The sequence below is a fragment of the Lithobates pipiens genome, unplaced genomic scaffold, assembly GCF_037356315.1.
Source record: "Lithobates pipiens isolate NorthernLeopardFrog02 unplaced genomic scaffold, aLitPip1_a1.2 Scaffold_16, whole genome shotgun sequence".
In the NCBI taxonomy this organism is placed as follows: Eukaryota; Metazoa; Chordata; class Amphibia; order Anura; family Ranidae; genus Lithobates; species Lithobates pipiens.
Genome location: NW_027507748.1, coordinates 45249219 through 45384631, shown reverse-complemented (window position 1 = coordinate 45384631; position 135413 = coordinate 45249219). Strand labels below are relative to the sequence as shown.

Sequence of the window (135413 nt, the reverse complement as noted above, 5' to 3'; positions counted from 1 at the left end):
TTCCAAATTCGTTTTTTAACAAATTTCAACAAATTCGGTAATTTGAAAATATCAGAATTAACGAAAACCCACTTAACGAATTTTTCATAAATTCGAAAATTTGTAAATTCCTAAATACGAAAAAATCCGAAAACCCAAAAATTCTAAAATCTGAAATAATAACCAACGACCATATATACTCGAGTACAAGTAGAGTTTTTCAGCCCATTTTTCAGGCTGAAAATGCCCCCCCCCCTCGGCTTATTCTCGAGTGAGCCGTACAGCAGCCGTACCTTTGATTACTAAAACAGCGAGTGTCTCCCTCTGTGTGCAGTCTATTCGGCGGCCGTACATTGTAACAAAGCCCCGCCTCCTCCTCGTCCTTTATAGAAGAACACTGATACAATGCTGGGAAACTGTATCAGTGTTCCCTCTATCACGAACGAGGAGAAGGCAGGGCTTTGTTAAATGGACGGCCGCTGAACAGACTGCATAACACAGCAGGAGAGACCCGCTGTTTTAGTAATCGAAGGTACGGCTGAAGATGGGCACAAGAGGAGGGGGGGAGGTAATGGGGATAGGTCCGGGGGGGTGTAGTATTAGAGAGGCTTAGGGGTCTTCACTCAGGTGTCCCCTAGCCAGGGGTGGACTGACAACTCATGGGGCCCCCGGGCAATAGGAGATTATGGGGCCCCCGGGCAATAGGAGATTATGGGGCCCCCAGGCAATCAGAGATTATGGGGCCACACAGTAGACACAAACACACACACACAGTATACAATCACACAGTATACACAGACATGTTTCTATTGGCTGAGAAGGTACTGGAGAGGTGGGGCAGCTATAATCTCAGGATTTTTAGACCAAAAGGATGTCGGTAAGGGACATTTCAGAGACAGATGTAAAAAAAAAAAAAAACACAAATTTTTACATACTGTCCCTGGTTTTACTGAGGCTGGCAACCTTGATGGGGCCCCCTAGTGGCATGGGGCCCTCGGGCAGTGCCCGAGTGGCCCAATGGTCAGTCCGTCCCTGCCCCTAGCAACATGAGTAAGGGAGGTTAAGGGGACAGCAGTGATTGATCGAAGTCAGAAGGGAGATAGTGATCCACCCATGGTTTCCATAGGCGCTGAGATTTTTTTACTTTGCCTAGGAGAGTAGCTTCCACTTTAGCATGGCTCATGGCCCTGGTGACCCTATTTTTGGTTTCTGTGATGCTAAGGTGTGGAGATTTCTAGGCCTTGGTTTGCCATGGTTTGCTTCTCCGTGGTGGAGGCCTGCAGGAGGAGTTTAAATTGTGGGCGGGTAACTTCCGGAGGCTTTTTATTAACCACTTAAGCCCCGGACCAATTTGCAGCCAAAGGACCAAGCCCCTTTTTGCGATTCAGTACTGCGTCGCTTTAACTGACAATTGCGCGGTCATGCAACGTGGCTCCCAAAAAAAAATTGCCGTCCTTTTTTTCCCACAAATAGAGCTTTCTTTTGGTGGTATTTGATCACCTCTGCGGTTTTTATTTTTTGCGCTATAAACAAAAATAGAGCGAGAATTTTGAAAAAAAATGCAATATTTTTTACTTTTTGCTATAATAAATATGCCCAAAAAATATATAAAAAAAACATTTTTTTCCTCAGTTTAGGCCAATACGTATTCTTCTACATATTTTTGTTAAAAAAAAACGCAATTAGCGATTATTGATTGGTTTGCGCAAAAGTTACAGTGTTTACAAAATAGGGGATAGTTTTATAGCATTTTTATTAATATTTTTTTTTTACTAGTAATGGCGGCGATCAGCAATTTTTATTGTGACTGCGACATTATGGCGGACACATCGGACATTTTTGACACATTATTGGAACCATTGTCATTTATATAGCAATCAGTGCTATTTAAATGCACTGATTCCTGTGTAAATGACACTGGCAGTGAAGGAGTTAACCACTAAGGGGCGAGGAGGGGTTATGTATGACGTTATGTGTGGTTTTTTTTTGTATGTGGGTGTGGCCTGGCATGTGACATCATTGATCACCCTTCCCCATAAAAGGGAACAGACGATCGGTGACAGCCACACAGGGAAGCACGGGGAGAGGTTTGTTTACACAGACCTCTCCTCGTTCTTCAGCTCTGTGACCCGTTTGCAGGACATCAGCGGTGATCGGGTCCGGTGGTCCCGCGGCCATGGTCACGGAGCTCAGAACCGGGTCGGGAATAAGAAATCCCTCTGGTCCTAGCCAGAAGGCCTGGCCTGGAAGCAAGTGCGAAAAAAGCGTGTAAGAATGCAGGGACCATGGCGCCAAAAACCCAAGATCGGCTCCCCACTCAGGGCCGCTGATGGGGGGGACCACTAGTCCTCTTGTAGGGGGCCCGAGCACACAAGGGGGCCAATACAGGGAGGGGGATTAGTGATGCATGACAATTGCAGAACCTTTTCTCTCTGAAAGCTGGTCTCTCCCCGTCTCCCTGCTGCCAGCTTTTATCTGTGAGACACTTGTCCATCACTAATCCCCCTCCCTGTGCCGAGCCCATGTCTCTCAGCACTAGCTCTAAGGTAGAGCTGCACGATTAATCGTTAAAAAAACGCGATCTCGATTCACCCCCTCTGACAATTTAATTTAAATGCCCATCAATGCAGCCTTGTCAGTGTCATTTGCAGCCTTGCATTGCAGCCTTGTCAGTGTCGTTGCAGGCTTGCCGTTTGAAAATGGCGCCGCCGAGATACAGAGTGGATGTCCTGTGTATCTCGGCGGCGCTCGGTAGCTCTCGGCCGTTCTCTGCGGCTTTTGGCCGCACTCAGCCGCTGAGAGCGGTCGAAAAGCTCACAATCGGCGTATAACACGCACCCACGATTTTACCCTGATTTTAAGGGGAAAAAAAATGCGTGTTATACGCTGATAAATACGGTAAATTATACACAACACTTTTTTTGAGTGTTTTTTTTTTAATCCGATTAAAGTGATTGTAAAGGCTTGTTTTTTTGTAAGAAAGATGTTGTACTTACCTGCTCTATGCAGTTGCTTTTGCACAGAGCAGCCCGGATCCTTCTCTTCTTGGGTCCCTCTTTGCTGCTCCTAGCCCCTGCTCCCTCAGCCAGCAGCTTGCTAGAAGAGGCACCCAAGCCGAGTCAGAGCTCTGTGTATCCATTCAGACACGGAGCCCAGACCTGGCTCCGCCCCCCTCTCTGCCCTGATTGGCTGACTGAGTTTGATTAACAGCCGCGGGAGCCAATGGCGCCACTGCTGTGTCTCAGTCAATCAGGAGGAGTGTCCTGGGTGGCTGAGGGAATCGTGAACATCGCTTGAGAGAGAAGGGGCCCACGTAGATAATTAGGGGGGTGTTGCGGGAGGGGGCTGCACAGAACTTTTTTTTAGCTTAGTGCATAGAATGCATTAAGATAAAAAAAAAACTTCTGCCTTTACAACTCATTTAATTGATTCATCAAAACAATAATCGGCCAACTAATTGATTATGAAAATAATCATTCATTGCAGCCCTAGTTTTCACAGAGCTCTGTGAATGAATGGCACGACCGGGTGGGCGGAATTCTGCCTGGCCACATATTTTTAGGATTGTGACAGAGAACAGGGGGAGAAGATCCCCCACCTGACAGGGAATCGGGGGCTGCTGCACCTTGCAATGCTCCTCCTCCATGGATCCTATTGATTGCTGTCATCTTAGGATGGGAAATATACTCCTTGCAGGATCATCAGGTGAAAATAAAGGATAAAAAGGTAGAAGAAAACTAATGCATCCACCTAAGGGCTATTAAACTGGATTATATTACATTTTCTATCACTGGGTTTAGACATGAGGTGAACAGCTGAATCATTCTTTCTATGGCGTTGCTATTTCTGCTCACTCCTACTCACCCCGACAGGACAATATGAAACAATACAATGTGAATTCTTTGTATAAAGCACATCTTTTGTTCGAAGAAAAGTTATAAAAGAAAACAAAAATAGCAGCTTACGCTTGTTTACTATTTTTGAAATGTGACATTTTATTGGTAGAGACTTTATTTTTTCTAATCCTTTTACCAGAAGACAATCCATTTATGGGAACAATGTAAAACCAAAATTTCACAATTTACAGCCAATGCGTTTCATGTCAACATTATCACAACATTATTTTGAGTAAAAAAAAACAAAACACTTATTTCTTGCCTTGAAATAAAAACTGTTATTTATAATCGTAATCGTATGTTATGGCATCACATTTCTTTTCAGTTTGGGAGGGGTAAAAAGCCCTGGCAGGTTTATTTAATTTTTTTACTGTCTGTGTCCCATTGGGTGGATTTACCTTTACTTCCTTTCCCGGAGACACAGCAGGAAGTGATATGAAATGGGGCCTCGGATTGGGACTCTGATGTAAGGAGGCACTCTGATGAGGACCTTGATGTAAGGGGGCACTCTGATAGAGACCCTGATGTAAGGAGATTCTGACAAGGAGCCTGATATGAGGGGGACACTAATGTAAGGGGGCTCTGATTAGAACACTGATGTAAGGGGAACTCTGATGGGGACTCTGATGTAAGGAGGGACTCTGATGAGGATCCTGATTTGAGGGGGGACTATAATGTAAGGAGACTCTGATGGGGAGGCTGATATAAGGGGAAATCTGAGGGGGATCCTAATGTAAATGGACTGTGATGGGGAATCGGATGTAAGGAGGAACTCTGGAGCCCTGATGTAAGGGGAACTCTGATGGGGATCCCGATGTAAGGGGAACTCTGATGGGGACCCCGATGTAAGGGGAACTCTGATGGGGACCCTGATGTAAGGGGAACTCTGATGGGGACCCCGATGTAAGGGGAAGTCTGATGGGGACCCTAATATGAGGGGAACTCTGATGGGGACCCTGATGTAAGGGGAACTCTGATGGGGATCCTGATGTAAGGGGAACTCTGATGGGACCCCCGATGTAAGGGGAACTCTGATGGGGACCCTGAGGTAAGGGGACTCTGATGTAAGGAGGGACTCTGATGGGGACCCGGATGTGAGGAGGGACTATAATGTAAGTGGACTCTGATGGGGACACTGATATAAGGGGAACTCTGATGGGGATCCTAATGTAAATGGACTCTGATGGGGACTCGATATAAGGAGGGATTCTGATGGTGGAAACCCTGATGTAAGGGGAACTCTGATGGGGACCCTGATGTGAGGGGGGACTATAATGTAAGGGGGCTCTGATGGGGACACTTATATAATGGGAATTCTGACGAGGATCCTAATGTAAATGGACTCTGATGGGGACTCGGATGTAAGGAGGAACTCTGATGGTGGGAACCCTGATGTAAGGGAACTCAGTTGGGGACCCTGATGTAAGGGGAACTCTGATGGGGACCCCGATGTAAGGAGAATTCTGATGGGGACCCCGATGTAAGGGGAACTCTGATGGGGACCCCGATGTAAGGGGAACTCTAATGGGGACCCTGATGTAAGGGGAACTCTGATGGGGACCCCGATGTAAGGGGAATTCTGATGGGGACCCCGATGTAAGGGGAACTCTGATGGGGACCCCGATGTAAGGGGAACTCTAATGGGGACCCTGATGTAAAGGGAACTCTGATGGGGACCCTGATGTAAGGGGAACTCTGATGGCGACCCTGATGTAAGGGGAACTCTGATGGGGACCCCGATGTAAGGGGAATTCTGAAGGGGACCCCGATGTAAGGGGAACTCTGATGGGGACCCGATGTAAGGGGAACTCTAATGGGGACCCTGATGTAAGGGGAACTCTGATGGGGACCCTGATGTAAGGGGAACTCTGATGGGGACCCTGATGTAAGGGGAACTCTGATGGGGACCCTGATGTAAGGGGAACTCAGATGGGGACCCCGATGTAAGGGGAAGTCTGATGGGGACCGTGATATGAGGGGAACTCTGATGGGGACCCTGATGTAAGGGGAACTCTGATGGGGATCCTGATGTAAGGGGAACTCTGATGGGGACCCTGATGTAAGGGGAACTCTAATGGGGCCCCCGATATAAGGGGAAGTCTGATGGGGACCCTGAGGTAAGGGGACTCTGATGTAAGGAGGGACTCTGATGGGGACCCGGATGTGAGGAGGGACTATAATGTAAATGGACTCTGATGGGGACACTGATGTAAGGGGAACTCTGATGGGGATCCTAATGTAAATGGACTCTGATGGGGACTCGATATAAGGAGGGATTCTGATGGTGGAAACCCTGATGTAAGGGGAACTCTGATGGGGACCCTGATGTGAGGGGGGACTATAATGTAAGGGGGCTCTGATGGGGACACTTATATAATGGGAATTCTGACGAGGATCCTAATGTAAATGGACTCTGATGGGGACTCGGGTGTAAGGAGGAACTCTGATGGTGGGAACCCTGATGTAAGGGAACTCAGTTGGGGACCCCGATGTAAGGGGAACTCTGATGGGGACCCGGATGTAAGGGGAACTCTGATGGGGACCCCGATGTAAGGGGAACTCTGATGGTGACCCCGATGTAAGGGGAACTCTGATGGCGACCCCGATGTAAGGGGAACTCTGATGGCGACCCCGATGTAAGAGGAACTCTGATGGGGACCCCGATGTAAGGGGAATTCTGATGGGGACCCCGATGTAAGGGGAACTCTGATGGGGACCCCGATGTAAGGGAAACTCTGATGGGGACCCTGAGGTAAGGGGACTCTGATGTAAGGAGGGACTCTGATGGGATCCCGGATGTGAGGAGGGACTATAATGTAAGTGGACTCTGATGGGAATGCTGATATAAGGAAAACTCTGATGGGGATCCTAATTTAAATGGACTCTGATGGGGACTCAGATATAAGGAGGGATTCTGATGGTGGGAACCCTGATGTAAGGGGAACTCTGATGAGGATCCTGAGGTAAGGGGACTCTGATGAGGACCCTGATGTGAGCGGGGACTATAATGTAAGGGAGCTCTGATGAGGACACTTATATAATGGGAACTCTGGTGGGGATCCTAATGTAAATGGACTCTGATGGGGACTCGTATGTAAGGAGGGACTCTGATGGTGGGAATCCTGATGTAATGGGAACTCGAATGGGGACCCTGATGTAAGGGGAATTCTGATTGGGTTCCTGATGTAAGGGGACTCTAATGTAAAGAAGGACTCTGATGGGGACCATGATGTGGGCGGGGTGATTCTGATATATGAGGGGCTCTGATAGGGACACTGATGTGAGGAGGGACTCTGATGGGCTCACACAAACTTTTCATTTTTTCTTTTCTTTTTTTTAGTGACATTATTTTTCGGTCCCTTTGAATCAGTTGTCTCCAAACTATTGCCTTTATCTGGCCATTGAGGCATTATTCCTGCCGCTGACACAAACAATGGGGCATAATTCCTTTTTACTGACAACAAAAATGGGGCACTAGTCCTCCCACTGACACCAACTATGTCTCCCCCTAATAACAGAGATTGAGTACTGTTTACTAGTGATGGACGAACGTTTCGCCCGGCGGTCGTTTCGCGGCGAATTTCCGACTTTCGCCGTCCGCGGGTTCGAACGCCTTTTTCCGTCGTTCGCCCCGGCGGACTTACGTGTTTAATGTATACAAGAACTTTAACCTTTCGTGACACGTTTATCATGTGTTACAGGACAACCAATTGAGACATGACAGCTCATGGACACTTGGACATTCCCCCTAACCTATAAATACACCCGATCCGGTGGCCATTTTACATTCTTTCTTCTGTCACTGTAGGGAAAGGATCCTGTGTGGAGTAGGGACAGAGAAAACGCTAGCTATTTGGTACACAAAAGTTCTTTTCAGGACTGGTATAGGTGTTAGGTCAGCAGCCTGAGTTTCTTTTGTCAGTTTAGATAAAGGGACAGAGCGCTGTATGCTGCTATTTTAGGGACAGCTCAGCCAGATTAGTCTTTCTTCATCATCATCATCATCATCATCATTAGCTGTTACTATCAGGTCCACAAAAGAGCTGTTCCAGCTAATCGTTCCAGCCTACTCTTTTTTGCCAATTTGTATAGGGACAGGCAGGAAGCAGTGTGTCAGGCAGTGAGGATAATTTTAAAGACTTGCTGTTACTATTAGTTCCACAAAGGTTCTTTTCAGGACTGGTATCAGTGGTACGGTAATAGGCTTGTACACGTATAATATTCTTTCTTCCAAATATAGAAAGAATATTATACTTGACTGCTGCCCTTCTGCTGCAGTCTGCTAATCATTCACAACTCACTTGTTCCACAAAGCTCTTTATCAGGACTGGTAACTTGGTCTGTCTAGGGTGCTACGGTACATAGGCTTGGGTGCGGTACAGTCTGCTGTTCTGTAAGGACCGCTATCGGTCCACAATACATAGGGTTGCCGTGCACTACTGCTGACCGCTGCCCTATACTGCAGCAGTCCTTCAGCGGTATAGGGACTGACGCACAGTCTGCTAAACACTAATACACAACCTGCTTGGTCCACAAAAGTTCTTATAAGGACTGGTAACTTGGTATAGGGTGCTACGGTACATAGGCCTGAGTGCGTTACAGTCTGCTGTTCTGTAAGGACCGCTATCGGTCCACAATACATAGGGTTGACGTGCACTACTGCTGACCGCTGCCCTATACTGCAGCAGTCCTTCAGCGGTATAGGGACTGACGCACAGTCTGCTAAACACTAACACACAACCTGCTTGGTCCACAAAAGTTCTTATAAGGACTGGTAACTTGGTATAGGGTGCTACGGTACATAGGCCTGAGTGCAGTACAGTCTGCTGTTCTGTAAGGACTGCTATCGGTCCACAATACATAGGGTTGCCGTGCACTACTGCTGACCGCTGCCCTATACTGCAGCAGTCCTTCAGCGGTATAGGGACTGACGCACAGTCTGCTAAACACTAATACACAACCTGCTTGGTCCACAAAAGTTCTTATAAGGACTGGTAACTTGGTATAGGGTGCTACGGTACATAGGCCTGAGTGCAGTACAGTCTGCTGTTCTGTAAGGACCGCTATCGGTCCACAATACATAGGGTTGCCGTGCACTACTGCTGACCGCTGCCCTATACTGCAGCAGTCCTTCATTGGTATAGGGACTGACGTACAGTCTGCTAATCACTAACACACAACCTGCTTGGTCCACAAAAGTTCTTATAAGGACTGGTAACTTGGTATAGGGTGCTACGGTACATAGGCCTGAGTGCAGTACAGTCTGCTGTTCTGTAAGGACCGCTATCGGTCCACAATACATAGGGTTGCCGTGCACTACTGCTGACCGCTGCCCTATACTGCAGCAGTCCTTCATTGGTATAGGGACTGACGTACAGTCTGCTAATCACTAACACACAACCTGCTTGGTCCACAAAAGTTCTTATAAGGACTGGTAACTTGGTATAGGGTGCTACGGTACATAGGCCTGAGTGCGTTACAGTCTGCTGTTCTGTAAGGACCGCTATCGGTCCACAATACATAGGGTTGCCGTGCACTACTGCTGACCGCTGCCCTATACTGCAGCAGTCCTTCAGCGGTATAGGGACTGACGCACAGTCTGCTAAACACTAACACACAACCTGCTTGGTCCACAAAAGTTTTTATAAGGACTGGTAACTTGGTATAGGGTGCTACGGTACATAGGCCTGAGTGCAGTACAGTCTGCTGTTCTGTAAGGACCGCTATCGGTCCACAATACATAGGGTTGCCGTGCACTACTGCTGACCGCTGCCCTATACTGCAGCAGTCCTTCATTGGTATAGGGACTGACGTACAGTCTGCTAATCACTAACACACAACCTGCTTGGTCCACAAAAGTTCTTATAAGGACTGGTAACTTGGTATAGGGTGCTACGGTACATAGGCCTGAGTGCGTTACAGTCTGCTGTTCTGTAAGGACCGCTATCGGTCCACAATACATAGGGTTGCCGTGCACTACTGCTGACCGCTGCCCTATACTGCAGCAGTCCTTCATTGGTATAGGGACTGACGTACAGTCTGCTAATCACTAACACACAACCTGCTTGGTCCACAAAAGTTCTTATAAGGACTGGTAACTTGGTATAGGGTGCTACGGTACATAGGCCTGAGTGCGTTACAGTCTGCTGTTCTGTAAGGACCGCTATCGGTCCACAATACATAGGGTTGCCGTGCACTACTGCTGACCGCTGCCCTATACTGCAGCAGTCCTTCATTGGTATAGGGACTGACGTACAGTCTGCTAATCACTAACACACAACCTGCTTGGTCCACAAAAGTTCTTATAAGGACTGGTAACTTGGTATAGGGTGCTACGGTACATAGGCCTGAGTGCGTTACAGTCTGCTGTTCTGTAAGGACCGCTATCGGTCCACAATACATAGGGTTGCCGTGCACTACTGCTGACCGCTGCCCTATACTGCAGCAGTCCTTCAGCGGTATAGGGACTGACGCACAGTCTGCTAATCACTAACACACAACCTGCTTGGTCCACAAAAGTTCTTATAAGGACTGGTAACTTGGTATAGGGTGCTACGGTACATAGGCCTGAGTGCGTTACAGTCTGCTGTTCTGTAAGGACCGCTATCGGTCCACAATACATAGGGTTGCCGTGCACTACTGCTGACCGCTGCCCTATACTGCAGCAGTCCTTCATTGGTATAGGGACTGACGTACAGTCTGCTAATCACTAACACACAACCTGCTTGGTCCACAAAAGTTCTTATAAGGACTGGTAACTTGGTATAGGGTGCTACGGTACATAGGCCTGAGTGCGTTACAGTCTGCTGTTCTGTAAGGACCGCTATCGGTCCACAATACATAGGGTTGCCGTGCACTACTGCTGACCGCTGCCCTATACTGCAGCAGTCCTTCATTGGTATAGGGACTGACGTACAGTCTGCTAATCACTAACACACAACCTGCTTGGTCCACAAAAGTTCTTATAAGGACTGGTAACTTGGTATAGGGTGCTACGGTACATAGGCCTGAGTGCAGTACAGTCTGCTGTTCTGTAAGGACCGCTATCGGTCCACAATACATAGGGTTGCCGTGCACTACTGCTGACCGCTGCCCTATACTGCAGCAGTCCTTCATTGGTATAGGGACTGACGTACAGTCTGCTAATCACTAACACACAACCTGCTTGGTCCACAAAAGTTCTTATAAGGACTGGTAACTTGGTATAGGGTGCTACGGTACATAGGCCTGAGTGCGTTACAGTCTGCTGTTCTGTAAGGACCGCTATCGGTCCACAATACATAGGGTTGCCGTGCACTACTGCTGACCGCTGCCCTATACTGCAGCAGTCCTTCAGCGGTATAGGGACTGACGCACAGTCTGCTAATCACTAACACACAACCTGCTTGGTCCACAAAAGTTCTTATAAGGACTGGTAACTTGGTATAGGGTGCTACGGTACATAGGCCTGAGTGCGTTACAGTCTGCTGTTCTGTAAGGACCGCTATCGGTCCACAATACATAGGGTTGCCGTGCACTACTGCTGACCGCTGCCCTATACTGCAGCAGTCCTTCATTGGTATAGGGACTGACGTACAGTCTGCTAATCACTAACACACAACCTGCTTGGTCCACAAAAGTTCTTATAAGGACTGGTAACTTGGTATAGGGTGCTACGGTACATAGGCCTGAGTGCGTTACAGTCTGCTGTTCTGTAAGGACCGCTATCGGTCCACAATACATAGGGTTGCCGTGCACTACTGCTGACCGCTGCCCTATACTGCAGCAGTCCTTCATTGGTATAGGGACTGACGTACAGTCTGCTAATCACTAACACACAACCTGCTTGGTCCACAAAAGTTCTTATAAGGACTGGTAACTTGGTATAGGGTGCTACGGTACATAGGCCTGAGTGCAGTACAGTCTGCTGTTCTGTAAGGACCGCTATCGGTCCACAATACATAGGGTTGCCGTGCACTACTGCTGACCGCTGCCCTATACTGCAGCAGTCCTTCATTGGTATAGGGACTGACGTACAGTCTGCTAATCACTAACACACAACCTGCTTGGTCCACAAAAGTTCTTATAAGGACTGGTAACTTGGTATAGGGTGCTACGGTACATAGGCCTGAGTGCGTTACAGTCTGCTGTTCTGTAAGGACCGCTATCGGTCCACAATACATAGGGTTGCCGTGCACTACTGCTGACCGCTGCCCTATACTGCAGCAGTCCTTCAGCGGTATAGGGACTGACGCACAGTCTGCTAAACACTAACACACAACCTGCTTGGTCCACAAAAGTTTTTATAAGGACTGGTAACTTGGTATAGGGTGCTACGGTACATAGGCCTGAGTGCAGTACAGTCTGCTGTTCTGTAAGGACCGCTATCGGTCCACAATACATAGGGTTGCCGTGCACTACTGCTGACCGCTGCCCTATACTGCAGCAGTCCTTCATTGGTATAGGGACTGACGTACAGTCTGCTAATCACTAACACACAACCTGCTTGGTCCACAAAAGTTCTTATAAGGACTGGTAACTTGGTATAGGGTGCTACGGTACATAGGCCTGAGTGCAGTACAGTCTGCTGTTCTGTAAGGACCGCTATCGGTCCACAATACATAGGGTTGCCGTGCACTACTGCTGACCGCTGCCCTATACTGCAGCAGTCCTTCATTGGTATAGGGACTGACGTACAGTCTGCTAATCACTAACACACAACCTGCTTGGTCCACAAAAGTTCTTATAAGGACTGGTAACTTGGTATAGGGTGCTACGGTACATAGGCCTGAGTGCGTTACAGTCTGCTGTTCTGTAAGGACCGCTATCGGTCCACAATACATAGGGTTGCCGTGCACTACTGCTGACCGCTGCCCTATACTGCAGCAGTCCTTCAGCGGTATAGGGACTGACGCACAGTCTGCTAAACACTAACACACAACCTGCTTGGTCCACAAAAGTTTTTATAAGGACTGGTAACTTGGTATAGGGTGCTACGGTACATAGGCCTGAGTGCAGTACAGTCTGCTGTTCTGTAAGGACCGCTATCGGTCCACAATACATAGGGTTGCCGTGCACTACTGCTGACCGCTGCCCTATACTGCAGCAGTCCTTCATTGGTATAGGGACTGACGTACAGTCTGCTAATCACTAACACACAACCTGCTTGGTCCACAAAAGTTCTTATAAGGACTGGTAACTTGGTATAGGGTGCTACGGTACATAGGCCTGAGTGCGTTACAGTCTGCTGTTCTGTAAGGACCGCTATCGGTCCACAATACATAGGGTTGCCGTGCACTACTGCTGACCGCTGCCCTATACTGCAGCAGTCCTTCATTGGTATAGGGACTGACGTACAGTCTGCTAATCACTAACACACAACCTGCTTGGTCCACAAAAGTTCTTATAAGGACTGGTAACTTGGTATAGGGTGCTACGGTACATAGGCCTGAGTGCGTTACAGTCTGCTGTTCTGTAAGGACCGCTATCGGTCCACAATACATAGGGTTGCCGTGCACTACTGCTGACCGCTGCCCTATACTGCAGCAGTCCTTCAGCGGTATAGGGACTGACGCACAGTCTGCTAATCACTAACACACAACCTGCTTGGTCCACAAAAGTTCTTATAAGGACTGGTAACTTGGTATAGGGTGCTACGGTACATAGGCCTGAGTGCGTTACAGTCTGCTGTTCTGTAAGGACCGCTATCGGTCCACAATACATAGGGTTGCCGTGCACTACTGCTGACCGCTGCCCTATACTGCAGCAGTCCTTCATTGGTATAGGGACTGACGTACAGTCTGCTAATCACTAACACACAACCTGCTTGGTCCACAAAAGTTCTTATAAGGACTGGTAACTTGGTATAGGGTGCTACGGTACATAGGCCTGAGTGCGTTACAGTCTGCTGTTCTGTAAGGACCGCTATCGGTCCACAATACATAGGGTTGCCGTGCACTACTGCTGACCGCTGCCCTATACTGCAGCAGTCCTTCATTGGTATAGGGACTGACGTACAGTCTGCTAATCACTAACACACAACCTGCTTGGTCCACAAAAGTTCTTATAAGGACTGGTAACTTGGTATAGGGTGCTACGGTACATAGGCCTGAGTGCAGTACAGTCTGCTGTTCTGTAAGGACCGCTATCGGTCCACAATACATAGGGTTGCCGTGCACTACTGCTGACCGCTGCCCTATACTGCAGCAGTCCTTCATTGGTATAGGGACTGACGTACAGTCTGCTAATCACTAACACACAACCTGCTTGGTCCACAAAAGTTCTTATAAGGACTGGTAACTTGGTATAGGGTGCTACGGTACATAGGCCTGAGTGCGTTACAGTCTGCTGTTCTGTAAGGACCGCTATCGGTCCACAATACATAGGGTTGCCGTGCACTACTGCTGACCGCTGCCCTATACTGCAGCAGTCCTTCAGCGGTATAGGGACTGACGCACAGTCTGCTAAACACTAACACACAACCTGCTTGGTCCACAAAAGTTTTTATAAGGACTGGTAACTTGGTATAGGGTGCTACGGTACATAGGCCTGAGTGCAGTACAGTCTGCTGTTCTGTAAGGACCGCTATCGGTCCACAATACATAGGGTTGCCGTGCACTACTGCTGACCGCTGCCCTATACTGCAGCAGTCCTTCATTGGTATAGGGACTGACGTACAGTCTGCTAATCACTAACACACAACCTGCTTGGTCCACAAAAGTTCTTATAAGGACTGGTAACTTGGTATAGGGTGCTACGGTACATAGGCTTGAGTGCGGTACAGTCTGCTGTTCTGTAAGGACCGCTATCGGTCCACAATAGATAGGGTTGACGTGCACCACTGCTGACCGCTGCCCTATACTGCAGCAGTCCTTCAGCGGTATAGGGACTGACGTACAGTCTGCTAAACACTAATACACAACCTGCTTGGTCCACAAAAGTTCTTATAAGGACTGGTAACTTGGTATAGGGTGCTACGGTACATAGGCTTGAGTGCGGTACAGTCTGCTGTTCTGTAAGGACCGCTATAGGTCCACAATAGATAGGGTTGACGTGCACCACTGCTGACCGCTCACCTATACTGCAGCAGTCCTTCAGCGGTATAGGGACTAAGAGTTTTGTCACAGGGTCATTTAAAAAATGACATGCAGAGGAAGAGGCAGGCCCTTCCGCAGGGGTGGTAGGGGTAGGGCAGGAGCAACAGGCTTGAGCCAAAGTGGGAAGTTGCAGAAGGTGCGTTCAATTACTTTAAAGGATGCACCAGACTTGGTTGAGTGGCTCGCTCAGCCTTACTCTTCTGCACCCTCCTCATCCTCTCGATCTGCACCCTCTTCTTCACTCTCTGCTATGTGCACCCCCAAAGACACTACCACCAACAACACGACCACCACCACCACCACCACATACCTTCCGCTTGAGTCACTGGAATTATTTTCCGATCCATATCAAGAGGACATTTCTGATGCGCAGCCACTCTTGGTATTGGATCAGGAAGAGGAGGTAGCAACAAGCGCTACTCAGCAGTCTGACGCCAGTACCCAGATCAGCCCAAGGAGGAGGTTGGTCCCCGGTGTTGCTGCCTACTCTACTTATAGCGGTGGGGAAGGTGACGTTGATGATGACGTGTCTAGTGATGTCACGTGGGTGCCCACAAGAGAGGAAGAGGAGGGGAGTTCAGAGGGAGATATGGACCAGCAGATAGGGAGGAGAAGCAGCAATGACTTACATTGCACAGCAGGGACAAAGCAGACTGCAAATGTATCAGGAGCGAGTCATCGACCATGTACGGTCACATCTGGCGCTCCCAGGACACCGGCACATGGCTCCGCAGTGTGGGCTTTTTTTAACGTGTCCGCTGCTGACAATAGCGTTGCCATCTGCAATCTTTGCAGTCAACGCGTTAGTCGCGGTAAGCCCAATACTCACCTAGGGACGACCGCCTTAAGAAGGCACATGAGCAGCCATCACCGAGCCCAGTGGGAGCAACGGAACACACAAAGCCACACTGCAGGCTCTCACCGTCCAGCCTCGTCTTCTACTTCTCCTTCTCCTCTCTCCTCACAATTGTCCTCCACTCCACCTTCCATCACGCCAAGCTCACATTTTTCTGCAAAAAGGCAGGCTTCCGTGGGCCTAATGTTTGAGCGTAAAAAAATGATGACGCCGGATAACCCTCTTGCCCAACGGTTGGCGGCTGGCTTGTCAGAACTCATAGCCCGCCAACTACTGCCATATAAACTGGTGGACTCGGAGGCCTTTCGCAAATTTGTGGCCATTGGAACACCACAATGGAAGGTCCCAGGAAGGAAGTATTTCTCAGAGAAGGGCATCCCAGAGCTATATGGCCATGTTCAGCGGCAAGTGAATGTATCTCTGGCACACAGTGTCGGTGCCAAGATACATCTGACCACAGACACGTGGTCTAGCAAACACGGGCAGGGAAGGTATATCAGTTTTACTGCCCACTGGGTGAACCTTCTGACGGCCGTCAAGCATGTAACCCGTGGCACCCGTGTAGATTTGGTTTTACCGCCACGGATTGCATGCAGGCCTGACTCTTCTTCTCCTCCTCCTACTCCATCCTCCTCCCTCTCCTCCTCAGCTGCCTCCTCCTTTTCCGCTGCTAGCGTCTCTTCCACTGCACCGCCCAAGCTCCCCAGAACCTATTCCACATGCCAGGTGAGACGTTGCCATGCCGTGCTGCGTCTGTTGTGCCTGGAAGCAAAGAGCCACACTGGCCCGGCACTCCTTTCAGCTTTGCGTTCACAGGCAGATGAGTGGCTAACACCGCTCAATTTGACAGTTGGTAAAGTGGTGTGTGACAACGGTGCCAATCTGCTTAGCGCATTGAAACAGGGCAAAATCACGCACGTGCCGTGCATGGCACACGTCTTAAACTTGGTCGTGCAGCGATTCCTTGTCAAATACCCTGGGGTCCAGGACATCTTGCGGCAGGCAAGGAAAATCTCGGCCCATTTCAGAAGATCTTACACGGCCATGGCTCGCCTTGCTGACATTCAGCGGCGACACCATCTGCCGGTCAGACGTCTTATTTGCGATTGCCCGACGCGATGGAACTCAACCTTCTATATGCTTGATAGGCTGCTCCAGCAGAAACGTGCAGTTAACGTCTACCTGTATGAACTCTGCGAAAGAAACGGTTCTGGGGAGCTGGGTTTTTTTTCACCGCGCCAGTGGCTGCTCATGCGCGACACATGCAGACTTCTGCGGCCATTTGAGGAGATCACCAAACTGGTCAGTCGCAGCCATGGCGCCATCAGTGACATGGTACCTTATGCCTTCTTTCTGGAGCGTGCATTGCGTCGTGTCATTGATCAGGCTGTGGAGGAGCAGGAGCGGGAAGATGAGGAAGTCGCAATGCTGGATGAATTCCCAGGGGGGGCTACTCTATCTGAGACAAGTCAACAACAGGAGTCTGATGAGGAGTCAGAGGAGGATGGTGCCGGGGCGGATGAGCAGGAGCAAGAAGAGCATGCTTTAAACCTTTCTGGGATCCCTGTTGTGCGAGGATGGGGAGAGGAGAATGAAGAGGACGACATTATCCTGGATGATGAGCAGGAGCCAGGCCACCACACCGCTTCCACTTTAGTGCAAATGGGGGCCTTCATGCTCCAGTGTTTTAATAGGGACCCCCGTATAAAAAGCATGAGGGTCAAGGACCAGTACTGGGTGGCAACGTACTTAGACCCCCGGTACAAACACAAAATGGCGGAAATGTTACCGCCGTCGCAGAGGGCTGTCAGAATGCAGCACTTCCAGGCCTTGCTTCGAGAAATGCTGCATTCTGCTTTTGCGTGCGCTGGCAGAGGAGCAATTCCCACTCCCAGAGAAGGATTTGCGGGTACCAATCCAACAGCGCCTGCAAGAAGAGGCCGGTTTGAAGATGTGTTGGTGACTTCGGATATGAGGTCATTCTTTCAGCCGACCCATCGACAGGTGTCATCCGGATCCAGCATCAGGGAACGCCTAGACCGTCAGGTGTCCGACTACATTGGGTTAACGGCCGATGTGGACGCTCTGAGGAGTGATGAACCCCTAGACTACTGGGTGGGCAGGCTTGACCTCTGGCCAGAGCTTGCCCAATTTGCAATCGAACTGTTGGCTTGCCCCTCATCCAGTGTCCTGTCCGAAAGGACGTTCAGCGCAGCAGGGGGGATTGTGACCGATAAGCGTACTCGCCTAGCTCACCACAGTGTTAACTACCTCACATTTCTAAAAATGAATGAGGCATGGATCTCGGAGGAATTCAACACATGTGATCAGTAGACCATGTATATGTCTATAAACAATTTTTGGAATCAAGCACACAGACCTTCTTAATTCATTTGGCTCACTTCCCTGACCCAAAAAAGCACACCGTACTATATGCCCCTACCCTCCTCTTTGAAGAGGTTGAGCGGTGTCATATTTCTACTGGGGCTGCTTATTATGAGGGGTTCCCACCATCCCTGTGCTGTGCTGACTTCCTCCTGGGTGTTCTTATTATGAGGGGCTCCCACCATCCCTGTGCTGTGCTGACTTCCTCCTGGGGGTTCTTATTATGAGGGGATCACACCATCCCTGTGCTGTGCTGACTTCCTCCTGGGGCTGCTTACGGTGCTGCTGTCAGCGCTGTATGTCACGGAGCTGCTGTCAGCGCTGTATGTCACGGAGCTGCTGTCAGCGCTGTATGTCACGGAGCTGCTGTCAGCGCTGTATGTCACGGAGCTGCTGTCAGCGCTGTATGTCACGGAGCTGCTGTCAGCGCTGTATGTCACGGAGCTGCTGTCAGCGCTGTATGTCACGGAGCTGCTGTCAGCGCTGTATGTCACGGAGCTGCTGTCAGCGCTGTATGTCACGGAGCTGCTGTCAGCGCTGTATGTCACGGAGCTGCTGTCAGCGCTGTATGTCACGGAGCTGCTGTCAGCGCTGTATGTCACGGAGCTGCTGTCAGCGCTGTATGTCACGGTGCTGCTGTCAGCGCTGTATGTCACGGAGCTGCTGTCAGCGCTGTATGTCACGGAGCTGCTGTCAGCGCTGTATGTCACGGAGCTGCTGTCAGCGCTGTATGTCACGGAGCTGCTGTCAGCGCTGTATGTCACGGAGCTGCTGTCAGCGCTGTATGTCACGGTGCTGCTGTCAGCGCTGTATGTCACGGAGCTGCTGTCAGCGCTGTATGTCACGGAGCTGCTGTCAGCGCTGTATGTCACGGAGCTGCTGTCAGCGCTGTATGTCACGGAGCTGCTGTCAGCGCTGTATGTCACGGAGCTGCTGTCAGCGCTGTATGTCACGGTGCTGATGTCAGTGCTCTGTATTACGGTGCTGCTGTCAGTGCTCTGTATCTCCTGCACCCTCTTGTTTGCCTACCCTGGTCCCTGACCTTCCCTCTCCTCCATTGCCTTCATTAGCTCCATAGTCCTGAATTGTCAGAACAATTTCCCAAATAAAAAAAAAATGCTTGTAGTTATCGATCCCAAATTCACCTCATACATGTATTATGCTATTGTCCAGGTGGTGGGACTACGTGCTACCCCCTAATAATTACCCCGTGGCCGCAAATTCGACCTAAAGGTTTGCGAAATTCGCCTCCCATTGAAGTCAATGGAGCCCGCGGCGAACGGTCGTTTTCGCGAACGTTTGTGTCCGTTCGCGTTTCGCGTTCGCGAAACGTCCCGTCGGAAGTTCGTCCATCACTACTGTTTACACCCCCCGGGCACAGTCCGGCCCCCCTAAAGTCTGAAGGACAGGAAACTGACCCTTTCTTTAGAAGGTTTGGAGACCCCTGGTCTAAATCAATCATGCTCTTATAAAAAACAAAAAAAAAACCTTCAAGTAAAACATTGATCAAACTAGATGTGATTTTTTTCATGAACTACTTGGCACTGTGAATTATACCCTCTCACAGAAGTGGGTCTTCTTCAGTGTATTATCTTTGTGGTGGGGGGCGTGCGTTGCACAATGGTCGTGCTCTCACCGAAAGTCTCATTGGGAAGCCGGTTCCCGATCACCTGATCACTGTCATAGCCTCTGATTGGCAGTCAACTCATGTGCTTTTCTTCTCCTTTCGAATGGAGCGTAAGATAGAGGAGACAAATGTAAACAAAACAAATGTGTGTAAAAAAAAAAAATAATAATAATAATAAAAAAAGATAGATAAGGGTTAGATCAAGGTCAGGGTTAGGGACAAGGTCAGGGTCAAAGGCCAAGGCCAGGGTCAAAAGGTCAGGGTCAACGTATTTTAGGTAAGATGAAAAAATTTGATTTTTTTTAAAGCTAGTGTTTGCCCTGGTTCACACCAGTGTGGCTTTGAAATCCATGGTGGAGAAGAATCTGGGGGTTTTGTTAGATCATAAGCTCAATCGTTTCCAAAGTGAGGAAAGTCCTTTTTTGTATTAAGAGAGGTATGGGCTCCAGAGAGAGAGATATCATTTTGCCCCCCCCCCCCCCCCTGTACAAATCATTAGTAAGACCTCATCTGGAATATGCAGTTCAGTTTTGGGCACCAGTTCTCAAAAAGGATATCGGGGAACTGGAGAAAGTGCAGAGAAGGGCAACCAAACTGATAAGAGGCATGGAGGAGCTCAGCTATGAGGAAATGTTAGAAGAACTGAATTTATTCACTCTTGATGAGGAGATTAAGGGGGGGGGATATGATCACCATGTATAAATATATAAGGGGTCCATATAGTGAACTTGGTGTTGAGTGATTCACTTTATGGTCATCACAGAGGACAAGGGGGCACTCTTTATGTCTAGAGGAAAAAAGATTTAATCTCCCAAATACGGAAAGATTTTGAGCTGTGGAAATGTGGAATAGACTCCTGCAGAGGTGGTTCTGGCCCTGTCAGTAGATTGCTTTAAGAAAGACCTGGATTATTTCCTAAAGCCGCGTACACACGGGCGGACTGTCTGGCCAACTTAGTCCGACGAAACACATTTCAGCGGACAATCCGCTCGTGTGTGGGCTTCAGCGGACTTTTTCAGTGTGCAGTCTGGCGGACTAAGTATTTCGGAATTTCCGTAATACTGTCCGTCGGACTCACATTTGTATGCCAGTCCGCCGTACATTTAAAATGAGCAGACTTTTCCCGCCCGGAGAAAAGTCCGCTCATTTCGAGCGGGTATCCAGGTAGGCGGGGCCCGCGAAGGAGACGTCGCTGGCCCCGCCGCCTGGTATGGACTTAAAGGGGAACCCCAACGCCAAAAAAAATCGTCGTGGGGGTCCCCCCCAAGTCCACAACAGACCCTTGTCCGAGCACGCTACCCGGCCGGCCAGGAAAGGGGGGCGAGCGAGCGCCCCCCCTCCTAAACTGTACCAGGCCGCGTGCCCTCAACATGGGGGATGCCTTGGGGAAGGGGGGCCGCGCGGCCCCCCCACCCCAAAGCACCTTGTCCCCATGTTGATGAGGACAAGGGCCTCTTCCCGACAACCCTGGCCGTTGGTTGTCGGGGTCTGCGGGCGGGGGGCTTATCGGAATCCGGGAGCCCCCTTTAATAAGGGGGCCCCCGGATACCGGCCCCCCACCCTATGTGAATGAGTATGGGGTACAATGTACCCCTACCCATTCACCTGTAAAATAAAAGTACAAAAAAAAACACAACACACGAGATAAAATACTTTATTGCACGGCTCCGGGGGTCTTCCGTCTTCGGGGGTCTTCTCGCCGGACTCCTCCACTATCTTCTTGTAGCTCTTTTGCTAGCGGAGGAGTCCGGCTTTCTTCCTTCGCCGTCGGCCTCTTCTCCCGACTTCGGGGGTCTTGTCCCCCTCTTCGGTTCTTCTGCCGGGCCACCGCGCCTTCTTATAGCTCTTTTACAGGCGGTGGCCCGGTCTTCTGTCGCGGCCGCCGCCGCCTCCCGTTCTTCTTCTTCTTCTTCTACAAGAGCTACAAGAAGATAGCGGAGGAGTCCGGCGAGAAGACCCCCGAAGACGGAAGACCCCCAGAGCTGTGCAATAAAGTATTTTATCTCGTGTGTTGTGTTTTTTTTTGTACTTTTATTTTACAGGTGAATGGGTAGGGGTACATTGTACCCCATACTCATTCACATAGGGTGGGGGGCCGGTATCCGGGGGCCCCCTTATTAAAGGGGGCTCCCGGATTCCGATAAGCCCCCCGCCCGCAGACCCCGACAACCAACGGCCAGGGTTGTCGGGAAGAGGCCCTTGTCCTCATCAACATGGGGACAAGGTGCTTTGGGGTGGGGGGGCGCCCCCCATGTTGAGGGCACGCGGCCTGGTACGGTTTAGGAGGGGGGGCGCTCGCTCGCCCCCCTTTCCTGGCTGGCCGGGTAGCGTGCTCGGACAAGGGTCTGTTGTGGACTTGGGGGGACCCCCACGCCGATTTTTTTTCGGCGTTGGGGTTCCCCTTTAAGTCCATACCAGGCGGCGGGGTCAGCGACGTCTCCTTCGCGGGCCCCGCCTACCTGGAGACGCACTCGAAATGAGCAGACTTTCCTCCGCGTGTGTGGGCGAGTCCGTTCATTTCAAAAGTAGGGCGGATAGTATGGCGGACTTAGTACGCCGTATTAGTCCGCTCAAAAAGTGGTGTGTGTGGTCAAGTCCGTTCATTCGAAAGTATGACGGACTGTCCGTCGGATTGTCTGACGGACTAAGTTGGCCAGACAGTCCGCCCGTGTGTACGCGGCTTAAATGTACATAATATATATGCGTACTGACATTTATAGGTAACGTTGATTCAGGGAAAATCCGATTGCCTCTTGGGGGAATCAGGAAGGAATGGTTTCCCCTGCTGTAGCAAATTGGAGAATGTTTTGCTGGGATTGTTCTCCTTCCTCTGGATCAACAGTGGTTATAGAATTGTGTATATAGGAGTGTAAAACATTTTTTTGTTTTGTTTTACCCTTTTTATTGGTTGAACTGGATGGACTTTGTGTCTTTTTTTCAAGCAGACTAACTATGCAGCTATGAAATTGTGCTACTTCAGCGCAATTCCAAATCTATCAATTGTGCAATTGTGTACCTCTAAGGCCGCGTACACACGGGCGGATTGTCTGCCCAACAGAGGCGGCTCTAGGCTTTGTGAGGCCTTAGGCAAAATTTAGACACGAGGCCCCACTCACGCCCATAATGGATAAAAAAAAATTCAAGCAAGTAAAAATGGCTGCAGAAAGATGCGTGGATCTAGCCCACAGGCGATCAGCACCACCTCCAGAGCACCCTCCTCAGATATATGCAGCCAATACAACATCTGGGACAGGTGACAAGCCCTCTAGGATTTCCCCCTTTGCCTTGGGAGAATGGGAAGAGGTGTCATTGAATCATTCCACATCCACAGAGGAAGGAGAGTGGGGGGATCCCAGCGCAGTGAGGGAGGGTGACAGGGAGGGAAAGAGAGTGAGGGAGCGGGGGAGAGAGAGAGGGGGGAGGGGAAGAGAGGGAGTGAGAGAGGGAGAGGGAGGAAGAGAGAGGGAGAGGGGAGGGGGAGAGAGTGGGGAGAGAGAGGGGGGAGAGAGGAAGGAAGAGAGAGAGGGGGAGGGGAAGAGAGAAAGGGAGAGGGAGGGAGGGGGAGGAAGAGAGGGGGAGGAAGAGGGAGGGAGGGGGAGGGAGAGGAAAGGGGGAGGGAGGGAGGAAGAGAGAGAGAGGGGGAGAGAGGGAGGAAGAGAGAGAGAGGGGGAGGGGAAGAGAGAGAGAGGGGGAGGGGAAGAGAGAGAGAGGGGGAGGGGAAGAGAGAGAGAGGAGGAGGGGAAGAGAGAGAGAGGGGGAGGGGAAGAGAGGGAGGAGAGAGAGAAGGGGGAAGGGTGAGAGGGGGGGAAGGGAGAGAGAGGGGGGAAGGGCGAGAGAGAGAGAGAAGGGGGAAGGGAGAGAGAGAGAGGGGGGAAGGGAGAGAGAGAGAGAGGGGGGAAGGGAGAGAGAGAGAGGAGGGGGGAAGGCGGGAGAGAGGGGGGAGGAAGAGAGAGAGAGGGGGAGCGAGAGGGGGAGCGGGGGAGAGAGAGGGGAAGAGAGGGGAGGGGGAGGGGAATAGAGGGGAGGGGAAGAGAGGGGAGGGGAAGAGAGGGGAGGGGGAGAGGGAGGAAGGTGGAGAGAGAGATCTCTAGCCCCGTTCCTGTCTGTAGCCCCTCCTGTGTACCATGTCCCAGTCTGCAGTGCCTGTCTATGGGAAGCTGTGTGTGATGCTCGGTACGTTACCTTCCATGCCAGCAGGGTGTTCATGACGGCCAGCAGCAGGCAGGGTCCATTCTCAGTCTGGGTGGGGACAGTGTCCTGCTCCTTCCAGAGGATCTGGTACCTTCCATCTGTCCTCGTTTTCCGGCCCCAGTCAGCCTGTACTCCAGTCCTGGGAAGTCTTTAGAGCTTGTCTCCAGGACTATCGATCCTTGCAAGTCTCGCTGCTCAACTTGCCCACCAGGCCCGGACTGGGACAAAAAATAGACTGAGCAGCCCATAATAGCGGTCTCTTCCACACTCCCCAGCCTGAGAGACCCCTGCAGCAGCCTAAGTGAAAAGAGGGGAAACCTAGCAGAGCTGCCCGGGGGTGAACCCAGAAAGAGAACCAGAAAGAGAACAGGGGTGGCGGAGAGCATTGGAGTGAGGCTGAGAGCAGCAGGGGGGGCAAGAGTGTGGGGGGCATGAGCACTAGGGGGAAGAGAGCACTGGGGGGGTGCACTGGCGGGAGTGGGGAGCCTGGCAGGGGCAGAGAGCATGGGGGGTGATGGAGAGCATAGGGGCCAGAGAGACCTGGGGAAGGGGCAGAAGAGCATAGGGAGGGTGGGGGGTGGAGAGCACCGGGGGAGCTGGATAGCACAGTGTGGTAGAGAGCATGGGGGAAGCCAGGGAGCACGGGGGAGGTGGGGGGAGTTGGAAAGTACTGGGGGGAGCTGGATAGCATAGTGGAGTGGAGAGCATGGGGGGAGCCAGGGAGAATAGTGGGGGCTGGAAAGCACAAAGGGGAGCTGGAGAGCACTGTGGGGGGAGCTGGAGAGCACAGGGGTAAGTTGAAAGCACAGCGGGAGCATGGGGGGCAGAGAGCACTGGGGGGGGGACTGGACAGCACAGGGGGCAGAGAGCACTGGGGGTGCAGTTAGAACTGGGAGAGGTTAGGGAGCACGGGGAGCAGAGAGCTCTGGGGAGCTGGAGAGCACTATTGGGGGGAGCCAGGGAGCACGGGTTGGTCGGAGAGCACTGGGGGGAGTGTATGGGGGAGACAGGGAGGACCAGAGAGCACTGGGGGGGGGGGGAATCAGTGGGGGGGGGAGCCAGGGAGCACAGAGCACTGGGGGAGAGGTGGAGAGAAGTGGGGGGGGCGACTGAACATGACAGTGGGGGGAGAGCACTGTGGGGGAGCACTGTGAGGGAGCACAGGAATGGGGGACTGGACAGCACAGTGGGGGGAGAGCATGGGGGGAGAAGTGGGGGGGGCTGGACAGCACAGTGGGAGAGCACGGAGGACCAGAGAGCACTGGGGGGAGCCAGGAAGCAGAGAGGGTATGCAGGGAGAACTGTGAGGAACCAGGAAGCATCGGGGCAGTAAAAGAGTTAGATAGGAGGAGCTCCAGTGATCCCATCCCAGCGCTTGCTGCAGCCTGGCCGACCCCCGCCAGAGATCGTGAGTGAGTGCCCGGCCGTGCCGCCCTCCTGTGTGCCTGGATAGGAGGAGCGGCGGGGACAGCTGCATATGGAGGAATTGAGCTTTCCATATTCTTTCTGCAGCCGGCGAATGCCCGCAGAAGAAGCGGTCATTCAGCGGCTGCAGGAGGAATATGGAAAGCTCAATTCCTCCATATGCAGCTGTCCCCGCCGCTCCTCCTATCCAGGCACACAGGAGGGCGGCACGGCCGGGCACTCACGATCTCTGGGGGTAGTCGGCCAGAATGCAGCAGGCGCTGGGATGGGATCACCGGAGCTCCTCCTTCCCCTTCACAGTCATAGGGCAGGGATATTTTCCGCAGCCTGGCCGGACTCCTGACCCCAATAGGCAGCCGGCCAGACGCGGAGAGGCCAGGTGGGTGAGCGGCGTGGGCTGCAGGAGCAGCTCAGTTGCTTTAGGGCCCCACATGGACTTGCGGCCCGCCCGGTGTGCCCTATGGCTGCCCGCACGGCTTTTACAGATGGCACCTGGAGCCTGTTGTTCAGTCCAGTGATCGAGCAGATGTAAATTAGGCGGCCACGAGGCCCCTGTGAGGGCGAGGCCTTAGGCGTCCGCCTAATTTGCCTAATTAGAGAGCCGCCTCTGCTGCCCAACTAAGTTCGTCAGACAATCCGACAGACAGTCCGTCCAAATTTTGAATGAACGGACTTGACCACACACGATGAACAGACAGTCCGCTGAAAGCTTGCGCGATGACGTGTACAGCACGTACGACGGGACTAGAAAAACGACGTCCAATACACTGCAATGCAACCTTCGGCCGTGTAAATCCTTTCTGAGCATGCGCCATACTTAGTCCGTCCAACTTGCCTACACACGAGCGGACTGTCCGCTGAAACCAAGTTTGGACGGACAAAACCAAGTTTCAGCGGACAAAATTACGGAAATTCCGAAAGACAAAGTCCGTCAGACTGTCCGCTGAAAAAGTCCGCTGAAGCCCACACACGAGCGGATTGTCCGCTGAAACACGGTTCAGCGGACTAAGTTGGGCAGACAATCCGCCCGTGTGTACGCGGCCTAATAATTTCCACTCAAAGTGATACTAAAGGATCGTTTTTTTTTTTTAAATAACAAACATATCATACTTACCTCCACTGTGCAGCTCGTTTTGCACAGAGTGGCCCCGAACATCCATTTCTGGGGTCCCTCAGCGGCTCTTGCGGCTCCTCCCCACATTAGATAACCCCCTGGGAGAAGCGCTCTCCCGAGGGGGTTACCTTGCGGGCGCGCTCCCGAGTCCATCATTCAGCGTCCAAATGCAGGACTCGACCTTGCCCCTGGGGCCCGCATCATTGGCTTTGATTGACAGCAGCGTGAGCCAATGGCTGCACTGCTATCAATCTATCCAATCAAGAGCCGGGAACTGGGAAGAGAGGGATGGCGGGGACGTGCTGACGGAAATTGAGGGTTCAAGTAAGTAAAACGGGGGGCTAGGGGGCCGGTGACTGCCAGGTGTTTTTTCACCTTAATGCATAGGATGCATTAAGGTGAAAAACCACAAACCTTTACAACCCCTTTTAGGCCGCGTACACACGGGCGGACTGTTCGCCCAACTTAGTCCGCTGAACAGTGTTTCAGCGGACAGTCCGCTCGTGTGTGGGCTTCAGCGGACTGTTTCAGCGGACAGTCTGACGAACAAAGTCTTACGGAATTTCCGTAAGACAGTCCGTTCAAACTTGGTTTTGTCCGTCCAAACTTGGTTTCAGCGGACAGTCCGCTCGTGTGTAGGCAAGTTGGACGGACTAAGTATCGCGCATGCTCAGAAAGGGTTTACACGGCCGAAGGTTGCATTGCAGTGTATAGGACGTCGTTTTTCTAGTCCCGTCGTACGTGCTGTAGACGTCATCGCGCACGCTTTCAGCGGACTGTTCGTTCATCGTGTGTGGTCAAGTCCGTCCATGCAAATTTTGAGCGGACTGTTTGTCGGATTGTTTGACGAACTTAATTGGGCGAACAGTCCGCCCGTGTGTACGCGGCCTAAGTCTTAGTCCGTAGGGTTCAATATTGAGTTGGCCCACCCTTTGCAGCTATAACAGCTTCATCTCTTATGGGAAGGCTGTCCACAAGGATTAGGAGTGTGTCTGATGGAGGGGGAGTGGTTTGCCCTGAGAGGGGAGTCTGTATTGATGGAGGGGGTTGGTTTGTCCTGAGAGGGGGAGTGTACTGATGGAGGGGGGTTTATCTTGAGGGGGTCTGTACTGATGGAGGGGGGGGTCTATACTTAGTGGAGGGGTTGGTTTGTCTTGAGAGGGGGTCTGTACTGATAGAGGGGGGGGTTATCTTGAGGGGGTCTGTACTGATGGAGGGGAGTCTATACTTAGTGGAGGGGGTCTGTACTAAGGTGCGACTATAGTTGGTGGAGGGGGGTGGTTTCTCCTGAGAGGGAGAGTGTACTGATGGAGGGGAGGTGACACCATGTTTTCCCAAACAGGATGACACCAACCCTAGTGACACCACTGGTCAAACGTTCCCATAGACACACTCCTAAACCTTGTGGAGATCCTTCCTAGAAGAGTTGAAGCTGTTATAGCTACAAAGGGTGAACCAACTCAATATTGACCCTACAGACTAAGACCGGGATGCCATTAAATGCCATTCCTGTGCGTGTAAAGGCAGGCGTCACATTAAGTTTAACAATATAGTATATCTTTTCCAGAAAAATGTGCACTTTTACTGCTGTAATTGTAATACACTGTGTGCATTGAACAAGCCCAAATCATGTGGGGTGTCACCCAACGCTTGCTTGCTTTCTGTTTGTTCTATAGTGTTTTATAGTATTTTTTTTGCAATAGTGGTTCTTCAAGTGTGTCTACCTGTTATAACAATATGTAAGTTTGCACACTGTTTATTCATTTACTTACTGTAAAGAATTTATTTGCAATTGGCTTATGTTGTGTTTATTAGAAGGAGCCGCCAATCTAAAAGAGTCTACAGGGCTGTTTGTCCTGGAGTTCCCCAAGCATTCCTTTCTTGTGCCCCCTTTAAACTGAATCACCTTCAGAGACTGCGGGCAATAGTGATGTTACTCTGTTGCTTCCAGATCAACTCCATTAGAGGACCTTGATTGCAAGTGAACCTGAACTCCAGATTTGCCATGTCATAAGGAACATCTAGAAATGTTACTTTATCCTGAGGTTACTTTCGCCTAAACAGTTCCCTGAAAATCCACCTTTAGTTTTGAATTTTTTCATGAAAAATATCAGGGTACTTCCTGTGCCTAGGCACGCCTGTGCTTTGAACCTTATAGCTATATATCTGCAGTGTGAGATCCTCTAAGGCAGGGTTGTCAACCAGTGGTAGCTGGTGATTTTTTATTTGGGAGGGGCAGCAAACAACCACCCCCCCCCCCTCGTTGTCTGATGGCACTTACCCCATCAGCGGAGGGGATCGACAGGGCATACCGGAGATCAGCAGGCACACAGTGGCAGGGATGGGGGGGGGGGGTGGGCAGATCGGCCACGGGATCAGGCTGTGGCGGCCATCTGGCAGCGTCTCCTGTGTCCTCTTCTCTTCTGTGATCGTGACGGCTTCCTCCGTGCGTCTCCTCCCCTCTTCCTAGGCATCCGATATGAGCGCTTGTCTTTTCAGCCAATCGGGAAATGGGTATCAGACCCCCACTTCCTGATTGGCGGAGAGGCGATTCTGGGTGGACCTGGGTGGGCTCCAAGCACAATGCTCTGTGCTCCGAGTCCTCCCTATTTTGAAGCCTATTAGAGCCTATGGCATGAATCTATCCATTAACCATATAGGGGGTGGTGTGAATACAGAGGGTGGTGCCCGTGCACCCTTAACGGACAGGCCGCCCCTGGTCTCAATCTCAATTTCATTGCGGACTGTGACGAACGCGGGTGTCAGATCCCTGCCCTCCTCGCTAACTTACAACGAAGGACCGGCCAACCTACACGCTGTCACTTGTGTAACAATGCCACACTCAGCTGCACCCAGCACAAAGATTTTCCAGCTTGCGGGACCACAATCTAGGTGCGGGCAGCCTGAGAGCGATTGTCACTGGGCTAATTACACAATTAACCCTTTAACTGACACCACCCCTGTTTAAAAGACAGAGCCGGGGGGACTCGTAATTTTAGCAATACCAATTATAATTTTAGAAAAAGCGCCTGCAACTCACACTGCCACCACAGACAGGTCTGCCCAGGGCCTTACTCTACCACAGTAGCGCCCTTTTAAGAGACAGGTTCGTTTATAGTTTGCATCAAGAGCTTTAACCACTTGCTTACTGGGCACTTAAACCCCCCTCAGTCCCAGACCAATTTTCAGCTTTCAGCGCTGATGCACTTTGAATGACAATTGCGCGGGCATACAACACTGTACCCAAATGAAATTTTTATCATTTTTTTCCCACAAATAGAGCTTTCTTTTGGTGGTATTTAGTTACAGCTCGGAGTTTTATTTTTTGCTAAACAAACAAAAAAAGATGCAAAAAAAAAAAAAAAAAAAATCATGTTTTAATAGTTTGTTATAAAATTTTGCAAACGGGTCATTTTTCTCCTTCATTGAAGTGCGCTGATAAGGCGGCACTGATAGGCTGCATTGGTGGGCACTGATGGGCTGCATTGGTGGGCACTGATAGGCTGCATTGGTGGGCACTGATAGGCTGCACTGGTGGGCACTGATAGGCATAGTTAAGGCGGCACTAATAGGCACAGATAAGGCGGCACCGATGGGCACAGATAAGGCGGCACTGATGGGCAAAGATGGGCACAGATAAGATGGCACGGATGGGTGGCACGGATAAGTGGCACGGATGGGTGGCACGGATGGGCACTGATAGGTACCACAGATAGATGGGACTGATGGGCACTGATAGGTGGCACTGATAGGTGGCTCTGATAGGTGGCACTGCTGGGCACTGATGGGCGGCACTGCTGGGCACTGATGGGCGGCACTGCTGGGCACTGATGGGCGGCACTGGGGTGCAGCACCTTTGAGGCAGATTGGGTGGCACTGTGGGTGGCACTGTGGGTGGCACTGTGGGTGGCACTGTGGGGTGGCACTGTGGGTGGCACTGTGGGTGGCACTGTGGGCACTATGGGCACAGACGGGGGGCACTTACTTTTACTTTAGTTATACTTCAGGATGGCACTGCGGGAGGCAGGTGGGCACTGGCAGGTGGCATGTGGTGCCTTGCATTGCTGGCCGTGATCGGGACTGATGTCCCGATCACGGCCGCCGGTGATCGGCTTTTTTTTTTTCTCCTCGCGCTGTCAGCGCGAGGAGGAATAATAGCCGATTACCGGCTCCGTTCTATCACATGATCAGCTGTCATTGGCTGACAGCTGATCACGTGATAAGGGGTCGGGATCGACCCCTTACACGGATCGGTGATCAGGCGAGTCTCACGGACTCGCCGATCACAGAGCGCGCCGCGCGCGCCCCTCAGGGGGCGCGCAGGCCGCTCGTAACCGGGACGACGTCAATAGACGTAGTCCCGGAAATCTAGGTCCGCGCTAATGCCGTCATTCGGCAATAGCGCGGTACCCAAGTGGTTAAAGACAAGGTTAACACTTTTCAACATAAGGGTTTATTATGAAAAGGTCAAGGTTGGTGCGAATAAAACATTTACAGAAAAAGGATGTTTCAAAAAATAAAGACAATATACAGCCACAAAGAAATAAGGTAGAATTGGGAAGGAAGAATACTTGCAATTAAAGTCCGAGGGTTGATCAGAGTTCGATCGATGAGCAAAGGTAATCAGTTCTCAAACTTGGCAGATGTTCCTGCTTGGATGGTAAAAGGAGAACTGACCATTGCCTTGGTCTCTCCTCTTTTCTGTCAAATCAAAGGGGGTGTTGACAGTGACCAGTGACCAATCGCCTGGTCATCTTGTTTAGGGGTTGGTTGCTGGGAGGTGTCTACACTCATGACCCTGTCCCAGGTACACTTTGTGATACATATTCATATCTCTGCCTCTCTACTGTTTATAGACTGCAGATATCCATTTTAGTGATCAGCATGATATTTGCTTCAAAACAAGTACACATATGACAGGTTTCCCATTTCAGGGTTGCCTAGGAGGAGTAAGGGGTCCCAGTGGCTTCCCATATGACCTGACATAGGGATGTCTGGACTTGAAACGTTAGAAATTATCTGAGGAAACTAAATATGTCCATTTTATGGCTGTGCTATGATTACTTTGGAAGTTATAAAAAATGTTGAAGTTTCAAAACGATACTAATCTGTCTGCACTCTATGTGGTTTGAGGTATTTACGACGGGTACCTGTTGGTTCTCTGAATGGAGAGGGTGACAGTTTTACCACAGGCCTGAATATCTGGCCAGGCAACATGAGCCTTGTTTATTGACCTAGCCTGGTTCTGCTTCCTCTGCTAAGATAACCTTTCTTTCCTTTTTAAAATTTTAAAAGCTTTGGATTCCTAAGACAAGGGAGGGGGAAGTTAAGATTGTTCTGTAATGTTGGCTGCGTTCCACACAACATCGCAACTAGTTACAACATCTCCTGTCCCGGACGTGATATCGTTACACGGACTGTATCAGTATTATGGTCACCCTCAGTTGTATCTGTAAGACTAGATATCCAGAGCACAACCACCCCCCCTATCAGATATATATCAGATCAGATCAGATATAAGAGCCTCCCTCCCTCCCTTACACAGTGAATCCACCTTAGCATGTGCTGCTGCTGGGAAGTAGCTGGAGGAAGGGATGGGAAGCAGAAAGTGCAGGTTCTGGACCTGAGGAGGACTGGAGTCAGCTGCTGGAGTTTGCTGAATGCTGAGAGCAGGGGTGGCAAAGATGAGGGGGTTCTGCGGCTGTACAGAGAGGCGCAGGATCGGTAGGATGAGTTCTGTCCTCCACTCTGCTGCCTACTGCTGAGACGGGGGTAGTGGCAGAAATAAGCCTCTCCATGGTTGCACAGAGAAGCAAAGGATCTGGCAGAGGAGTTCTGTCCTCCTCTCTGATACTGGCTGCTGAGAGAAGTTGGGGGCAGATCAGCGGAATGCAGAAGAGGGGTGAGGGCCACATGAAATGGCCTCGCAGGCTGGATTTGGCCCGAGTGCCTTGTGTTTGATACATGTGCTCTAAGGCAATGGTAGTCAACTTTATTAATATGGTGGGGGACTCAAGTGTGACCCTCAACTGCACCAAAGGGCTGCACACATATTTCAGTGAATACTCGGTGTCAGAGACAGCAAGCACACAACTGGATATGGTCAAAGTCTATGGGCATGATACAAGAAATGGTCAAAGATCATAGATATAATGACGAAGATGGTCAGAGACTGCAGACATGATACAAGAGATGGCCAGAGATTGTGGTTATAAAACAGGAGATGGTCAGAGACTGAGGACATGATACAAGAGATGGTAAGAGAACGCAGACATGGCGCAAGAGATGGTCAGAAACTGCAGACATGATACAAGAGATGGTCAGAGACTACAGACATGATACAAGAAATGGTCAGAGAATACAGACATGATACAAGAGATGGTCAGAGAATGCAGACATGATACAAGAGATAGTCAGAGAATGCAGACATAATACAAGAGATGGTCAGAGACTGCAGACACAATATAAGAGATGGTTAGAGACTGCAGACATGATACAAGAGATGGTCCGAGACTGCAGACAGGATACAAGAGATGGTCAGGGAATGCAGACATGATACAAGAAATGGTCAGAGACTGCAGACACAATATAAGAGATGGTTAGAGACTGCAGACAGGATACAAGAGATGGTCAAAGACTGTAGACAGGATAAAAGAGATGGCCTGCGGGCTGGTATGGGTATTTTTGCATAGTTACAGCTTAGACCAATGTAACTATGCATATACCATACCAGGTCGATATCTGTGAAAGCTGCAAATCACTGTAGAGCACTGCTACTCTTGTGACCTCCACTAGCTTCCAGGTCCCATGCTGAATGGCTGCCCTGCTGCATTGTAAACACAGGAGACTTGTTCTGGATGTGCATCCCATGCATACGCCAAGAAGGCACACAACATGCACAGTCGTGACAATAAGTGCAGGGCCTTGTGCACATGCATGTGCTTATACTGGCCGTTATAACATGGTCTTGATATTCATAACACTTAACCCTCAAAACATGCTAATTTATTTATCCGTTAATATCTGAACCAAATATTTTCTCCATTGCTTTTTACAATGGTTTTCCTAATACGACTGATTTAGGTATCGTCTTTAATTTCCATAGCCTGTTTTTGCATGGTGCTGCAGATACCTACCGTCTAATGCCCTGTACACACGGTCGGACTTTCCAACAGAAAATGTGCGATCGGACTGTTTTGTCGGAAATTCCGGTCGTGTGTGGGCTCCATCTGACTTTTTCCGTCTGAATTTCCGACACACAAAGTTTGAGATCTGTATCTAAAATTTTCCGACAACAAAATCCGATCGTTTAAATTCTGATTGTGTGTAGGCAATTCCGACGCACAAAGTGTCACGCATGCTCAGAATAAATTACGAGACAAAAGCTATTGGCTACTGGCCTCTGTATAGTCCCGTCGTACGTGGTTTACGTCACCTTGTTCTGCACGATCAGATTTTCCGTCAACTTTGTGCGACCGTGTGTATGCAAGACAAGTTTGGGCCACAATCCGTCGGAAAAAAATCAGACGGATTTTGCCGTTGGAATGTCCGACCGTGTGGAATAATAATACCACGAGCATGGTATGTTGAGATTGTCATAGTGCTGCCAAGAACAGCTTTGTACCCATGATGAGCTACATGTCTTAATAGAGGGTGGGGGAATGATGAGAGAAAGGGTCTTTGTCTTAGGCCATATTTTACAATTGTACCATTCTGGCCTTTATTGTCTTAAGAAAACAAGCTGTGTATAGCTCCGAGCTTCCTTCTATAGCTCTGATTGCATAGCTCTGCGTGTGTCATAGCACATACAGAACAGAACACCTTGCAGCGGACGAGGACGGGGGTGCGTCTTTCCATAAGACAAAGACTCAGGTCACAGCATTGTGTCCTGAAATACCATTGTCATCTCTCCGATTGCCAGAATATTCAAATGCTTTTCTACAGTGCAATCCATTATCTGTGTTTACGTCAAGTCCTGTCCTTTAGACCGTTGTTTTTATTTGTATGACATTTCTTTTAAAGGGATGCTATAATGGTTTTGTTTCATTTTTTATATATATATATATATATTTTTTTTAAAATTTTAATTTTAATACATATGTAGCACTGACCCCCGAAGGAGCTGCTGGTTTCTGATTGGGCTTACCGTTCCTTCACTGTTTCACCATATCTGTGATCGGGGTCCCATTAAAGACTTCGTTCCACAGATTTTAGCTCCGGCACATAGGGGCTGATTTACAAAAGGTTTGCGCCATGAGTTGCGGCGCACGCCGATGCGCAACGGCCGTTTTCGTATTCATAAAGCATGTGCGCCTGTAACACAGCGCAATTCCCCATTTCCCAATAACATGCCGGCGCAACGGGAGGCGGCGATTGGTGCGCCGCTATAGACCTGGCGCACACATTATTCAACTCAGAATTAAAAGAAGCTGGAAGTGCCAATATTATAGGGGTGATGTGGGTGATGTGAGGAAGTATAGTTATAACTGTCCAAGTCACAAATATGCCCAAAATAGAACGGAAAAGTAACTTTCTCTGAGCAAGCCTGCTGCGCCTGCAAATACACTTGGAGCTGCGCGAGGTCAATTTATGCATTGCGCATGCGCAAGCGGCATTTGCGCATGTTCAAGTGCTCTGGTTCATTGCGCCGGCAAAATCATAGTAAATGTCAAGCCACGTAGATGCATTTGCATAAGTTGAACAGGCGCACCTCTCAACTTGACTTTTACGGGGTTTTTTTAAAGGCTATATGCACACAGGTCATGTTAGCATTAAGAAAAAATAAATTAAGAAAAAAAAATGTGTGGGGTCCCCCGGAATTCCATACCAGGCCCTTCAGGTCTGGTATGGATATTAAGGGGAACCCCACGCCCCAAAAAAAATGGCGTGGGGTCCCCCTCAAAATCCATACCAGACCTTTATCCGAGCACGCAACCTGGCAGGACGCAGGAAAAGAGGGGGTGAGAGCACACCTCCCCCTCCTGAACTGTACCAGGCCACATGCTCTCAACATTGGGAGGGTGCTTTGGGGTCCCCCCCAAAGCACTTTGTCCCCATGTTGGTAAGGACAAGGACCTCATCCCCAAAACCCTGGCCGGAATACATGGTCCCATCCACTGGCCCCACTGGCCCCTCAATGCGGCCAAGTCAGTCAGGGAAACAGCCCCAAAGAATAATGCTTCCACCTCCATGCTTGACTGTAGTGATGGTGTTCTTTGGGTCATGGTCAGCATTTTTCCTCCTCCAAACTTGGCGAGTCCCCGTCCTCAAGAAGGCACATGTACAGTCATGCCAATCAACATCTAAATGTTTCAGAGAAGGATTGTGCTGTGGTCAGATAAGACCAAAATTTAGCTCTTTGACATTAACTCATCTTGCCATGTTTGGAGGAAGAAAAATGCTGACTATGACCCAAAGAACACCATCCCTACAGTCAAGCATGGGGGTGGAAACATGATGCTTTGGGGCTGTTTCTCTATTAAAGGTACAATCAGACTCTGCCGCATTGAGGAGTCAATGGACAGGGCCATGTTTTGTAAAATCTTGGATGAGAACCTTTTTCCCTTTTCAGCCAGAACACTGAAGATGGGTAGAGATGAGCTCAGTGTTCGACTCGAACATCGGCCATTCGTCTGTTCGGCGAATTCAGAACTTTGTGGACCGTTCGCACCAAATTCGTGTGGCACGAATGGCCCACAATGCACTACGCCATCGCAGTGCATTGCTGGCTCATGATTGGCCAAGCATGCACTGTGACCCCGCATGCTTGGCCAATCACAGCGCCGGGAGCGAGGAGAGACATAATTGGCCACAGGCAGGATGCTTGTGGCCAATTATAGCTCAGGGGGTTTAGTACATGCCCCACACTATATAAGGCCTCCAGCGCAGCGGCCTTGTGTAGTGTGATCCGGCGTGCAGGGAAAGAGCAAGATAGGCAGGGACAGTGTGATCTTTTCTCCGGCATCTGCAGGAGTTAAAGTGGGTGTTGTGTGCCTCCAGCACAGTATACACCTGTAGCTACCCTTTTTTGCTGGTGTTCTCTAATACAGGCATCTGCAGGAGTTAGTGGGTGTTGTGTGCCTCCAGCACAGCACAGTATACACCTGTATCTACCCTTTATTGCTGGCGTTCTCTAATACAGGCATCTGCAGGAGTTAAAGTGGGTGTTGTGTGCCTCTAGCACAGTATACACCTGAAGATACCACTTATTGCTGGTGTTATCTGTTGCATATCTTGCATATTAGCCTTTAAAATTAGCACTTTTGATTTCGAACGTTCGAGTCCCATAGACTTTAATAGGGTTCTAAAGTTTGTATGAATTTTCGGTCCGTTTAAAGGTTCTGGTGCGAACCAAACCGGGGGGTGTTCGGCTCATCCCTAAAGATGGGTTATGGCTGGATCTTCCAGCATGACAATGACCCAAAACATACTGCCAAGGAATGTTGCTTGACACGTACCACCTACCTAAACATTGTTGTTCACCAAGTACACGTGGAAACTGTGGCCTGCCACACTGTAAAAATGGGTCAAGAATGGTTTGAGGAAAACAACAACAAGTGTTGCAGTGTTAACTTGGCCCTCAAGTTCTCCAGAGTTCAATCCAATCAAGCATCTGTGAGATGTGCTGGAAAAACAAGTCCAATCCATGGAGGACCCACCTCGGAACTTAAAGGACTTAAAAGTTCTGCTACCCATGACTTTATGCCAGATTCGACAACATACCTTCTGAAGTCTAGTGAAGTCCATGCCTCAATGGGTCAGGGCTATTTTAGTTCCAAAAGGGGCTGTTTTTCGGCAGCAAAAGGAGGACCTACTCATAATTAGGTGAGTGGTCATAAAATGATGTCTCATCAGTGTATATGATAGTGCAGGCACCAGAGTTAGACCACACTGTCCAGTGTACTCCATTATCCAGCAGACCTGGCTGGACACGCCCCTGCCCCCTCTCTTCTCTGTGTTAGGACAATTGTGATGAGGGGTGTGGCCACTACTCAGCTCTGCCAGCAGAGAGCATTACAGTGTGAGGGCAGGAAGCAGCATTTCCTCTAACATAAAAGTGTTGCTTTAAAGCATTTTTTAACACAAATCAGGTAAAAAGCATATACATAAGTTAATACAGGTTTGTAAAGAGAATAATGATGGGCTTTGGGCCTTTTCATGAGCGAAAAAATATGTAAAGAGTTAAGAGATTCTTCAAGCTGATCTAAGATTAGTCCAAATGTCATTGACCCGCTTTTCTGGTTTTCTTGGTACTTGTCAACATATCGCTTTGTTCTCAGAGAATCGGCATTCGTTTAAATGATGTCAAATGTCTTAAGTTATGTGGCTGGTAAAATACCTATATGGGGACAAATATTCAAAATCAAAGTTAGTCGGGTCTTTAATATGTAATTCTTTGGCCTACACTACACAAATGGTTGACTCTGGTTGCTGCAGGCAACATCTTAGCTGTAAGATGCACATGCAGTGATGTAGTTGCATTAATTGTTGATACATTCAGAGTTAAGTATGCCGCTATTTATTTTTTGCTGATGTGCATAGGAAGTAGCTCAGAAAGATTTGGATTTTTTTTTTGATTAGGGCCTTATGAAGCTGCACTGACTTTATTTTATTGCCACATTGTAAAAGCAGCATGTCCTAATTTTATCTGAATTGCTTCCCCTATGCAAGTCAGCTGGACTGAAGACAGAAGCAAGTCAAAAGTAACTCTAATGCCCCGTACACACGAGAGGGATTAAGTCTGACAGACCTCCAAAGGAGTTCCGCCGGAGTTCCGACGGAGTTCTGGCGGACTTTTCGACCGAACGGACTTGACCACACACCATCACACCAAACTCCGACGGAGTCGAACGTGATGACGTACGACTGGATTCGACGTAGGAAGTTCATAGACAGTAGCCAATAGCTGCCCTAGCGTCGGTTTTAGTCCGTCGGAGTAGCACACACACGAGCGAATTTTTCGAAGGGGACCGGGTCCGGCGGAGTTCCGTCGGGAAAATTTGAAGCATGCTTCATTTCTAAAGTCCGTCAGACTTTAGCGAAGCTAAAGTCCGTTGCAGCCCACACACGATCGGATAGTCTGACGGACTCAGTCCGTCGGAGTTTGGATGTCGAAAAGTCCGCTCGTGTGTACGGGGCATTATGCATCCCAAATACAAGCCATTTTTTCCTGAAGCTTATGTTTGGCTTGCAGCACAGTTGCTCCGTGGTTAGAACTCCTGCCATTCAAACCTAAGATCCTTGGATTGAATCTCAATCAAGAACAGTGGTGTACTATGGGGGGTGCGGATTGTTTGAGGGTCCTGCGGCCACCTGACATTTCTTTTATTATGTTTTGTTGCATACAGTGCTTTGAGAAAGTATTCGTACCCCTTCAAATTTTCCACATTTTGTCATGTTGCAACCAAAAAATGTAAATATATTTTATTGGGATTTATATGATAGACCAACACAAAGTGGCACATAATTGTGAAGTGGAAGGAAAATGATAAATGGTTTTCAAAACCTTTTACAAATAAATATGTGAAAAGTGTGGTGTGCATTTGTATTCGGCCCCTCAATACTTTGTAGAACCTCCTTTCACTGCAATTAGAGCTGTAAGTCTTTTTGGGGATGTTTCTACCAGATTTGCACATCTAGAGAGGGACATTTTTGCAAAATAGCTCAGGCTCTGTCAGATTTGATGGAGAGCGTCTGTAAACAGAAATTTTCAAGTTTTGCCACGGATTCCCTATTCGATTTAGGTCTGGACTTTGACTGGGCCATTCTAACACATGAATATGCTTTGATCTAAACCATTCCATTGTATCTCTGGTTGTATGTTTCGGGTCGTTGTCCTGCTGGAAGGTGAACCTCCACCCCAGTCTCAAGTTTTTTGACTCTAATGCCGCATACACACGATCAGACTTTTTGATGGACTAGGTCCGGCGGACTGGAATCCGTCGGACAATTCTATCGTGTTTGGTCTCTAGCGGATTTTTCTTTCACAAAAGTCAGACGGACCCAGTATTAAAACATATTTGAAATCTTTCGGACGGACTCGAGTCCGGTCGAAAAATCCGGTTATCTGTGTGCTAGTCCGACGGACTAAAACCGATGCTAGGGCAGCTATTGGTTACTGGCTATGGACTTCCTTATTCCATGTCATCACGTTCGAATCCGTCTGACTTTTGGAGTGATCGTGTGTGGCCAAGTCCGTTTGTTTAAAAGTCCGGCAGACCTCAGCTGCAAAGTCCATCGGATTGTCCGCCGGACCAAGTCCGTCGAAGTCCGATCGTGTGTATGCGGCATAACAGGTTTTCTTCTAAGATTGCCCTTTATTTGGCTCCATCCATCTTCCCATCAACTCGGACCAGCTTCCCTGTCCCTTCTGAAGAAAAGCATCCCCCCAACATGATGTGCCACCACCATGTTTCACAGTGGGGATGGTGGGTTTAGGGTGAAGTGTTCATTTTCTGCCACATAGAGCGGTTTGCTTTTAGGCCAAAAAGTTCAATTATGGTGTCATCTGACCAGAGCACCTTCTTCCACATGTTTGCTGTGTCCTCCACATGGCTTCTCACAAACTGCAAACAGGACTTCTTAGGGCTTTCTTTCACCAATGTCTTTCTTCTTGCCGCTCTTCCATAAAGGACAGATTTGTGGAGAGCACGACTAATAGTTGTCCTGTGGACAGATTCTCCCCCCTGAGCTGTGGATCTCTGCAGCTCCTCCAGAGTTACCATGGACCTCTTGGCTGCTTCTCTGATTAATGTTCTCCTTGTCCGGCCTGTCAGTTTAGGTGGACGGCCATGTCTTGGTAGGTTTGCAGTTGTGCCATACTCTCTCCATTTTCAAATTATGGATTGAACAGTGCTCTGTGAGATGATCAAAGCTTGGGATATTTTTTTATAACCTAACCCTGCTTTAAACCTCTCCACAACTTTATCCCTGACCTGTCTAGTGTGTTCCTTGGTCTTCATGATGCTGTTTGTTCACTAAAGTTCTTTAACAAACCTCTGAGGGCTTCCCAGGTGGACTTTATTTACTAATTAGATGACATCTGAAGGCAATTGGTTCCACTAGATTTTAGTTAGGGGTATCAGAGTAAAGGGGGCTAAATACAAATGCACGCCACACTTTTCACATATTTATTTGTAAAAAATGTTGAAAACCATTTATCATTTTCCTTCCACTTCACAAATCTGTGCCACTTTGTGTTAGTCTATCAGATAAAATCTCAATAAAATAAAATAGATGTTTTTGGTTATAGCATGACAAAATGTGGAAAATTTCAAGGGGTATGAATACTTTTTCAAGGCACTGTAGCACTGCGCTGCAGCACCGTGCAACACAAACAAAAAATGTCAAACAGCCACAGAACCACTATATCATCCCCACCCAGTGCTTCAGTGACAGTGGGAGCTCAGAGTGAGATAAAGTCTCCTTCCCTGCTTCGGTCATATGGCTGAGCCGAGAGGAGGAGGACCCACTGTATATGGCCATCTGGTTTGTGAGTTTAGGATGGGGGGAGTTCTGTACTGAGAGTATTGTAGTGTGAGTGTGTTGAGAAGTAGGAGGTTTCCCAAATGAGGGTTCTGTACTTGGAGGGGACAAGGGGGGTGTCTATTGAGGAGTTTGTACTAAGAACTGCGGAGGGGGGTCTGCACTGGGGGAGGCGTATCTCTACTAGGGGGGAAGGGTGTCTGTACTGAGCAGTCTGTACTGAGGGGGTCCGTACTGCTGGTGGGTTGAGAGCCAGGATTTAGCAATGTTAGGGGATCAGTCTAAACTGTGGGTTCATACGGAAAGGGGTCGGTGTTGCTGAGGGGTCTGTTTTCCAGGGGGTTGGTCTATACTGAAGGGTCTGCACCGGGGGGGCGGGGTCTGTAATGAGGGAGTGGGTTGAGAGCGAGGATTCAGGAATGTTAGGGGAGCAGTATAAACTGCAGGTCTCTACTGAAGGTGTGTCAGAATTGCTGAGGGGTTTGTTCTTGGGGGGGTAGGGGGTTGGTCTATACTGAAGGATCTGTACTGGGGGGGGGGGGTTGTACTGAGGGAGTGGGTTGAGACCAGGGATCTAAGAATGTTATGGGATCAGTCTAAACTGCGGGTTCATACGGAAGGGGTCGGAGTTGCTGAGGGGGGTCTGTTCTCGGGGGGGCTTGGTCTATACTGAAGGATCTGTACTTGGGGAGGGGCGAAGTTTGTACTGAGGGTGGGTTGAGAGCGAGGATCTAGGAATGTTAGGGGATCAGTCTAAACTGCAGGTCTGTACTGAAGTGGTCAATAGTTGCTGAGGGGTCTGTTTTCCAGGGCGTTGGTCTATACCAAAGGGTGTGCACTGGAGAGGGGGGGGGGGGGGTCTGTAATGATGGAGTAGGTTGAGAGTGAGGATTCAGAAATGATAGGGGAGCAGTCTAAACTGCAGGTCTGTACTGAAGGTATCAGAATTACTGAGGGGTCTGTTCTTGGCGGGGGGGGGGGGGGGGGGTGGTCTTTACTGAAGGATCTGTACTGGGTGGGAAGTTTGTACTGAGGGAGTACTTTGAGAGAAAGGATCTAGGAATGTTATGGGATCAGTCTAAACTGCAGGTCTGTACTGAAGGTTTCGGAATTGCTGAGGGGTCTGTTCTTGGGGGGGGGGGTCTATACTGAAGGATCTGTAATGGGGGGGGGGGAGTTTGTACTGAGGGAGTGAGTTGAGAGCAAGGATCTAGGAATGTTAGAAGATGAGTCCAAACAGGTCTGTACTGAAGGTTTTGGAATTGCTGAGGTGTCTGTTCTTGGGGGGTTGGTCTAAACTGAGGGATCTATGCTGGGGGGGGGGGGGGTTTGTACTGAGGGAGTGGGTTGAGACCAAGGATCTAAGAATGTTATGGGATCAGTCTAAACTGCGGGTCTGTACTGAAAATGTCAGCGTTGCTGAGGGATCTGTTCTTTAGAGGTTGGTCTACACTGAAGGATCTGTACTGGGGGGGGGGGGGGGGGGTTGTACTGAGGGTGGGTTGAGACAGAGGATCTAGGAATGTTAGGGGATCAGTCTAAACTGTGGGTCTGTACTGAAATGGTCAGTAGTGGCTGAGGGGTCTGTTTTCCAGGGGGTTGGTCTATACTGAAGGGTCTGCACCGGGGGGGTCTGTAATGATGGAGTGGGTTGAGAGTGAAGATTCAGGAATGTTAGGGGAGCAGTCTAAACTGCAGGTCTGTACTGAAGGTGTCGGAATTGCTGGGGGATCTGTTCTTGGGGGGTTGGTCTATACTGAGGGATCTATACTGGGGGGGGGGGGGGGTTGTACTGAGGGAGTGGGTTGAGACCAAGGATCTAAAAATGTTAGGGGATCAGTCTAAACTGTGGGTCTGTACTGAAGAAGGTGTCGGAGTTGCTGAGGGATCTGTTCTTTAGGGGTTGGTCTATACTGAAGGATGTGTACGGGGGGGGGGGGGGGGAGTTTGTACTGAGGGTGGGTTGAGAGCGGGATCTAGGAATGTTATGGGATCAGTCTAAACTGCGGGTCTGTACTGAAGGTGTCGGAGTTGCTGAGGGGTCTGTTCTTGGGGGGGGGGGGGGGGGGTTGGTCTATACTGAAGGATCTGTACTGGGGGGGGGGTTGTACTTTGGGTGGGTTGAGAGCGGGGATCTAGGAACGTTATTGGATCAGTCTAAGCTGCGGGTCTGTACTGAAGGGGTCGGAGTTGCTGAGAGGTCTGTTCTTTGGGGGGGGTTGGTCTATACTGAAGGATCTGTACTGGGGGGGGGGGGGGGGTTGTACTGAGGGTGGGTTGAGAGCGGGGATCTAGGAATGTTATGGGATCAGTCTAAACTGAGGGTCTGTACTGAAGGGGTCGGAGTTGCTGAGGGGTCTGTTCTCGGGGGCTTGGTCTATACTAAAGGGTCTGCACTGGAAGGGGATCTGTACTGAAGGAGCAATATATTAAGTTTTTGTACTTGGGTTTACATTTTTTTTTTTTCAAATCCTATGATCTGGAATCCATTAAAGAGATTTCTGTACTTTTCTTTTAGGTAAATAGCAATGAACTTGTAAATATTTATTACACAGGGTTTTATAGATGTCAATCCCATGATCGGCACACTATGACATTTATTTACACAAGCATAACTTCTGTGAATTCTCTGCCCTACCCAACCCCTGACATCCCACGACAATGCACACTGTAAATATATATATATCGTGTATATAGATTTGGTGGAGATTTACTACAACTGTCAGCCGCACAATGACGAGTTTGTCAAGCTAAACAAGAGAATAAAGAGACAAGAAGGCTTTGTTGGGCTCTGCTTAGGTACTTGTACGCAATCATTTAGTGTGCTTGTCTGACCTACAATAGAAGAAAAATGCAAACCCAAATCAGTAAAATAAACTAAATAATAAACAGTATTGAATCATTCTGGATTCTTTTTTTCCAAGATTACCTATTCAGTGAAGAAATGCTCGAATTACGTGTATTTTTAAACTATGCAATGTGTAATTACACTCAATTCTTCAGTACTTGATATGTGCGTGCTTTTACCTCCTTCCTGCCCAGGCCAGCTCTTAGCTTTCAGCGCTGTCACATATTGAATGACAATTGCGCGGTCATGCAACACTGTACCCATATGACATTTTTATCATTTTCTTCACACAAATAGAGATTTATTTTGGTTGTATGTAATCACCACTGGGTTTTTTTATTTTTTGCTAAACAAACGAAAAAAGACCAACAATTAAAGAAAAAAATGGTTATAAAACTTTGCAAACAGGTCATTTTTCTGCTTCACTGATGTGCGCTGATGAGACTGCACTGATGGGTACTAATAAGCGGAACTAATGGGCACTGATAGGCTGCACTGATGGGCACTAATAGGCAGAACTGATGGGCACTAATAGGCAGAACTGATGGGCACTGATAGGCTGCACTGATGAGGTGGCACTGATGGGCACTGATAGGCTGCAAGATGGACACTGATTAGGTGGCACTGGTGGGCACTGATGAGGAGGCACTACACCGATTAAGCAGCACTGGTGGGCAGTGATGAGGAGGCACTGATGAGGCTGCACTGATAAGTGGCACTGATGGGCACTAATTAGCAGCACTAAAGGGCACTGTTGGGCACTGAAAGATGGCACTGATGGGCACTAATGAGGCGGCACTGATAAGCACTGATAGGCTGCACTGGTGAGCACTGATGAGGCTGCACTGATAAGTGGCACTGATGGGCACTAATTAGCAGCACTAAAGGGCACTGTTGGGCACTGAAAGATGGCACTGATGGGCACTGATAGGTGGCACTTATGGACACTAATAGGCAGCACTAAAGGGCACTGAAGGGCACTGATAGGTGTCAATGATGGGCACTAATAGGCGGCACTGATGAGGAGGCACTGATGGGCACTGATTGGCAGCACTGATAGGCACTGATTGGCGTCACTGATGGGCAACAATTGGTTGTTATAGGCAGCACTGACTGGCATCACTGACGGGCAATGTTTGGTTGTTATAGGCAGCACTGATAGGTACTGTTTGGGCTGCACTGATAATTAGGACCTGCTCTCACCTCTCCTCGTGCTGTGACAGCATGAGGAAAGGAATGTTGCTAACCAGTGTGTTTACATTGTGATCAGCTGTGATTGGACACAGCTGAACACATGGTAAAGAGCCACTGTGATTGGCTCTTTACCCGATCTGGGATCAACTGTATCCAAAGGACACAGTGATCACAGAGCGCTGTGGATGGGTGCAGCAGCGGGTGTGCACAGAGGTGGGGTTGGGGGGCACTACCACAAGAGGACGTCATATGAAGCCCTCCCAGAACTGGCCAACCACGCTGTAGCTGTCCTTTTGCTATAGCGAGGTCGGCAAGCGGTTAAAGGATACCTAAAGCTCAAATAATTATTATTTTTGTTTTGGATAGATTACCAAGTGTTACTTTTTGCTGTCTATTCCCGGTTGGGGACATTTTCCTTTACTTCCTGTTTGGAGACAAGACAGGAAGTGAGAAAAGATCTCACCAAAGGAATTATATTCTTCTCTTAATGAGTTGTCAATGGAACAAGGGCTCCTATTGAAAGATGTCCTTTCTAATTCTTTTCTGGTAATGACTTAAAATTTTAAAATTGTACTTACATTTCGTACCAATTACAATGGTGACCAAGACTAACGGAGAGGATCCAGTGGTTTTCACAAACACAAATATAAACCTGTAGACAAGTAAGGGCAAAGAAATGTCATTCCACTTGTATAAAGTCAATACTAGGAATTTACAATGCATTTCAGGGGTTGCAACAATTTCCCTTCCTCAGGGCCGTGAACATGTATAATGGCAAATACTGTATAATCAAATCAGTATCTGGTCTATGGTAATACATTTTTAAAAGAAAGTTCACTTTATTATGATAAAAAGGTAAAAATGTAAATAGTAAAGAACTAAATCTAAAAATGTAATAATTAGTCAAGAGTTAAGTATATTAATATTAAGCATATTCCCTGCTAAATTATATTTATCTGTACTGTACATTATTAAAAAATCTGAACTATAAATTCATATTTATTCTATTATTTTACATTATAATTTATTTGAAATTAATTCAAATAGATACATTTAAAACTAAAATTTGACTAATACATGAAAAAGAATTAAAATGATAATTAAAATGAAGTATATGTTCTACTAACCAATTAATAGTTGCATAATAATAAAATATTTATACTATAAATACAAATGAATTGGATCTATTTACAATAGATCACATTTTAAATTAATATTAAGTAGATAAGTTAAAAAATAAAGATACATTTAAAACTAAAATGTGACTACTACATGAAAAGTAATTAAGACAAAGTATATTTTCTACTAACAAATAATAACAGTATAATAATAAAATATTTATACAATAAATAAAAATGTATTTGATCTATTTAAAATAAATTTTTTATAAATTTGATATGAAACATGATACAACTGATTTTAAAGTATTTTAGTATAATACAGCTATTTGATTAGTAGAAAATATTAATTTAACTTACTATTGACTCAATACTAATTTTTAGGATTTGATTATTTTACTTTTTCATATTTTACTTTCAGTTTTTCTTTTGCAAATAATTTATTTAAGTTTTCAAGGAATTGTCAGCGCACAGCAAAATGTTACAATAAATGTAAATGTTAAAGAACTAAATCTAAAAATTTAATAATTAGTCAAGAGTTAAGTATATTATTATTAAGCATATTTCCTGCTAAATTATATTTATCTGTACTGTACAATATTAAAAAATCTCAACTATAAATTAATATTTATTCTATTATTTTACATTATAATTTTATTTTAAATTAATTCAAACAGATACATTTAAAACTAAAATTTGACTAATACATGAAAAATAAATAAAATTAAATATATGTTCTACTAACCAATTAATAGTTGCATAATAATAAAATATTTATGCTATAAATACAAATGAATTTGATCTATTTGCAATAGATCACATTTTACATTAATATTAAGTAGATAAGTTAACAATAAAGATACATTTAAAACTACAATTTGACTACTATATGAAAAGTAATTTAAACTAAGTATATTTTCTACTAACAATTAATAACAGTATAATAATAAAATATTTATCCGATAAATAAAAATGTATTTGATCTATTTACAATAATTTTTTTTTTTATAAATTTGATATGAAACAGATACAACTGATTTTAAAGTATTTTAGTATTATACAGCTATTAATTGGTTAGTAGAAAATATTCACTTAAATTACTATTGACTCATTACTCATTTTTAGGATTTGATTCTTTTACTTTTTCATATTTTACTTTCAGTTTTTCTTTTGCAAATAATTTATTTAGGTTTTCAAGGAATTGTCAGCGCACAGCAAAATGTTACAATAAATTTAACGAAAACTAGGATTCTTTTATTTTTTCATAATGATATACTGTAGGTATACTTACCTTTGAACATTTTTTTTTTTATATTGTGGTAGACCAGATACCAGTTTGACTATATTTGATGTTCATAACCCTGAAGAAGAGCGGTGATTGCAAACCCCTAAATGCATTGGCTTCTCCCGGTGATAATAAATATAATATAATATATATAAATAAATAAATATAAATAAAATTCTTGGTCTGGATATTAAAAGTGGATCTACACTTCTCTTATTTACCTAGTGTATTGTATATGTTTCTATAAAGTCCATCTACAAGAGTCCTAGAAAATAAATGAGTGATGAGAAGTCAATGAACTTCTATATAATTAAAAACTATGATTATAACATATTGCTTAAGCTGGTGCTCATTAGACATGTGCATTCGTTATCGTCCGAATTTCTGGGGGTTTTTCGTGTTCGTTTCGTGTTCGTTTTAACAAAATAATAATGAATGCGCAGAATCCGATATCCGAAAGATCCGAAATTAAAAAAATGCTTTATTTTCGTATCCATTATATTTTCGTATAGTTGTGACAGCAGTTCAGTATAGATAAATAGAAGATTTGACATGACTGTGACAATAGCGATCTGTGCCTATCGAACCTGCGGCTGAGTGTGCCTAACCTAACTCTGTTAGTCCAAGATTATTCGACATAGAGAGAAACAAACAAGTATCGTATCATATCATTCGATACGATCAAAAATATGTATAATACCATTATAATTATATACCATTATAATACCATTCAACATGAAGATTCCACCAAGCAGATAAAGACATACGAATCGCTGTGAGCGGACATTTACTGTCAAATACTCCGCCCATAGGCTATAGAAGAATTCTAATGTTGTTTGACTAGTGATAATAAGTAATCATTTTAATTATGACTAGTCAAACAACATTAGAATTCTACTATAGCTTGTGGGTGGAGAATTCAACTCAAAATGTCCGATCGGGACTTCGTACAGTTTAGCTGCTTTGCCAAAACTTCTTAGAACATCTGACAGACACCGTAACCCTTCAAAGGACAGATTCAACCTTAATTCGGATTTTCGTACGAATGCATTTTTAACAAAATAAAATACATAAAAACAAATTTTGGGAGTAACTAAATAAATGTATTTTTCGGACAAAACCAAAATTCCGAAACAAATTTTTTTTTTTTTTTTTTTATAATTCAATCTTTATTAAACATTTTTCACTTATTACAATTAAAATTTACATGGCATATCCACATCAAAAAAGGAAAAAGGAAAGTGACAATTCTCACCTTATAAATATATATCGACCACGGTGATTTGCTCCCCCAACGCCACCTGCCCACACCCACCCCCCTCCCTTTCCCTCTCTCCCCCAAAATGTACCAAAAAAATTCAATTGTGATATGTGTACTGTGCCACTCCCTTAATATTCAAGTGTTTTATGTCTCTTGTGTATTATGCCCCTTGTAAATCTTCAAGTGTTTGTGCCCCCTATGTGTTGTGCCCCCTGTGAAAAAAAAAAAAAGAGATAAATAAAAATTCTTGATTTTGTTTCTACAAGAGTGTTTGTTTACTATTTTTATTGTGCCATATATCAAGATGCCTACCCTTTTGTGTCCTTATGTGAGTGTAAATAAATCTACATGAATTTGAATCTTCAGTTACTTGTGCTCTGTGTCTATTGTTACTTAAAGGGGTTGTAAAGGTAAATGTTTTTTTCACCTTAATGCATTCTATGCATTAAGGTGAAAAAACATTTCACAGTGCCGGCACCCCCAGTACCCCCCGTTTTACTTACCTGACCCCTCGAAAATCCCGCGCTTGCCCCCCACCGTCCTCTTCGCCGCTCAGCCTGGCCGCTGATTGGCTGGAGTGGATGGATTGAAAACAGTGCAGCCATTGGCTCGCGCTGCTGTCAATCACATCCAATGACGCACAACGCCGAGGTGGGGCCATGTGATACAACGAGCGGCTATAGCCACCGGCTGTATCACGGGAGCGCGCCCGCAGGTGCTTCTCACCATTTGAGGGAGCTCACATGAACGTGAGAAGTACCTGCAGGAGGAAGCCGAGACAGCCGCCGAGGGACCCCAGAAGAGAAAGTTCAGGGCCACTCTGTGCAAAACAAGCTGCACAGTGGAGGTAAGTATAACATATTTGTTATTTAAAAAAAATAAAAATTTTTACTTTACAATCCCTTTAATACCTCCCCTCCCCACCCCCTCATCTTTCCCTCCCTCTCCTCTCCCCCCACCCGTCTCCCTTAATAAGATATACAATGTATATTAACCTGGAAAACTAAACAAAAAAAATAACCGGGGGGGGGTGGGGGTTGGAGTAAGCAGATACCACCAGCCCCCTCTGCCATCACCATACACCATATAATCACCTGTTTACATTAATAAACTTTATTTAAAAAACAATAATAAAAAAAAATAGTTATGGATCGTTCCTCATTTTCTTCCCATTGTCAGACTTCCCTTTAGGCCTCTTTCACACCGACGTCCCGTTCAGGCCCGCCTGTCAGTTTTTTAGGCGGACCTGAACGGGTGCTCCATAGAGGTCTATGGAGCGTCGGATGTCAGCGGTGACATGTCCGCTGACATCCGACCCGCTCCGATCCGAAAAAGTGTAACGGAGGAAAAAGCTATTTTTCCATCCGTCTGTGGATCGGATCGGATGACGACGGGCACTGCGGTCCGTCGTCATCTGATCTCCCATAGGGGAGAGCGGCGCTGTGACAGGTCCGTCCCTGCGCAGTGTGCAGAGACGGAGCTGTCATCTCCCTGCTCAGCGGGGATCGGCGGAGTGATCCCCGCTGAGCAAACGGATATCCACGGGGCGGATCAGAACTGATCCGCCCCGTGTGAAAGGACCCTTACGGAGGAAAAAGCTATTTTTCCATCCGTCTGCGGATCGGATCGGATGACGACGGGCACTGCGGTCCGTCGTCATCCGATCTCCCATAGGGGAGAGCGGCGCTGTGACAGGTCCGTCCCTGCGCAGTGTGCAGAGACGGAGCTGTCATCTCCCTGCTCAGCGGGGATCGGCGGAGTGATCCCCGCTGAGCAAACGGACATCCACGGGGCGGATCAGAACTGATCCGCCCCGTGTGAAAGGACCCTTAGAGTCTTTCCCAGTTTTTGGCAATAACTTCAATGTCTATTTCCTGGGCGTGGTTTTCCCATTCTGCCCATATTTATTCAAATTTATCCTGCTTGTTTCTGGTCTTATAAACCCACCTTTCTGCCTCCCTTATTTCTTCCACCTCCCTTTTCCATTCTCCTAATGTAGGGCCTGTGGCCTGTTTCCAGTGTCTGGATACTATCCTCTTTGCCACATTTAATAAGTATGGTATTACAAACAAAATATTTCAGTGTGCACATGTCTAGTGTTCATTATCATCATAATAACCATAAAAATACAAAACTGACAATGGATCTAACCCTTTCACACTCTAAAATTTTTAAATTGGCTTTTAATATACTTTAAAGCTTAAAGGGGCGTTCCGGCCGTTTAAAAAAAAAAAGTCAGCAGCTACAAACACTGTAGCTGCTGACTTTTAATAAGGAAACTTACCTGTCCAGCGAGCATGCGATGTCGGCCACCCCAAGGCCGATCCATCCATCAGATCGGCGGTTGGCGCTGCCATCCTAAGGGAAACAGGCAGTGGAGCCTACTGCACATGAGCGAGCTGCACGGTGCTTTGTGAATGGCCCCGTTGTTTCCTGGGACACACACACATGTCACAGAAGACAACGGGGCCGCTCATCCAGGAGGAAGAATTGACAAAACAGTGCAGTGGAATAGGAAGAGGCAGATTAGGAAGACTGCCTAGCAACAGGGGTTTCTAGTGAGTAACATTTTTTTATTATTATTTATATATTTTTTAAAACATTAATGTATTTTTTTTTTATAGGGTGGCCCTCCACTTTAATGCCACATTTCACAGGTCTTATGTGAAGAAACCTTTCAGTTTTTGGAGATGAAATCTCTTTTCCTCTAGACGTAAAGAGTGCCGCCTTGTCCTCTGTGAGGCCGCGTACCCAACTAAGTTCGGCAGACAATCCGACAGACAGTCCGTTCAAAATTTGCATGAACGGACTTGACCACACACGATGAGCAGACAGTCCGCTGAAAGCGTGCGCGATGACGTGTACAGCACGTACGACGGGACTAGAAAAACGACGTCCTATACACTGCAATGCAACCTTCGGCCGTGTAAACCCTTTCTGAGCATGCGCTATACTTAGTCCGTCCAACTTGCCTACACACGAGCGGACTGTCCGCTGAAACCAAGTTTGGACGGACAAAACCAAGTTTGAACGGACTGTCTTACGGAAATTCCATAAGACTTTGTTCGTCAGACTGTCCGCTGAAAAAGTCCGCTGAAGCCCACACACGAGCGGATTGTCCGCTGAAACACTGTTCAGCGGACTAAGTTGGACAGACAATCCGCCCGTGTGTACGCGGCCTGATGATCTTAAAGTGAATAACTCAACACCAAGTTCACTATATGGACCACCTATGTATTTGTACATGCTGATCTTATCCCCCCTTAATCTCCTCTTCTCAAGAGAGAATAAATTCAGTTCCTCTAATCTTTGCTCATAGCGGAGCTCCTCCATGCTTCTTATCAGTTTGGCTGCTCTTCTATGCACATTCTTTAGTTCTAGTTTGGGCCAACATTGGGTAAAGTTTCCCATTAGTGGCAATTAAAATAGCAGAAGCTCAAATATTTCCCTCTACCAAAAAAAAAAGAAAAGGATAATGCTATAATTGCTTTCCATTTTAGACAGATTACCCTACTGCCTATCTCAGTGACCAAACAGGAAGTGAGGGGAATTCTCTCAAGTGGGGTCAACATTAACAAATCCTAAAATTAATGATAATGGCTTTAACCCCAACATAAAAATACATTTTTTTTTATTGATCAGGGGGCCAAGCTAAACTTTAATGCAAAGTTGCACTAATATACTATTGCACTAATATTCTATAATTTTTTTTCTAAGTCATCACAGCATTCATTGACTTTAAATAACCAAGCTGCTATTTAGTGATGATTCACTTAACGGTATGGCCGTTCCTCCCTGTCTAGGCCGTAGGTGTTTTTTTTAAATCAAGTGACTTAAGCTGCCCCCCATATAATTACTGATACTCGCCAAAAGAATGATTCACTGTTTTCCTATTATAACTATCCTAGTATAACGCAGCATAAAGCTAGCACCAATGACATAGATGCCAAAAAAAATTGTTATTCAGTATTTACACGGTTGGCTAGAAGTGAACTGTTCTCCTACAAAACCACGTTTTGCAAGAGTTAGCTTGTACAAAGATGAGGGCCAAGGCTCTGTACGTCTCAAATGTCCTCTTTCTTGAGATCTATATAAAGTTGTTTTAAGAAGATTCCTGCACCTTGCAAAGACATACAGGTGTCCTCCCAGATTATTCTTGGTCTGTACGCAACAGTAGGAGTGTGTCTACGCATGAAAAGTACAAAGCAATTTAGACTTATTGTCATGACAGATTGTTACAGCCGTCTATCACCATGTAAACCAAGTAGCATCGTCTCAAGTGGTGTCCTAACGCTTCCTGTTCTCTTTCTAAAGATCAAGTTGATAATTTTTTCAACCTAAAACCAGACATCTTTGGTGGCATCTTTGGGTCATTTTTCATCATTTTACCAATCTGGTCAACAACCCTGAAATGTAAAATTATCTTATTACAGTGCCTTGAAAAAGTATTTATACCCCTTGGCATTTTCCACATTTTGTCATGTTACAACCAAACACCTACATGTATTTTATTGAGATTTTATTCGATAGACCAACACAAAGTGGCACATACCGTATTTTCCGCACCATAAGACGCACCTTTTTCCCCCCAGAAATATGGGGAAAAATGTCTCTAAGTCTTATGGAGTGAATGCATGCTAGGCACCCCCCCCCCCTGCCGCCGCCAGCACCGCCCCTGCCACCACGGCAAATTAGGGTGTTAGCTGAATAGGCGAGTGGGTGATGTTCTGGCAGGAACTTCTGTTTGGTCTGAATCGCTCACCCAACATTACATAGAACTGTAAAGCCTTCTTAAAGCAGAAGGCATTCATATGTCTTATTTTATCACATAGCCCACAGATAAAATGATTATTCCTCATTGCAGGACAGTGGGCCTGAGCCATGCACATTATTCCTTTACACATCAAAAACCCTGATGCACACCCGGATCTTCTTATGTACAGTGCAAATATAGACTGATATATAGGGGTATTTATTGCAAAATTGCAGCTTTGTGTGCACCTAAACCACCCCACAATATACCAGTCACATTTACAGCATTCCCATATCATTACAGTAAAAATAAAATTTAGGCATTCATCAGTTAGGCCTATTATTCGTTAAACTGGTCTGCTGCTGGCCAATTCTACACTGCTGCATCCTATATGGTCTCATAATTCTTGCAGTAAAACACCTGCCGGTACTCTATGTGTCTACTACAATTGGGCCAATTCTCCCTCATTAGCCATGTTCTGCTGCTGTCCAATTTGATGCTGCTGTATCATCTGCAGTGTCTTATTTCTAATAAGCGTTTAATTGTTGGCCAGCAGTAGGGCAGTTTTGTATCAACAAGAACAGGGACAGCCTTAGTAAATTATTAGAAACATTTTGAATCCACTGGTCAAAGTGGACCTATTGCTACTTGATGAAAAAGCATGTGTCCCACTCCCAGCTAAAATAACCTGAAAAAGGGGCACATGTCTTTATGGACCTTGCTTTGTACACTGGTGCGCAGTCATGTTGGAACAGGAAAAAGCCATCTCCAAACTGTTCCCACAAAGTTGGGAGCATGAAATTATACAAAATGTCTTAGTAGTGAAGTTCCCTTCACTGGAACTAAGGGGCCAAGCTCAACCACTGAAAAACAACCTCACACCATAATCCCCCCTCCACCAAATGATTGAGACCATTGCACAAAGCAAGGTCCATAAAGACATGGATGAGCGAGTTTGGGGTGGAGGAATGTGACTGGCCTGCACAAAGCCCTGACCTCAACCTGATAGAACACCTTTGGCATGAATTGATCTCATCCAACTTTCAGTGCCTGACCTCACAAATGCGTTTCTGGAAGAATGGTCAAACACTCCCATAGACACACTCCTAGCCCTTGTACACACGGTCGGACATTCCGATGGAAAATGTCCGATCGGACCGTGTTGTTGGATAATCTGACTGTGTGTGGGCTCCATTGGACTGTTTCCGTCAGAATATCCGACGGACAAAGTTTTAGAGCTAGGCTATAAAACTTTCCGACAACATGATCCGATAGGACTTTGTCCGATTGTGTGTAGAGATTTCCAATCGGACAAAGGGCCACGCATGCTCAGATCAAATTCCTAGACCAAAGCTATTGGCTACTAGCCTGAACGTAGTCCCGTCGTAATGAAATAACGTCATCACGTTACGTACAATTCGTTTTTTCCGACAACTTTGTCTGACCATGTGTATGCAACACAAGTTTTGGACAAAATCCGTCGGACAAAATCCGACGGATTTTGTTGTCGGAATGTCCGACCGTGTGTACAAGGGCTTAAACCTTGTGAACAGCCTTCCCAGAAGAGTTGAAGGACAGAGTTGAAGAATAAATTCTGGCTAATAAAATTAGTTAATAACTAAGGACTTGATGTCTGTAAACACTCCTAAACGCCAGTAAAAGCGTCAGACACTTTTACAATAATCAGGCTTTTTTTTCCTGCAAAAACGCTGCTGGTTTCTAGGAGAGTTTATTTTTAAAAAAATGTCCTGTGTGCATGAGGCCTAACTGATATTACCAGCAGAGTGTCCTTGGATCTGCACATCAAAAATCTAGTCCAAATATTTGTACAATGTATTTGATGCTGCCTGCAACTCTATACATGGCAGGAGCAGATATTCTCATTTTACCTCAATCTACATACATTCTCCTTACATGTGCTAGGTGTCTACATATGTTTGTTGTCATTAGGGATGAGGTTCAAATTGGGGGTAATGCAGTGTTCTTGGACATCATGGGACATTTTGTTTTTGGACATTGTGGGACATTATGTTTTGACATCATGGGGTAATATTTATGGACATCATGGGACTTTTTTTTTTTTGACATTGTGCAATCTTATTTTTTAGACATCTTGAGATATTATTCTTCAGATGCTTGAGACATGCAGATTATGGGACTCAGGTAAGTATTGGGGGAGGGGGGGCATGAACTGTGCAGAAGGTTGACTCCATGCATAAAAGGCATGAAGGTAAAAAACCTTGAGCCTTTAGAACCACTTTAATTGCCAATTTTTTTCTTGTAAAAGTCACTTTTGCTTAGCCACTTGATTACTGGGCACTAAGACCCCTTTCTCACCGAGGGCGTTTTGCAGGCGCTATAGTGTTAGAAATAGCGCCTGCAATCCGCCCTCAAACTGCTACTCCTTTGTCTCCAGTGTGAAAGCCCGAGGGCTTTCACGCCGGAGCTGTGCGCTGGCAGGACGTCAGAAAAAGTACTGCCAGCAGCTTCTTTGGAGCGGTGAAGGAGCGGTGTGTTTACTGCTCCTTCATCGCTGCTGCCCATTGAAATCAATGGGGCAGCGCTGTAATGCCGCCGGCAAAACACCGCTATTGCGGCGTATTGCGGGCGGTTTTAACCCTTTGACGGTCGCTAGCGGAGGGTAAGAGTCCCCCGCTAGTGGCCGAAATGTGTTGCAAATCCGACAGTAAAACGCCGCTAAAAATAGCTGCCGACGCTATGGGCACGGCAGTGTGAAAGACCTCCTAAATCCCCCTCCTGCCTTGACCAATGTTCAGCTTTTTAGCGCTCTCACTCTTAGCCCCTGTACACACGGTCGGACATTCTGCCAACCAAATCCGTTGGATTTTGTCTGACGGATTTTGTCCGATGGATTGTTGCATACACACGGTCGGACCAAGTTGTCGGAAAATCTGATCATTCAGAACGTGATGACGTTATTTCGTTACGACGGGACTACGTTCATGCTAGTAGCCAATAGCTTTGGTGTAGGAATTTGATCTGAGCATGCGTGGCACTTTGTCCGATCGAAATTCTCTACACATGATCGGAGTATTTCCGATCAGACCAGTTTGTCGGAAAATATTTCCAACAAGTTGGAAAATTGGGTCCGACGGATATTCCGACGGAATCAGTCCGATGCAGACCACACACAGTCGGATTATCCGACAACACGGTCCAATAAGACACATTCCGACGGATTCTCCGACCGTGTGTACTAGGGCTTTGAATGACAATTGCGCGGTCATGTATCCAAATTAATTAAGAATGAGGCCCAATGACCCCAATAATAGGACACAATTTCTACTAATGCCACCAATAATGAGGACCAATGACACAAATAATGGGACACAATTCCTCCCAATTTAACTAACAATGGGGCCCAATGACACCAATGATGGGATGAAGTTCCCTCTAATGACACCAACAGTGGGGCCCAATAACTCCAATGATGGAGCACATTTTCTCCCAACGACACTAAATATGGGGTCAATGGATTTTGGGGGGACCCTACTACTGTTTCTTTTCACAATTCTGTATTGCCGGCAATCATTTTTTGTTTCATTCAGCTGTCAGCGGGAAAGCCCACTGACAGCTGATGACTCATCTGTTGTTAAGGACTCAGTGGCCAGCTTCTCAGGCCTGCTCCTTAACAACGAGCTGTTCACTGTGCCTTGATTGGGCAATGCCTTGCACCTGACCAACAGTCAGGTGCATTGCCTCAGTCAATCAGGGCAGCGCATAGTGCATTGTGGGGCGCTCGGCAGGCAAACATCCCATTGAGCACCTCACAATTTCGGCAAACACCCGAATGGGTACTGTTCGGGACCAAACTGTTCGCCCATCACAATCCCGCTAAAAGGAGCCATCGGAAGATCGGGACACTGTAGTCATAAAGGGATGGATATGGTCGGCAACAATACTCAGGTAGGCCGTGGCGTTTAAACGATTCTCAATTGGTACTAAGGGGTCCAGAGTGTGCCAAGAAAATACCCCCACACCAATACATCACCACCAGCCTGAATCATTAATACAAGGCAGGATGGATCCATGCTTTCATGTTGTTTATGCCAAATTCGGACCCTAACATTTGAATGCCGCAGCTGAAATCAAGACTCAACAGACCAGGCAACAGTTTTCCAATCTTCTATTTTGGTGATCCTGTGGGAATTGTAGCCTCAGTTTTCATTTCTTATCTGAGAGGAGTGACACCCAGTGTGGTCTTCTGCTGTAGCCCATCTGCTTCGAGGTTCAATGTGTTGTACATTCAGAGATGGTATTCTGCATACCTTGGTTGTAACGATTGTTATTTGAGTTAGTGTTGCCTTTCTATCATCACAAACGAGTCTGCCCATTCTACTCTGACCCCTGACATCAGTAAGGCATTTTTGCCCACACAACTTCCACTCACTGGATATTTTCTCTTTTTCGAACCATTCGCTGTATACCCGAGAGAAGGTTGTGTGTGAAAATCCCAGCAGATCAGCAGTTTTTGAACTACTCAGACCAGCCCGTCTGGCACCGATAACCATGCCACGTTTAAAGTCACTTAAATCCACTATCTTTCCCATTCTGATGCTCGGTTTGAATTTCAGCCGTCTTCACCACGCTTAATAAATGCATTTAAAAAGTTGCTGCCATGTGATTGGCTGAATTTGCTTTACCAAGCAACTGAACAGGTGTACCTAATAAAGTGTCCGGGGAGTGTATATGTTGAAATATGACCAATGTGCATGAGGGCAAATTCTTAAAAATATTGCTGAACATTTTAAATGAGTTCTGTTATTTTTCTCGCATATCACAGCATTTTATGGCTTTTAATAACCAACAACGTGGCTGCTCCTTCCTGTCTAGGCTGTGGGTGTTTGTTGAACTCACAGATTATTATTGCACCCATATACTGTAATTACCGGTGTCATTGTACACATTGCTACTGATACTAAAAGCGGAGTTCCAGGCTTTTTTTTGTTTATTAAAAGTCAGCAGCTACAAAAAGTTCAGCTGCTGACTTTTGATAAACGGACACTTACGGACACTTACGGACATTTACGGACACTTACCTGTTCCACGGTCCAGCAATGCGGCCGTATAGAGCCCCGCTCCTCTCCTCGGCGCCTCCATTGATACTGTGGGCACCCAGCGGTGACAGCTTGCGGCTTCACGGGCAGGCGCGCATGCGCGAGTCGTGCTGCGCTCTCTCAGTGGACAGGCAATCTTCTGGGACCGGTCCCAGAAGATTGCCGAGAGGGGAGAGGAGTCGTCGCCTGCAGGCGGCCCATAGGCGCAAGCAGGAAGTGGGACAGGAAGTCCCACTCAAAACGATGCACCCACTCCCCCCCCAAAACAAATTACACGCCAAATGTGAGGATTGCTTAAAGCAGAAGTTCCACTTTTAGGTGGAGCTCTGCTTTAGCAAAAGAATGTTCTCTTTCTTGAGATCAATATCAAGTTGTTTTAAGAAGATTCCAGCACTTTGCAGGCATACATCTCGCTAAGATTATTCTTGGTCTTTACGCAAGAATGTGTGTATGCGCATGCAAAGTACAAAGCAATTTAGACTTATTGTCATGAGAGATCATTACAGCCGTCTATCACCACATAAGACAAGTGGCATCTCCTCAGGTGGTGCCCCAACCCGTCCTGTTCTCTTTCTCTAGATCAAGTGGAAGATTATCTCAACCTAAAGAGGGAGCCAAGGTGACGTCTTTGGGTCATTTGTCATCTTTTCGCAGACCCGGGGAAGAGAGGAGCGTGGAAGAAAAATCGTGGAAGTCAACAATCCAGAAATGCTAAATAATAATTTAACCGCTTGCTGACCGTATACAGTAAAACCTTGGATTACGAGCATAATTGGTTCCGGAAACATGCTTGTAATCCAAAGCACTTGTATATCAAAGCGAATTTCCCCCATAAGAAATAATGGAAACTCAAATTCGTTCCACAACCATTTATTCAGAAGTCCTTCAGTTTATAGTCCATAGAAAAATATTATAGCAATGTGATAGGTTGTGAATCATAAAATGTCCATCCACAAATGGAAGCCTCCACAAGGGGATTAGTAGCAAAATCCAGCAGGAGCTCCAGAATATAAAAGAGAAGAGAGGCGTCTCTAAGTGTAGCAATATGTTGCTAAATGCTGTACCTTCATTAACCACTTTAGCCCCGGACCATTTGGCTGGCCAAAGACCAGAGCACTTTTTGAGATTCGGCATTGCATCGCTTTAACTGACAATTGCGCGCTCGTGCGACGTGGCTCGCTAACCTTTTTTTCCCCACAAATAGAGATTTCTTTTGGTGGTATTTGATCACCTTTGCGGTTTTTATTTTTTGCGCTATAAACAATAAAAAAGAGTGACAATTTTGAAAAAAAACTCGCAATGGAGGTTATTTATGAAAGGCAAATCCACTTTGCACTGAAAGTGCACTTGGAAGTGCAGTCGCTCTAAATCTAAGGGGTAGATCTGAAATGAGTGGACCTCTGCTGATTTTATCATCCAATCACGTGCAAGCTAAAATGCTGTTTTTTATTTTCCTTGCATGTCCCCCTCAGATCTACAGCGACTTTACTTTCAAGTGCACTTGCAGTGCAAAGTGGATTTTCCTTTAGTAAATAACTCCCAATATTTTTTACTTTTTGCTATAATAAATATACCCAAAAAATATATTAAAAAAAACTTTTTTTTTCCTCAGTATAGGCCGATACGTATTCTTCTACATGTTTTTGATAAAAAAATCACAATAAGCGTTTGATTGGTTTGCCCAAAAGTTATAGCATCTACAAAATAGGGGATAGTTTTATGGCATTTTTATTATTATTTTTTCTTTACTAGTAATGGCAGCGATCAGCAATTTTTATCATAACTGCGACATTATGGCGGACACATTGGACACTTTTGCCGCTATTTTGGGAGCAATCGCATTTATACAGCGATCAGTGCGATTAAAAAGGCATTGATTATTGTGTAAATGTGACTGGTAGTGAAGGGGTTAATCACTGGGGGTGATGCAGGGGTTAAGTGTGCCCTAGGGAGTGATTCTAACTGTGGAGGGGAGGGGCTATGTGTGACACGACACTGATCACCGCTCCCAATTACAGGGATCTATGATCAGTGACAGTGTCACTAGGCAGAACGGGGAAATTCTTGTTTACATTAACATTTCCCCATTCTTCCTCTCTGTGAGACGATCGCAGGTAACCTGCGATCAGCTCCATAGCTCCATAGCTGATCGCTCCCTGCTGCTGCCACGCATGCAACCACATGGCGGTAAATTTAAAGGGATGTCCCTGTTCTCCCATTTGCCCGTCCGTGCCATTCTGCCGACGTAAATGTTTGTGTGGCGGTCGGCAAACGGTTAAATGTAACCATATTTCTACACTTAGAGGCGCCTCTCTTCTCTTTCATACTCTGTTGTGACTACTTGTATAACAAGATATCGCTTGTATATCAAGTCAAAATGTATTTAAAAATTTTGCTTGTCTTGCAAGACGCTCTCAAACTCTTAAACCAAGATTTTACTGTACTGAGTATATATGCTGGCAAGTTGGCATCTCTGTGTAGAATCATGTACCTGCACTCGATTCTGCACTTGCGGGTCTGGGACTGCCGACGACCCGATCCAATCACAGCGGGAGCCAATCAGCGGGTCCCAATGTAAGCCGCCGATCATTTCAGAGTGAGAGAGAATGCCGCTTTGCCTATGTAAACAAGGCAGATTGCCGTTCTGTGAGAAGGGAAGGTAGTGATCCAGTATTTCTGCTAAGCAGGAAGACAGATCTCTGCCTTCCCACATTAAAAGCACCCCCCCCCCCCCCCCAGAGTTAGTAAGCACTCCCTAGGAACACATTTGACCCTTTGATAACCCCTGATGTTAGCCCCCTTCCCTGCCAGTGTCATTAGTACAGTGACAGTGCATTTTTTTAGCACCGATCACTGTATTGGTGTCACCGGTCCCCAAAAAAGTGTCACTTAGTGTCCAATTTGTCCACCACAAGGTCGCAGTCCCGCTATAAGTCACTGATCATTACTAGTAAACTAGTAAACAAAAAAATAATAAATTCCGTAACTATCCCATAGTTTGTAGACGATATGGGGTTGATTTACTAAAGGCAAATATACTCTGCAAGTGCAGTTGCTCCAGAGCTTAGTAAATGAGAGCTCTGCTGGCTTCCCTCATCCAATCATGTGCAAGCAAAAATGCAGTTTTTTTTTTCCTTGCTTGTGATTAGTTGTTTGCAAAGTGAAGCTTTACCTCCTTTACTAAGCTCTGGAGCAACTGCATTGCAGAGAGCAAGTGCACAGTATATTTGCCTTTAGTAAATCAACCCCTTTAAAGTGGTTGTAAACCCTATACAACCACTTTAACCTACATGTAAGTCTAGATTAAGGCTTACCTGTAGGTGCTTGAAATATCTCCCAGACCTGCACGGTTTAGGACAGGGATATACAATTAGCGGACCTCCAGCTGTTGCAGAACTACAAGCCCCATGAGGCATAGCAGGACTCTGACAGCCACAACCATGACACCCAGAGGCAGAGGCATGATGGGACTTGTAGTTTTGCAACAGCTGGAGGTCCACTAATTGCATATCCCTGCTCTAGGAGATATTTGCAAATCGCTGTACGGCAATTTCTCCTGTGCATGTACTGGAGTTAGAAAGGGCCGTTTCTAGCTTGGGTCATGCCGTCAAAGGCGGCTCCTGCGTGCGTGCGCGGGAGTGACGTCACGCGACTCCGGCCAGTCACAGAGCCAGAGTTCTTGGACCCAGAAGGATAGGGGTGAAGAATGGACACTCGCTACTAGCGAGGAAGATGGGGACATCACGGGCTTCTCCTGCAGCTAAGTGTCACATAATTGGCTACTATGCGATGCATAGTAGACCATTATGCTTTACCTTTGCAGGGAAACAAAGAGGAAGTAACACCCATCAGGGTTTGCGTCCTTTTTTAACTTTTGCGCAATACAATGAATATACGCTTATTGGGATTTTTTTTACCTGAAATATGTAGCAGAACACATATTGGCCTAAATTGATGAATACATTTGTTTTGTTTTTTCCATTTTTTTTATTCGATAAATTTTATAGAAGAAAGTAGGACATTTTTTTTTTTCAAAATTGTCAGTCTTTTTTCGGTTATAGCGCAAAAAAAAAACACGCAGAGGTCATCAAATAACACCAAAAGAAAGCTCTACTTGTGGGAAAAAAAGGACATACATTTCAATTGTGTACAGCGTCGCACAACCATGCAACTGTCAGTTAAAGTAACTCAATGGCCTGGTCAGGAAGGGGGGTAAATCTTCCAAAGTGCTAGTGGTTAAAATGCATACCAAGCCAAACCCTCGTTAGAATTGCTGTTCTCTGCTGTCCCTTTGGGGAGGTTTCCTCTCAGTTCCTATGTCTGTGACTATTGAGGTTTTGGTTAGATATGTGCAGTTCGTTATGTTTATAATTGAAATTCAGTCGATTTTTTGCTTTTGGAAATTTGGATGTATCTGAATTACAATAGTAACGAATTTAAAACGAATCTAAAATAACTAAACTAAAATTTCAGATAAAATTCAAATTCAAATCCAAATAGTTTCCCCATCAAATTCGAATTTCAGAAGAGAATAAAATAGAATAAAAAATAAAGGAATAGAAAAGAATAGAATATAAAATAAAAAGAATATAATATAATAGTGTGAAACAGAACAGAATAGAAAATAAAAACAAAAACAATTTTAATAGAAAATAAAGGGATAGAATAGAAAAAAATATTAGAATAAAATAAAATAGAATAAAAATGCATAGAATAGAAAAAAACGAATAGAATAGAATAAAATAGAAAGAACATAACCATCTTCTGAAATTCTAATTTTAATTGGAATACATGTGAATTCAAATAGAATAGAAAAAAAAGAAAATAATTTAATGGATAAAAAACAATGGAATAGAATAGAATAAAATAGAAAGAATATAACCTTCTTCCGAAATCTGAGTTTCGAATAAATTTGAATAGAATAAAAAAGAATAGATTAGAATAGAAAATAAAATCATAGAATAGAATAGAAAAAAACAATAGAATAGAACAAAATAAAATAGAAAGATTATAACCATCTTCCAGAATTAGAATTTTGAATAGAATAAATTTGAATAGACTACAAAAGCATTGAACAGAATAGAAAATAATAGAATAGAAAATGAACAGAAAAGAATATTAAAATAATAAAAAAAAACAATAGATTTGAATAGAAAGAATATAACAATACAACCATCTTCTGAAAATCGAATTTTGAATAAAATAAATTTGAAAAAAATAGAAAAGAATAGACTATAATAGGAAATAAAACACTACATTTTTCAGGATAGTTGAAGGGACCTTCTCTAATCCTCAGAAGACCTAAAGGTTATCACACCCATAAAAAAATATAATAAAACACCTTAATATCACCTTTTGCCATTTACTTGACAACTCTAAAGGGTTGATTTACTAAAAACAAATAGACCGTGCACTCAGCTACTGTGCAAGCAGGTGTTAAATGTCACAGCAAACATATGCAAACATTCATCTAGAATTTATTTATGGAGAACAAAGACAAAAATAAAATAAAAAAAAGATTAGTAAATGAAGGGGAATTCTGCTGACTTCCATTAACCAATCATGTGCAAGAAAAAAACAGTTTGTCCCCCTTTGCATGTGACTGGGGAGAGCACTAAATCTGGGGCAGCTCTGCATAGAAACCAATCAGCTTCCAGGTTTTTTGTTAAAACTTTAATTGAACACGCTGAAGATAGAAGCTGATTGGCTACCATGTACAGCTGGACCAGATGTTGCTCTCTCTAGTTTTAGTAAATCAACCCCCATTGGGTGTTCTTTGTAAAGAGAAGTTGTACCTCATTTACTAAGCTCTGGAGCAGCTGCACTTGAAGATTAGTAAATCAACCCCTTAATGTTACTGTACATAAAATTACAAATTGTATTTTAGAATTTGTCACTAAATGTATTTTCTGGTACAAAGCTGGGCAAACCAGTTTATAAATATGGGCTTTTATTTTCTATTTTATGTATTTTTTTGTGAGGCAAAAAAAAAAAAGACCAAAAAAAAAGAAAGAAAATGGTATTTAGTAAATCAACATTCCTATCAACAACAACTTCAGCCCATACTGACTAAAGCAATTTTTACATTTCTGCTATTTGTCTGTTCATTTGACAATAACTTTGTAATTTCTTACCACATCTAAGTAATACCAACTGTATAGTGTTTTGTTTCAGTAAAAACAATTTTTTAATGATATTGTTTTGCAAAAATTATTTTATTTTCTATGGAATCTACAGTCAAAAGAGTAAAGTTTTTTTCCCCCCAGTCTGGGATTGTTTTAAAATAGTTGGGGGTTGATTTACTAAAGGCAAATAGACTGTGCACTATGCAAGAGCAGTTGCTCCAGAGCTTAATACAGGAGGGGAAGCTCTGCTGTCTTCCATCATCCAATCATGTGCAAGCAAAAATGCTGTTTAAAAAAAAAAAAAAAATTCCATGCATGTGATTGGATATTCTTTGCAAAGTGACGCTTTACCTCATTTACTAAGCTCTGGAGCAATAGCACTTGCAGATTAGTAAATCAACCCTTTAATGTTACTGTACATAAAATTACAAATGTTATTTTATAAATTGCCACTAAAATTACTAGCTCGTACAAAGATGGGCAAAGTAATTTATAAATGAAAAGCTTTTTTTTTTTTATGTATTTTTTGTGAGGCTAACCAAAAAAAAAAATATTTATTTATGAACACGAGTGCAGATTATGAAACTTTAAAAAAAAAAAAAAAGTCTTAGCATCCAATACACAAACAGTAACATTGCTACTTTTTGACAACATTATCTGTTTAATCAGTCTTAAAAAAAAAAAAAAAAAAAAAAAAAAAAATATATATATATATATATATATATATATATATATATATATATATATATATGTGTATATATATATATATATATATATATATATATTTATGAACATGAGTGAAGATCATTAAACAAACAAACAAAAAAAAAAGTCTTAGCATCCAATGCACAAACAGTAACATTGCTACTTTTTGTCAACATCATCTGTTTAATCAGTCTTTAGAAAAAAATAAAAAAAATTATTTATATATATATATATATATATATATATATATATATATATATATATATATATATATATATATATATATATATATATATATATAAAGTCTTTTTTCTTTTTTTTTTTGAAAATCATATATAATCTAAAAGCCATTTTTATATATTTTCCCTACAATATTTTTTTTTATATACAGTACTATTCCATTGTCACACAATTCTGAAGACTGCAGCTTTGTTTGTTTTCATGATTGCCAGCTGATGTGATGTTTATAGTTTATGTTCTATGTTTCCATGACTGCTATCCAGTTATATCTCTGTTTTGCGTACTATCTATCCCTTCCTGGAATCAAAATGTCACAACAAACGGATGCTAACATTCACCTAGAGCAGTCTTTTTCAACCTTTTTAACACTGGGGAACCCTTGAAAAGACGTTCCGGGCTCAGGGAACCCCTTCTAAATATGGAATTTATTTACCAAAGGCAAATCCACTTTGCACTACAAGTATACTTGGAAGTAAAGTCACTGTAGATCGGAGGGGGGCATGCAAGGAAAATAAAAAAACAGCATTTTAGCTTGCACATGAATGGATGGCAAAATCAGCAGAGCTTCCCCTCATTTCAGATCTACCCCTTCGATTTACAGCGACTGCACTTCCAAGTGCACTTTCAGTGCAAAGTGGATTTACCTTTCGTAAATAACCCCCTGTGTCTACAATAAATGATACATTAGTGTGATGGTCAGAAAGGAAGAATGTGCCTTACACTTGTGGTCATTGGGAAGAATCTTCTATTACAGATAACTAAAAAGATCAATGGTGTCCATGGGAACATATCTTAAGACTTAGAGGCACATATTGCACATTGCTCAAGGAACCCCTAGCAACCTCTGGAGGAACCCTAGACTTCCATGGAACCCTGGTTGAAAAACCCTGACCTAGAGTTTCTTTTATGGAGAACTAAGACAAAAAAAAAAAAAATACTAAAAAGAAAGTAAATATCCCCCACCACCTGATCTCTCAATGTAAAAAACTCATAGGCACTATTGATAGCTACATTGTAACAAATATTATTGTTCCAATGTATTTAGACTAGATCTTTGATGTGCAGATCAAAGGATTCTCTGCTGAAAATATCTGTGTAATCAAAATTGTGCTCATTTTGCTTCCTATTAACTCTTAGTTAACATTAACAAATTAACAAACCCGTATTTCCTTCCTTCCCCTATTTCCCTTAACCACTCGCCCTCTGGAAGATTTACCCCCTTCCTTACCAGGCCATTTTCTGCGATATGCCACTTAGTTACATAGTAGGCGAGGTTGAAAAAAAAAAAACACAAGTCCATCAAGTCCAGCCTATGTGTGTGATTATATGTCAGTATTACATTGTATATCCCTGTATGTTGTGGTCGTTCAGGTGCTTATCTAATAGTTTCTTGAAACTATTGATGCTCACCGCTGAGACCACCGCCTGTGGAAGAAAATTCCACATCCTTGCAACTCTTACACTAAAGGAGACAACATACAGTTCGGCGCTCCAGGTCTTTGTTACAGATTGCCCTTTCTGTCCTTCTAAGAATTGAGTCCCTTACAACCAGAATCTGTCTTTTCTTTCCCTTTGCTTCCTTCCCACTCTCACTGGAGGAGTTCTTCCCCCGGCAGCTAGGAGAGTCCCTCAGCTCGAGCAATGCTGGTCCCCAGTGCCGGACTGGGAATAAAAACCAGCCCTTGAAAAAATTTCATACCAGCCCCACAGCATTATTATACCAGCCCAACAGCATAACTTCATTATTTTCTTGTTCATGAAAGGGAAAAACATACATTTTAAAGCACATTTGATGAAGAGTGTATTATATATAGAAATCACATAGGAATATATATATATATATATGCAAATTCCAGTTAAAAGTGGTAAGTGGACAATTATCAAGGGGGACCCCAGGAACTCAGAACGTGGGCGGGGGGAACCACCTTCCACAGAAAGAATACACTAAAGTAAGGGGGGCGGGTGCCCACCAAATGCAGCTTTACTCTGCCCGTGAATTCAGTCTCACTGTGCCCACCATTGCGGCATCACTGTGCCCACCATTGTGGCCTCACTGTGCCCATTATTGCAGGCTCACTGTGCCCATCAAATGCAGTCTCACTGTGCCCATGAATGCAGTCTCACTGTGCCCATGAATGCAGCCTCACTGTGCCCATGAATGCAGCCCCTCCTGTGCCCCATGTCCCAGTCTGCAGTCCCTGTCTGTGGGAAGGTGTGTTATTGATGCTTGGTACGGTACCTTGCATGCCAGCAGGATATCCATGACAGGCAGAAGCAGGCAGGGTCGGTTCTCGTTTTGGATGGGGATGGTGCTCCCTCCAGAGGATCTGTTTGCTGTGAGATGAAGTGGTCCCTGGCCACCTGCACCTTCAGCCGTCCCCATTTTCCGGCCCCAGTCAGCCTGTCCTCTGGTCCTTGGGAAGTGGAGAGCACTGGTTGGGAGCTGGAGAGAAGGGGGAGCAGAGAGTACTGGCGGAGTTGGAGAACACATGGGTGGGGGCAAAGAGCAGGGGGTAGAGGAGATCACAGGGGTGGGGAGCAGAGAGCACTGGGGGGGAACTTGAGAGTACCCGGGGGGCCAAAAAGAACAGTGGTGGAGAGCATGGTAGGCTGAGAGCACTGAGGGGGCTAAGAGTGTGGGGTGGCGAAGAGCACTGGGCGGGAGGGGCAGAAAAACAAAGGTGGAGAGCACGGGGTTGGAGAGTACTGGGGGGTACAAAGAGTAGGGGGGAGAGCTTGAGAGCACCACACCAGTGGGGGCCAGAGAGAACACGGGGAAAAGCACGGGGGACTGGAGAGCATTATGGGAGGTGGAGAGCATTGGCAGGGTTGGTGTCATGGCCGTCCCGGTGGTCCAATGGCATATAGGAGACCTGCCCGCAGGATCCCCTTGCTGAGAACTTGTCGGTATCCTTGGGCGTGAACGGACGCACGCAGGTGCGCGTTGGTACGAACGGGCGCACGCGGGTGCGCGATGTTACGAACGGGCACACGCGGGTGTGTGATGGTGCGAACGGACGCACGCGGGTGCGCGGGGTCACGAACGGGCGCACGGTTACCCGCGGGGGCGCGCAGACTCGCCGTGCGACCGTTTTTGGTGCCCAAAGGGCTACTTAAGGAATCTGCCTCTGTGCCTCCTTGCTGTCCAGTCTACAGCGTGTCCGGTTAATCTGCTATTCGCTATCTGTTGCCTTTGATCTCTGTTACCCGGCCCGTTCCTGACTACGTTTGCTTGCTGCCTGCCTCCGACCTCATGTCCTTCTGACTACTCCTCTGCCTCTCCCTGTGTACCGTTGTTGCCCGCCTGTTACCGACCCAGCTTGTACCTGACTCTGCTGTCTGCCACCTGCTGTTCCAGCCTGACCGCCTGTGCCTGCTGCCGTCTGTTGTCTGCCACTTGCTGTTCCAGCCTGACCGCCTGTGCCTGCTGCCGTCTGCTGTCTGCCAACTGCTGTTCCAGCCTGACCGCCTGTGCCTGCTGCCGTCTGCTGTCTGCCACCTGCTGTTCCAGCCTGACTGCCTGTACCAGCCTGCCGGGTGTCTACTATCCAGTGCCTCTGTGGTTCCTTCGCTCCTGTTGGTCCGGATCTGTCCTACACCAGCCTGGCACTTGTGCCCTCTGAACTCTTGAATTCCTGTTCTCACTTCCAGGGGTTCTCGAGCCAGAGGCTTACGAGAGGCCGCTCCCTGCATTCTGGGCTCTCATACCAGGTACGTGACAGTTGGAGAGCACATGGGTGGGGGCAAAATGCAGGGGGGAGTGGAGAGTGCTGGGGGGAGCCAAAAAGAACAGGAGTGGAGAGCACGGCGGGGGGGGGGGGGGTAGAGAGCACGGGAGGCTGGAGAGTGATGGGTGGAGCTTGAGAGCACCGGGGGGCCAGAAAGAACAGGGGTGGGGAGAATGGAGGGCTGGAGAGCACTGGGGTGGGGGCTGGAGAGTGATGGGGAGAGCTGGAGAGCACTGGGGGGGGGGGTGAGAAAGAACGGGGGAGAGCACTGGGGGGAAAAGAACAGGGGGGAGAGCACTGGAGGGAGTGGAGGGCACTGGGGGGAGGTTACGGGGGGAAGGAACAAGGGGGGGAGAACAAGGGTGGAGAGCACTGGGGGGGGGGGAACAGGGGGGGAGAGCACTGGGGGGAGTGAAGAGCACTGGAGGGGGAAAGAACGGGGGGGAGAGCACTGGGGGGAGTGAAGAGCACTGGAGGGGGAAAGAACAGGGGGGGGGGCACTGGGGGGAGTGGAGAGCACTGGGGGGGAGAACAGGGGGGACTTGGAGAGCACTGGGGGAGTAGAACAGGGGGGAGAGCACTGGGGGGGGGAGAACAGGGGGGGGAGAACTGGGGGCGTGGAGAGCACTGGGGGGAAGAACAGGGGGGAGTGGAGAGCACTGGGGGGAAGAACGGGGGAGAGCACTGGGGGGAGTGGAGGGCACTGGGGGGGAGAACGGGGGGAGCACTGGGGGGAGTGGAGCGCACTGGGGGGGAGAACAGGGGGGAGAGCACTGGGGGGAGTGGAGAGCACTGGGGGGGAACAGGGGGGAGAAGAGCACTGGGGAAGGGGGTGAAGAGCACTGGGGGGAGCATGGGGGGGGTGAAAAGCATGGGGGGGAGAGCACGGGGGGGTGAAGAGCACTGAGGGGAGTGGATAGCACTGGGATGGTGGCTAGAGAAGGATGGGGAGAACTGGAGAGCAGGTTGGGGTTGGGGGGCAGAAAGAACAGGGGTGGAGAGAACTGTGGGGGGGCAGGGAGCACAAGGTGAACTGGGGGGGGGGGGCAGTAAAAGAAGTTGTATAGAAGGATCAGCAGGGGGCTGCATATAGAGGAAATAAACTTTCTATATTCCTCCATGCAGCCGCTGATGCTTGATTCTCCTCCTCTCCCTGGAAAGTTAATTTCCTCTATATGCAGCCCCCTTGCTGATCCTCCTATCCAGGCACACAGGGCGGGCTGTATGGGCTGCATGTCATCCTCTTGATCACAGCGCTGGCTGGCTCTGTGTTTGGTGGGCGCTCTGCAACACGGCCCCACCCCCCCAGACTGACTCATGTGATAGGCAGAGCGTTGATTCTCTCTACTATCACACGAGCTGGTCTGGGGGGGCGGGGCCGTGTTACAGAGTGGCCGCCGAACACAGAGCCAGCCAGCGCTGTGATCCATAGGAGAGAGCACAAATGCAGCCGCAACTAAAAGCGGCCCCAGGGCAGGCGGCCTACCGGGAAATCTCTTGGTATCCCGGTAGGCCAGTCCGGCCCTGCTGGTCCCTGACTGGTTTCAACAATGTCACTCAATGGCAGGCCCGGACTGGCCATAGAGCAGACCGGCATTTGCCCGGTGGGCCGGGGCCGCCCGTGGCCTGTTGATGATCAGGCCGCACAGCGGGAGGTAAGCGGCGGCCACGGCCTGATCGTGGGTAACACAGGCCACAGCCGCCGCTCGACTACCGCCATACGGCCGTGCCTGTGTAATGCGGAACTGGTGGCTGCATGGGCTGTGCTGTGTGTCTATCTCACACACAGCTCAGCCTCAGCGCCGCGCTGACAGTTCCGCTCTCCTCCTCCAGCCATGGGCGTCTGCACGGTGGGGAAAGCTTCAGGCTGCTGTCACTATTCCCCCCCTCGCTCCCTCTTCACTTCTCACGTCGGCAGCAGGGGAAAAGAAGGCGTTCCTGTATGGTCGTTTTCCCTCCCCATTGGCCAACACAGAGGGCCAATCAGAAGAAACTAGAGGGGCATCATGGGAAATGTAGTCCCAGAGATACATGGCACCATTGGTCTCAGTAGGGAGCAGACTACAGTCCCCAGCATGCACTCTGCTGGGGTGAAAGAGAAAACCCAGAAACAAGCTGAGGAGTGCTTGTAGCAGCTACTACAGGAGACATGGCAAATAAAACAGACTGTGCTGGGGGAACTAATAGCCCCAGCACAACCAGAGAGAGAGAGCGACACTGCACCGCACCACCAGAGAGAGCGACGCTGCACCGCACCACCAGAGAGAGCGACGCTGCACCGCACCACCAGAGAGAGCGACGCTGCACCGCAACACCAGAGAGAGCAACGCTGCACCGCAGCGCCAGAGGGAGCCACCCTGTACCCGCAGCGCCAGAGGGAGCCACCCTGTACCCGCAGCGCCAGAGGGAGCCACCCTGTACCCGCAGCACCAGAGGGAGCCACCCTGTTCCCGCAGCGCCAGAGAGCAGGTCAGTGTCACTGGGCCATGGACACAATAGGAGACAGACAGTACTGGCATGGCCACAATAGGACTGGCATACTATAATATAAAGGGGACTGCCCCGTAAAAGGGCACTGTAATCATTGCAGTGCCCCTTTTTAGTGCAGTTCCCTCCATTACAGTGTGGAGGACCAACACCAGCCACCCCCGCTAATGTCTACCGAACCCCCCCCCCCCCCCCCAGTCCCTGGAAAGGTTGGCTGCTCAATCTAAAATGCCCGGGCCTATTTTTTGTCCCAGTCCGGGCCTGCTCAATGGAGTGTACTTATTGGGATGCTCCAGCCCTGGATCGGCCTCCCTGGCACTTCCCCCTCTACCCTTCCTGTCACCAATTTCTCATTGCTAGTGCTCACACCTCTTTGTCTCCACCCACATTTGTGCTGGCCCCTTCTGGCACCTGCTGTGTACATTCCCGGCTCTCCTTTTGTATGGAGGGACTGATCAGTGCTGATGGTTGCTTCCCCAGATTCAGAACCTGGGCTTCCAGGGAATCAATGTGCTGACATTTTGCACAGCAGTAGTGATGGACGAACTTCCGACGGGACGTTTCGCGAACGCGAAATGCGAACGGACCCAAACGTTCGCGAAACAGAACGTTCGCCGCGGGCCCCATTGACTTCAATGGGAGGCGAACTTTGCAAACCTTCATGTCGAATTTGCGGCCACGTGGTAATTATTAGGGGGTAAAACGTAGTCCCACCATCTGGACAATGACATAATACATGTATGAGGTGAATTTGGGATCGATAACTACAAGCATTTTTATTTTATTTGGGAAATTGTTCTAACAATTCAGGACTATGGAGCTAATGAAGGCAATGGAGGAGAGGGAAGGTCAGGGACCAGGGTAGGCAAAGAAGAGGGTGCAGGAGATGATCACCAGCAGCGTGACATACCGGAATGACACATGCACCGTGATAGAGGCATCTGACAGCAGCACCGTAATACAGAGCACTGACAGCAGCACCGTGACATACAGCGCTGACAGCAGCACCGTGACATACAGCGCTGACAGCAGCACCGTGACATACAGCGCTGACAGCAGCACCGTGACATACAGCGCTGACAGCAGCACCGTGACATACAGCGCTGACAGCAGCACCGTGACATACAGCGCTGACAGCAGCACCGTGACATACAGCGCTGACAGCAGCACCGTGACATACAGCGCTGACAGCAGCACCGTGACATACAGCGCTGACAGCAGCACCGTGACATACAGCGCTGACAGCAGCACCGTGACATACAGCGCTGACAGCAGCACCGTGACATACAGCACTGACAGCAGCACCGTAAGCAGCCCCAGGAGGAAGTCAGCACAGCACAGGGATGGTGTGATCCCCTCATAATAAGAACCCCCAGGAGGAAGTCAGCACAGCACAGGGATAGTGTGATCCCTTCATAATAAGAACCCCCAGGAGGAAGTCAGCACAGCACAGGGATATCATAAGCAGCCCCAGTAGAAATATGACACCGCTCAACCTCTTCAAAGAGGAGGGTAGGGGCATATAGTACGGTGTGCTTTTTTGGGTCAAGGAAGTGAGCCAAATGAATTAAGAAGGTCTGTGTGCTTGATTAAAAAAATAGTTTATAGACATATACATGGTCTACTGGTCACATGTGTTGAATTCCTCCGAGATCCATGCCTCATTCATTTTTAGAAATGTGAGGTAGTTAACACTGTGGTGAGCTAGGCGAGTACGCTTATCGGTCACAATCCCCCCTGCTGCGCTGAACGTCCTTTCGGACAGGACACTGGATGAGGGGCAAGCCAACAGTTCGATTGCAAATTGGGCAAGCTCTGGCCAGAGGTCAAGCCTGCCCACCCAGTAGTCTAGGGGTTCATCACTCCTCAGAGCGTCCACATCGGCCGTTAACCCAATGTAGTCGGACACCTGACGGTCTAGGCGTTCCCTGATGCTGGATCCGGATGACACCTGTCGATGGGTCGGCTGAAAGAATGACCTCATATCCGAAGTCACCAACACATCTTCAAACCGGCCTCTTCTTGCAGGCGCTGTTGGATTGGTACCCGCAAATCCTTCTCTGGGAGTGGGAATTGCTCCTCTGCCAGCGCACGCAAAAGCAGAATGCAGCATTTCTCGAAGCAAGGCCTGGAAGTGCTGCATTCTGACAGCCCTCTGCGACGGCGGTAACATTTCCGCCATTTTGTGTTTGTACCGGGGGTCTAAGTACGTTGCCACCCAGTACTGGTCCTTGACCCTCATGCTTTTTATACGGGGGTCCCTATTAAAACACTGGAGCATGAAGGCCCCCATTTGCACTAAAGTGGAAGCGGTGTGGTGGCCTGGCTCCTGCTCATCATCCAGGATAATGTCGTCCTCTTCATTCTCCTCTCCCCATCCACGCACAACAGGGATCCCAGAAAGGTTTAAAGCATGCTCTTCTTGCTCCTGCTCATCCGCCCCGGCACCATCCTCCTCTGACTCCTCATCAGACTCCTGTTGTTGACTTGTCTCAGATAGAGTAGCCCCCCCTGGGAATTCATCCAGCATTGCGACTTCCTCATCTTCCCGCTCCTGCTCCTCCACAGCCTGATCAATGACACGACGCAATGCACGCTCCAGAAAGAAGGCATAAGGTACCATGTCACTGATGGCGCCATGGCTGCGACTGACCAGTTTGGTGATCTCCTCAAATGGCCGCAGAAGTCTGCATGTGTCGCGCATGAGCAGCCACTGGCGCGGTGAAAAAAAACCCAGCTCCCCAGAACCGTTTCTTTCGCAGAGTTCATACAGGTAGACGTTAACTGCACGTTTCTGCTGGAGCAGCCTATCAAGCATATAGAAGGTTGAGTTCCATCGCGTCGGGCAATCGCAAATAAGACGTCTGACCGGCAGATGGTGTCGCCGCTGAATGTCAGCAAGGCGAGCCATGGCCGTGTAAGATCTTCTGAAATGGGCCGAGATTTTCCTTGCCTGCCGCAAGATGTCCTGGACCCCAGGGTATTTGACAAGGAATCGCTGCACGACCAAGTTTAAGACGTGTGCCATGCACGGCACGTGCGTGATTTTGCCCTGTTTCAATGCGCTAAGCAGATTGGCACCGTTGTCACACACCACTTTACCAACTGTCAAATTGAGCGGTGTTAGCCACTCATCTGCCTGTGAACGCAAAGCTGAAAGGAGTGCCGGGCCAGTGTGGCTCTTTGCTTCCAGGCACAACAGACGCAGCACGGCATGGCAACGTCTCACCTGGCATGTGGAATAGGTTCTGGGGAGCTTGGGCGGTGCAGTGGAAGAGACGCTAGCAGCGGAAAAGGAGGAGGCAGCTGAGGAGGAGAGGGAGGAGGATGGAGTAGGAGGAGGAGAAGAAGAGTCAGGCCTGCATGCAATCCGTGGCGGTAAAACCAAATCTACACGGGTGCCACGGGTTACATGCTTGACGGCCGTCAGAAGGTTCACCCAGTGGGCAGTAAAACTGATATACCTTCCCTGCCCGTGTTTGCTAGACCACGTGTCTGTGGTCAGATGTATCTTGGCACCGACACTGTGTGCCAGAGATACATTCACTTGCCGCTGAACATGGCCATATAGCTCTGGGATGCCCTTCTCTGAGAAATACTTCCTTCCTGGGACCTTCCATTGTGGTGTTCCAATGGCCACAAATTTGCGAAAGGCCTCCGAGTCCACCAGTTTATATGGCAGTAGTTGGCGGGCTATGAGTTCTGACAAGCCAGCCGCCAACCGTTGGGCAAGAGGGTTATCCGGCATCATCATTTTTTTACGCTCAAACATTAGGCCCACGGAAGCCTGCCTTTTTGCAGAAAAATGTGAGCTTGGCGTGATGGAAGGTGGAGTGGAGGACAATTGTGAGGAGAGAGGAGAAGGAGAAGTAGAAGACGAGGCTGGACGGTGAGAGCCTGCAGTGTGGCTTTGTGTGTTCCGTTGCTCCCACTGGGCTCGGTGATGGCTGCTCATGTGCCTTCTTAAGGCGGTCGTCCCTAGGTGAGTATTGGGCTTACCGCGACTAACGCGTTGACTGCAAAGATTGCAGATGGCAACGCTATTGTCAGCAGCGGACACGTTAAAAAAAGCCCACACTGCGGAGCCATGTGCCGGTGTCCTGGGAGCGCCAGATGTGACCGTACATGGTCGATGACTCGCTCCTGATACATTTGCAGTCTGCTTTGTCCCTGCTGTGCAATGTAAGTCATTGCTGCTTCTCCTCCCTATCTGCTGGTCCATATCTCCCTCTGAACTCCCCTCCTCTTCCTCTCTTGTGGGCACCCACGTGACATCACTAGACACGTCATCATCAATGTCACCTTCCCCACCGCTATAAGTAGAGATCTCGGAGTAGGCAGCAACACCGGGGACCAACCTCCTCCTTGGGCTGATCTGGGTACTGGCGTCAGACTGCTGAGTAGCGCTTGTTGCTACCTCCTCTTCCTGATCCAATACCAAGAGTGGCTGCGCATCAGAAATGTCCTCTTGATATGGATCGGAAAATAATTCCAGTGACTCAAGCGGAAGGTATGTGGTGGTGGTGGTGGTGGTCGTGTTGTTGGTGGTAGTGTCTTTGGGGGTGCACATAGCAGAGAGTGAAGAAGAGGGTGCAGATCGAGAGGATGAGGAGGGTGCAGAAGAGTAAGGCTGAGCGAGCCACTCAACCAAGTCTGGTGCATCCTTTAAAGTAATTGAACGCACCTTCTGCAACTTCCCACTTTGGCTCAAGCCTGTTGCTCCTGCCCTACCCCTACCACCCCTGCGGAAGGGCCTGCCTCTTCCTCTGCATGTCATTTTTTAAATGACCCTGTGACAAAACTCTTAGTCCCTATACCGCTGAAGGACTGCTGCAGTATAGGTGAGCGGTCAGCAGTGGTGCACGTCAACCCTATCTATTGTGGACCTATAGCGGTCCTTACAGAACAGCAGACTGTACCGCACTCAAGCCTATGTACCGTAGCACCCTATACCAAGTTACCAGTCCTTATAAGAACTTTTGTGGACCAAGCAGGTTGTGTATTAGTGTTTAGCAGACTGTACGTCAGTCCCTATACCGCTGAAGGACTGCTGCAGTATAGGGCAGCGGTCAGCAGTGGTGCACGTCAACCCTATCTATTGTGGACCGATAGCGGTCCTTACAGAACAGCAGACTGTACCGCACTCAAGCCTATGTACCGTAGCACCCTATACCAAGTTACCAGTCCTTATAAGAACTTTTGTGGACCAAGCAGGTTGTGTATTAGTGTTTAGCAGACTGTACCTCAGTCCCTATACCGCTGAAGGACTGCTGCAGTATAGGGCAGCGGTCAGCAGTGGTGCACGTCAACCCTATCTATTGTGGACCGATAGCGGTCCTTACAGAACAGCAGACTGTACCGCACTCAAGCCTATGTACCGTAGCACCCTATACCAAGTTACCAGTCCTTATAAGAACTTTTGTGGACCAAGCAGGTTGTGTATTAGTGTTTAGCAGACTGTACCTCAGTCCCTATACCGCTGAAGGACTGCTGCAGTATAGGGCAGCGGTCAGCAGTGGTGCACGTCAACCCTATCTATTGTGGACCGATAGCGGTCCTTACAGAACAGCAGACTGTACCGCACTCAAGCCTATGTACCGTAGCACCCTATACCAAGTTACCAGTCCTTATAAGAACTTTTGTGGACCAAGCAGGTTGTGTATTAGTGTTTAGCAGACTGTACGTCAGTCCCTATACCGCTGAAGGACTGCTGCAGTATAGGGCAGCGGTCAGCAGTGGTGCACGTCAACCCTATCTATTGTGGACCGATAGCGGTCCTTACAGAACAGCAGACTGTACCGCACTCAAGCCTATGTACCGTAGCACCCTATACCAAGTTACCAGTCCTTATAAGAACTTTTGTGGACCAAGCAGGTTGTGTATTAGTGTTTAGCAGACTGTACCTCAGTCCCTATACCGCTGAAGGACTGCTGCAGTATAGGGCAGCGGTCAGCAGTGGTGCACGTCAACCCTATCTATTGTGGACCGATAGCGGTCCTTACAGAACAGCAGACTGTACCGCACTCAAGCCTATGTACCGTAGCACCCTATACCAAGTTACCAGTCCTTATAAGAACTTTTGTGGACCAAGCAGGTTGTGTATTAGTGTTTAGCAGACTGTACGTCAGTCCCTATACCGCTGAAGGACTGCTGCAGTATAGGGCAGCGGTCAGCAGTGGTGCACGTCAACCCTATCTATTGTGGACCGATAGCGGTCCTTACAGAACAGCAGACTGTACCGCACTCAAGCCTATGTACCGTAGCACCCTATACCAAGTTACCAGTCCTTATAAGAACTTTTGTGGACCAAGCAGGTTGTGTATTAGTGTTTAGCAGACTGTACCTCAGTCCCTATACCGCTGAAGGACTGCTGCAGTATAGGGCAGCGGTCAGCAGTGGTGCACGTCAACCCTATCTATTGTGGACCGATAGCGGTCCTTACAGAACAGCAGACTGTACCGCACTCAAGCCTATGTACCGTAGCACCCTATACCAAGTTACCAGTCCTTATAAGAACTTTTGTGGAACAAGCAGGTTGTGTGTTAGTGATTAGCAGACTGTACGTCAGTCCCTATACCGCTGAAGGACTGCTGCAGTATAGGGCAGCGGTCAGCAGTGGTGCACGTCAACCCTATCTATTGTGGACCGATAGCGGTCCTTACAGAACAGCAGACTGTACCGCACTCAAGCCTATGTACCGTAGCACCCTATACCAAGTTACCAGTCCTTATAAGAACTTTTGTGGAACAAGTGAGTTGTGAATGTTTAGCAGACTGCAGCAGAAGGGCAGCAGTCAAGTATAATATCCTTTCTATATTTGGAAGAAAGAATATTATACATGTACAAGCCTATTACTGTACCACTGATACCAGTCCTGAAAAGAACCTTTGTGGAACTAATAATAACAGCAAGTCTTTAAAATTACCCTCACTGCCTGACAACACTGCTTCCTTCCTGTCCCTATACAAATTGGCAAAAAAAGAGAACGATTAGTGGTTACTGGAACAGCTCTTTTGTGGACCTTGATAGTAACAGCTAATGATGATGATGATGATGATGATGATGAAAGACTAATCTGGCTGTCCCTGTAGCATACACCGTCCTTTCCCTTTCTCTAAACTAACAAAAGACACTCAGGCTGCTGCAAGAATCAGCAGCACAGCAAACCTATCAACACCTAACACCTATACCAGTCCTGAAAAGAACTTTTGTGTACCAAATAGCTAGTGGTTTATCTCTCCCTACTCCACACAGGAACCTGTCCCTATCGTAACAGAAGAAAGAATGTAAAATGGCCACCGGATCGGGTGTATTTATAGGTTAGGGGGAATGTACAAGTGTCCATGTGCTGTCATGTCTCAATTGGCTGTCCTGTATCACATGATAAACGTGTCACCAAAGGTTAAAGTTCTTGTATACATTAAACACGTAAGTCCGCCGCGGCGAACGACGGAAAAAGGCGTTCGAACGTGCGGACCGCGAATGTCGGAAATTCGCCGCGAAACGACCGCCGGGCGAACCGTTCGGCCATCACTACACAGCAGTATTCACCCTCCATCAGATGATCAAGGAACGCAAGATGTACACTGAGTCTTATCTCCACACCTACCGGGCATTGTACCTACTCATTTAATGTGGTTTGGGGGCCCTGGGGGCCGCAAAACATATATAATATTCAAATTACCAGGAGGGCCACATTAAACTGAAACGCAGTCGTAATTGGCCTGCAGGCTGGACTTTCGACATGCCTGCCCTAAATAATCACTTTTAGAACCCCCCTCCCTCAAATTTCTCCTCCTAGAAAAAAACTTACCCCCTGCCACTAGGGTGCCCATGTGTCCTGGATTTCCCAGGACATTCCTGCAATTAGCAGGTCTGTCCCACGTCCTGGGCACCTTCATTCCAGGACAATACAGTGTTTTGGAATGAAATTGACAGAGCGAGCAAAACCCCGCTATAGCGCTGGCGCTTGCTCTGCCTCCAGCTCCATCTGCCTCCAGTGGAGGGGAGCTGAGACCGCCCCTCTGCCGAACCACAGCCGAGCCCACCCGAGCCGAGGGGAGCTGAGACCGCCCCCCTGTCTGAGAGTAAGGGGGTCTGTACTGAAGGGGGGGTCTGTACTGAAGAGGGGGTCTGTACTGAGGGAGGGTCTGTACTGAGGGGCGTCTGTACTTAGCAGGAGGTCTGGACTTAGTGGTGGGTCTGTACTGAGGGGGGTCTGTACTTATCGGGGGGGTCTGTACTGAGGGGGTCTATTCTTAGTGGGGGTCTGTATTGGGGGTCTGTACTTAGTGGGGGGGTCTGTACTTAGCGAGGGGGTCTGTACTTAGCGGGGGGTTTGTACTGGGCGGTCTGTACTTAGCAGGGGGTCTGTACTGAGGAGGTTCTGTACTTAGCGGGGAGGTCTGTACTGAGGGGGGTCTATACATAATTTAGGGAGTCTGAACTGAGGGAGTGGGATCTATAGTGAGGGAGGGGGTCTGTACTTAGTGGAGGGGCCTACTTATTGGGGAGGGGGGTCTGTACTGAGGGAGGGGGATCTATACTGAGGGAGGGGGGTCTGTACTGAGGGAGGGGGATCTATACTGACGGATGGGGGTCTGTACTGAGGGAGGGGGTCTGTACCGAGGGAGGGGGGTCTGTACTGAGGGAGGGGGATCTATACTGAGGGAGGGGATCTGTACTGAGGAAGAGAGGTCTGTACGGAGGAAGGGGGATCTATACTGAGGGAGGGGGGTCTGTACTGAGTTAGAGGGATCTATACTGAGGGAGGGGGGTCTATACTGAGGGAGGGGGTCTGTACTGAGGGAGAGGGTCTGTATTGAGGGAGGGGGATCTATACTGAGGGAGGGGGTTTGTACTGAGGGAGGGGGATCTATACTGAGGGAGGGGGTCTACACTGAGGGAGGGGGGTCTGTACTGAGGGGGGACTTTACTTGGTAGGAAGTGACACCATGTTTTACCGGTGGGGTGACACCAACCCTAGCAAAGCCACTGCTACCCACCTCCTCTATCTTCTCTGGGCCCACTCCAGCATGCTCTAAAACAGGTCCCCGGGCCGCACTGCCATGGTGGCAAGTAACAGGCTGCATCTAGTGGCAGGTGACAGTGGCAAGTGACACACTGCATTTGGTAGCAGGTGACGGTGGCATGCTGCATCTGGTGGCAAGTGACAAGCTCAGGGTTTCCACTGATTCTGCATTATGATGAGTTGAACTATTTCATTATATATATAGATATGTATTAATAGAAATAATATGATTTGATCATCCTGACACCATATCAAGCATGGTGTTGGGATGATACAAGTGCTAAAACCAGCCATTCACCTTACAAATCAACCGCCCCTGAAATCACCGTAAACTCAGCGACTACATTCAACAACCCCCCCGGTCCTTGGCAAATTTGTCCCTGAATGGCAGTTTGGAAATGTGGTCACCCTACCTGCCACCCCAAAATTCCCCCTTTCAACACAAACCCCCCCCCCCCCCCCCCCCATCTCCTTGTGGTGCCTCCCCTCCCCCCCACCTCACAGTGCCCAGGGCAGCCAGCCCTCCTGTCCACCCCTTGTCCCAGCCCTGGTTGCAGTTAGAGAAAGAAAGGTAAGACTATGCTGCTGTGATTTATCTTTGGAAAACCTGCTCTGCAAATCTGATTTCATGAGTGCACCAAATTCTTTATTTAAATGATAACAAAAGTCTTAAAATAACTTCAAACTATGTTAGTCTTCTTTTAAATAATTACTTCTAGCAATGCATTTTCTTTTTACTGTTGTAATGTATTGTACATACTTCGGTGCCTCAAGATATTTCTTCATATATTCTTATAATAAACTCCTTAATAATTAAAACTGAGCTGTCCTTTGTTTAGTTTTCTTTGACATTTCTGCTGCACAAAACCTAAGTGCTCTTGAACTTCCCACAGGCTAAATACACGTAGAAGAATATTTTTCTCGGAACTCACATAAGAAACAACAGTTCTAATATATAACCCAAGCATATCTGAAATTCTGTGCATTGTTGAAAACAGAAAATTTGAATACTTACCTTTCCGTAATTTTCCTTTCCTGGTGCCTACCCACAGCAGCATACCAATGGTTAATTGCTCCGCCCGACCAATCCACAGGACCACTTTAACTCTATAAATAAAAGAGTTGTTCCTCCATGCCGGTATTCTTGTAACTAGACCTCAGAACATTAAGGATTATTGAAGGGAGGGTATATGCTGCCATGGGTATATATATACCTGGAAAGGAAAATTACGGAAAGGTAAATATTAAATTTTCAGTTTTCCTGGTGCCTCCATGGCAGCATACCAATGGTAAATAACTCGCTTACAGGGAGGGTACTGCAATAAGAAATTTAAGGAAAACTTCAGCACAGATAACTGCAAGGTTTTCTCCCCAAATTCTTGGGAAGTAAGAACCACTGGGCCTACACTATAGTGCGACGTGAAAGTGTTGAAGGACGACCAACTAGCTGCTTGGCAAATTGTCTCAGGGTAGACCCACGCTAAGGCTGCCCAAGAGGAGGCCATTTCCCATGTTGAATGCGCATTGACCGCATCTGGAACTGGAAGACCTCTAGCCCAATATGCTCCTTGAATTAACCTCACAATCCAGCTTGCCAAGGTCATCTTGGATGCTGCCATTCCCTTTTTGGCGCCTTTTGGGTTGATAAACAGTCTTTGATCCTTACGGAAATGTTGCGTTAAAGTTAAATAGTACCTCAGGGACCTAGCTATATCTAATTTGTGTAGACTTGAGGAGGCTAGGTCCTCCCCGAATGCTGGAAGAACCCATTCCTGGTTGAGATGATAGACTGAAAGCACTTTAGGAACAAATTGATGAATGGGCTACAAAAAGACCCTGGGGAAAAGATGATGTAAGGCTCCTGTGATCCTAGAGCTGGGATTTCGGATACTCTGTGACCCGAGGTGATGGCGATCAGGAATACCGTCTTCAAGGAGATATCATCCAAGGGGCACTCTTCTGTGGGAGCAAAAGGAGGATTTGATAGGACATTAAGCACAATAGTCAAGTCCCATTTGGGGTACAACATTTTCCTGAAAGGTCGCAATCTTAGGACTACCTTCAAAAAGCGTTAGAAAAGAGGGTTTAATGCCCATTGTGTATCCATTAGAGCTGAAAGGGCGGAGACCTGGACCTTAAGTGTGTTTAAGCCCAAACCTAAGTCCAAACCATCCTGTAAGAAGAGAAGTATATTCTGGACTCCAGGTTCCAGGGGATTAAAATGGTTAACTTCTGCCAGCTCTCTGAGTTCTAGTTACAAGAATACCATCAGGGAGGAACTCTTTATATTTATAGAGTTAAAGTGGTCCTGTGGGTTGGTCGGGGGCAGAGCAACCAACCATTGGTATGCTGCCATGGAGGCACCAGATGAGAGGCCAGTGAGACAGATGGGGGAGAGTGTGATAGGTGGGGGCCAGTGTGACAGGTGGGGGGGGGCTGTGTGACAAGTGAAGGGCCAGTTGAAAAGTTGGGGGGCAGTGTGACAGGTGGGCAGTGTTATAGATGGGGAGCAGTGTGGCAGGTGGGAGGCCAGCGTGATCGGTGGGAGGCCAGTGTGATAGGTGGGGGCAGTGTGACAGGTGGGGGCAGTGTGACAGGTGGGGGACCCATGTGATAGGTGGGGGGCAGTGTGACAGGTGGGGAGCCAGTGTGACAGGTGAGAGGCCAGTGTGATAGGTGGGGGGGCAGTGTGATAGGTGGGGGCAGTGTGACAGGTGGGGGGCAGTGTGACAGTTGGGGAGCAGTGTGACAGGTGGGGGGCCAGTGTGACAGGTGGGCGGGCAGTGTGATAGCTGGGGGGCAGTGTGACAGGTGGGGGCAGTGTGACAGGTGGGGGACCCATGTGATAGGTGGGGGGCAGTGTGACAGGTGGGGAGCCAGTGTGACAGGTGAGAGGCCAGTGTGATAGGTGGGGGGGCAGTGTGATAGGTGGGGGCAGTGTGACAGGTGGGGGGGCAGTGTGACAGTTGGGGGGCAGTGTGACAGGTGGGGGGCCAGTGTGACAGGTGGGCGGGCAGTGTGATAGCTGGGGGGCAGTGTGACAGGTGCCAGAACTTCACTCACTGTGTTGGCCATTAGTGCCAGCTTCTCACTGCTGCCCTTAAAAAATAAGAAGCAGAGAGCTGAGGCAGGCGCATTTGCATGGAATCCTATGTCAGCAATAAGCAGGCATAGGATTGTGTGCTTGTTGCCCAGCGGCCAATCGATAGCAGGAGTCGGTGTTCCATGTGGTGATGGACAGGGCCAATAGCTGCCTGTGTGTTGTGATGTCCCAGGGCTCAAATGAGCCCCGAATAGAGGCAGGAGGACGAAGTACGTGTGTATAAGCAATGTGGTCACCTGTCAAGTGTTACCCGCCCCAGGGCAGGATGCCCCCCCGTTATTAGGAAGAGATTCCTACACTTCCCTCGTTCCTCCCTTTCAGTAAACTGTGACAAACGGCCCGGGAGGTGAAAGCACATTGGGGTGGAGCGGAGCGCCCACAAAAACGCTGCTCTATTTGTGTGTGTGAGTGGAGCTGAAGGGGCCAGCAGTGGTAATGTGCTGTCACTGTGTGCGCACTTCGCATTCTGGACTACAGAGAACTAGGCACTGACAAGCGGAGAGTAGGGAAACCAGCGGTCAAGGCTGCGTCCTAGGTGGCAGTGTGCCCTAGTTCATCTAGTGGTAGCATCGGCCCTGGCCACCTAGACTGACTCTTTGCCTGTTTCCTGAACATGTTTCTGCCTGCTGTCTGGACTGAACCTTTGTCTGTGTACTGACCATGTTTCTGTCTGCCACCTGGACCATGAGAAAGGCATCATGGGAGGTGATATCAAGTAGGTAAAAGTGCAATCTAATGGAAACCTGCACACGGCCCATGCAGGAAAATCAGGTTTTAATGCTTCCCCCTGCAGTAACACTCTCACACTACTGGTAAAATGACCAATGGGGCAAGCGTGGCTGAAAATTATCCAGTTGGAAACAGTCATGGAGCAGTACATATGCAGGTGTGTTACAATAGGGTGTATAATCTGCTCCCTTGTAAATGAGGATTTGGGGACAGTCAGCATATATATTCTCATCCAAGATATATTCTTATATCAGAGGGCTGATATAAACACAAACACTGGGGAAATGTTTGTGTGGACCTCAAAGAATATGGCTCACCAATCACTCAGGAGCTGTCTCTGTCCAAATATGCGGCAAGATGGAATCACCAATGAAGCTGTCGATGTGGCAGGTGGCACTATGTGACAAGGCACCAGAATCCGATCTCTTTGTAGACCCGCTTAGTGTTGTGCAGTTGCCCACCTCATTCGTTGAGCTGAGTACACAAGAGTCGCGGTGTGCATGCATGCATCAGCCACGGCTTTCATTCGTTATGATGTCATGCACATAAAGATGTCATGCCGCCGCGTTTTGTCCTCCAATGGCATCGGGCTTCCTCAAACCCTGAGGAAGCCCGATGCCTTTGACCGGCGAAATGTGTTTTCCTGCATAGGACATTAAAACAAGGCTATAAGCACACACAGTTCACACATGCCTAAAACTTTTGCACAGTACTGTGTACCCTCCAAATGTTCTTCAGATGGCTTGCAACTCTTGAAAAATTATGGGAAATTCTCTCCTCAAAATCAGAACGGTATTTCTTCTATCTTTTATTTTTGGTCTTACCTGCCAAAATCATGTAATCATGACCATCAAGTGTTGAGCTTTACACAACTCTGGCACAAAGTACAACCTTCTCTGGCAGGGCAGGACCCCTGATTTTTCTCTATCCCAGCCTGTGATTGGACAGTGAAAGAGAAACAACATCTTTATAAATGATATTGGGTCTGGGATCAAAAGTAACATTTCTGTCTTTGCAGATGACACCAAGATATGCAGTGGAATAACGTCCTTACAGGATGTCTCCAATTTACAAGCCGACCTCAATACACTGTCTAATTGGGCGACTATGTGGCAGATGAGGTTTAATGTTGATAAATGTAAAGTTATGCACTTGGGGGCTAAGAATATGCATGCATCATACATGCTAGGGGGAGTACAACTGGGGGGATCCATAGTGGAGAAGGATCTGGGGGTTTTGGTAGATCATAAGCTCAATAATAGCATGCAATGCCAAGCTTCTGTTTCCAAAGCGAGCAAAGTCCTTTCTTGTATTAAGAGAGGTATGGACTCCAGAGAGAGAGATATAATTTTGCCCCTGTTCAAATCATTAGTAAGACCTCACCTGGAATATGCAGTTCAGTTTTGGGCACCAGTTCTCAAAAAGGATATGGGGGAACTGGAGAAAGTGCAGAGAAGAGCAACCAAACTGATAAGAGGCATGAAGGAACTCAGCTATGAGGAAAGATTAGAGGAACTGAATTTATTCACTCTTGAGAAGAGGAGAATAAGGTATTTTAAATTAATATGAATTTATGGGAACAGCGGGTATACAGACCCGGGAACTCAGCACAAGGATGGTGGGAACCCCTCATAATGGGCACAGCAGGTGTACAGACAGGGGAACTCAGCACAGGCATGGTGGGAACCCCTCATTATGGGTACAGTGAGTCTGCATATGATGTGCACAGTGAGACTACATTTGATGAAATAGACACTTGGATTTGGCAGCCATACCTATCTCTTAATTTACTCTAAACTAACAGTTAAATTTTTCAGTTTGTTTGCGCTGATCTGTAAGGCCGCGTACACACGGGCGGACTGTTCGCCCAACTTTGTCCGCTGAACAGTGTTTGGGCGGACAGTCCGCTCGTGTGTGGGCTTTCAGCGGACAGTTTCAGCGGACAGTTGGACGGACAAGGTTTTTCGGAATTTCCGAAAAACTGTCCGCTGAAACCTTGTTTCAGCGAACAGCCCGCTCGTGTGTAGGCTTGTTCGTCAAACAAAGTTGCGCGCATGCTCAGAAAGGATTTTCACGCCGAAAGCTATAATGCAGTGTATAGGACGTCGTATTTTTCGTCCCGTCGTACGTGCCGTTCACGTCATCGCGCACGGTTTCAGCAAACTGTTCGTCCGTCGTGTGTGGCCATGTCCGTCCATGCTAAGTTTGAGCGGACTGTTTGCCGAAACTGTTGGACGGACAAAGTTGGGCGAACAGTCCGCGCGTGTGTACGCGGCCTAAGTCTGCACTATATACCATGATTTGTGATGCTGGGGCTGTATACTCTGTCCTGTGATGCTGGGGCTGTATACTCTGTGCTGTGATGCTGAGCTGTATTATTATTATTATATACAATTGTATTATATTCAACTTTTGAATTAATATTAATTTAAAATCTTGATATTAATTCAAAAGTTGAATATAATACAATAGTATATAATAATAATAATACACATTTTTTTAAAAAGCTGTCCTTTTCAGTTTCGTCCAAATGCATCCTGAATCTTTTGGTTTTGGTACCAAAAGTTCCATTCGATGCACCTGGAGCAGGAATGGAGGGTAAATCTTCCAATAGATAACCAGGGATTCCTTCACTTTGGAGAGAATTCCTCTCACTTACTGTTGTGGCTATGGGAGAAGAAGTGAAAGGAACCCCCCTCCCCAATGGGATCTACATTGCAAAAATATAACTGACCCTCCCTTACTCTATCCAAAAAAAAGTGTTTCTCATTTTTTATTATAGAATTCTGTGTATACTCTGTTGAACTTGTCATCTATTGCTGAGATCAAATAAACACTACACCTTTCTGGAAAACAGCCAAAGTTGCCTGGAATTTGCTTTGAGAAAATGGTATTCTACATAAGTGCTTCCTGTTTCCGTGATAATTATTAATTATTTTTTATGTACCAGTGCACAAGACAGTAATGCTGCTGATGTAGTGATTACAGGTACACAAGACAGCCATGCATTAGAGGACTTGAAATCACGAATTTTGCATATTACAAAGCAAACTCTATAAAAATGCATGCTTACATACTGTATATTAGTAATACATCTGTCTTTGGGGTGTTGCAAAGCATTTTTACCTAGTAAACTACACAGAGTTCTCCTTTAAGAGATTAAAACAGACAAATGTGTTTTAGCAGCCCCTTCCTATTCTGCCTGCCTGGCTACATGACAGACCTAAGAACTTAATGGCAATGGAAGTAATTATTAAGATTCATGTCACCAATTCCTCTCACTGTCATACACTACATAATTGTTACAGGCATATCTGTTCCGAGTTAAACTAGTTTCCTCTGCACTTTGTGATTTGAGTAAATATCGATATCAAACATAACCATGCCGGCTGTACTAGAGCTGCATTCAGGACTACATTCGTGATCTGTGATATATCATTAGAAGGGAGTTTTCATGTTAGCAGAAAAAGAAGGTCTAGGGTAAATTCCAAATACAGCTGACTATTTCACATGAAAACTGGAATAGTGTGACTGCCACAAGCGTATCAACCAGAAATATAAATCTGCCACATGACACCGCTATAATTCACAGACCTATGGAGCAATGGAAAGGAAAATACCCTATGTACAATGATGGCAGCAACAACATATAAACTTCTGTATTAAAGGTTACGGACTACTGACATTGAGGTGGTATGTAAACCCTACCCCATGTATTTAGCTCTAACTGCTTTGCTTACCCCGTTTCAGGCGGGACATTCGACAGAGCAGCCGAGTGCCGACATCACTTCCTTTGAGTGATGTCAGAACTAGATGAAAGTGCAAGTCTAGTTGAAAGTAAAAGTGCACCTGCCCGGCCAGTCCATTGCACCGGAAGCTGTGGCGCAATCGACTGCGCCACAGAGTGAGCTTTTTTGCAGCAAATGAAGCGCCTCGTCTGCAATCTTGTGATTGCATAGACATGGTGCATCCCATATTCCCGGTGCCCGGCGCCAGGATGCAGTGAACATAAGGACCTTTTTTTTTCATTTATTTTTTTCTTAAAGGGACATGTTTAACCACTTCCCGACCAGCGCACGACGATGTACGTCGACAGAATGGCACGGGCAGGCATATTGGCGTACATGTACGTCCAATATTCGATACCGCCGTGCCATCGGGAGCGCGCCGCCGGCGGCGCGCTCCCGCGCTGGTCGGGACCCCCGTGAGTCCGGTCGCGGGTCCCGCGGACTCGATCGCCGCGGGCATCCCCGCGATCGTCTCACGGAGCGGCCGAATGGAGGAAATGCTGTGCCTAGCAACTAGTGACGCTGATCTCTGCTCCATGTGATTGGAGCAGAGATCAGTGTACACTAAATGAAAGCCCAACCCCCCCACAGTTAGTAACACACCCCTAGGAACACTTAACCCCTACACTGCCACCCACTGGTTAACCCTTTCACTGCCAGTGTCATTTACACAGGAATCACTGCATTTATATAGCAGTGATTACTGTATAAATGACAATGGTCCCAAAAATGTGTCAAAAATGTCCGATGGGTCCCCCACAATGTCGCAGTCACAATAAAAATCGCAGATCGCCGCCATTACTAGTAAAAAAAAAAAGAATAAAAAATTATTAATAAAAATGCTATAAAACTATCCCTATTTTGTAAACGCTATAACTTTTGCGCAAACCAATCAATAATCGCTTATTGCGATTTTTTTTACCAAAAATATGTAAAAGAATACGTATCGGCCTAAACTGAGGGAAAAAAATGTTTTTTATATATTTTTGGGGGATATTTATTATTACAAAAAGTAAAAAATAATGCGTTTTTTTCAAAATTATCGCTCTATTTTTGTTTATAGCGCAAAAAATAAAAACCGCAGGGGTGATCAAATACCACCAAAAGAAAGCTCTATTTGTGGGAAAAAAAGGACGTCAATTTTGTTTGGGAGCCACGTCACACGACCGCGCAATTGTCAGTTAAAGCGACGCAGTGCCGAATCGCAAAAAGTGGTCTGGTCTTTGACCAGCAAATTGGTCCGGTCTGAAAGTGGTTAAAAAGAATTTTTTTTTTTTTTACTTTTTTTTTCTGACTGCCTGGAAGGGTGGGGGGGGGGGGGGAGGGGGCGGCATGGGTCTGTACTCACAAGGCTCCTGAAGCACACACAGCAACCCTCTTCCGTGTTACTAGGCAGGATACACCGACTTCTCTCGGTCAGCCCTCACAAGAACCATGGGTTGAAGCTTCAATGTTTCAGGCCTCAGGTCAACCACCTGAGGCCGCATGGCAGCCTGCGCCGGGGAGGGGCAGTCGCCCCCTCCCCAACTGGACCTTGCTCCAAAGGATCACTGTCCACACCATGTGCTCTCCAGATATAATACAGGTATTCAGGATGCCTTGGGGTGCACCCCATTCTAATTTGCCAGGGCTGTATAGACATGCATGATCTCTCCTAGGGTTGCCACCTCATCCCTTTAAACCCAAACACATATTAATTGCACAGGTAGTTGGCTAACTTTTACATAAGCTATCCCCCTTTCAGTCCATAATGAATGCTACTGCCAGACTCATCCACCTTACCAATTATTGCTATAGTTGAGATGGCAGAACCTGGGCCTGAATCTGTGACATCTGCTGTGTCTGGTGGTGTTTCTTCCTGCTGAGCTACCTGGACAATTCTTTGAATGATCTTGCCCTGAAACTTGTTTCTCTTAAACCGTCGACCCTTTGCTCCTCCTAGACTTCCTAGTTTAGCCATGCCTTTGCAGTCCCTGTTTGCCAGATTATTGTGCTCTCTCCAGCCAATATCTTGCGCTTGTCACTCTTGCTGCCATCCATATCTCTACTACCACTTGTTACCAACCTTTGTTCCTTAACTACGCTTTTGCTTGATCTCAATCTGCACCACTTATTACTGACCTTTGGCTTGTTTACTGACTATGCTCCTGCTTGATCTCGACCTTCTATATCTGCTACTGGAACCTGGCTTGCTCACCTCCTCCTGTGATTAAGCACAATTGTACTGTGTGAAGCGCATCTACAAGACTTGTGTGTTGGTGTCCCCGATGTCATTTTGGTGATTAATAAACCGCATTTTGGATGTCCATTGATGTGCAGCCATTTCTTCTTTTATTCATATACCCACGGAGGCAGGCTGGGGCTAGTACTCGATTGGATATTTCCATCAGGCACAAACTAATCCGCCTGGAGTGGTGAGTTCTTCATTCCTGCTTGCTCACCCCCTGGTGAAGCAATCCTGTGAACTGAGACCTAGTCCTAAAATGCAGCAAAACCCCTATCCACCATTAGGTTCTTTGGTGAACATCAGTTGGTGCAGTGTTGCCAACCGCCCATAGAATAACACAGTTTGTAAAAAATGGCCACCTTTCTCCTGTCTGGAAAAGTCCATGACAGGAGAACACTGCTGAGCGTTTTGATGGCTTGGAACTTGCATGCGCAATTCCAGAGCCATCTGACTCAGACTGAGTGCTAGTACTGCTGCTACTGGTTGGGCAGTGCCTGCATGTGACATAAGGGGCATTATGGGCCTTATGTCATTAAGGCAGCAGGAGTCAGAACTGGATCTGGGAGTCTTGCGTGTGATCGGGATGACTCAGATAGTCAGGCAATCATCTAATTTTTATGTATGCATGGGCTCTGGAATGGAAAGGGGGATAGTCTCTTTGGTCTGTTTGCTGGGCAGGGGGCAGAGCAGTCCTCTCTCGCTGTTGCTGGGCAATGTGAAGCAGTCTCTCTTTGACTTTGAAATGTGGAGAAGTCTCTCTGAGACTGAGCAAAGTGGAGAAGTATTTTTGTGGTTGGGCAATGTGGAGAAGTCTTTTTGTGGTTGGGCAATGTGGATCAGTCTTTCTATGGTTGGGTAGAGTGGAGAAGTCACTCTGTGACTGGGCAAGGTGGAGAAGTCTTTCTGTGGTTGGGAAAATGGAGCAGTCTCTATGTGGCTAGGCAATGTAGAGCAGTCTCTCTCTGTGGCTGGGCATTGTGGAGCTATCTCTCTGTGGCTGGGCATTGTGGAGCAGTCTCTCTCTCTCTGGCTGGGCATTGTGGAGCAGTCTCTCTATGGCTGGGCAATGTCTTTGTTAGAAAAACTGTTTTATTGCTGTCTGTGCCCCATTCAGGGAGATATATCCTCTATTTCTCCTGTTAACTGACACCAAAAGTAAAAGAGAATCCTGAACAGGAACAGAGGTGAACATTTAGAATTGTGGACATAGATTCTGGTGTTACTGTTGGCTACCAGGGATTTCCCCTCACTTTCTGTGGTGGCTATGGAACAGAAGTTAAGGGGAAATGTCTCCACTTGGACATAGGTGAAAAAAAACTGATGAGTTATAATAACCCTTACTATGTTAAAAAAAAAGAGATATGTTTTTTGCCTTCATATATACTTTAGATCATATTCCTAATTGCATATTGTACTTGTTTACAGCCTAAAGTCTAAAATTTGCACTTAAAACTGTAATTTTGTAAGTTTTTGAAATGTCAGTAAAAACTTGGCTAAGCCAGTAAATGTTGTATGTCGTGGCAGGAACTTTTTGAAATGTCAGTAAAAACTTGGCTGTACCAGTAAATGTTTGCGTATCATATCAGTAAATTTCCCTTTGGTAGGTTGGCAACACTGGGTTCGTGTTTTGACTCCGCACCTTGGGTGAGCCCATGTCATCCGCCATGGTGACCTGCTTCTGCACTTATCCAGCTGGTCAGTGGGAGCCTCTCTACTGCTATAGCTCCTGGTCTCTGAGCCTGACCACTGACCATGACACGAGGTGTGAGGTAACAAGGAAGTGAATTAGTAGCTATGCAGTGTTGTCATCCTTTAGGCTTTTGCCCAGCATTGAATTTGTACTAATTAGTGGGAATGCTTCAGCAGTCCCATTATTGTTATTCGTTTTTATTTCCTGTATCTTTCACCTATTCTTCATAGTATGTTACACAACTGCCATTATTGTACCTTACTGTCATCTCAGTGCCTCAAGACATGCACATGTATTTACGGTCACAGTTATTCTGTATAATTCTATTTATAACTAAATAGTACTTCAATGGGAAAGTCAGATTTATTCATTTGAAACATTTCCTTAAAGGTGTAAAAAAACCTGATTGCATTGGACACCTGGCAGCTGTGTACAAAATGAGTGGCTGGGGGGCAAGGTAGAGGACCGTGAAGAACTCAATCTGTCACGTCTGAATGTAAACTTCTCACGAATCTGGACAAACTGAGTACATACGGTAAAAAAAGTATAAGCAAAGGTTACATTCAGTAAAAACAGAAGATGGCCGGTATTGGTACCCATTGATACCCCCCATATTTCTCTCATGATAGATTTTGTTTCAAGTGCACCTAAGCTTTGGCTATGTAGGACAAAGCAACAGGTTCAACCTAATACCAGCCATAGGAAATTCTTATTTGCACCCTTCTCTTTCCCTTGCACCCAGGGGTGTTACTAGGTGGAAAAAAGACCAGGGGCTCCAGCCCAAAGGTAAATTTGATAACCCCTTCCACATTTTAAAGTAAGTCCAACCCATGCCTGGCATGGGGGGGGGGGGGGTGCTTGGCTGGGCTGTGGCCTGTTCCAGTGCTGTCCAGCAGGCCTCAGTGACAGCACACTGAGTCTGGCCTGAGAGCTCATTTGAGCTGGCTCATCAGTGCCCATTAGTGCAGCCTGATCAGTGCCCATCAATAAAGCCTCACAAGTACCCATTAATGCAGCCTGATCAGTGCCCATCAATGCAGCCTCACCAGTGTCCATCAATGCAGCCTTACCTGTGCCCATCAATGTAGCCTAATCAGTGCATATCAATGCAGCCTAATCAGTGGCCATCAGCTCAGCCTCACCAATGCCCATAAATGCAGCCTCACCATTGCCCATCAACGCAGCTTCATCAGTGCCCATTGATGCAGACTAGCCTGATCAGTGGCCATCAATGAAGCCTCACCTGTGCCTAATAATGCAGCCTGATCACTGCCCCTCAGCTCCGCCTCACCAGTGCCCATCAGCGCAGCCTTGCCAGTGCCCATCAGCGCAGCCTTGCCAGTGCCCATCAGCGCAGCCTTGTTAATGCATGGGGAGAGGAGATCCTCTGGTTTACGCAGAGTGAGGATCTCCCGCTTATTGTCACACTAAATCCTACCTCCAGGACAGGCTCCTATGATGGATGTCACACTTCTTGCATTGGACCGTATTGGACACCGCGGCCGTAAGCAGAAAATCACTGCTCTGTGTAATCCGGTGGCACTCGCCCCCCCCTTCCCTTCAGAGGCAGCCTGTGCACCCACCCGGGATCAGCCCTGCAAAGCGGCCCCAGGGCAGGCAGTCTACTAGGAAATCTCAATGACCAATACAAGTTCCGGAGCTTTTCGGGGGCGTACTCTGGGCTATAGTTCGGGTCAGCCCACCTCCCGATGTCACTGCTGGCACCTCTATATTCCATTGTTATATCCGAGAGAAGCAGCCCCTGGTAAGTTCAAACAGAAAGGGAGAAACACAGCATAAGCTCTCCCTAGTGTAGTAAGTGGTAAAAGTATCTGAATTTATTAATTTCTTAAGGACCGCCTCCTGCACATATACGTCGGCAGAATGGCACGGCCGGGCACAAGCACGTACCGGTACGTTGCTCTTTAAGTGCCCAGCTGTGGGTCGGGAGCGCGCCGCTAGCGGCGCACTCCCGACCCGTTCCTGAGCTTCGTGACCATGGCCTGCGATCGGGTCACAGAGCTGAAGAACGAGGAGAGGTCTGTGTAAACAAACCTCTCCCCGTGCTTCCTACTGGGGCTGTCACCAATCGCCTGTTCCCTGTTATAGGTAAAGACGATCAGTGACGTCACATGCCAGGCCACGCCCCCCTACAATTTAAAAAAAAAACACATAACGTCACACATAACCCCTCCTCACCCCCTAGTGGTTAACTCCTTCACTGCCAGTGTCATTTACACAGGAATCAGTGCATTTATACACAGGAATCAGTACTGTATAAATGACAATGGTCCCAAAAATGTGTCAAAAATGTCCATGTGTCCATCATAATGTAGCAGTCACAATAAAAATTGTTGATCAGAGCCATTACTAGTAAAAAAAAAATATTAATAAAAATGCTATAAAACTATCTCCTATTTTGTAAACGCTATAACTTTTGCTCAAACCAATCAATAATCACTAATTGCGATTTTATTTACCAAAAATATGTAGAAGAATGTGTCGGCCTAAACTGAGGAAAAAAATGTTTTTTTATATATTTTTTGGGGATATTTATTATAGCAAAAAGTAAAAAATATTAAAAAAAAATTCTAAATTGTCGCTCTATTTTTGTTTATAGCTCAAAAAATAAAAACCGCAGAGGTGATCAAATACCACCAAAAGAAAGCTCTATTTGTGGGAAAAAAACAACGCCAATTTTGTTTGGGAGCCACGTCGCACGGCCGCGCAATTGTCAGTTAAACGACGCAGTGCCGAATCGCAAAAAGGGGCCTGGTCCTTTGGCTGCAAATTGGTCTGGGGCTTAAGTGGTTAAACTAATAAAATAAAATTGTACTCACAAAGGTGATTGATAACAGGCGGGTAAATGTGGCTGTAATTGTATCAGGGAGATGACAACATCTGATGGTGAACATCCAGCCTTAGCCACAACCATGGAAAGGAAGAGTGGCCGAGCAAGAATTGCTGTTACTGGTAGAGTTTTAGATAAAAAATATCATTGGTTATTGATTAACTCATGTTGCATGATGGAAAGTTCTCATACAAGCTTATGTAAGCATACAGAGACATACATTGAAACAGATGGCATCCTTGAAAAAAACAAAACATATCCACTCCAGGATTTAAAGTATAACTAAAGGAAACAGTTTTTCTTTAGTTTTGGATAGAGTAGAGATGTATTGACTCTGTCCCCAACCCCCAAGCACCTTGTCCCGCTGTTGATGGGGACAAGCAGAGCCGTCTTTAATATTGATTGGGCCCTGGGCAAACGTTTTTTTTGGGACCCCCCAAAATACAATTTTTCTCTCCATCTGCTTTAACACAATAAATAGCAGCTAGACTTAGAAATAGGTTTCCTGTATCAGATCAGGCAGCAGTTGTGATTGGTTGCCAGAAGTTACAGTGTATCATTACCGCTTAGTGACTGGTTCCTAAAGGTTACAGCACACATTACAGCTCACTGATTAGTTGCTAGAGGTTACAGCACAATTTCTGCTTGTTGATTGGTTGCTAGAGGTTACTGTACATATAATACTGCTCACTGATTGGTTGCTAGAGATTATACCAAATCATCTCCTCACTGTAGGGGGCATGATATACATATGAATGCCGCCTTTATTTTCATATCTATGCCGCCTGATGCAGCTATTTACATATGAAAGCCGCTATTTACATATGAATGCTGGTTATTTACATGTAAACACAGGGTCTGCAGGTGAGTCATTTGTACAAAACAATAGGGCAGAGCTGGGCAGCATTAGTAGCAGCACTTCACACTGAGATATCAGTACACAGCACGGGGCTAAAATGTCAAGGGGCAAGTGAATTTAAACTGGGATAGTTGGCAAGTGTGAGGCAGCTGCTTTGGGCCCCACAACAATGACAGGGCCCAGGGCAGCTGCCCCTTTTGCCCTGCCTTAAAAACGGCCCTGGGGACAAGGGCCTCTTCCCCACAACCCTGGCTGTTGGTTGTGGGGGTTTGTGGGCTGGGAGCTTATCAGAATCCAGAAGCCCTCAGCATGCCCCAGTTGATGAAGTCACATGGGGGGTGGTGCCACCAGGTTATGTCATTGGGTGGCACTGCCCCTTAGTTATTTAAGAACTGTCAAACGTCGAAGGGAGATGGCAGGAGCCTTCCGCATGAGCGGAGATTTTTTTGGGGGGTCAGCGGTGCGGCGGGTGTCGTGATTGATGATGGATCTACACTGGGAGACATTGTTTTTTTAATAAAGGAATTGTCAAAAACTGTCTCTGTGTTATTATTTCTGTTTTACACTTTTACATTGGGGGGGGGGGGGGGGGAGCCAGGATCTGGACATGTCATCTGGGCATGTTGTCTGGAATGGTTCAGGAGGGGAGTCGCTCCGTTATTAAGGACACAGCGGTCAGCTTAATGGTCCACTCCTTAACAGCCAGGTAATGTTAAAGACACCGTTGCCCGCAGGCACCAAAAATTTGCATGTGAACCACAATTAAATCGCAGCTAAACAGCTGCTTTGGAAATTTTCTGTGAAAAGTGATGGGAAATTTGCAATGATCATATGAACAGCACATATTGGCGCCCAACAACCGTAGCAACCTCTCCTGCCCATTCAAACTGAATTTATGTGCAGTGCACTCTCTCCGATCTGCACAGGGAAAATCGAGATAGAAGGAAGGACCAGCAGTTTTTGTGGCGTGCCCTCCTCACAGCTGCATATGTGACAAAGGGAGTGGGTAAATTTCAGAAGATATGGAAAAGCATAGGGGGAGTTTTGGAAAATATTGCTGAATGTAAATTTACACTTTAATAATAAAAGTAAAAAGAACAAACGTAGTCAAAACATAGCCAACGTTCAGTAACCAGAATGGATCGTCAGCCAAGCCAGGAGTCAGGGATCAAAGTAGTGGAACAGCAAGCAGGATCTGTAGCCTGAAAGGATGTCAGCAAAGCCAGTCTTTAAACAGGAACACATAAGATAGTTTCTTGTGGAGAATGATAGGAGCTGGCAATTTGCCGACAGCTGAGCGTCCAGCTCAGTGAAGGAAGGGCTGAGCCCAGCCCTGACAAATAGACAAAATAGGTTGCATATAAACTACATCAAACTTTATTGATAAAAAGTAGAGTAAAACACTTAAAAGTAGACAAAATGGTGACTAATGCCGCGTACACACGGTCAGACTATCCGGCGGACTTAGTCTGGCGGACTGTCCGCCGGACTGTCCGAATGAGCGTACCTGCCCACACACGGTACTTTTGTGGCAGACTAGGTCCGCCGGACTATCCGCCGTACTTTTGAAATGAACGGACTTGTCCACACACATGGAGGACAGTCTGTTCATTTTAAACGGGGCTCCAGGTAGCCGGGACTAGCGAAGGAAGCGTTGTTGGCCCCGTCACTTGTTATGGAGTTAAAGGGGAAGCCCTACGCCGAAAAAATGGCGTGGGGGTCCCCCCCTAGGTCCATATCAGACCCTTAGCAGCAGGAAAGGGGGTAGGGACGAGCGAGCGCCCCCCCTCCTGAGCCGTACCAGGCTGCATGCCCTCAACATGGAGGGTGCTTTGGGGAAGGGGGGCGCGCAGCCCCCCCAACCCAAAGCACCTTGTCCCCATGTTGATGAGGACAAAGGCCTCTTCCCGACAACCCTGGCCATTGGTTGTCGGGGTCTGCGGGCGGGGGGCTTATCGGAATCCGGGAGCCCCCTTTAATAAGGGGGCCCCTGGATCCCGCCCCCCACCCTGTGTGAATGAGTATGGGGTACAATGTACCCCTACACATTCACCTGTGAAAAAAATGTAAAAAAAACACAACACAAGTTAAAAATAATTTATTGCACAGTTCCGGGGGTCTTCTTCCATCTTGGGGGGTCTTCTCACCGGAGCCCGGCTTTCTTCTTCGTTGCCACCCGGGGGTCTTCTTCCAACTTCAGGGGTCTTGTCCCCCTCTTCGGAGGTCTTGTCCCCCTCTTCAGTTCTTCTTGCCGGGCCTCCACGGCCCCCCTTTCCCCAAAGCACCTTGTCCCCATGTTGAGGGCACGCGGCCTGGTACGGCTCAGGACGGGGGGGCGTGCTCCGATAAGGGACTGATATGGACCTAGGGGGGGACCCCCACGCCATTTTTTTCGGCGTGGGGCTTCCCTTTTAACTCCATACTAGGTGACGGGGCCAGCGACGCTTCCTTCGCTAGTCCCGGCTACCTGGAGCCGCGCTCAAAATGAACAAATTTTTCTCCGTGCGGGAAAAGTCCATTCATTTCAAAAGTATGGCGGACTAGCACACACACGGCCGTATTGTCCGCCGAACTGCGAGTCCAGCGGACATATTTTGGTGCAAAACTACTTTCTTAGTCCGCCGGACTTTTGGGTAAAAAAAGTCAGCAGGAGCCCACACATGGGGGGATTGTCCGGCAGACTCGAGTCCACCGGACTTTTCCACCGGATTGTTTGATCGGGTGTATGCGGATTATAAGGATTATGTACACATGTAACACAGTTTGCAACATAAATATCCTGTGTATGTATTTCAACCCCAGTATCAACTGGAGGACAGTGGCACCCAATTTGTTTTGTTTTAAATTCTTCATCAGGGGTTTAAATGTACAGGAAATCATACACTATATTTTAAAAAGTATTGGGACGCCTGCCTTTACACGCACATGAACTTTAATGGCATCCCAGTCTTAGGCCGCGTACACACGGGCGGACTGTTCGCCCAACCTTGTCCGCTGAACAGTGTTTGGGCGGACAGTCCGCTCGTATGTGGGCTTTCAGCGGACAGTTTCAGCGGACAGTTTGACGGACAAAGTCTTTCGGAAATTCCGAAAAACTGTCCGCTGAAACTGTGTTTGAGCGAACAGTCCGCCCGTGTGTAGGCTACTTTCGAAATGAGCAAACTGTTCCCGCTCGGAGGAAAGTCTGCTCATTTCGAGCGCGTGTGAAGGTAGGCGGGGCCCGCGACGGAGACGTCGCGGGCTCCGCCGCCTGGAATGGGCTTAAAGGGGAACCCCAACGCCGAAAAAAATCGGCGTGGGGGTTCCCCCAAAGTCCACAACAGACCCTTGTCCGAGCACGCTACCCGGCCGGCCAGGAAAGGGGGGCGAGCGAGCGCGCCCCGCCTCCTGAGCCGTACCAGGCCGCGTGCCCTCAACATGGGGGGGTGCCCCCCCACCCCAAAGCACCTTGTCCCCATGTTGATGAGGACAAGGGCCTCTTCCCGACAACCCTGGCCGTTGGTTGTCGGGGTCTGCGGGCGGGGGGCTTATCGGAATCCGGGAGCCCCCTTTAAGAAGGGGGCCCCCGGATACCGGCCCCCCACCCTATGTGAATGAGTATGGGGTACAATGTACCCCTACCCATTCACCTGTGAAATAAAGTACAAAAAAAAGCACAACACAGAGAAAAAATATTTTATTGCACAGCTCCGGGGGTCTTCCGTCTTCGGGGGTCTTCTCGCCGGACTCCTCCGCTATCTTCGTGTAGCTCTTTTACTAGCGGAGGAGCCCGGCTTTCTTCCTCCCCGCCGCCGGCCTCTTCTCCCGACTTCGGGGGTCTTGTCCCCCTCTTCGGTTCTTCTGCCGGGCCACCGCGCCTTTTGCAGGCGGTGGCCCGGTCTTCTGTCGCCGCTGCTTTCCGTTCTTCTGTCGCCTCCTTCGGTTCTTCTGCCGGGCCACCGCGCCTTCTTGTAGCTCTTTTACAGGCGGTGGCCCGGTCTTCTGTCGCCGCTGTCGCTGTCGCCGTCGCCGCCTTCCGTTCTTCTTCTTCTTCTTGTTCTTCTTCTTCCCCAGGAGATGTTGACACGTCGCTCTCTCCGGCCGGAATGCCAGAGCCGCGCTGTGCGGTCACTTATATAGTGACAATGGGGCGGTGTCACATGGTATATGTCACATGGGTTGGTCACATGGTGACCCCGCCCCCTTACGATGTCATAGTCCCCATGTGACATCAACCCATGTGACCAACCCATGTGACATATACCATGTGACACCGCCCCATTGTCACTATATAAGTGACCGCACAGCGCGGCTCTGGCATTCCGGCCGGTGAGAGCGACGTGTCAACATCTCCTGGGGAAGAAGAAGAAGAACAAGAAGAAGAAGAAGAACGGAAGGCGGCGACGGCGACAGCGACAGCGGCGACAGAAGACCGGGCCACCGCCTGTAAAAGAGCTACAAGAAGGCGCGGTGGCCCGGCAGAAGAACCGAAGGCGGCGACAGAAGAACGGAAGGCAGCGGCGACAGAAGACCGGGCCACCGCCTGCAAAAGGCGCGGTGGCCCGGCAGAAGAACCGAAGAGGGGGACAAGACCCCCGAAGTCGGGAGAAGAGGCCGGCGGCGGGGAGGAAGAAAGCCGGGCTCCTCCGCTAGTAAAAGAGCTACACGAAGATAGCGGAAGAGTCCGGCGAGAAGACCCCCGAAGACGGAAGACCCCCGGAGCTGTGCAATAAAATATTTTTTCTCTGTGTTGTGCTTTTTTTTGTACTTTATTTCACAGGTGAATGGGTAGGGGTACATTGTACCCCATACTCATTCACATAGGGTGGGGGGCCGGTATCCGGGGGCCCCCTTCTTAAAGGGGGCTCCCGGATTCCGATAAGCCCCCCGCCCGCAGACCCCGACAACCAACGGCCAGGGTTGTCGGGAAGAGGCCCTTGTCCTCATCAACATGGGGACAAGGTGCTTTGGGGTGGGGGGGCCGCGTGGCCCCCCCTTCCCCAAGGCACCCCCCCATGTTGAGGGCACGCGGCCTGGTACGGCTCAGGAGGGGGGCGCGCTCGCTCGCCCCCCTTTCCTGGCCGGCCGGGTAGCGTGCTCGGACAAGGGTCTGTTGTGGACTTTGGGGGGACCCCACGTCGATTTTTTTCGGCGTTGGGCTTCCCCTTTAAGTCCATTCCAGGCGGCGGAGCCCGCGACGTCTCCTTCGCGGGCCCCGCCTACCTGTACACGCGCTCGAAATGGGCGGATTTGCCTCCGCCTTACGCGGGCGAGTCCGTTCATTTCAAAAGTTGAGCGAACTGTTTGGCAAACAGTTCGCTGAAACAGTCCGCTCAAAAAGTGCCGTGTGTGGCCATGTCCGTCCATGCTAATTTTGAGCGGACTGTTTGCCGAAACTGTTTGACAAACAAAGTTGGGCGAACAGTCCGCCCGTGTGTACGCGCCCTTAGTCCGTAGGGTTCAATATTGAGTTGCCCCACCCTTTGCAGCTATAACAGCTTCAAATCTTCTGTGAAGGCTGTCCACAAGGTTTAGGAGTGTGTCTATGGGAATTCTTCCAGAAGCACATTTTTGAGGCCAGGCACTAATGTTGGACGAGGAGGCCTGGCTCGCAGTCTCTGCTCTAATTCATCCCAAAGGTGTTCTATTGGGTTGAGGTCAGGACTCTGTGCAAGCCAGTCAAGTTTCTCCACCCCAAACTCACTCATCCATGTCTTTATGGACCTTGTTTGTGCCCGGGCTTAGACCTAGAGGTGGAGGAGCTATAGCAGAGGCTGTTCTTTACCTTCCAATTCCAATAGAGCTGCGTGGTGTTCGGTGTTCATTCATGGTTAGGCAAAAGCTATGACTAAGCTCCTAAAGGAGTAAAAAGCATAAGTAAAGCAGGTGGATTTTCCCTCTATCGAATGATATGAATAAACAGATTCTGGACTTCTGGAAGCTGAGTGGCTCCTTTGTTTTTTATGCTACTATTGTTAAGGGTAAATAGACCACTGGATCCTGCATCCTTCATTTGGTGGAGCAGTGGTGTCAACCTTGTAGCAGACTGCAATCGAATGTCAGACGATAGGATGAGTAAGGTTGAAAGTTTTCTTTCATTAAAAGCAAAAACAAAAAAAATCTGAGAGTTTTTGGTGAAATTTCACCATTCATGTGTAATGTCATGGAGCCAATAGGGGAAGTTGAATTATAGTGCTTTTTTTTTTTTTAGGGTTGAATAAGATTGCATTGGCTCCTGAGGGTTACAGAAACTTCTTTCAACCATTCAGGACCTGTTCTTATGCCAAAATATGGCCTGAAAAAAGTCAAATAAAACTTAAAGTGGATGTAAACCCGATTTTTTTTTTTGATGTCAGAATGTAGAGTATAAGATTTCCTATCATTTGAGCCCAGTCTTGCAATAAAGGGTTAATCCATCTCTGAGCAATCCTCTTTTATTATTCAGTGAGATAAATCTTGACAAACAAAACAAAAACTTTGTCAAATCCTCCCCCTTGTTGTGATTGACAGGTGATTTGTGCACTAGCCTAAGAGACATGCATTATTTTTTAATTCCCTCCCACTCCTTTCTGCTGCTGCTCTGCAAGGATTGGCTGTTCCACACCTCAGCATGATTGGGCATGCTGACCTCATGTGGGGACTTTTCTGAGTTTTGACTGGATGTTAGTGATCATAGCAGACGTTCAGTGTAAGAAATACACAGGAGAAAATGCATGTTAATAAGGGGAGTGTAGAGGTGTGTGGGGAGTCTACTGACATCACGACTCCACCCACTGAACCTTGGAAAACAGACCCACCCACAAAATCTGCAGTTTTTTGGGTCTCATAGCAGACAGAGGGGAGACATTTGACAGATAAGTATACATGCAGGAGGCGTGTATATCCTTCTAGATACCCAATATTGCAGTAGTTTAGAAAGAATGAGAGTGGGTTTACATCCACTTTAACGTGTCAGTAAACAGGAAAATGGAAAAATAGCAAACACAATACCAGATCTGGAATGGTCATTACATTTTCCATTCCATTACATTAGAGCAGCTATTAGAAGAAAGATTACTGTTTCTCAGCTGCTGTAAATTGCATCCTTTAAATACATACCGTTATATTCCTTGTTAAATACTGTATATAGTGCTACACTCACATGAGCCACTTGTTATTTGAGCCTATTTCCAGCATCCCCAGCCAGGCACATGGCATTTACATCATTCTTCCTTTGGCTCAAGAGTGAGTCTAGGGTGGTTTCTCTTTTGGGTTTTATTGGGAACAGGAACTGCAATATGGATAGGAAGCATGAGATACCCCACAAATGTAGAACTTGGGGGCTGCTGGGCTTCTGGCTGCTCTGTACAAAAATACAGACTTTATTGCAACTTCAGGCTGCACTGTATTTTCCTGGTTGTCTTGCACAAATCTTGGCTGAGCAATATGGCATGCTCCCAGCTGTTGTGCGCAGCTCTTGGCTACACTGCACTTGCTTGTGAGAGAAACCATCCCACAGTCACTTCTCCTCTGTATAGCAAGATTAAGTACTCACTCAGTCCCCAAAATGGTTGAACTTCCTATACAAACTCTCCCCTGGCTCTGCTCAGTTTCTAGATTAGTCTCTGTTCAGTAGGCCCCCCAGCTAAGCCTAGCTGGGACCTTGATGTCTTCAAAAATGCTTCTCTGACTTGCTCTCTGTTTGTCTCTCTCTGTCTCAGGGGCAGAGCCTCTGAATAGGGGTCTCCTTCAGAACGCTGGACCCTGGAACACTACACCTTGCTGCCAGGCCTTATGGACTCTCCCTTTACCTACTGGGCACATCTTTCCAGGGATTGGCTGGAGCTCCATAAATATCAAAACTGCCTGTTCTGCTCTTCCAGGGGGAAGTAGCAGAACAGCAGCCTATGAGACACAGAACAACCCAGAGTAAACAACCCCTGATCCACTGTTTACAGAGGAATTAAACGATAAGTATGGATTTGGAGCGCTGGGCTGTGGAGGGGGTAGGAGCAGCCGGCTAAGCCAAGTGCTAGTCCAGGCTCCTGGGTGGATCCCAACCATATGGTTGCAATCTTTCCCCAGCCAGGACCACCCCTGTGATGTCAGCCAACAGCGGGCTTTGGACCACTGTAGGCTGAAAACGGGTCACAGGAGAACAGAATGAACTGCACTCCTGTGATCCACAGGTGGAGTGCAGTCAAACAAACATTGGCTGTACTTCTCCTTTAACTAAATTTGCCTAGCAGCATACTCTAAACTAGGAGGGTCCTGAAGACTTGCCCGGCAATGCTCTCTCCTGCTGTCCTCTATGCTCCTCCTGTGCCTCCTGTCCAGGACACCTTCACAATTTCTTGAAGGGCCCCATCCTCACCCGAGCCCAAGGTCACCCCCCCCAGACTAGGGAGCTCCCTCAAAGGTCCCGACAGCATAGCATTCCATCTCCAAGCTCTGAGTGACTCCAACTCCTCCCCAGCTGGGCTGACCCTAGGTCTTTTTTCATGACTTTCCAAAAAACTCTAGAAAGAAGAGGGTGGTCTTAGTGATGCTGCCTGTGAGTCACCAGCTGCTACCCCGAGCCACTCCCAACCCAGTCCAAATAAAAACAAACAGGTCTGGTTGTCAGCCAGGCCTGTCTAAATTTGAATACCCCAGACAAAAAGCCTACCTCCAGCACCTACCTACCTAGAGGATCCTACATATATATTTGTGTTGCCAGCTAATTTTGTCTTTCGCTAGTCTTTATTCAGCTGTGCATCCACAGTGCACTCTTTTGCAATGATTCAAGTTTGTACCCCTTCCAAATAACCTGTTATCAAAATCTATAAATATCCAAATATTTGGAGAAATACCCTGAATTTTCCCAGTACTTGTCTGGCCAGTTTCAGACCGGCTGGGGGGTAAAAAAACCCTTCATGATTCTTCGTAATAGACTGCAAGAGCCAAATTCCTCCAGTGGACACCTGTCTGACGAGATTGTGTTGTGCTCAATCAGGTTCAGTAATTGGCCTTAATCTATTTTTAGCTCCAATGCAGGAGGCATATTTAGGCAAATAAACAGTTCCACGTACGGTAATTGTTGACTTACTTTGAAGGAACACATTTGATTGATGGTTGGCGGTTACACAAAACTATAACAAATGGTGTACATAGGTGTGTTTGTATTGTATATACTGTATGGTGGGAATGTACACACATAAACTACAATTCACCATAAAAAAAGCATTAAAATTTTTGATGAATTGTAAAAATACTGATAAGGGTTGGGCAATGCTTTGGTGAAGAAGGCATAAATTGGGATAAAATCTTAGGAACAAATACTGCGGAGGAGAGATGTGTTTGCTTTAAGAGCATATTAAATAAGGGCATTAGCCAATGCATTCCATTGGGTAATACATTTAAAAGACCGAACAAAAGTCCTGGGTGGTTTAACTCCCATGTAAAAATGCATATAAAAGCAAAGGAGAAGGCCTTCAAAAAATACAAGGTTGAGGGATCATCATCAGCATTCAGACTTTATAAAGAATGCAACAAGAAATGTTAGGGTGCAATAAGGACGGCTAAGATAGAACATGAAAGACACATAGTGGAGAAGAGCAAAAAAAATACAAAGAAATTCTTTAAGTACAGTATGTAAACAGTAAAAAAGGGAGGACAGACCATATTGGCCCCATAACGAAAGAGGAAGGACACCTGGTTACAAAAAATGGGGAGATGGCGAAGGTATTGAATTTATTCTTCTCCTCACTCTTCCCGAGGGAATGGGGGGCTTCAGTAACCAAAACTGCAGTGTTTATCCTCATGACACATCACAGGAAGCACTTCCATGGTTAACAGAGGACAGAATTAAAATTAGACTTAGGAAACTTAACATTAATAAATCACCGGGACCAGATGGCTTGCACCCGAGGGTACTTAGGGAACTTGGTCAAGTAATTGCCAGACCATTGTTCCTAATTTTTACTGACAGTCTACTGACATAAATGGTACCAGCTGATTGGAGAAAAGCCAATGTAGCACCAATATTTAAAAAGGGCCCAAAATACATCCCTGGGAATTACAGAGCAGTTAGCCTAACATCAATAGTATGTAAACTCTTGGAGGGGATGATAGGGCACTATATACAAGATTTTAGTAATGAGAACGGTATCATTAGCAGTAATCAGCATGGATTCATGAAGAATCTTTCTTGCCAAATCAATCTACTAACCTTCTATGAGGAGGTGAGTTGCCAGCTAGATAAAGGAAGGCCCGTAGATGTGGTGTGTCTGGATTTTGCAAAAGCATTTGACACAGTTCCCCATAAACGTTTACTGTACAAAATAAGATCTATTGGCATGGACCATAGGGTGAGTACATGGATTGAAAACTGGCTACAAGGGCGAGTTCAGAGGGTGGTGATAAATTGGGAGTACTCGGAATGGTCAGGGGTGGGTAGTGGGGTCCCCCAGGGTCCTGTGCTGGGTCCAATCCTATTTAATGTGTTCATAAACGACTTGGAGGATGGGGTAAACAGTTCAATCTCTGTATTTGTGGGTGATACTAAGCTAAGCAGGGCAATAACTTCTCCGCAGGATGTGGAAACCTTGCAAAAAGATCTGAATAAATTAATGGGATGGGCAACTACATGGCAAATGAGGTTCAATGTAGAAAAATGTAAAATAATGCATTTTGGTGACCCCACAATAGCGATAAAACTTTTTTGCAAAAGGGAGTTTACCAAGACTCGTGGCACTTATGGACTGATAGTTTGAATATTGCACAGCACATTGCAGCACTTTTCATTTTTTATATATAGTATATATTTATATATATTTTTTATTAGAACACAAAATAGGATACATATTAACCCCTCCCCTGCCCCCTAGTGTTAACCCCTTCACTGCCAGTGACATTTTTACAATAATCAATGCAATTTTAATCTCACTGATCGCTGTATTAATGCCAATGGTCCCTAAAATGTGTCAAAATTGTCCGACGTGTCCGCCATAATGTCGCATTCATGATAAAAATCACTGAACGCCGCCATTACTAGTAAAAAAAAAAAAATATTAATAAAAATGGAATAAATCTATCCCCTATTTGTAGATGCTATAGCTTTTGAGCAAACCAATCAATAAACGCTTATTACGATTTTATTTACCAAAAATATCTAGAAGAATACGTATCGGCCTAAACTGAGGGAAAAAAAAATGTTTTTTTATATATATTTTTGGGGGATATTTATTATAGCAAAGAGTTAAAAATAATGCATTTTTTTCAAAATTGTCACTCTTTTTTTTGTTTATAGCGCAAAAAATAAAAATCGCAAAGGTGATCAAATACCACCAAAAGAAAGCACTATTTGTGGGAAAAAAAGGACATAAATTTTGTTTGGGAGCCACGTCGCACGCAATTGTCAGTTAAAGCGATGCAGTGCTGAATCGACAAAAGTGGTCTGGTCTTTGACCAGCCAAATGGTCCAGGGCTTAAGTGGTTAAATGAAAAAAAACTGATTTAAAACACAAGTATGGTCTTTTTTTTTTTCAGTATCATACTTACCTAGTGTCACGTACCTTGATGCTGAGAGCAGCTCCCATTGCAGCTGAGCGCACGATACCCTTGGAAGTGGTACATTGGGTATAGGGCACAAAGAGACACGAGTCACCAGCAGGCTTGTAACTGTAGCTCTGTGCGGTGGTTAGGCTTGACACCAGTTTGTGTCAGAAGCCCGGCTGAGGCTCTAACCCAGGAGATCAGGCAAGCGATAGTCATAGAGGAGTTTGTAGAGAGAGCTGAGGTCAAACACAGGCAGGGGCGGACTGACCATTTGGCCACTCGGGCACTGCCCGAGGGCCCCGGGCCACTAGGGGGCCCCATCAGGGTTGCCAGCCTCAGTAAAAACAGGGACAGTATGTAAAAATCTGTGTTTTTTTTTACATCCGTCTCTGAAATGTCCCTTACAGACATCCTTTTGGCCTAAAAATCCTGAGATTATAGCTGCCCCACCTCTCCAGTACCTTCTCAGCCAATAGAAACATGTCTGCGTATACTGTGTGTACATGTATGTGTATACTGCGTGATTGTATACTGTGTGTGTGTATACTGTGTGGCCCCATAATCTCCTATTGCCCGGGGGCCCCATGAGTTATCAGTCCGCCCCTGAACACAGGTAATCAGGTAATAGTAGCAGAGGCAAGTCCAGGGTCATACACTGGTAGTCAGGCAGATGAGACAGCAGGAAGTCCTTATACAAGCCAGGGTCAAACACAGGCAGCAGGCAGGGCAAGCAGAGTCCTTAAAGAGGGATTTCACTGTGAAAAAATATATTAAAAGCCAGCAGCTACAAATACTACAGCTGCTGACATTTAATAAATGGACACTCACCTGTCCCGGGGTCCAGCGATGCCGGCAGCCGAGGCCGATTGATCGCTTGGCTCTCGGCTGCTGCCGCCACCATTCTAGGTGAGGGAATCAGGAAGTGAAGCGCTGTGGCTTCACTTCCCGGTTCCCTACTGCGCATGCGCGAGTCATGCAGCACAATAGGAATTGTCCGCGCTGTCTCTGGGACCCGTGTGTGTCCCAGCAGACAGCGCGCAGGGACAGGAAGAGGCATAGACTCCCGTGGGAGTCTATGCCCGGAAGTCGGTGTAAATACCTGTCTTTGACAGGTATCTGCACCCCCCTCCCCCATGAAAGGTGCCAATTGTGACACCGGAGGGGGTGAGGGTTCCGATGAGCGGAAGTTACACTTTAGGGTGGAACCCCCGCTTTAAAGCAAGCCAGGGTCAAAGTGCTGGAGAGAGATCAGGGCAGGTCAGGGTCAATCCGGGTCACAACAAGTAACAAGGTAACAGGATGCTGAAACAGGAACACAGAAAGCTGAGAGACAATCCAGACAATTTAGCATGGGACTGAGCGGCCTTTTATAGGCCAGCAAGGCATTCACGTTATGTGTGCCTCATCACGCATTCACCCGCGCTGCCCCACAGCGCCATTCTATCGTGCATGTGCGCGGGAAAATGCCAATAAGGGCAATTCAGCCTTCTGGTATTTCTCTGACACCTAGATGGATGGTGCATTGCTCCCCCCGCCGCCTCTAACACTGAGAACAGAGTGAGAAGCTCGTTTGGCTGCACTTCTCATGTGGATCACAGGATCAAGAAGCTCATATGGCGGTACTTCTCCTACTTTTTGCACTCCTGTGACCCGCTGTCGGCTGACGTCATGAAGCTGGTAAAGGCTTGGTCAAGATCAAAACAATGGAGTCGGGATCTGCCTGTGTACCTGGCTGAGCCCTCCACAGCCCAGTGCTCCAGTGAGGCGAGTGTGCATGTGTGTGTGTGTGGGGGGGGAAGCATAGCACAGAGTTGCTGACTGTCACATGGTTTCTGCTGTGAGAACCAAGCGATCGGTAGTGTTTGATCGCTTGATCCTCAGTGTTAGAACCAGCAGGGGACCGCTGTAGTCGATACATCGATGCTGCATCCACCTAGGTACAGTGGTGTGAAAAGGTGTTTGCCCCCTTCCTCATTTCCTGTTCCTTTGCATGTTTGTCACACTTAAGTGTTTCGGAACATCAAACTAATTTAAACAATAGTCAAGGACAACACAAGTAAACACAAAATGCAATTTGTAAATGAAGGTGTTTATTATTAAAGGTGAAAAAAATCCAAACCATCATGGCCCTGTGTGAAAAAGTGATTGCCCCCCCTTGTTAAAACATACTATAACTGTGGTTGTCCACACCTGAGTTCAATTTCTCTAGCCACACCCAGGCCTGATTATTGCCACACCTGTTCACAATCAAGGCATCACTTAAATAGGAGCTGCTTGACACAGTAAGGTCCACCAGAAGATCCTTAAAAGCTACACATCATGCCGAGACCCAAAGAAATTCAGGAACAATTGAGAAAGAAAGTAATTGAGATCTATCAGTCTGGAAAGGGTTATAAAGCCATTTCCAAAGCTTTGGGAATCCAGCGAACCACAGTGAGAGCCATTATCCACAAATGGCGAAGACATGGAACAGTGGTGAACCTTCCCAGGAGTGGCCGGCCGCCCAAAATTACCCTAAGAGCGCAGCGACGACTCATCCAAGAGGTTACAATAGACCCCACAACAACGTCCAAGGAACTGCAGGCCTCACTTGCCTCAGTTAAAGAGGAAGTAAACCCTGATGGGTTTACTTCCTCTTTTTTTCCCTGCAAAGGTAAAGCATAATGGACTACTATGCATCGCATAGTAGCTCATTATGTGTCACTTACCTGACACAGGAGCCAGCGAAGTCGCCGCTGATCCCTGTAGTCCGCCGCGTCCATCTTGCTGGTGGCGTCTCGCAGCTCCGACCAATGACAGCGGCGAAGCCGCGATGACGTCACTCCCGCGCATGCGCACGGGAGTCGCGTCTCGCAGCTCCGACGCTGCTATTCGGCGAAGCCGCGATGACGTCACTCCCGCGCATGCGCACGGGAGTCGACAAATTAGGCAAATCCATTCTTGGACTTGCCGCATTTAGTGCGCCTGCGCGCCGCTGTCTACGGCGCATGCGCCGTAGACAGCGGTGCCCATTTTCGGGCAAATATCTCCTAAACCATATAGGTTTAGGAGATATTGCTTGGACCTACAGGTAAGCCTTAATCTAGGCTTACCTGTAGGTCAAAGTGGTTTGAAGGGGTTTACTTCCTCTTTAAGGTCAGCGTTCATGCCTCCACCATCAGGAAAAGACTGGGCAAAAATGGCCTGCATGGCAGAGTTCCAAGGAGAAAACCACTGCTGAGCAAAAAGAACATCAAAGCTCATCTCAATTTCTCCACAACACATCTTGATGATCCCCAAGACTTTTGGGACAACATTCTGTGGACCGATGAGACAAAAGTGGAACTCTTTGGAAGGTGTGTGTCCAAGTATATCTGGCGTAGAAGGAACACTGCATTTCATAAAAAGAACATTATACCAACAGTAAAACATGGTGGTGGTAGTGTGATGGTCTGGGGCTGTTTTGCTGCTTCAGGACCTGGAAGACTTGCCGTGATAAAAGGAACTATGAATTCTGCTGTCTACCAAGAGATCCTGAAGGAGAATGTCCGACCATCTGTTCGTGTACTCAAGCTGAAACGAACTTGGGTTCTGCAGCAGGACAATGATCCTAAACACAAGTCCACCACCGAATGGCTGAAGAAAAACAAAATGAAGACTTTGGAGTGGCCTAGCCAAAGTCCTGACCTGAATCCTATTGAGATGTTGTGGTATGACCTTAAAAAGGCCGTTCATGCTCGAAAACCCTCTAATGTAACTGAATTAGGACAATTCTGCAAAGATGAGTGGGCCAAAATTCCTCCAGGACGCTGTAAAAGCCTCATTGCACGTTATCGCAAACGCTTGGTTGCAGTTGTTGCTGCTAAGGGTGGCCCAACCAGTTATTAGGTTTAGGGGGCAATCACTTTTTCACACAGGGCCATGATGGTTTGGATTTTTTTTCACCTTTAATAATAAACGCCTTCATTTACAAATTGCATTTTGTGTTTACTTGTGTTGTCCTTGACTATTGTTTAAATTGGTTTGATGTTCCGAAACACTTAAGTGTGACAAACATGCAAAGGAACAGGAAATGAGGAAGGGGGCAAACACTTTTTCACACCACTGTTAGTATGATTCTGGAAAAAATAAAACCCATGCATCTCTTTTAAATCATTTTTTCACCTTTGTCACCTTGGAGAAAAATAAGGGTAAATGATCTATCTTAAATGGATGTTAGCGTTTGAGTGAAAAACCTGACCGTTACACCTTCCTTACACTAACCAGTAACCCCAAAACTAACCCTCCCTCTAACCTTTACAATAACCTTTCCAGTAACCCTAATGATAACCCTCTTTGTAAACCCAAACGTTTAGGCTAGGTTCACACTAGCAGTGGCTCACAGCGGGGAGTCCAGTGCGTCCCTGTACACCTTTTCAGGGGGCAATCAGGTCAAAATTGTTGCCTAAATTTTGCCTGAAATGGAGCCAAAGATGCACAGGACCCTTTTCCAGAGCCGGTCACACTCTCCTGTCCTGAAACCCGGCATCCAATTCGCATAAGTGAACCCAGCCTTAGAGCTAATTCACACAGGCAACTGTGTTACAATGCAGGGGTTGGTGTGTAGTTCGGACCAGTAGGATCACTGCAGTGCAACGCACTGTTCACTTTTTGAAAACAAACTTTATTGAAATGTCACAAAGTGACATTTCATTAAGTACAACTGGCTGCCGCAAGATGTAGGGCAAATGATTGCCTCGCACTGCTCTGCGTTGAATAAAAAAGTTTTTTTTTTCATCGCACACCCCCTGCATATCACCATAATGTGGTTGTGTGAACCAGGCACATATGAGACAAGGCATTATGGTTTGTGTTTTGGTGGGACTGTGCTGGAATAGCCATTCAACGCAGCCCCACCACAACTTGTGTGAATGGACCTCAACCCTTCCTGTAACCCCAACACTAAGCCTCTTGGTAAACTGAACACTAACTTTTCTGTAACCCCAACACTAACCCTCCCTGTAACCCAAACACTATCCCTCCCTGTAACCCCAAAACTAACCCTCCCTGTAACCCAAACTATAACCCTTCTTGTAACCCCAACACTAACCCTCCCTATGTCCCCAAAACTAACCCTCACTGTAACCTAAACACTAACCCACGGAACCCCCAAAACTAACCCTCCCTGTAACCCAAACACTATCCTTCCCTGTAGCCTTAAAATGAACCCTCCCTGTAACCCCAACACTAACCCTCCCTGTAAACCTAACACTAACCCTCCCTGTAACCCAAACACTATCCTTCCTTGTAGCCTTAAAATGAACCCTCCCTGTAAACCTAACACTAACCCTTCCTTTAACCCAAAAACGTACCCTTCTTGTAAGTCCAACACTACCACTTCTTCTAAGCCCAACACTACCCCGCCCTGTAACCCTAAGCCCTAGTACACACGGTCAGACATTCCGATGGACAATGTCCGATAGGACCGTGTTGTCGGATAATCCGACAGTGTGTGGGCTCCTTTGGACTATTTCCGTCTGAGTATCCGACAGACCAAGTTTTTCAGCTGGGCTATAAACTTTTCCGACAACATGATCCGATCGGACTTTGTCCGATCATGTGTAGAGAATTCCGATCAGACAAAGTGCCACGCATGCTCAGATCAAATTCCTAGACCAAAGCTATTGGCTACTAGCCTGAATGTAGTCCCGTCCTAACGAAATAACGTCATCACATTAAGTACGATCGGATTTTCTGACATCTTTGTCTGACTGTGTGTATGCAACAGTTTCGGACAAAATCTGTCAGACAAAATCCGACGGATTTGGTTGTTGTAATGTCCAACCGTGTGTACAAGGGCTAATACTAACCCTCCCAGTAACCCCAATGCTGCATACACACGACCTCACTTTCCGGCAGAAAAGGTCCGATGGAATCATTTCATCGGATATTCCGATCATGTGTGGGCTTCATCTGACTTTTTTCTTTAAAAAAATTCTGACAGACCTTCTGAATCAATCCCTATCGGGAAAATCATTTGCCTGTATGCTAATCCGATAGACCAAATACAACGCAAGGGCAGCTATTGGCTACTGGCTTTTGAACTTAATTTTCTAGTCCTGTCGTGCATCATCACGTTCGAAGTGAACAGACTTTGGTGTGATCGTGTGTAGGCAAGTCTGTTTGGTCGGAACTCCATCGGAAAAAACATCAAAGTTTATTCTGACAGAAAGTCTGGTCATGTGTACACGGCATAATACTAACCCTCCCTGTATCCCTAACACTAACCCTTTCTGTAATCCAACACTATACATAAGAAAAAGTACAACAGCCACAGCAGAGAAATTTGTCCATCCATGCTGTTTAGTCTATGGGTGTAGACCAATCCTAACACTAACTAACACTTCATGTAGCCCCAACACTAACCCTTGAATCAGGGGTGGCCCTGTTGGCACCATTCCACTCAACATCCTTCAACTGAAAAATGAAAGGAGCCAGGTGTAAAATTGTTGGCCGAACAGTGTGCACATCCAACCAGATACAGGTACTGCTTGGGTATTTTGACAGCTGGCGGTGTCGGATGTCAGAATAGAATTCCCACAGCAGGAGATGCCTTCATCCACACTTAACCACTTACAGACCGGACCATTTTGCTGGTCAAAGACCAGACCACTTTTTGCGATTCGGCACTGCGTCGCTTTAACTGACAATTGCGCGGTCGTGCGACGTGGCTCCCAAACAAAATTGACGTCCTTTTTTTCCCACAAATAGAGCTTTCTTTTGGTGGTATTTGATCACCCCTGCGGTTTTAATTTTTTGCGCTATAAACAAAAATAGAGCAACAATTTTGAAAAAAACACATTATTTTTTAATTTTTGTTATAATAAATATCCCCCAAAAATATATAAAAAAACATTTTTTCCCTCAGTTTAGGCCGATACGTATTCTTCTACATATTTTTGGTAAAAAAAATCGCAATAAGTGATTATTGATTGGTTTGCGCAAAAGTTATAGCGTTTACAAAATAGGGATAGTTTTATAGCATTTTTATTAATAATTTTTTATTATTTTTATTTTTTACTAGTAATGGCGGCGATCAGCGATTTTTATTGCGACTGCGACATTGTGGGGGACCCATCGGACATTTTTGGGACCATTGTCATTTATACAGTAATCACTGCTATATAAATGCAGTAAATCCTGTGTAAATGACACTGGCAGTGAAGGGGTTAACCAGTGGGTGGCAGTGTAGGGGTTAAGTGTTCCTAGGGGTGTGTTACTAACTGTGGGGGGGTTGGGCTTTCATTTAGTGAACACTGATCTCTGCTCCAATCACATGGAGCAGAGATCAGCGTCACTAGTTGCTAGGCAGAATGGAGAAATGCTGTTTACACGGCATTTCCTCCATTCAGCCGTCCCGTGAGACTGGACTCACGGGGGTCCCGACCAGCGCGGGAGCGTGCCGCCGGCGGCGCGCTCCCGATGGCAGGGCGGCATTGAAGATTGGATGTACCTGTACGCCAATATGCCTGCCCGTGCCATTCTGTCGATGTACATCGTCGTCCGCTGGTCGGGAACCGCTTAATCTATGGATTACAGCAAGCTTAACACTAACCCTTTCTGTAGTTCTCACACTAACCTTCCCTGTAAGCCTCAGGCAGACCATACATTATACAATTTTATGTACAATTTTCCCCAAGCCACATAATATGAGGTCAAACCTAAACACTTTCAATTCGTATGCAATCAGACAGGCCCTTGCACTACACAGTTGAAGGTAAATCTAAAGGAAATTAAATAAGACACTTTTATAAAGTATGCCCAGCTTAACACTATCCCACCCTTTAACCCTAATACTAACCCTTCCTGTAACCTTGACACTAACCCTCTCTGTAACTCTAATACTAACCCTTCCTGTAAGCTTGACACTAACCCTCTCTGTAACCCAAACACTATCCCTACCTATAACCCTAACACTATCCCTCTCTGTAACCCTAACACCAGCCTGCCCTGTAACCGTAACACTAACCCTCCCTGAAATCCTAACACTATCCCTCTCTGTTACCCTAACACTAACCCTCTCTGTAACCCTAACACTTACCATCTCTGTAGCTCTCACACCAACCAGTGGTGTCGTTAGAGTGGGGCAAGGGGAGCTGTTGCCCCCCTAGCTTATCTCTTTCCCCACCTTTTGCCCTCTGGCCCCTCCTCCCCTTTCCTCCTCTTCCTCCCCTTTCCTCTTCTTCCTCTCTCTCCCCCTTACTCTCCTTCTCTCTCCCTCTTCCTCTACTTCTCTCTCTCTCTCTCTCTCTCTTTTCCTCTCCTCTCTCGTTTCTCTCTTCCTCTCCTTCTCTCTCCCTATTTTTCTCCTTCTCTCTTCCTCTCCTTCCCTCTCTCTTTCCCTCTGTCTCTCTTTTCCTCTCTCTCTTCCTCTCCTTCTCTTTCTCCTCCTCTCTTCCTCTCTCTCGGTCTCTCTCTTCTTGTCCCCCTTCTCTCTCTCTGTTCCTCCCCCTCTCCGCCTTTCTCTCTCTTTTCCTCTCTCGCTCTTTCCCCCTCTCTCTCTTCCTCTTTTCCTCTCCCTCTTCCCTCTATTCCTTTCCTTCCCTCTCTCTCGCTCTCTTCTTCTCCCCCTCTCTCTCTTCCTCTCTCTCTCCTCCTCTCTCTCTTCCTCTCATTCCTTCTCTCTCTCTCTCTCTTCCTCTCTCTCTCCTCCTCTCTCTCTTCCTCTCATTCCTTCTCTCTCGCTCTCTCTTCCTCTTTCCCCTCTCTCACGCTCTCTTTCTCTCTCTTACTCTCTCATCCTCTCTCTCTTCCTCTTTTCGTCTGTCTCTCTCTCTCCTCCTCTCTTCCCCTCCTTCCCTCTCTCTCTTCCTCTTCCTCTCTCTCTCTCTCCCCCTCTCTTCCTCCAACACGCAAACCATAGGGGATAATATCAGCATTACTATATATGACAGTAAGGTACAAATATCCCACTTGGGTATCAAGAATGTGTAGATGTGTTGTTGGCTGACATAGTTGGCTTACACAATAGGATATGTTTGGATGGGGGAACGCATTCAGGTTTTTATAGCGTGAATTTATAAAATATCTTTTGAAGTACTCACTTATACCATTTCCTCTCTTTTGTGTTGAAGCAGTATTGCTGGTTTTGGCGTTGCTGTGAGATCAGTGCTTATTATATATGAATGTTTCTGTCGCTAGTTTTGCATACTAGTTTTATATGGAAGTTTTTTATGTTATGTTGTGTCACAGCCTAGCCATGTGCTGGCTGCATGTCTCCATATGCACAGCCATGTGGTGCACTTTAACTCCTTATTTTAATTGTATATTCATTCAGGGGCAGATCCAGGGGGGCAACGGGGCAATTGTCCCCCTGAGAAATTAGTTGTCGGTGTGTGAGCGGGGGGGGGGGGGCGGGTGAGAAAGCGGGCTGGCCGGGCTGCCAGATGGCTTGGTCTGAATGGGTGGATGGCTCGGCCCTGGCTGAGAGATCGGGCAGTCAGCTGAATGGCTCGATGTGTGAGCGGGCGCCTGGCCAATCAGCGAACCGGAGGGCAGGGGAGCAGAGAGATGGCATCATCTCTCACCGCCCCGCACCCGCCCTGCATCCCTGCAGTAACTTCCGTCCTCACTGTGCAGGCAGCACGGGCAGCAGAGAGATTACATCATCTCTCTGTTGCCTGACTCTGGGTGGGACAAAGCAAGAGACCAGCAAAACACCACCTTAGCAAGCAAGTGACAATTCGCAAGGTATGGCAGGTGACGTGGCAAGTGACAATCCGCAACATGTGGCAGGTGACGTGGCAAGTGGCAATCCACATGTGGCAGGTGACGTGGCAATTGACAATCTGCATCTGGTGGCAGGCAAGTGAAAACCCGCAACATGTGGCAGGTGACATGGCGAGTGACAATCCGCAACTTGTGGCAGGTCACGTGGCAAGTGACAATCCACAACTTGTTGGTGACATTGCAAGTGACAATCTGCATCTGGTGACAGGCAAGTGACAATCCGTAATGTGTGGCAGGTGATGTGGCAAGTCACAGTCTGTACATTTGGCAGGTTACATGGCAAGTGACAGTCCGCAACATGTAGCAGGTGACGTGGTAAGTGACAATCTGCATCTGGTGGCAGGCAAGTGACAATCCGCAATGTATGGCAGGTGACGTGGCAAGTGACTATCCACATCTGGTGCCAGGCAACCGTGGCAAGTGACACACTCAGGGCCAGGTGTGGACTGACCATCGAGACTACTGGGAGTTTTCCGATGGGCCTAATGGCTCAGTGGGCTGGTCAGGTGCAGTCCTGGAGCCGCTCCTCTCTGACAGTAAGTGATCACGATTTCACTCCTGTCAGGAGGAGCTGCTTCCGTCACTTGCTGGAGAGAGCATTAGGCGTTATGCTCCCTCCAGCCTGCAGGGGGAGATAGACAGGGGACCCTGATGTGAAGGGGGCTTCTGATGGGGACTCTGATGTGCAGGGGGCTTCTGATAGGGACTCTGATATGAAGGGGGCTTCTGATGGGGACTCTGATGTGAAGGTGGCTGCTGGTGGGAACTCTGATGTAAGAGGGATGCTGTTGGGGGCACTCAAAATTAAAGCGGTGTGGTCATGATGAAGTCCAGGGCCAATTTTTTGTCCCAGTCCAGCCCTAATGCACGGCATCCAGGAAGGACACTGTGGCTTCAGATGCCCACAATGGAGATGGCTGCACTGTACCGAAACTTCACAAAGTAAGAAAACGATGCTGCACAGATAGAAAATTGGGCATAGATTACAGCATACGTTTGTTACATTGCACGAGGCATGAATATTCTAGGGGTATTTTTATCTTAAAAGTCATATTTCGGCTGGAACTCTGCTTTAAACTTGGATGGGGTTAGATTAGATATGGGATTCCCATGCCCACTTGATTGCAAAAAAAAATGAAATTTAGCACATCACTTAGTTACAGTCCATTGCCTCCAGGACCAGCTAGCACTGTAGTTGAGGCCTGACACTGGCTCAGCCAGGCCCAAGCAAATGCCCTTTGCAGGCAAGGACCATGGGCCCCTCTGGTGTAGCAAAAATGGTGGTAGTCCTAGTGCTAGCTGTCCTACATGGCTACTGATACCAGCACCACATCTTCAGGCCCTGCAAGCCCTCCTGGCTGCAGCTGCCTCTCTCCACTGCCCATGCCACTACAGTCCTCTCCACTGGCTCTGCACCCATCACTGACTGCACTCTCTCAGTCCTCTCAAGTGTGCCTCCTCAGTCCACCTAACTGTGTGCCACTCACCAGCCCACTTGACTGCCTCTCTGGAATCCTGGAGACTTTCAGTGTTCTCCTGCTGCCCTCTCCTTGCTTCTTGTGCCTCCTGGCCAGAACACCTCTGTGTGTTGTAAGAGGGCCCGTCCACACCTGAACCAAGACAGCCTAACACTCCATCTCCATCTTCCACCCGATCACACTCCTCCTTCAGCTGGGCTGACCCTGAGTATTTGGAGAGGCCTGCTCCCTGCCAATCTAAGTTGGGGATTGGTCAGGGCCCTCAGAATACTCCAGGCAGCTCCACCTCACCTCTCTTCCTCTCTATCTAGAATATTCTAGCATGTCTCAGAAACAAGTGAGAGGTCTCAGTGATGCTGCCTGTCACTCACCCAGTTCTCCCTGGCTTTCTGCACACAGAATGTAGTTCTGGGCATAGTAACCAATTACTGTCTAACTTCAGCTTGTACTTTACAAAACTGATTGGTTGCTATGCACAAGTGCACCTGATCCTGTGTGCTTCAGTTATAGTAAATCTCCGCCATTGTCTTCTTACACTTCAGTAGACTTGTATCCTCTGTACTTTCCCTACATGTAGTAAAATTGTGTTGCATCCAACTTCTGTGTCTTATTGAAGAGTTAAGCTGCCTGTGGATGGTGTCGCTGCCTGTGGATGGTGTCATCAAGTTGTCATACATGGTCATTAAGTCACCAAGTGGTCATACATGGTCATCAAGTGGTCATACATGGTCATGTTCCAGGCTGACTGGAGAGCTGTAGCTCTAGGCATGGAGTTTATCAGACAACTACAAAGAGGCCACTACTTCCATGCAGAGAACACCATTCTGGCAGGGGACAGGCTCTTTCTACTCATGTTGTGGCTGCTTTTAAAAAAAAAAAACTGTAAGATTTGACATGCCTTTTGTTCAAAAGTGATCTTTAGAGCACTCGGAAACTCGCTCTTGCACTCTTGAATGCAACAATTTGGATACATTATACAGATTATAGCAACAGACATTTTTTACCCCTTCACATCATCCTACGCAAATATGTGGCCTCACTGGACTGGGCTTTTTTCCCTGGGGCAGCATAGTTGCACATCTCCGTTTGCGCACAAGGCACGCTCCCAGCACCGAGACCAGGGTCTCACCGAGAGCCCAGGGCTCCGTACTAACGATTGGGACCCGGAACTCCCAATTCCAGGTCATCTGATCGCTGTGATAGCCTCTGATTGGTCAATGTTGAAGCCCGTCCCTGTTTCTTTTTCCTCTGTGAATAGAGGAAAGGCATGCATTGAATCTCTCTCTTTCTTTGCAAAAAGTGAGTAAGAAAAAAAAAATAATAATAATAAAAAAAAAAAAAAAAAAAATACCTAGGTCAAGGTTTGATCTAGGTCAGTGCCAGGGTCATTTGGGTCAGTATTTTTTTTTATTTTTTTTTTTACTATCTGTGTCAATTAGTGTCAATGTGTTTTATGTAGGATAAAAAAAGCAAACATGGGCAATATTGCTTTTGGCCAGTACTACAAGTACAAACAACTAATATACACATATGTGGTATGGCTGTGATCGCCAGGAGCAGGAACATTTAATTTGGGTGGTCATTTGGTGGAAGGTTACGGTAGTAGTAAATAAAAGGAATAATAATAAAAAAATAAAAATAAATTTAGGTGCCAGGGTTAGTGTTTGGGTGAGGGTCAAAAGTCAAGGTCAGGGTCAGTATTTTTCATTTTTTACATGTCTTTATATATATATATATATATATATAGATATATATATATATATATATATATATATATATATATATTAGTATCTGTATAAATTAGTGTGTAGGATAAAACCAAAAAAGCAAAAATGGGCAATATTGTTTTTGGGCTGTAAGTACAAGCAATAACTAAAATACACATATGTGGTATGGCTGTGATCATCAGGAGAAGGAGAATTTAATTTAGGTTGAAATTTAGTGGAAGGTTATGGTAGTAGTAAATAAAATCAATAATAATGAAAAAAATACAAAAAATACCTAGGTCAAGGTTTGATCTAGGTCAATGCCAGGGTTAGTGTTTGGGTCAGGGTCAAAGGTCAAGGTCAGGGTCAGGAAATTTTAGGTTATGGTAGTGGCAAGAAAAATAGAGCTAAATAGAAAAAAAAATTGTATTTACTATTTTGGGCCAGTTTTCCTTTGATAATAAAAAACAAACAAAAACAAATTAAAAATCAGGAGATATTTATTATCATTTACCACCAAAAGAAAGCCCAATTATCCTGAAAAAAAAAACAAGGTGTAATCCACCTGGATGCACAAAGTAGTTGTTATGATATGTACGGTTTTACTAACACATGTCAAAATTTCAAAATTGTGCTTAGGATTTAGATTTGTTTTACCCACAAAGGGGTTAAATTAAACTATGCAAAGCCCATGTTTTTCAGTAAAAGTTTGAACAAGACCTAATATGTCTCCTACTAATACTATTTGCATTTGAATAAATATTAAAAATAAATATATATATATATATACCTTTGGGTGTTGGTAAAAAAAAAAAAAAGCACACATTATACAATTACTTTCGATGTTTGGCCTTCACAAACAAGCTTGGGTATTGGCACATTGTAAGTCAAGGTCTCGGGTAAATGGTTACAGCAAAGAGGTTTCAAAGAACAATGCAGATCTAATATGAAGAGTCATGGTATTTAGCAACCTTACTGAACTAATGGCATCCTGCATCTGACGTCTTTGTGTTTATGTGTTTGTGTAGGGTCACCGACAATAAAAAGAACTGAAACCTTCCTGTAATTCCAAAGCAAACAGGCGTGAAGAGATGGAATCTTGAACATTCTCTCCCCTATTTCTTGATGTCATAAAATACCTACTGCTAAAATGTAGATGGAAACTGAGATAAGTTGATGTAATCCCATGTAACCTTATCAGGCTGACTATTGTTGAGATAGCAGCTTCCGAATTGACTGCGGAATCCTCATTGCTAACCTCAATATCAATGAGATCAGAAAGTGAAATGACAACATAAAAACAAAAGGAAAAAAAAAAACCCTAAAACAAACCAGAAGTAAAGAATCTCTCCTGAATAGTGATGGCCCAACCCTTGTTTTGTCAAGGGGTTTTGTGGATCTTGTTCAAGATTTGGTGAATCTAAATTTAGAAGAGAATTCTAATGTCCATGTCTATAGGGCCCTAGTAATAATTGTTTCCCTATTTTAGGGTTAATAAAAAAAAAAAGGGTGGACACTGTCAAAAAATACTGTACAGTGATGAAAATATGCCAGGGACAAAGACTACAGGAAGGTGTTTTACTATTATTATTATACAGGTGTAGCACTACCCCCAAAGGAGCTGCTGGCTAGATTCGGGCTTACCGTTACCTTCTGTTCCACTCGCTTCACGTCTAGGGGTGTCCCGTGGTAGATGGCCCAGTAACTCGAGAGACTGACAACAGATACACTTGAATGGATTTTATTTGCAAAACGTAGACAATGAACAGTCTCTTAAATTGGGATCAGAGGGTTGGAAAGAAAGTTCAGGTACTCTTATTGTCAAAGTCAAAATGTTGAAGAACTTGCTTACTTTGACTGCATCCAGAGAATAACCATTCGCAACTGGATGTTTACTAAAGTTGGACAGTCCCTCTCTCACAAGGCCTAGCAGCCAACAAGGTGCTTACTCAGGAACAAGTCTCTGCCACAGACGCTGTTGTAGAACATACAAGATAACGTCTCTGCCAAAGACGTTGTTGTAGAACACGAAACGAAACTTGAAGAACACTCGTAGGATACCTGTATCTTTCAGCCAGCTTGGCGATATCCACAAGACCGGATTCTCTTGGGTACTTCAGCCCTTCCAGGCTCTTACTAAGAAACCAACCCGTACGTGGTCTTCTTCTGAAGAGTCCTCCCCTGGAATTCTTGAAGTTACTGGGTCTCTCCCAAACCGGAGACGGCACCCAACCACCTCAGAATCCTCCTTTAGTTTCCATGCCTTGGGCTAGCCAGCCCCGAGAAAATAAAGATTGGGTGGATCCGCACCCCAGGCCATAGCCTTCCTGGAGGCTGGTCAGAAGGGCCAGGACCATGAAGTCAGTACATCATTCTGGACCGGAACCCTGGACCAGGTGATGTCCGCATCTTAAATACCCTCTCCAAGAAAGCACAGCGAGAGCGCCACTCCCACTGGGTGGGCTCCGAGAGAGAGTAACTTAAGCACCTAACCAGAACATAGTTCCATGCCTGCCAGAAGAGACAGTGCAACCTGTGGCCAGGCTGAACATCTCACAGTCCAGTCAGACTGATGCTGAAGTCCAAATTTAGACAATTGTACCCAAACCAAACTGCAGTTTAGGCATAATCTTAACTTTGAAAAACGCATAGCGCATGCTCTTCAGGAGCCACCACTACACACTCCCCCTGCTTATTTAGACGATGTCCTCATCGTCTGGGAAAGTCAGGAAAAAAAGAAACCCAGAGATAAAAAACTAGCTCTATCAAAACCCTTAGAGTTCCTGAACGTTGGGGGTAGGAATGGGAAAAAAGGGAAGGAAAACAATAAACTTTCCATTATGTGTGAAGACATTGTTAAACACAGACACAAACCTGTCTATCTAAACCACCCATTCTCCGGCAGCTTGATAGATGCTCCTTGGTAAATCTTGAAAGAGAAGGAAAACATGCAAACAACACACTGTACACAGACTATTAGAAGGCAGGATTCCATCCAATCTTAATGGATCCCTCTCCTCTAAACTTTTAAACTTTTAAAACCCCTTTTTTTTCTCTACTTATAAAATAGTGCTAATTGCGCCGACTCATGTCACCTAGTGGTATGGGCCGCTAAGGTGCAGTCTCTGATTAGAACGGTTCTGTATCCAGTACAGTGATCTTGACACGATGGATGTTCCTTTTTCTGTATAACTGGCCCGGTCTAACTACCCCATAGTTCAGTACTTCCAAAGAAAAATGCAAAGAGATAAAGACCAAGAGAAACTCTCCTTGCAAATTCAAAGACTTGACTCTTGGAACTTGGAACAGTTCACCAGTAGAAACAGGGATCAGGCAAAGTTAAATCTTTCCCCTGTGCATCCACAGTGGTCTTTGTCCAGTCTGCAAATCACAATTTTGTCTCCATAAATGTGCCGACCATAACTCCAATGCTGTAGACATCCGAGAAACCATTCATACAACTTCGGTGAAAAAGCCTTTTTGCGAAGCGGCTTAGGTACTTTTAAATAGCTCCAAACATCGTCCTCGTACCATGCCTCACGGTTTTCCTCATTAATGTTCATAATGTATCTTGGGATATAGGGGAATTCCAACTCGTACTCATTAGCTACTCTCTTATGAAGGAGTCGCTGCAACCTTGCAAGTCTCGGCAGTGAGGGGGCACTTCCTTCTCCAGGCAGTATGCAAGAGTTTGGGGACCGTTGTACCAACGTGGCAGAGTCCCTTTGAAGTGTGGGCAAATTCACGGGTTTAGGGAGAGTCATATTTATCGTGATGGGGTTTTCTGCACTCAGCGTTCCACCCCCTGAGGTTAAAGATAGCCAGTCCGAAACATCTGTACAAGTGGCAGCTACATCATCCCCTCTAGCCCACAACAACTCCTGAGACCATGTCCCCAAAATGTCATCATCTTAAGTGTCTGACAAAGACTCTAACTCTGAATCTCGTTATTCCTCCGCCGGTAAATAATTCACTAAACAGCCAGAATTTTTCCCGAAGCAACCTTCTTCCGTCGATTTGATCCAGCCGGACTTGGTAGCGGTTTTCCATGTCGGTCCTGGGAAGACTTTGTACACCCCACTTTCTCCAAAGGAGGCATGGTGATTTCAGTAATGGTAGTAGAAGTGTCCATCTGCTCCAAAGTGGTCTCTTCGGCAATTGCAGTGGCAGAAGCAGCGGCATCTCTCTCAGAGGTGTCAGCAACAACAGGTGTCAGCGCTGTAGAAGGCCTCACCGAAGGGGCGAAGATGGCTAACTCCTCGGTTGTCACGCCCATGCTCTTTACCCCAAAAAAAGGGTAAGAAATCCTGTTTTGCAGCAAGGCATTTTGGGAGTGCTAAATACAGGGCTCCCAACCTGCCCCAAAGATGCTGCTTGCAGGACTTTTCGGAACGACCCACAAGAGCACCTCCCTAGTGTGAAAAGACACAATAGAATGAATGGGAGGCGGTTTTAAGTTGCTTAGCAGAGGCTATTTCCAGCGATAAAGCACCTAAAAACTGCCCCATTGTGAAGCTGGTCTAACTGTTCACTGTTCTTGCACCTAATTTTGTTTTCTTTCAAAAGATTCAGTGGTGTGCAGCAAATCAAAGTCAGTTCTGAAAACAGGTGGCCAGTAACAAGGCCATGTTCCATTTTTGAAAAAGGCCCTATCGATGTAAAAAAAAAAAGAAATCCTCCAAAATACCACTCCTGAAACAAAAGCCGACTTTCTTTTTTTAAAAGGAACTACCACCCACTCCCAGTTCATAATGCCCTAGACATCACTTCTCTGGACCAGTTTCTCCCCCAAGACAATGTGCCTGATCATCCTGTTTCTTAACTGTGTAGGGTATTATGAGAGTGGACTTCCCAGACAGAACTTTCATTCATATTGAAATGGGAGTCATAACTTCAAACCTCCATTTCTTCAGAGGACTGAAATAAATGTTTCATTTTCACTCATAAATTCCTCCTATTTTCAAGAAAAGAGCTGCTAGATGCTGTTCCTATGGTAGCAGACCCCAGTCGACTTCCATCGAATGTTCCCCTCCACTTCCAGTGAGTGTTGGCGGTGTAGGGAAGAGGTGAGTTCTCCATTACACATTTAGTGGGATTGCCATTTAATCTCTCTCGTTTGACAAAAAAACAAAATCCCACGGATTTTGTTGTCGGAATTTGCGATTGTGTGTGTACACGGCATAAGACTGGGATGCCATCAAAGTTCATGTGCATGTAAAGGCAGGTGTCCCAATACTTTTGGTAATATAGTATGTTTTAATCGCATACATGCTAAGTAATATATAATTGTAGCACACAGAGATCATAGTACCCTCCTTGACAGTGACTTCATCTGCCTTTCCCACCAAAATGACAGATCCATCTTTGTTCAGGCATCACCTAGGGTTGGAATCTTTGTAGTGGACTGATGTGCCAGCTCCGAGATGAAACATTCACGTAAATCCTGGTGGCTTTGTCGTTATTGGTTGCATTTAATAAAAACTCTGCCATAAATCATATACTGATGAAGCCTTTCACCTTGAGGAGACTGAGGAAAAGTTCTTCCTGCCTGCAGAAGACTGATGGCATCATGTCAATCTAGACAAAGTCAATGCACTAGAGCTCAAGGATGCCTATTTAATGATCCATACTCGCTAAATGGCAACTCAATCTCCACCTTGCGTCCCCAGTATAAGTAATATCCTCAACCAATGCATAACCAGACTATATATATATCCTAAGAATTTTGTCATTTTTGTACTGACTTGTTTGTCATGTTTATGCTGTTAACTTGCTAAAATTCAATAAAAATTATTGGAAAAAAAAAAACTGTTACAATGGTACTATTAATGCCAGTGTAGCAATGAGGATTACAATTGCAAAGCACAGTGATCCTCCGGTATTGTGGGATGAGTAGTTCCAGGGACTGATGATTGCTTCGCATGACTATTCACTTGGACTACATATCCCAGAGATCTTTGCTACCCTCAGAGAGATTGCTGGGAGGAGCTATAAAAGAAGCCAAAGCTCTCTTCCTCCTAGGCCTGACGTGAGACAGACCTCTCCGTGCACGGCACGAGGTCGCGACCTACCACTCGGTATACCACATTCAAACCCAGGTGAGAGGGGCCTAGCACTGCTTGCTGTCCATCTGACATCCATCCAGCACCACTTTGGTCGCCTGCCAACCTGTGTTCTGAGCTTCGCATCGGGAGATCGATACGGCGGATTCGCTGCAAGTGTGTTGCTACAAGAGCTGCTGTCCGGAAGACATGAAACTGGCCTGGTCGTTGGTGAGAGAGCAATCGCCCACCTTTACAAATCCTTTCATGCGGTTTCACTGGGACACTTTGCACAGACATCTTTACTTTAGGAATACTTTACTGAAATTGGCAGCATTGTCCTTCTTATTTAAATTGCAGGGCATCCTGGATTTTACCAAGGACTTTTTGGTGAAACAGGCCCTGTGCGGTTACCGAAAAGTGACTTTTGACATACTGCAATCTTTGTTCCTGCTGATAAATGGCTCAGCAAGAACATTTTGAAATGTGAATGAGGGACACCTACTAGCAAATGTATGTAGGCATAGGACACGCCCCCCGTCACACACCCTTAAAGGAGAATTAACCTAAAAAAAGGTTAATTAAATCCAAAAGTGCTTTTTTTTACCACTACTATTCCTTTATATTGGTTTTTAAAATGTACAAATGCAGCAATTTCGAAATCAGATGAAAGGTTTAGCCCTGCGAAACACTTTTTTAAAGATTAAAAGTGCATTTTATATACAGATCAGACCAAAATGAGGGAATGAGTGACAGAGGGACATTTCTCCAAATCAGGGACAGTTCCTCGAAATCAGGGACAGTTGGGAGCTATGTAACAGGAAGTGAGATCACAGCAACAAAAAAATATTTGGAGATTTACAGGAGGCTGAGAGCAATAGGAGTAACTTTTTTGAGTTAGGCATGCAGTACATACTTAAATAGATTTATTTTAACCAGAGTTTAGTGTTATGCCGCGTACACACGACTGGACTTTCCAGCAGACTAGATCCGACGGTCTTCACAACGGACTTTTTGAGGAGTTCCGACTGACTTCCTGAACGAACGGACTTGGCCACACACGAACGGACTAAGTCCGTTCGAAAGTCTGTTCGTTTTGATGACGTAAACGGGACAAAACAAGGAAGTTCAATAGCCAGTAGCCAATAGCTGTCCTTGCGTCATATTTGGTCCGTCAGACTAGCACACAGGCGAACGGTTTTCACAATTTTTAGTCCTTTGGAATTGAGTCCGTCAGATAGATTTGAAACATATTCTGTTTCTAGGTCCGTCTGATTTTTTCCCCAAAAAACAATTGGACTAGCCCACACACGATCGGATTGCCCCACGGACTGATCCCGTTGGGCCTAGTCTGACGGAAAGTCCGGTCGTGTGTAAGTGGCATTAGAGTTAGGTAATGTTTAAGTGTTTAGATAGTGGAAAGTTATGTTAGGGGTTATTTTTGTGTAGTGGACATCTTGCTTTTTTACTATAAACTGCAGATTTATTTATTTTTATGTTTCCAGCACTGGAAGCTCCATAGTAAAAAGTACCAGCTGTACTCCTGGCAATTGGTGGTGCTTGGTGATTGGATCATTGCTGTCACATAAGAACATGGGAAGTCCTCAGTCTGTGTAAACTTCAACTGGAGAGGCTCAGAGCTTACATAGGACTTGCGTTGCACTCAGGGAACGCACGGAAAGCTGGAGGAACATTGAAAAGGGGAGTATTTGCTGCAGGGGGGAAGGCAATAAATAGTTAGCTCTGCTGTTCAGCGCCACCAAAAATTGCCAAGAGCATTAGTGCACATGGCACGGTTAAAAACAAAAATAGACACCACGATTTGTAAGAGGGTCTCCAGCAGGCATGGAGACCTCCAGGCTGTAGGTAATGTGAACTCATATGTTGTGTAAACTGGGAGAAGTAGCGAATCAATACTACAAGAATGAGAAGCATCACAGACATGTATTAAAATAAAATGAAGGAAATTGAGAGACATTTATTAGAAGGAAGTGACTGAGGGCTATTGCATATATCACCCATGGGTGTCATAAGCTGCACTTAGTTCTCACTGATATGCTAGAACAAAGCACATTAGGGGAATTTCCAAACCAGAGGCATTTACATAAGATCGTGGAGGTACATGTGATTGCCCTGAGCACTGAAGAAGCTTGTAGAAAACACACATTGTATTATATCATTTTTGCCTTTAATTTAGTACAGTGCTCCTCCGGCCAATGTCATTGTTTGAGAACAACATGGTAATTAGTGATGAGCCCTGGAATTCATTTTTTAAGGGGGATACCAATGCAAAAATCAAGAAAAAAAGCCTGAGGTACCCCCTTAAAAATCCATACCAGACCCCCTGGCAAGGTGCCCAACCCCCATGTTGAGGGCATATGACCAAGTATGGTTCAGGAGGGGGGAAATAAGCATGAGGTTCCCCCCCCAAAAAAAAATCCATATCAGACCCTTATCAGAACATGCACACTTGTCCTTACCTTTTCCTGGCCTGCCAGGCTGCATGTTTGGATAAGGGTCTGGTATGGATTTTTAGAGGGGACCTAAGGTTTTTTTTTTTATATTGATTTTTGTGTGTGGTTTCTGCTTAAAATCCATACCAGACCTAAATTTTGGAGGGGACCTCAGGCCATTTTTTTTATTTCATCCAGCATCCTTTACTTACATGGCCTGGAAATTTTGGCCATGTAGGTGAATGGGGTCACTGGTTGTTATGTACTCAGTGGTGCCTGCACCCACCAGCATTCTTAAAGTGATACTAAAGTCTTTTTTTTTTGTTTTGTTAAAAACGTACAAACATTTTATACTTCCCTGATCTGTGTAGTGGTTTTGCACAGAACAGCCCAGCTTGCTGACTCTCCTGGCTCCTCCCTCCTGCCAAGTACCCCCACAGCAAGCAGCTTGCTATGGGGGCACCCAAGCCAAGTCGCTGCTCTGTGTGTCCATTCGGACACAGAGCCAAGGCTTGACCCCACCCCCTCTTTCTCCTCATTGGCTCACTGACTTTGATTGACAGCAGCAGGCGCCAAAGGCGCTCGCTGTGTGTCTTAACCAATCAGTAGTGTTGGGGGAACGGTTCGGACCGAGCATGAATTTGGACTGTAAATTGGCTGTTCACCCGTTCGACTAACACCTGAATTGTTAGGGAATTCGACTGTTTGTTCACGGCTGAGCACCCTACAATGCACTGTGTGCCACATTGTGCATTGGAAGCCCTGATTGGCTGAAGCAATAAAGGATTTGCCCAATCAGTGCACATAACACTGTCAGAGCCATGATTGGAGAAATTAATGATGACTGTGCCCAATCATGGCTCATTGGTCATAGACCCCCCCCCCCCCCACACTATAAAAGGTTTCTTCCCAGAGTAGGCATTTGCAGTGTGATATTGGAGTGGAGAGAGATAGAACAGGGCTCTGTTCTTTGCTACTAGCGAGTCAGTGTGCTATAGTGTGCTATTCTGATTGTAGTGTAGAGGGTCAGCATGGTGTGAATAAAGTTATAGTGCAGCATGAATGTAGTGCGACCATTCATTTTTACTTTATTTTCAGTTTAGTGTGAATATAGTGATAGTGCAGTGTGAGTGTAGTGCGACCGTTCATTTTTACTAGTATCAGTTTAGTTTTTCAGGGCGGGTTTACTGCACTATATTGAGGTGTGTCACTGTAGAGTGTCAGGTCATGTTTACTGTTGACTGTTACTGCAGTATATTGAACTGTGTTAGTACATGTTACTGCATTAAATCCAACTGTGTTAGTGCATGTTTACTGCAGTATATTGAAGTGCGTCAGTGCGCTCTTACTGCAGTATATTGAACTGTGTTAGTACATGTTCACTGCAGTATATTGAACTGTGTTAGTGCACGTTTACTGCACTATATTGAAGTGCGTTAGTGCACTTTTACTGCAGTATATTGAAGTGCATTAGTACACTTTTACGGCAGTATATTAAAGTGCAATAGTGCAGTTTTACTGCAGTATATTGAAGTGTGTCACTGCATTCTTACTGCAGTGTATTGAACTTTGTTAGTGCACGTTTACTGCAGTATATTGAAGTGCATTAGTACACTTTTACGGCAGTATATTGATGTGCAATATTGCAGTTTTACTGCAGTATATTGTAGTATGTCAGTGGAATTTGTCTGTATAGTGAGTACTCAAGTTAAAATGCACCAAACACCACTTTCCATTGATTAAAGTACATCCAAGTGCACATTTTCCCTTCCCTATCACATTTTGGGAATAAGCCCCCCCCCCCCATCATGTCTGGGAGGACAGCAAGGAGAGGGAGAATTTCCCATGGCACAGTGAGGGGGCCAGCAACGTATGTATCCACAGATAAAGGTGGACGTGGTCAGTCCTCAGGCTAGGCATCATTTCCTCTGTTTAGTGATGTCCAGCCACAGCATGCAGAGGAGGTGGTGGACTGACTTACTAAACCATCCTCATCCTCTTCATCCCCTGTCACCGGAGCAGAGACTAGTGCGCAGTCCACTGCAGCTGCCAGAGTGGCTTATTCTGCCTCCATGTCCACAGCTATTCCTGCCATAGCCCCAGCATCATACATGGAGGAGTCAGCTGAATTATTTGAACACAGTGTCAGCCACTTGCACCTTGACAATATACAGGCATTACTTCATTCTGATGCCAGTTCTATACACAGTACAGACAGGCCCAAAACATTGTGCTGCCTTGGTCCATTAATGAAATGCTGCCCCCCCCCCACCCCCCCAAAACAAAATCACACCACCAAAAGGCCCCCACATCCATCATGATAATTAAAACTGAAGTTTTATTTATCAGGAAGTCAGATTTACATGCAACAGCATGTTGTCTATATGCTAAACTATATGGCATATCATTATGTTTAATTCCAAGGGACAGGCTAAGGCAGTATAGGGGCAGTCTAGTGCAGTATATAGACAGGCTAAGATAGTGTATAGACAGGCTAGGGTAGTATATAGGCAGGCTAAGGTAGTATATGGACAGGCTAGGGTAGTACATGGGTGGGCTAGGGTAGTATAGAACAGAAGGAGAGGCGGCCGTGGTTCAATTTGCTGCCCCTCTCAAAGTGCTGCCTAGGTCCAATGGACCCACTGGGACCCATGGTAGGCAGACTAGGGGGACACCCAAGGCACTATATTTAAAGGGATTTTTCATTTTTATTATTTCACTTTAAAGTGTTACTAAACCTGCAACAGTAAAATCAGTCTGCATGTGCAGTAATGCATGCTTGTTATACTCACTGTGGAACCTAAGGGGTTAATCCTCCTCATTGTGTAAAAAAGGCCTTCTTCCACTGTCCCTAATTCATCTCCTGATGGAACTGAGCCTTGGAGGCACTCTGCACATGCTCAGTTTGGTGTTTATTGCTAGAGAGGTTTTTTTTGGGAGGGTATGTGTGATCAGTACAGGGCCAATCAGCACTGTCCAGACAGAGGGTCAGGGGTCCTGCAGCCTCATAGGACCATCAGAGGAGAATGAAAACTCCTCCTACAAGCTTTACCAGACACTGATAGAAGTCACAAGTGATGAGAAAAAGTATTTAGCAGTTTATATTTACTAAAATCGTTGCATTTCCATGTTCTGTGTACTGTGTTAGACCAGATATGAATGCAGGCTCCTGGGTTTCGTAACACTTTAAGCATTAGTAAATTATTGCTCATCTAAAAATTCTGCTTTTTACAAACTTTTTTTTCATTGATATGTCCTGCAGGGCAGTACCCAGACCCCCATAACCATTGTGCCACAATAGCTTGCATCTAAGCGCTCAAAATGGGCACTTTAAATTTTTTCATTTCGGGTCCCATAGACTTCAATATGGTTCGTTATTCCGCCCCAAACTTTTACAACGTTCGAGAGTCCTGGTGCAAACCGAACAGGGGGTTGTTCGGCCCATCTCTACCAATCAGGAGGGAGAGTCTGAGTCTCTCATGCAACATCACTGGATTGAGAAGGGGCTCAGGTAGATATTGGAGGGCTGAGGGGGGCTGCTGCACACTAGAGGTTTTTTTATCTTAATGTATAGTATACATTAAGATTAAAAAAAAACTTCTGCCTTCAAAAGCCAATCACAGCAGGAAACTGTTATGTATAATTACAGAAGTTATACCGCATTTAACCGAATGCCTGGACTGACAAATTCACTCCAAACTTTAAGCTCACACCTAATAGTGATACTTATGTACCTATGCCCACACTTCTAACTTACCAGATGCTAGAGGGGAATCAAGCAAACATTTTTACCACTCTGTGGATCTCACAAGATTGCGATGCCAATTTCTGAAGCTCCTCTTTTTTTTGTAATTTTTATTGATGCATTCTGATCATGAGTTGATTTAACAAAAAGTAGAATATTTTCAATTGCAAGCAGATTGAATTCTTTGAATCTGATTGGGTATTCAAAGCAAACACAACTTTACATTCAAGGTTAATATACATTCTCTAAATATTCCATATATTGTCATTCCATGGTCTACACAACACTCAAGACAACTAGGTGTCATAGTGCTGGTGTCACATATTCTATATATATAGTCATTCCATGGTCTACACTCACTAGGTACCATACCAGTGCTGGTGTCACATATTTCATATATGGTAATTTCATGGTCTACACACCGCTCCAGACAACTATGGCTGATATCACATTTAGCGGATGACATTTGGGACCAAATGTCACACGCCTGTAAATTTAGTTTTTGGCCTCAGAACAGTAAAGGTTCTGAGGGTTAATTGTGTAGGTTGGCCTTAACACCAGTCTGGCCAGGCTGTGTTTGGATGTTCTGCCTAGTCATGTGGACAGTGAGGTGTACATGACCAGCTAGAACCAAGTCTGGTTGGATGTTTAGGTATCGGCCTTCTCTGAGCCAATCAGTGGGAGTGTCAGGGCCTGCTGAGGAGTCTGGGAAGGGGTACTTAAAGGGGTGTGGGTCACATGTTTGGGGTTCCGGAGTTGTTCGAGAGACCCGTGTGGTCTGGTTCCAGGACCGGGTGTTAGGACCTGGGCTTGAACCTGGGACCTCTGGTGTGTCTGGCAGTGACTCTGCTTGCTGAGCCACCTGGAATGCTGCACAGCTCCTTGGACAGCTCCTTGGACAGCTTCTTGGACAATTCCTTTAGTGATCTTGTCTTGAATCTTGTTTGCCTTGAACCTTGAACCCTTTGCTCCTCCCATGAACTTCCTGATATAAGCCATGTCTCTGCACTTCCTCCTTGCCAGAATATTGTGCTTTTACCAGCCAATATCTTGCTTCTATCTCTCCTGCTGCCGACCGTATCCTCGCTACCTTTCGTTACCGACATTTGGCTTGCTCCTGGACTACGCTTCTGCTGAATCCCAACCTGCAACTCTTGGTTACCGACTTTTGGCTTGTTTCTCAACTACGCTTCTGCTTGATCTCTACCTGCTATATCTGCTACCAGACCCCCTGCTTGCTCACCTCCTGGTGGGGCTATCCTGAGGACCGCGACCTGGCACTAACACGCAGCCAAGCCCATCTCCACCTTTGGGAGCTCTGGTGAATACCGGTTAGTGCTTAGACCCCGCACCTCAGGTGAACCCGTGCCATCAGCCAGGGTGACCTGTGTGAATATCTGCTCTGCTGCTATAGCTATTGGTCTCTGAGCCTGACTCCAGATCGTGACAGAATATTCTGGCCAAAAACATGGAGGCCGTTGTAGCAGCTGCCGTGGCTCCTCTCAGGGTTCAAATCGCTGAGTTACAGGCATTTGGTGTTGACTACCAGGAAAAATTTTCTGAGTTACAAATTGAAATGAAAGGTCTACAAGAGGAAATCCTTGATCTACACAAACCATTGCGGGATTTTCATGCCCGAGATACTGCTGCCATAGAAACTAATGCACGAATGCCCCTACCACTCAAGTTTAGCGGAGACCGCCGCCATTATAAAGGATTCCTTAATCAATGTCGTATATACTTTCAGATGCAACCTGCTGCATTCACTTTTGACAGGAAAAAGGTGCTGTTTATTATCAACCTCCTGACTGAGGAAGCCTTAGCCTGGGCCTCCCCTTATGTGGAGAAAGATGATGTCATCCTGGATAATTTTGATTCTTTTGTGACTGCGATGAACCAAGTTTTCGATGATCCTAACCGCTCTGCTACTGCTGAGGCAAAATTGCACAATTTACGTCAGGGAAGACGCTCTGTTGCAGAGTACACAACTGAATTCCGACGTTGGATCTCAGATACCAATTGGAATCCAGCAGCACAGAAGAGTCAGTTCCGTCAAGGACTCTCGGAACAAGTAAAAGATGAGCTTGCCAGAGTAGAAAGTCCTGATGACCTTGAAGCTTTTATTAAATTATGTATTCAAATTGATCAGAGACTTACTGAAAGGAGAAAGGAGAGACTGGGAATCCTAGGCAGTAATGGTGGCATGCGTTTTTCTACTACTCAGTATCCTCCTAAGGGTTCAAGAATTTTTCCTGATTCTGACACTCCTGAACCTATGCAGGTGGATGCTATTAAAAGATCTATTACTACTCAGGAGAAAGAAAGACGACGTTCAGAAAACTTATGTCTTTATTGTGGAGACTCTGGACATTACGCAGTTAATTGTCCCAATAAATTTAAAAGAACAATTGCAGCAATTGATGTTACAGTATCTGAACAAATAAACTCAATTTCTCAGTCCATCTCTCCTTTGATTCAGGAAGCAAATAAAGTTAATTCTTTATCAACTCATTTTGTCATCCCTATAAAGCTTATTGTTGAAAGCAATGAAATACCTTGCTCTGCTATGCTGGACTCAGGGGCTGGGGGAAACTTCATCGACATCGAATTTGCCC

The 135413-nt window shown here is 46.7% G+C and overlaps 1 long non-coding RNA gene across 1 annotated transcript; it reads right to left on the bottom strand.

The window, feature by feature from the left end:
- Window positions 1-35771: 35771 nt before the first annotated feature.
- Window positions 35772-95359, bottom strand: LOC143981756 (uncharacterized). The gene is made up of 3 exons (XR_013274356.1): window positions 95263-95359; window positions 45653-45726; window positions 35772-37886 (listed from the first exon to the last, which is right to left on the bottom strand). It is a non-coding gene; the product is annotated as an uncharacterized LOC143981756 (long non-coding RNA).
- Window positions 95360-135413: the final 40054 nt, after the last annotated feature.